At 37.6% G+C, this 144,179-nt stretch overlaps 3 protein-coding genes across 8 annotated transcripts; 1 reads left to right on the plus strand and 2 right to left on the minus strand.

Moving 5' to 3' along the window:
• Positions 1 to 7,685: 7,685 nt before the first annotated feature.
• On the minus strand, positions 7,686 to 16,302 carry LOC308671087 (UPF0462 protein C4orf33). 3 transcript variants are annotated; one of them, XM_081333074.1, is made up of 6 exons: positions 16,164 to 16,302; positions 14,348 to 14,528; positions 12,366 to 12,426; positions 11,577 to 11,628; positions 11,268 to 11,467; positions 7,686 to 8,676 (listed from the first exon to the last, which is right to left on the minus strand). In XM_081333074.1, exons 1-6 carry the CDS (start codon positions 16,278 to 16,280, stop codon positions 8,577 to 8,579), a joined length of 711 nt encoding a protein of 236 aa, XP_081189200.1. In that variant the 5' UTR covers positions 16,281 to 16,302; the 3' UTR covers positions 7,686 to 8,576. The 3 variants fall into 3 exon arrangements, with proteins under 3 accessions (XP_081189200.1, XP_081189202.1, XP_081189201.1); XM_081333076.1 differs by having other exon boundaries at positions 16,211 to 16,244; XM_081333075.1 differs by having other exon boundaries at positions 16,183 to 16,243.
• Positions 16,303 to 16,675: 373 nt separating this feature from the next.
• SCLT1 (sodium channel and clathrin linker 1) lies at positions 16,676 to 52,847 on the plus strand. Its single transcript, XM_081333073.1, has 22 exons — positions 16,676 to 16,912; positions 17,770 to 17,861; positions 19,286 to 19,338; positions 20,973 to 21,045; positions 21,361 to 21,416; positions 21,702 to 21,837; positions 22,303 to 22,425; positions 23,870 to 23,935; positions 25,245 to 25,315; positions 26,054 to 26,144; positions 26,256 to 26,347; positions 27,067 to 27,244; positions 27,400 to 27,498; positions 28,155 to 28,226; positions 29,051 to 29,125; positions 30,964 to 31,109; positions 37,201 to 37,393; positions 39,912 to 40,108; positions 44,154 to 44,232; positions 45,274 to 45,369; positions 46,268 to 46,326; positions 52,652 to 52,847. The coding sequence occupies exons 2-22, from the start codon at positions 17,844 to 17,846 to the stop codon at positions 52,656 to 52,658; spliced, it is 1,980 nt and encodes a 659-aa protein (XP_081189199.1). The 5' UTR covers positions 16,676 to 16,912; positions 17,770 to 17,843; the 3' UTR covers positions 52,659 to 52,847.
• On the minus strand, positions 27,366 to 117,229 carry JADE1 (jade family PHD finger 1). 4 transcript variants are annotated; one of them, XR_014027143.1, is made up of 13 exons: positions 117,005 to 117,229; positions 107,563 to 107,640; positions 86,433 to 86,515; positions 86,262 to 86,336; positions 79,861 to 80,018; positions 73,298 to 73,485; positions 68,421 to 68,632; positions 64,891 to 65,058; positions 63,387 to 63,503; positions 57,368 to 57,895; positions 55,098 to 55,215; positions 51,693 to 52,794; positions 27,366 to 27,405 (listed from the first exon to the last, which is right to left on the minus strand). XR_014027143.1 is itself a non-coding variant. In XM_081333071.1 (13 exons), exons 3-13 carry the CDS (start codon positions 107,612 to 107,614, stop codon positions 51,905 to 51,907), a joined length of 2,589 nt encoding a protein of 862 aa, XP_081189197.1. In that variant the 5' UTR covers positions 107,615 to 107,640; positions 108,887 to 108,979; positions 116,402 to 116,486; the 3' UTR covers positions 48,405 to 51,904. The 4 variants fall into 4 exon arrangements, 3 of the variants coding, with proteins under 3 accessions (XP_081189197.1, XP_081189196.1, XP_081189198.1); XM_081333071.1 differs by lacking the exons at positions 27,366 to 27,405; positions 117,005 to 117,229 and adding exons at positions 108,887 to 108,979; positions 116,402 to 116,486 and having other exon boundaries at positions 48,405 to 52,794; XM_081333070.1 differs by lacking the exon at positions 27,366 to 27,405 and having other exon boundaries at positions 48,405 to 52,794.
• Between the last annotated feature and the right edge of the window lie 26,950 nt (positions 117,230 to 144,179).

The following is a 144,179-nucleotide window of genomic DNA, read 5'->3' on the forward strand; positions in this document are numbered from 1 at the left end:
CCCTACTCTTGGCCCTATTATCTATCCTTTATAACATCTATACAATGCTGTCAGGCAAGCTTTTAGGGTGCCATGAGGTATGTATATATCACCTGGTGATTTAAGTGATGTCTGAATGTCTTATCCTTATTTCTGAAGTCTAAGAGAGGCTTTGGGTTATGGGGCCCTCTGGTTCAAGGACTTGGCTATTTGGGTGCTGGATAGGATTGCACTACCTTAGATAAACAGCGTTAATCTGGGGTCCTCCTAGACTTATGAATCCTGCTCAAAGAGCAGGTGGTAGTCGTAGCTAGGAGGTTCCCGTTTTGATTTATTTCATGTAGGACAAATACTTATCAAGTGCTCTCTACTAGCCTATCAAAGGTGGATAGAATCTACAAGAAGCAAGTGATCTCCTATCACATCTATCAGATAATCACAAATGTATCAATAGTCAAACCCTAGGCTATTTAGGACTATTTGTACACAGTTTCAGCCTGAAACAATGCAGTCCTCACAATAATGTGTTACATGGACTTATTTTTTTTATTAAAAAGTTTTACAATACATTTTTTCTTTAACCAACCAAAAAAAAAAGAGGAAAAAAAACCCCTCCCAACCCCATCCCCCCCACCCTCTTCCCCCTCCCCAACCCTCCCCAACCCCTCCCTCCCTTTCCCCTCCCCCCCTCCCCGCTTCCCAGAGCAAAATACAGGGTATAAAAATACTAACAATCATAATCTAACTTACGCAAACAATCCTAAACTATTTAAACTACCGAACTTTAACTCATATAAGAAAACTCCAAACATATATATATATATATATATATATCATATCAATAATTATACAAATACAAAATAATACTTTCCAATCTAATACCAAAACACAGGGTATAAAAATACAAACAATCATGATCTAACTTACGCAAACAATCCTAAACTATTCAAACTATCAAACTTTAACTCATATAGGTAAATTCCAAACATACATATATATATCATATCAATGATTATTCAAATACAAAATAATACCTTCCAATCTGATATCCAATAAAAACAATCTCAAATAAACCAATTTATATCAATTGTCTAAAACTATTCCTCATTCCAACTAAGCTTTAAATTCACATTATCCTAATGTGTTATACAACTTAAAATACCATAGATTACTTTCCAAACTTAAGAAATTTTTATATAATCACATCATTCTTATATTCTTATATTCTATTACCTATTCCAATATTACCCATAAAAATATTACAAATTAACTTCAATCACAAAAAAACCAATTTATATCAATTTTATAAAACTATTCTTCTATCCAACTAAAAGCTTAAAATTTTTCATCCAAATAACAAATCATAACCTACAGAATATCAATAAACACTACTACAAATCTTCCCAATTAACTTTCCATAATCATCTTAGAACTAAAGCAACACGAAATATTACATAATTATTTTATAAGGGTAAAAAATATATCCCCAAATATTTAGTCCTTCTAGCAATTCCAATTCCCATAATCCTTATTACATTATTGTCTCTTACAGTTATGTGACTAAATCTTCAGGCTTGATTCATTCGTCCAGAAGTAACACGCCTCTTCCAATTTCTGGCCTTCTCCAGTGATAATAAAATTTGACCCACTCCTGTATCTTTCACATCTGCCTGCGTTAACCCTTCAGCAACATGCAGATTCTCTCTGGAACGTTGAGACTCTCTCTCACCTTTTTTCTTTGTAGATTCCAAAGATGGTATGGGGACTGCTTTTAAAACATTACTGTAGAAATCACGTGCCTGAATCTCCGTGGTAAAACAGTACCTCGTACCTTCATAGGTCACCACCATCCCCACTGGTATTTGCCATCTAAACTTAATATCACGTCGTCTCAATTCTTGTGTCAAAAAAGCAAATTCCTTCCTTTTCCTTAAAATCTTTGCAGGGATCTCTTTTAAAATCAGAACTTTTTGCTCAGCAATTACAAAATCAATGTAGGAGGCCTGGATAACTTCATTTCTAATCATTCTCTTTGTAAAATAAACCACCACATCTCTAGGTAGTTTCCTTTGTCTTGCGATCCACGAATTAACACGGAAGATTTTATCTATATCTTGCATTATTTCATCTGCTGGTCGCTTCAACACCCCTTCCAAAGCCTCAGAAACCATTTTCTCCAAATTTTCCTTAGGATTTTCTATTAGGCCTCTGATTCTTAAAGCAAACTCCATCTGAGAATATTGTGTCGAAATCAAATCATAATTCATTTTCTCTATTACATTTTCAGTTTCTGTCATTTTGGCTTCCAATCTAATATCATTTTGAGCAAGATCTTCCACTCTGTCATCCAAAATCTCAATACTTTTAACCATGCCCTCTATTGCAGATGTGATGTCTGCTCTCATTTCTTTTAATTTCTCTGTAAATTTCTCCTCCAACTTTTTCTCCATTATCTCAACAAATTGCTGCATTTGCTTTTCCATAGTCTCTTGCAACAGATTCTGCAAATCTTTTGCTGTAAAAGCTGATACAGATTCAGATGCAGAGGACAATGAAGTTTTCACCGAAGACTGCTGCCTCAGGGCAGGAACTTTAGAAGATATAACCGCCATTTTCACCCTCTATTGTTAACTACGCACTTTCACATGCAGATTCAGCAAAGTCCATTGAGTTAAAGATCAAAGCATCATCTTCACCAAAATCTCCTGATTCGCTCTGCCTGCGTCCTCGTTCTCAAAAGCTCTTTCTTGCTAGCAGGGATGGTTGCGAACGCCCTGTTCTGCTCCAAAAAACCCGGAGCAGAGGCGCCTCGCAGTCCGGAGCATGCCCAGGCTTCGGGGGGGCTCAATCCTTCCGCCGCCAAAACTATAAGTTCTGGCAGCCCCGGAGAGCTCTACCCCTACCTGGACGCTCACCCCCTCCTCTTCTCCCGAGGTGGGGGCTTCCGAGCCGCCGAACAGCTGATCAGCGCTGTTTTTGGCGGCTCTACGGAGCTGCGAGGCTGACAGCCAAGAAATGGCTGCCTCCAGCGTCGCCTTGCCATCCGGAAGCCGTTACATGGACTTATTGAGACACTCAATTACAATAAGTATAAGGGGGATTGCACTCTTCACCAGCTGATCTTTTTTGAGTAATCTTCAAGGGCAGTTTCATATGGACTGAGTTTAAAAAGTATAATAGAATAATACAGTATTAGGGTGATGAGATCAGAAGCAACTGTCTGCTCCAGAAATGTTCCGAACTGAAACAACCCTGTAATATAAGAAGTCTTGTAATACATGAAATATCAGGTTATCATGTTTCATGTTTGAATGTTTCTTATAAACTATTATGCAAGTCTCAGAATATTGTTACATTTATGAATTTCTTTACAAAATGAAATAAACACTTTTCTGTTTCATCTGTCAGTAGTTTTGTCAGTGAACTACTGAAGGCTTAACAAAACAGATATAACATAAATATATAATAAGAATTTCCTTATTTGAGTCCTGCTTATCTCATATTATTTTTTATTTGATATGCAGTCAATTTGGGACTCTACTGAATAATCTGAATAATAATCTGAATAATTTAGTTTTCCCAAGTCAATCCCAAGGCACAGTTTAGAGAAAACAGTATGGATTTCTTGACCACACTGATGACATCATTCTCCCATCTAGTGGCAAAAAGAAGCAAACATCTTAAGATTCCATACAATGATAAAGAATCAATGTGCCTACTTTCTATATATGATGTGACAGAACATAGTTATAAAGAAAGAATGCAATTCCATTTTGCATTTTCTCAAAATACCAAATTCACATACCTTTATTTTCACTTTTAAATATCCAATCTTATTCATAGGTATAATATTTAAAACACATACTGTATTCTATTACTAAACATTGTTTAGAATATCCTCATGTCACATAGCAATATAGTTGCTGAACAATCACCATCAGCTATTGAAGGAAGAAAGTAGAAGAAAAAGTAAAACTAAATTTAGTCACTTAAATCCTTTCTAAATTAATGCTATGATCCTATCCGCTCATTTAAAGATTTTATTTAGTTCAGTATGAATATATTGGGATAAATCTGAAAAATTAAACACAGAATTCATTACTAGCCCATCATACCTTCCCGTATTACGCTGTATTCTCCCTAAATTGATAGGCAATAAATGCAGGTTTATTTCTAAGATGTGAAATACTTGCCCACCACACTAACAAAATGTGCTAAGCAAATACAGTACTGGCTATGATAAAAAAAAACAATTTAAAGCTTAATTCAGAGTCCAGCAAGATGAATAATGCCAATCATATTTAAGAAAGTTAATTCAGTTTAGTATGATGCTTGCAAATAACTGCTAACCCAGAATCATCTAGCATGGCTTAAAACAGTTTGTAGGCCATACTTTGATTCAGTGGCTAAACTCATGTTAAAATAAAATTTGGTTTGCTTGTCTACTATATGAATGCATCCCGTTATTTATAAGATAGTATTTATATACGGTAGCATATAAATAGGCAGGATATGGACTGGTTGATGAAAGCGTCCAGGAAGATACCAGGAAGCTGATTTTGACCATCTACCTTGAAATGGTGGATGATACATTCTTTCCCCAAAAGCAATCATTTGACCTGGCAATTTTTAATAACTAGGTGATCTCAAACTGACTTTTTCAAAAAGAAGTGATGTGGTTGCAGTTGCAAAGAATTTTAAGGAAAATGGACCCAACTGAATCAACATTGGTCACTCTTGTCCTGTAGAGATAGGGTAAAATGAACCTTCCTGCTTCTGCTTGATCTTTTACTGGCCTTCAACACCATTTATCATGGCATCCTTATGGACTAACTGCAAATATGGGCTGGGGCTCTGCTACATGGTTCTCCTCCTTAAGTACAATTTCAGTTGCTGGCAATTCAGATGAGATGCTAAGTCCTCCTTCATGTAGCATCTTTTTTTAACATCCACTTAAAGCTGCTAGAACCATGGATGGAGTCATGTATAATTAGTATGTACTTGATACCCAGCTGTGCATTTTAACTGCTGGCTGAACAGGAGATATTGTGAAGGTGTTCTCCTGGTATATCTGGAAGCTATGAGGGTCTGGATGGAGATGAACTATTTTAGAATAAATCTCAGCAAGACAAAATGACTTTGTATGTAAAACCTTCCAATTCCAAATATTCCAGCTTTGGCTAATGATGGGGCTGCATTTCCTCAAGCAGAGCTGCTTAGTAATCTGGGTTTCACTTGAAGAACGGGTAGCAGCTGCAGCTGGGCCTTTTGCATAAATCTGCCTTGCCTGTCACTTTTCTGCTAAAGCTGTTATCGGTGCTGTGTAGATTGCAGAGTGACTGGATAACATTTGAACCATAGAAAAAATGCTCCCAAAACTTCATCCTGCTTATTTAATGGCAACTATATAAATAATTTAAAAGCCTGATATTTAATACCTGCCACCTTACTATCAAAATAAATGTATAAATAATGGCTATTCTGGAGACAGAAAGTCTAGCATTTTCACAAACCCAAAAGTAGCATTACAACAGCTCAAATTTGCTATCTGTAACACCCTGAGGAGCTTGATGGGTCACTGAGAATATTCATATTAAAGATGACAAAATGACTTGAATCAGTAAGTGCTTCAGCATGTGGCAGGAAAGAAACTAAATATATCATTCATAAGCCTATGAAAGAATACTGATTCCAAAAGTTCTTTGGTGAGTACAGATAAAATATTTTGCATTTAATTCACTTTGAAACTCGAATTACTTATTTAATTGGAAAATTACTCTATTGGAAACCTAATGTCTTTATGTACCCCATCTCTGATTCCTGCCTTGGTGTGGTGGCTTGGTATACCTGCTGCCACCATCTGTCTTCCAGGGAAATCCTTCACCCAGTATCTTCCTCTGAGCCACAGTGTATGAGACAGATAAAACTCCCACAAGCTTCATTGCTTTTCCAGGAAATTAAAGTGAAAAGAAAAAATAAACAGATTTTCTAGCACCATCTTCTGGCCTTTTAGCATTAGTTGTATAGCTAGCAAAATCCTGCTTTTTTTTCCTTTCATTTTAGGAGCTAAGCCAATCTCACAAGAGATAAATAGACTCAAACTTCATTTTTAAAAAATAAAAGAGAATGAAAACATTTTTAACTGTAAGTACTATCATGCAAAATGAGAGACGGAAGAGATACAAATGTAACATCTTAATCTACCATGAAAAAATATACAGTTCTGGACAGACAAGTGTTGCTAGGCTGTTCCTACACAGGGGCAATCCTACTATAAATAAATTTTAACTTACATTAAAAACTCTTAATGTTTCTGGAAAAGACCTTGGGATACTGGGCAAAGAGACAATATTCAGATAAGAGACAGCACAGCCCACAGCTAGATAGTGGGCAGCCCAAAAGGCTCAGAAAGATCCATCCATGTAGGTACACACTTGGGCTGTAAGCGATAAGGAGGGTGATGGAATTATACTTTCATACCTGCAAAATTATGTCAATGTAGCTTTCCAGTAAAGTAGAAATAGTTCAACTGGTTGTGATTCCTATCTAGTTTACTCCACAAAGCTGACCAAAGTACACAATTACTGAGCTGATTTAGAAAAAGGTAATCCCAAGCACAAAGTGAAAACAAAATTAAGACTTTAATGTAGTTTTCTGCCTAGACTTACTCATTCCTTAAAACAAAGATTCCTAAAGCAACAGCTCCTGTTTGCTTTCCTTACGTTTTTCCAAGCTTTTTCTACTGTGGTTCCTTTAACTTGAGCTAATTTTTCTTTCCTTTTCCTAACCTTAACAATTTGTGCATTTTAAAACAACAAAGCAAGGAGGAAGCAGCTGGGGTATATGCAGCTGCTGAGGAAGCAGCTGCTTTGTTTACAGCTGCCTGCTGTTTACAAACCAGAGCAAGCATGTATGTGTTTGAAATGAGTAGATATGGACTAAAATACAGGACTAGCTATCTGACAATGAATGAAGTTATCGGGAAATCCCACAATACTTGTAGGCCCACAGGTTCCATACTCTTACTTTATAGCTTTAAAAATATTAGTCAAGAAAACCAACAGCAATTTCAGTACTCCAACCTCCTCAAGTTGATCATTTATACTGCACTAAGTCATAATTTAATTAAGGCTTGAGGCTTGGAATTGTATAACAGACTAAGCAGAACCATGGTAACGTTTAAGTCAAAATTAAATAAATCCCATTCTGGTTAAAATGAATGCATTATTTGAGGGAAGACCTGTCCCTAGTTGAGATTGGATAGACTAGGTCCCATCAACCAAGAAGTATCTATTGGCTAAATCCAGGAAGTGTACCTTCTTTAGAAAGATAGTCATGAGATCCAGATGTTTCTCACCCTGATGACATTGAGAAAACAAAGACCTAGTTATTTTCCCTGGCTTTGAGACAGGCTGAAGGTTTAAACACCTACCGGGTTGGATTTTTTTTGGTTCATATGTTTGCGTTCAGGCTGTTCATGATCTCTTTATGTCTCTCTTTTTTAGTGTTATAATTGTAAGATCCCCAGAGTTATTGGGAGCTAAGTGGCCTATAAATTGTAGAAAGAAAAAAAAATAAACCTAGCCACTATCATATAAACTTTAAAGAAAAGCTAAAATTCTATGCATTGCGGCTAAGTCTACTAAATTCAATTGGCATCTATTTCCACACCATAAATAAAAATTCTATGATTAGATTATAAATTGATATGATTTTATTTAAATAATAATAAAATGCAGAGATGAAAGGAAGCAAAACTTTTACATGATTCCAGGTACTGATAAAATTATTTTATTACAAAGATATAGACATATTGCATAAACATTATCTATAAATTTTCCAGATGCCAACTCTTCCATTTAATCCAGTATAGACTTTCTAGTACTATAAGAAAATCAACTGTGTCCAATAATCTATCTTAATCTGCATTAGAAATGGAGCTTAATGCCCCTGCCTTATTTTTATTAGTAACTAATAACTAGTTCACCTCTGCCTGCTATAGTAGCTTAATTTGTCATCTTTATAAAAGCTTAAAAGAAGTAAATCAGCTGTGTTAAGTGTCCATGCATGCATATGCACACATATACACATAAATTTCAATGTAATAAAAGTAAAAATATACAAAACAAGATAGTAAGGAAAAGAGAAAATTTCAGGAAATGAAAACATACAATTGTACCTTCTGACTGTATTTCTATCAAGTAATATTTTTATCCACTTTCTCCCTTTTTATCCTGAAATCATTGATTTTTTTTCTTTCAGCAAAAAGTTTAAGGTTTCCAGTGTTTCATAAAAGATTCCCTTTTTCTCTCACCAAACTGATCAGCTTCATCATTTCTGCAAGTTCAGTTAATTTCATAAGTCAATCTTCTGCTGAATGTTTTTCATTATTTCCATTTTTTTCATAGAATAATCTTGCAACAATTATATTTTCCAAATTCTTTTCTAATTTCTTGTCCATAAAATTCAGTAGGAATAATTCTAATCTGATAAATGTCCCTATTTTTTTCAAATGAAAGCTCACCTGCAGTCCTAAAAAAAAAGATCCCTGCCCACAAAAATTGTTCAGTCAAATCCTTATGATATTCTTGTATTTTTCATCTAACGCATGATTTCCACAAGTCTGATTCCATCTGTTTCCAATCTTCTCCCATTAATTGTTTGAAACTAAAATTTTTAAAATATTCCAGACAATGGCTGCAAGAAAAAGAAAAAGCAAGCATATATTCAACCTTTCTCTCTTACTAAATTGCTACAAAGAATAATGACAATAACTAAAATTTTGTACTCTATTAAACACTAGGATAGCTCATTCACTCAAGAAACAAAGTGCACATCTTTGACAGCTGTTTATATATACATAAATATCACATTTTATACCAGGGTTTTTCAGCCTTAGCAATAGCAATAGCATTTAGACTTATATACCGCTTCACAGTGCTTTACAGCTCTCTAAGTGGATTACAGAATCAGCATGTTGCCTCCAACAATTTGGGTCCTCATTTTAGCAAGGATGGAAGGCTGAGTCAATCTTGAGCCAGTCAGGATTGAAGGAATTGAACTCCTGGAAGTGTGAGCAGAGTTAGCCTGCAATACAGTACTGCTGTCATGGGTCCGATAAATGAGACAGTTCAAACAAATTTCAAGCATTCTAACCACTGAGCCACATTCAGAACATTAAGTTGTGTGGACTTCAACTCCCAGAATTTCCCAGCCAGCAATGCTGGCTCGCAAATTCTCAGTTTTGAAGTCCACACATTGTAATATTACTAAGGTTGAAAAACAGTTTTATATCTTTTGACTTTTACTAGGAAAAATACAGTATTCTCTGTAAATATGTAAGACTTTCAGATACACCACTATACGAAATTAAGACAAACCAATCAGTTAAATATATGCGCACAGGATGGGATAAGCAAGCAGCACCAGCCATTCACTCCGAAGATAGACTCTATGCAAAATATTGTCCCATTCAGCACATACCTAAAGGCTTTCTCTTTTAAATTAAACCCTAGATGTTTCCAAGCTGTCAAAAAATTGCTAGGCTAATGTTTTCTAAACCTACAAATTAATTTATATGCATGAAAAACTGAAGCTGTCCATATGATGCTAATTAAGGGTTGGAAATGGGGTAAAAATTAGATAACCATCACCAGTAAGCATTCAGAAGATACCAGTGTGCATGGAATACAGCAAATTATGAATTCCAGGCCACAGAAAGGATACAAAATAATGAAGATGAAGGATATAAAAGACAAGAAATATGTGAATATTTATTGCATTACATAAAGCTTCAAAATATTTCAGAAATATATTTGAAATATGTTAAACAATATTTACACTGTAAATTATATGAAACAGGAGAATCAACTTTAAGTATAATTTTGCTATTGGTGGTTTAAGGAACAGATGTTTTATTATATTCAATAATACAGAGGTCCCCAACCTGTGAGCCACGGCCTGGTGTGGGTCTCGGGACAGGTTGGCCAGTGGGTGCACACCATTTGTGCTAGCGCTGCGGCCACTGGGTGCAAAAACAAGACACCACAAAACGGGCCACTGCCACACCTCAGGGTGCAAAAATGGGATGCCTCTGCACCTCGGGCCGTGAAAATGGGCTGCCGCTATACCGCAGGGTGCAAATATGGGCTGCCACTGCCACGCCGCTCGAAAAGGGGCTGCCAGCGCACCTTGGGGGCACAAAAATGGGACGCTGTGCACAAGAACACGGCATGGCTAGCAAGTATCATGCAAGCACTAGCCCCGCCCGATGTTGTGATTCAGCGTCAGCCTGTGGTTTTGGCAGCTGAGTCGGACAATTCTGAAGAGGAGGAGGAGGAGGAGGGGTTTGGAGAGCCTTTGGTTGCAGAGGAAAGTTCTGATGCACTGCAGAGCTCTCAGCCAGGCCCCTCCCGTCTTGTTCCTCCTCAGACCCAGCTGTGTGAGCCTGAAAGATTGGAAGAAGACAGCTGGCTTTGTTCAGGGACGCTTGAAGCACGAGGCAGACAAGCAGAAGTGAACAAAGAAAAGCAATGAGGCACCTTGGGAGAAGGCAAAGAGAAGCCATGCCTTGAGGCTGCTGTTTAAAAGGGGAATGTGTGGGAGGTGCTGGTTGCTGAAGGCAACCGTTTGAAGAGCTTCTGATATAGTCTCGGTCTGTATTTGTTTAACTCTGTTTTGAATTGTTTCGTTTAGTTTTTACAAATAAATTTGGTTGGCTTAATTCCAGCCTATTGAATATAAAAAAGGGGTTGTCCCTGACATTCCAACAGGGCCGGTCGTAGGCTGGAACAGAACACCCGATTTGCATCACACGCATGCTTGCAGCCCTGTGTGGGTGCGCGCATGAGCGCGTGTGTAAAATGCTTCCCCCTGCCTTTTCTTCTGGTCCTCCAACCAAGAAAACTGCAATAATAAATGGGCTATTGGTTGATTCCAAACAAAGAGAAACAATTCCAAAGTTAATCCAGATTTTCTTGGTAAATTTATTCTCAAACCTGTAGTGGTTTGAGAGTTAGTTTGATAGACAGCCTGAGGTTCAAACCCAGTCCCAGAGAGATGACTGTGGACCCTATCTGGTTTTTGAACCCAACCCGTCTCACAGTTTGTGGAGAAAATAGGTGTACTATGCATGCTACCTGAGATCTTGTATGAAAAGTAGACTATAAATATGTAAAACTTTACTCTTAGGATATAGGGCAATAAAATATTCTTTTCCCTATACCAGACTTTCAATCATCATAATGGCAACACAGATCATAAAAAAATGGCATCACAGATATACTTACAAATCAGGTTTCTGGTTATTGTGAACTTCATTATGAGGAATAGGATAGAGTGCTTCATATGTTCTATTCACATCTGTTCCATGAATTGCAAATGCATTAAATCTGTCAGTGTTGGGAGGAAAAAAATTCCAAGGCAAATGAGCACGGCCCCTCCATTTGGTAGTTGTTTTTGAAACTTCAAATATTAAAGGAAGCTCTTTCTGGGTTAAAAGTAAAAAAAAAAATAAAAAAAAATTAAAACACAGATTTACCTTCTTCTCAGAGTCACTCACATATTTAGGGGGAAATTAACTCAAATGGTTCACTTACTCTGCAGATATTCCGTTTGCCACAAAGAAATAATACAAGATGTTGGCCATGCCTATAAAAATATAATGTAAAGATAACAGAAAAATACTTGCATTGTATCTCCAGCCAGAGTGTACTTATTAGATGTTACCTGAAGACAGTACTGTCAACATGCAAAACAGCAGCCATCAGCTAATAATGAATGTGAAAACATTAAAGATACAGGACTATTTTTAGTAAATTTTCCTGCAATGTAGAGCCATATGGTGTATGTATGTATGTATACATAGGTATCTCAAGATAGATACACACATAATTAAAAAAATGTAAGCCAATTTGGTGTAGTGGTTAAAGTACCAGGCTCGAAACCAGGAGATGGGCTAGAAGCTGGCAGATGATGAGTTCTAGTCCCTGATTTGGGCATGAAGCCACTTGGGTGTCCTTGAGCCAGTCATTCTCTCAGCTCAAGTAGGAGGCAAGGACAAACCACTTCTAAAATCTTCCCAAGAAAACTGCAGGAGCTTGTCCAGGCAGTTGCCAGCAGTCAAGACGCTATATATATAAAAAAACAACATGACTCTAATGAAAAACTGCTTCAGCAATTATTATAGAACAGTGGTTCTCAACCTTTTGTTCACCACGGACCCTCTTTAAATACCTTTTGTGGTCACAAACCATGGCCACAGAACACCAAGACTTAACTCAAGATTTAAATCATAACATTTCTTCAACCCTTCGTGGACCCCCTGTGAGACATCATGGCACCATTGTTATAGAACATTCTAAAAATTATTTGAAATATCTACTTACGGGCAAAGCTCTACTTCTAGGTACTGCTGGGTTTGGTAATTCAAGAAGAAGGCTTCTACAACTAAAACCATATAACAGTTGTTCATTTTACCTTGTATATTTCATATAGACAGAAAGAACATTGAATATAACATCCATAACTGTGGTCTTATTTTACCTACCCTAATGATGCAAAAGTAAGAGCTAGTCTGGTGTAATAGTTAAGGCATTAGTTTAAAAACTGGGAGAGTCTGATTTCTATTCCTGCTTTAGGCATGAACCCAACTAGATAATCTTGTGCCAGTCTCAGTCCTAGGGAAGAAGGCGAAACACTTTCAAAATCTTGCAGGGATTACCCAAGAATTCTCCAAGAGTCAACACTGACTCAAAGGCGTACATACACACAAAAACAAAGATGCAAAAGATTTTTCAGAAGCCTACTTTAGCCTTACTCAGAAACTGACTGTACAAGCTTCTATCAGAGACATTGGATATGCTTTATCATAGCCATCACTGTTTTAAAACTATGACAAATTTTAACAAAACTATGACAGCAGTTCAGACTTAATGGACTAAATATATGTATGAAAAATAACTACTTGGAGATCATAATACTGCATTTTAATGCAATTAGGGTGAAAAATAAAGGACAAGACTATCCAAATGGCTTCCACAAGATATTTATTTCACAATGTGCAACTTCTTCATGCAGACTCCCACTTGGCATTCATACGCTGTTAACTTTTAAATCCCTATTTGAAGTTCTGGAAATACATGTCTCAACACAATCCAATTTAGAGCTCATAAAATGCACTACTAGATGAGATCTGTCTTCAACTGATAAAACATTTTTTTTAAAAAAATGTACACATAGAGCTGAAGTGGTTGCATATCCTTTTTTGTTGGGTTTTTTTTTGCAAAACAATGGTGTAAAGTGAAAAAGCTTATGTTCAGGATAAAACAATTCAATTTCAGTGGCATTATAGAAACATCAAATGGAAAAATCAAACAGCCAATTAAACAAATCAGTTTCACTTCACAGTAATATTTCTGTTCAGGCAAAACATTTCAAATACTAATTAATTTGAACAGTCATAATGAAGTAAGGGGAATTATAATGAAGACAGATAATAGGCTAATTTATGAAACTTACTTCAAGAGGGTAATGGTTATCTTGGTAAGATCAGAAAAGCATGTGTAAGTAGTAATATATGACTTACAAAAAGAGAAAATTAAGTTGCATTAAAATTCTAACATCATATTTGCAGATTTGCATATGAATGTAAAAATATTTAAGATACCAGATTTATCAAAATCATTTTTAAAAACTTTTGACACCAGCATGGTGTCAGTAAACTAAAGAAACCAGCAATATGCTGAGCAGTTGGAAGTCTCATTAATAACACAAAATATATTTTGACCAAGTATTTCTGTAAATTCATTTATTTAGTATGAAAGATGGGAGGGTTCAAATAGCAGAGTGGTTTGCTAAAAACACAAACAGAAGTGCTATGCAAACAACATAGTTTCATCATATGAAAAGGCTACATATAAAACTGACAAGTGTTTTCATTAAAAGCCTGAAAATTGATTCACCAAAGTTATTAAATCTTATTGATAAAACTATATCTTTATATTTGATTATGGTACGTGAATATTTATGTTCAGAAAGAAGTGGAAGACTTTAATTACTGCCATAGTTTATGGTTAGACATTATAGGTTTACAATGTTCAGAGGCAAAAGCAATAGGACCATCAGTAGAATTTATATATTATGACTTTCAAGTTAAATTCAGGGTTTGGGCTCTGAAAAATGTAAATCCTTATATAGCTAAGCCAGTAGCAAAGAAATGGCCTGTAGGCACCCCAAATAGGAACACTTGGCACATCAGCATTTTGCTACAGTGTGTACTTATAAAAACAGGAGGAAAAAATGAAGCTCTAGCAAGAATTGCTATCAGAATATTCAAAATTTTAAGTCTCAATACAATAAATTTACTTACCCTCATAGTCCCATAATCCATTGAATGGTTTTCCTGGTTCACCAGGAGGGGCTGGAGGATCATTGAAAAATGGAGCATTCAATTCCATCAGTATTCCTGTATTTTCTGGACTCAGGCTGATTATTATTGGATCATGGGACACTGGAAGGCTGTTCCATGTATGTTCAATTTTAAACTCCATCTAAATATTTTATATCAAGAAAAATAATTTTATATTTAACATAAATACTAATAGTATGTATGTCAAATTGAACTGTCTTTTAATTGAAGATATATTAGCTATTATAGAATTATTATATTATTATCTTATAAAAATCTACAATTTTTAGTTTCAGGACCTATTTCATTGATAAGCATTTGCTTAAAATAAATCCAATTCACTTACTTTTTATTCAACATATATATGACTTCCAAATATATTCAATATATTAGCAGCAGAGAAAATAAGTTAAGAAAGTATACCAGGTCTTATAGCTTTTTAAATATATCATGATTTCCTCAATTGTTTGAAGAGCAAAATTGTTGTCCACAGTGACCATTTTTTTATTTTTTTTTATTTTTTTTAAAATCCCATTTATATCCCGCCCTTCTCAGAAGACTCAGGGCGGCTTACAATTTAAGCACAAACCAATGTGCTTAGCATTTAAATATGCAAATCAGCTTTGCAAATTTCCCCTTACGTATTTGATCTGCTTACCTGCCACTAATTAGGAATGCACAAATAGAATATTTAATCTGTATTTAAAAATAGTGATAATAAAGCCTATCATGTGAACACAAAATATACTGTTGTTGTTAAGGGCATTAGTCATATGTCAGAACAGGTACACAATTGCAGCACATCATATTCTCAAGACTGTGCTTTTAAAATTTTCAAGGTAGCATGAACCTCAATAATTGTCACATCACTTTGTTTATCCTTATTGAAAATTGATGTTCTGCATGACTCTTAGATTGTCAGAGAAACAACTTTAGCTGAATAGTCACATCCCTGCAATAACATCATTGTAATTTTCACTGTTTTAATAATTTCCACACAATTAATATCAACTCTAGCTTTGCTACTACCCCCTGCATCTGCACAGTCTTAAGATTTGACGGTTTAAACATCACAAAAGGGTGAATCACATCACACAGCTAAGCAAAAATGAAATAGAATCTATTTTTAGGCTATGCTTATCAAGAGCTGCTCCGGTCATTGTTAACGCTGCCGCTAAGTTTGTGTGTGCACATATTCATACATACATACATTCATACATACATACACAAATCTCCTTTAGTTTGCCAATTATTTTGCATGAAACAGACATTCTGCCTTTAATAGTTACTTGGTTTCAACGGCTTAACTTCTGCTCGCCGAACCAACTATTCAAAACCAGTAATTCCGCAAGGAACGAGAATAATAATAATAATAATAATAATAATAATAATAATAATAATAATAATAATAATATAATAATAATAATAATAATAATAATAATAATAATAATAAAATAATAATAATAATAATAATAATAATAATAATAATAATAATAATAATAATAATAATAATAATAATAATAATAATAATAATAATAATAATAATAATAATAATTTTATTTGTATACCGCCCTTCTCCCGAAGGACTCAGGGCGGTGAATGGGGGTACGGGGCTATTTCAAAAGCTAAGGGAGAACCCTAAAAGAAAATCCACCCACGGCCAGCATTCAGTGCAACTTTACTCAAAGAAAGCTCCCGTGAGTTTTAGCAACACCCATACTCCCAAGGTTAGGAATAGAAAATTGCAATCTGAGCTCTCCCGCTCGTAATTCCAAACCTCCGCGCCAAATCCGCACCCAAGGGAGCGACGGCACTTCCGCTCACCACCCCAGTTTACTTTCACCCGGCAACGTCTCCATTCAAAGGAAAAGGAAAGAACGAAGCATGTGACCATTTTAAACCAATGGAAAAGAGTTCTTGTCAGCTCAACTAGAATCCGATTGGCGGGTGTGTGTTTTTTTTTCCTGACAACAGCATGCAGGATCTCCCCACCCCATCCAAGGTTTTTTTTGTTTTTGTTTGTTTTATTTTTTTTAAAAAAGCCCTTTTTTACAGCCAAGTCGGTCGTTAAGACGCCCGCGGTGTTGTTAACGGCGCGTGCCGCTCTCCTGGGGGAAAGACGGCGATTGGAGGGGAGGGAGGTGACGTTGGTAAAGTGAAGCCCGCAGCTGTTTCCAGATTTGTTGGATGGTTCGTCCTTGTGCCCGCGCTGATGGGCTTTAACAGTCTTACCTTCCGCTCGGGAAGTTTCTTCTTTTCCTTTCCGTCTTACCTCTGAGAATTAGGTAAGGGCAAGCTACCAACATAGGGTGACGCCCTCTGCAGCAAACACAATACACCATCTTTTTTTTTCCCTAAATGCATGCTTATGTAGTTAAAGCCTCTTGCCACGTTACCCCATTTACACCATGGGTAGGTTTACTTAAGAGCAAACGGTTCCAATGAAAAAATAGCTCTTCTGGATAAAAGTTACAGCACAGTTCTCTTGCATCTACTCTGCCCGCTGGAGTTCAACTGGATTTCCAGGTAAGGACCTGACTTTTTACAGATCTTTAGATGTTATATATAAGACTGAAATTACATTACTTTAATTCCATATTTAGTCGGGGGGGGAGAGGGTCGAATGGAAAATTCAAGGAGAACCAGGAAGATGCAAACAATAAATCTTTCCTGGAGCCCAAAGTCCAAGCGTTGCTAGAGGAGCTTCGGGTCAATATTACCTGTTGGGCTTTTCAGGAAGGATAATTTAAGACCTCTGATGAGCTTGCAGCATCCCAAGTACTTTCTCTCCAGAGAGGTGAGCTAAGTTATTATAAGGATGGAGAAGAAATACTGGATTGCAGAGATCAAGCTAACTTGCCAAGAAGCAAAACATTAAATGTTTGGAGGGGAGACAATATGTTGAGGACATTTCAGTATGATGCATGGAGATTAAACTTTGCATTAAGATTGTACAGTCATATATGAAAGTAGAAGTATTTTAAGCATTTTGAAAATTAAGGGATAGATATCATCTTTGTAAGCTTGTCTATTTTTAAAATAAAAGAAGATATAAATGATGGAAATAGTCAACTATAAAAACTTTACATTCCAGATTTTCCATTAGTATTTGATCTTAATTTTTCTATCTGAAGATAAAAAACATTGACATTAAGATGTATAAGAAATAAGAGGCTTTCCTTTTCAAATATCTCAGATTGATTATTTTAAGATTGGCATCCATAACATTAGGATTACAACTCTGAAGTGTAACAGCATGTTGCAGGCTTTGTGGAAGCTGGTCAGGTTGTTTTGTATTTCTTCCTAAGAATTTAATTTTGGAAGATAAAGTTCAAAGCAATTATAAGTTGTGTTTGCCAGTTGTATTTATTTTATTTTCACAGATTTTATGTTTATGCTCCTAAAAAGCAAATCAGCTTCCTAGAAACTTTATATGAAATTCCAATAAGATTCTAAAATGGCAACAGATATCAAGGTAAGTTTCACTAAAATTCATACTGTATTGTATAGTTTAGGTACTAGATATCAGAGTTCCTCAACCTTTTTTTGGCTGGAGGCTACCCCTTTTTATGTGTTATTTGATGAAAGCTGCAAAGGGAGGTGTAGTACGATTAGAGCATAATGTAAGTTGATGTATATAATTGTTTCATATCTTTATTTCATTATTTTTAGATTCTATTTTGATGTACCTTTCAACCTATTCTAAGCATCACATTAACAAGGGACCTTGCAGATCATCTAGTTAAATTTGCTTACCTGCTATTATAAGGTTCTTATATTTTCACTTTTGAAAATAGCTTGTTTATGTAATGTGCCTGAATACATTTGTTTATGCTTTTTTACCAAATAAATCTATGCCAGTTAAATTTGGCCACTCCCACTACAGCTAACTGAGCCTTGAGCATTATTAAAAAGCAAGTCTTTGTCATATAGAACCATTGTTTGTTGTGATGGTGGCTGTACTAATGACATTAACAGCATTTTTCCACAGAATATTGTAAATCAGTATCACTTCCTCAAGATTTGAGCAATCCTGCCAAAATCTCAGGATAATTGTTTTAAACATGCACATTTAAGAACATTATGGTATTCCAACCTAACTAGAAATCAATACTACTTTTGTTTGTTAGAAACATTTTTTATGTCTATCTTAACACATTGTGAGTCTTTCACTTCTTGTCATTTCTGTTGCTCCTGATAAGCCCATATATTTTTTTGTAAGTGGCATACTTTTAGGGCTAGAGCTTTCTGTATCTTGTTTTCTCTTAGTCATCTGGATTTTTGAAGCCCAGTCCTAGTAGTCCTATAATTTTGCCAGCTATCAGTTCTTCTTTTCTTTTATCCATTTCCAAACAAAGTAGAAATGAAATTTAGTTGCTAGTTTTTGACTTATCAAAAGGAGTAGCTGATATGAAATAAAATACAAACACAAGATACTGGTTGCCACTGATAGAAATATTATAGAAATGCCCTTAATGGAATTGATGGCCCTTCATTTGGCTTTAACATTTAATGAAATGCTAGGGTAAATAATTAGTTGCATTCTTATCATTATAAGGTATTACAGTTGGCAAATATTACTCTCTATTAAAGTTATAGATTTTTTAAGTTCCTAAAGATAATCAAAGAACTGAAATAATATATAAATGTGAAAACAGAATAAGATATGAAAAGCTAAGGTTATGCTTTTTGAATTCAATTTAAATCCATATGGAATTGTATTTAATTTTTATTTTTATTTATTGATTAAAATTTTAGGCCACCAATGTACCCTGCAAGAGAATACATTGTGAATAGTTTGATTTAAATAGGATCTGTAGAGTTAAATTTTAAAGGGTTTTTAAATAATCTTTTTATGACAAGCAATAAACTTCAATAAAATAAAATGTTTGTTTCCAGAATAATGCCTTTGAAGATGCCAGTATAATGGAGCACATGCTGATAGGCCAAAGGTAAAACGATTTATTTGGCATTCTAAATAATGTATAAAATGCAGTTTCAAAACACCTTATAAAAAGATATGTTGATGCCTGGAAATGCTCTTCAAAAATGAACAAATGAAGTCCCCATTGCATTTTTATCTTGTTTGTGTGTGTGTGTAAATATATAGTATGTACACATAATTTAAACAAATATATTCAGGATAGAGGAAATTTGTAATTAAGCAAAAAGTAAGATTCTATGGATTGAATCCAGATGTAATCATATAGAGAGTTGATCTGCTGAAATTAATGAAATTTAAAGTTGATTTATTCATTTCAGTGGCTCTTAAGTCAATCATAAACAAATTTATCAAAACTCTCCATGTGTCTCTAAATATTTTGCCAATAATTATGCTTTGCAGAACCTGAGTATCTGGAAAATAATTCCACAAGCAGTCCATGCCTTAGCAATGAGAAACTGCAACTAATGTTTTATGACATCAGGGCTTGGCAGTTTGATCTTTTCCTTCCTTTCATGTCTTAAAATATTAGCATAACTGGTAATGAGTTTGGTTTTTTTAAAAAAAATATAAAAGTTATCATTTTGTAAGGGGTAAAGGTTCTACTGGAAAACTTCATAAAACCATTCTTAGTCCACGCAAAGCAGTTTGTGTTCCCTCCTTTATTTGGGCAAATTGAAAGGAAAGGAATTATCTTGCATAAAATCTCTTTTCAACTGATGCAAGAGGAAAAGGAATTTAAATATTTTCACCTATGTTCACAATTATATCTAATTTTTACAATAATTAGTTGTTAAGCATCCTGAGTTGCTTACATTAGAACATTGTTGATCCATAACGTACTTCAAATGAAATTATTCTTGTTTGCTTGTTTGTAATCCTTTGATATTTTATAAGTCAAGATATACAAAATAAAATATTGATAATATGTAGTAGGGTGACTTTTACAACACAGCTATGTCAAATTTATTTTGTGGATTCTAGCTTTCTACCTCAATGTAGCTGAGTTCTGGGGTGTCTGATATAGATGTGTCCCAGGGTGAAAGGGGTACTGAGGTATGTAAGCTAAGTTGCCACCACCTGAGTAGAAAGAAAACCATCTGCTCATATTCTTGGGAATCCAGATAGGGTAATAGATCCCACTTCTTCAGAATTAAGCTGTTAAGGAAATGGACTTCAGTTTCACTGAATGATCAAGGAAGTTTGGGAGTATCTGATACTTAAATAAATCTATAACTAAGTGGGGAAATCCCATTCTTACTTCTTACAGGAATCATGTAATGGCTTTAAACTGTATGCTATATTAGGATTAGGAAGTGTCAAGTTCAAATTTATCTTCAGCCTTGGAAAAACATTGAATGGCACTTAGGATTGTTACTGTTAATAAAAATTATGGTATGGAATACTGTGTATGCCCTTTGAGCCTCTAGAAGAAAAGCAGGATATAAATGTAACATACAATAAAGACCAATTGCTTGAAAAATGCTTCCATATATGCATGTGTCTCTGAAATTATTGCTCTTTAAGTATTTTTTCCTAATGCTTCATTTTTGTGTCATTGGTGAGATTTTTTTTATTTTTAACTTCATTGTGTTACTTGAATGTTCACTCAATATAGGAACTTTTATTTTACATCCCTTTTAGCTCATTACCTCCTATAGTTGCTGAATATGATGAAAATCTTGGGGAAATGAATGAACAACTAAAATACTGCCAGGTACAAAGTTAAAACTATTTTTTACCACTAATATAGCTCATTAAGTAATTTAAAAATAATATTTAAAATTTAAATGATATTGGTAAGATGCTTTTTTAAAATCACTGAATCATACCTCATATTGTCACTGTTTTTAATTCAAAAAATATGTTTATTTCTAGTTTGAGAAATCTTGCTTCATAAAATAGAAAAGGCAACATTCTTAATTGACATTCAAGCATCTTATTAGTGATTGTATCATACTGAATATGTATTACATGTGATCTATTGTATCTTCAAAAATAAATATTTAATCTCCTGCTTTTCTTCCTTTAGATGCAGATGAAAGAAATGAGGCTAAAACTTGAGCAAGTCATCAAAGAAAATGAAAGGTAAAGTCATAAAAATCAAATTAATAGTGTATTGTCTGGGTCATATAGCAAGAAACTAGTGATTGAAATGATCATGTATTTCGTCTTACCTTTGCAGTGCAATGAATACAGATACTCTGGGAATGGGGATTGCTAGAAATAATGTGGAAAATTTTCATGAATAACCTAAAATGTTTTTTCTGGACTTCCAAGTGTTAACTGTCTGACAGAAGAACCATTATTAATAAAAAATACAATTTTGTTGCTGTTTTACAATGAAGTGATCCACCTCTTATTGTAACACAGATTGCATGAAGAGTTAAAAGAAGCAATTGAAAAGCAATTGGAAGCTCTGCCATCTGGTTCTGTTTCAAGGGATGCTACATTTATGGATGAAAACCTAGTAAGAAACCTTCAAGAACAGTTGCAACTAGCAAATAAAGTGAGCATACTGAAACATTTGCTTTGGTTGTACTTTTATGTCTACGTTCTAGTAGTCCTAAGTTGCCTTTCAATTTAGGCACATTCATTTATGACACATTTTTGTTATAGCTGAAAATTGTGGTTTAAGTTTTTAATAGTAGCATTTGAATTGTTTTTAATGTCAAGACATAGATATAAAACAATATTATATCTAAATTTTGAATATCTAATGGCAATAAGAAAGACAACACACTAATATTTGTAAGATATTTTATTGTCATTAACAGGCACAGATATGTTTCTATTTATAATATAAATTCACTATATAGGGAACAAAAAGTACTATTTCTTTGAAGAGTAAGTCAAAGTAAATTTACTTTATATTATAATAGATCTAAAGTAAAATTCTTTTCAGATATTTGATACTTAAAAACAAATGGAAAGAAAAATTCTAACATTCTTTTTTCAATCTTTCAATTTTAAGGAAAAGGAACATGTCCTAGAACTTTGGCAGATGGTATCACAAGAATTGGAGCGACTTCAACAGATATACCAGGAGCACATGACAGAAGCACAGATTCATATTGTGGAAAGGCAGAAGCAAAAAGTAATGTACTGATACATGTGCATTAAAATAAATTAAGATGAAGACAATTGTTTTCACACTAGCTCAAGATTTTAGGGATAGCCAGTTGTTGTTTTTTTAAAGGAGAATTTTAATGGTCTTTGGGCAAGTCATAGAGTAGGCCATTTGGTTGAGATGGATGGTATAAGTTAATGGTAGGTAGACAGGCAGACATACCAGAGAACAAATTATTTGTGAGGTGGCAGAAGAAATGGAGGTAGTGACGGATTTTATTTTCCTGGGCTCCAAGATCACCGCAGACAGGGACTGCAGCCAAGAAATTAAAAGACGCTTGCTCCTGGGGAGGAAAGCCATGGCAAATCTAGACAGCACACTAAAAAGCAGAGACATCACCCTGCCAACAAAAGTGCATATACTCAAGGCTATGGTCTTCCCAGTTGCAATGTATGGCTGTGAAAGTTGGACCATAAGAAAGGCTGAGCGCCAAAGAATTGAGGCCTTTGAACTATGGTGCTGGAGAAGACTCCTGCAAGTATCTTGAACTGCAAGGCGATCAAACTGGTCAGTCCTAGAGGAGATCAACCCTGACTGCTCTTTAGAAGGCCAGATCCTGAAGTTGAAACTCAAATACTTTGGCCACCTAATGAGAAGGGCAAGAGAAGAAAGGGATGACAGAGAATGAGGTGGCTGAATGGAGTCACTGAAGCAGTAGGCATGAGCCTAAATGGACTCCAGAAGATGGTAGAAGACAGGAAGGCCTGGAGGAACGTTGTCCATGGGGTTGCGATGGGTCGGACACTACTTCGCAACTAACAACCACAACAACAGAAGGAGTGTCTCTTTTATTTTGTTTTTACTGTTTAGGAAAGGAATGTAAAGTTCAAAAGATGTATTTGGAAAGGCTAAGATGGTTAATGTTTGTGTGTAAAAATGGTCCCCTAACATAAGGTTTGAAACCTGAATGCATATTTAGAAAAGGGACATTGTTTGATTTTGAGGTCTTGTCGATTTTCAAACATTTGTTTCAGGATTATCTGTGAGTAATTTGTTAAATATAGAAATATACTTTGATTATAAGAATACTTTATTCACTTAAAAACTTTTAAACCTTGTTGCAGAAATATATTCTGTTTTTCACAGTCTTTCAAATGAAGGTATTTACTCTGTTACAGCCAAATCTCAGACATTTACCTATGCACACCTACCTACACACACAAACACAAAGTATTAGAAAAATGAATACGGTAGATCATTCCTGCTTTATGCTATTGTATAATTTATTTTTAAAAAAAATAAATTAGCTGACTCTCAAATCTGGACAACATCCACTAATAACGTTATACTTTATTACTTAAATTAAGTACTTAATACCTAAATATGTAATATATTATGTTTGAGCATTTATTTTAATGTTGATAAATCCTCTAGATTTTCATTCCAATGCACTGTATTATCTTCTTTCTAGGATCAGTTGTCAAGCTTTCAACAACTAACAAAACAACTGCATTTGGCTAATGAAAAAACTGAGTCAGTAAGTGAAATACTGAAATTCTAATAACATTATTTTGGACTAGCCATAGCAGAAAAATTTAAAAGAAAGTACATTTTCCCAACATAATTTTTCATAAAGATTTGTCTTAACCTTTTTTACTTACATATTTATAAGTTGTATTATATAGTGGCTTATATTGTATTTTTAATCTGTTCTAATTTAATTGCTACTTGGAGAGCAAGTAGTTGTTCCTGATTTGGGAAAATGCGCTTTTCATGAAAAATAAAGGTTTTGTCTGCACAGTCCATGATTACTAAGTTTTAATGCCTATTTCTTTGACTATTTAGTATTAGTTTAAAATATTTTCTTTTCTTCTCTGTTTCTGCTTTTAATGATATGATTCTTGGAAGCAAATGAAGTGAGAAGCTTTTTTTAAAACCAAAAAAACAAAGAATGTAGCTGAAATACAAACTAGTGAAACAAAATTTCAATTAGGTGCCAGCAAAGCAAGAAGGAGTTCATTTTTTTTTAATGTAGGTGACTGAAAGTAATGACTAATGCTGGTGCATCTAAAACAAAATAAGAGCCTTGAAATGCCACTGAGTTTAGAACAAAGACTATGTATCGACAATTTTAGAAGTCTCAATGAAGTATTGACAATTTTAAAAGTTTCAATGAAATAAAGTCAATAGCACATAACTATGAATGTTATTATAAATATGGTTAGTGGAAAGAGACAGATTTTGTGTTGCTCTTAAGCAAAGTACAGGTAGTCTTGTTTAACAAATTTTATTTGGGACTGGCAATTCCATTCTTAAGCAAAGCAGTTGTTAAGTGGGAAATTACATGACCACAACATGTTATCCACTATACTAGTCAGCTTCATATCTTAGGTTTTTGTTTCCCTCCTAACCACTCTCCCTTACTTTGGGACATTCAAGTACCTGCTTACTGTCCTGTACACATCAAAAGCAATGTGATCGCACCTCAGCCCTCTTTTGCTCTCCAATAATTTCGCTCTGCAAGGGGAGTGGGGGAAAATGCAAGTATTTCTGTAGGCAATGTCTCCTTTGCCTGTCCCTTTCCTGCTGCTGGTATGACTTCATTGCTCTCAATGTGTAAACAGCAAACTGCTTTTTTGAAATTTCTCTGCTTTGCAGGAGGAGTGGGGAAGCAAACAATTTTAGTAAGACAATCTCTCTTTGTGAGCTTCAGTTGCTTGAGGGTATACTAGACCCTGGGTGTCTGCATTCCTAGCTCAGTACCTTAACCATACTAGCCTACTGGCTCTAATGCTTTATTCATTTTAACAGCAGTGCAATATATTTAAAAATAATTTTGTTTACAGATTAATCAGGTATTTCTGAAAACTGTAATGGAACAAAATGTAGAGCTGGAACAGCTGCGCAAGCAACATAGGTATAAACTTCTAAATCTTAAATTATTTTTTAAAAACGGGCTAGCACACAGATAATGGTCCAACCTGTATGATGAGGTTTTTCAAAAATATTTTATGGCTTACTGCAGGAGTCACCAACTCCCAGTCCGTGGCCCAGTTCCAGGCCGCAGCATGCCAGGAACAGGTCCGCACAAACAAGCAAAGCCCCATCTGCAGGATGCAGGCAGCACACAAAACCACGCACTCTCTGGTCTGTGGAAAAACCTCTCTCCATGGAACCCGTCCCTGGTGCCCAAAAGGTTGGGGCCCTCTGGCTTACTGCACATCATTAGGTGGAAGTTTATAGCTATCTGTGGAGATGTAACATTGTGAGCAAATGCTGACCTCTGTTGGAACTTCAGCAGATAATGAAGAAAGCCTTTCCACTATAATAAATGTGTGCTGTTACTTCATATACTGTGTTTGGGGTAGAAAATTATCTATCCACACCAAAATTTCCTGTTTATCACATACTGATGAGCAGATCTTTTTAGAAATGAATTGCCATTTGGAAATGCTGTAAAATATGTCCACAAAGAAATAATAAATTAGACCAAGATGTGACTTTTTCTGTGCAATAATTTGTTGAGCAAGAGCATAATTTCATCTGTATGCTATTTTTTTTCTTGAGCTTGAACATGGAATGGTAATGTAAAAACATGATATTTGTTTAGCCAGTGTATTTCTTATTTAGAGAAGTTTATCTTTTCAATATGCAGACAATCCAAATTGGACTTGAGAACAGCAGTTGCAAAAGCTGATGAAATGATAAGACTCATTGAGGATCTTCGCAGCCAATTAAACAGAAAGGTTGAACACATCCTTTCTCAACTTTCAAAATAGAAGTTCACATTTCTGAACTCTGCTTCTGCTAGACACAAAATTGTTCTAAAAAAAATCTCTGACTTTTCTGGTGTTTAGGAAGAAGGGGTCCTAGCTGCTCGGGAAAAAGAGGAGGCATCAGATAAACGCTTGCAAGAATTGCAGTCAAGCATAAAACAATTGGAGACAAGGTAGATTATTAAATTATTGAATAATAACTTCCACTTTAACACTATAATCCTACATATGTTTAGTTTTTGTTGTGTGATCAGATATTTAATTTCAGAACATATTTGTGTAGAACATACACAATCAGTATAATTAATTTTATGCAATGAATTTTAATTATTATTTTTTGTGGCCCTCAAGAATAAACATTCAGTTCATTCAATATTGGCTTTCCTCAAAAATGTCTGCAAAATTGGTTGGAGTTTTACAGCTACCTTGGGTTTTCAGGTTTTCAATCACTTACAAATATGCCAACTTGGATTTATCCAGTCAAAAATATTTTTAATGTTTAGCCCAATTTCAAAATCATCTTGAAAAAAGTAACCTCAAAATTTAAGAAGCACTTTACTAAATTAGAAAGATTTACAGAGAAATAAATATTAAAAGGTTTATAAGGAGAATAAAATTCCATGATCAAAATTAAAGGTTATTACTAGTTTGTCAAAGGTTTTCCTATTTCTGAATATCTGAAATTTCACTACAGTATTACGATAACAATGAAAACTACTCGAAAGATGCTGTAAAAAGATGCTGCCCCAAGAGGATTTGATTTCACCATTTTAGAGAAGAGACTTAATCTAATCTTATCAGATCTTGAAAGATAGGACATCTATTTTAATTGCAGTCTTACCTAATCTTAACCTAAATTTAACAGTCAATTGGTCCCTGTTCCACTATGCAGACTTTGTATAGCTACAAAAGATTCCAAACAGCTAAGATCAGAAAGAACAAATCTTGAAAAAATAATTCAAGAGCTGCAAACAAAGTGTGTGAATATAGAAGAAGAGAAGTATGATGCTGTAGGAAAGGTCCGAGACAGCATGCAACTCATAGAAGAAGCTAATCTCCAGAAGAGTCAGGTGATTAATTTATTGTATATGTTTGTGGAATAACTGCTTTGAACTTAATTAAATTAATCTATTTTCTGTTAAACACAAATAGCTGTATCATTAGGCTTGACCTACCTTTGGTAGGAAGTTTTTACTAGAATATGACCCATTCTTTCCAATTCTAGGCAATGCTATCAGAGAAACAAAAAGAAGAGGAAATTGAAAATATGAAACAAGCAGTTTCTCAGCTACTTCAAAATGCTGTTTTAATAACTAGGAAAGAAGTAAGCAGTCATGCTTAAAACTTACTTTCTACACATTTTGTTCTTGTAAATTAATAATACTGATAGTTACTTTGAAAGCTAAATATGTGAAAGTTATCTCAGTTGAAATATGCACCTTTTGTCTGTAGATAATTCAGGTAATTTTGTTAATGGTCCTTTGTTATTGGGAGAAGAAATTATTTCTCCCAATAAACTATAGGTGTTACAGTCCATGTAATTCAGCAGGCAGAACAAGAATTGTTGGACACATTCTACTTCAACACCCCCCCCCCCAAGAGACTTGCAGACTGCTTTAGTGGGGCAGGTTAGAAATGTGGTTGCTAAAAATCCCAGCTCACTGCAAGTCACTATGTCTGATTTTCTGGAATACCCCTAACATCTTCAACAGGTTTTTCAAATGCCTTGAGTAGCAGGTTCAAAGGGTTGGAGGAGCTGTTTGAAAGAGGAGATGGAGAATGCTTGTGCCCTTCCAGTTATGGACACCTATATCTGGACATTGCTTAGCTCTGGAAGTTTTATATATAAAGCTATACTGATAATTAGCATATTTCTTCTTAGTATATTGCAGCCACTTGTACTCCTAAAAGTGTATTATATAATCAAGTAAGAAAATATCATTGGACATGGAATAATACACCTTTTTTAAAAAAAAATAGGTAGAAAATGAGAGGAAACGATACAATATTCAAATTTCACACTTAGCAGAAGAACTTACTGCACTTCAGATGGTAAGTTATACATTTTGCTTAAATTAACTACCTAAAGTAGCCCCCAGGTGAGATAGGCAGCAAATAAATTTAACAAAAAAATACAAGTTTACATTTTGATCTTTTTTTTCTATGTTGATTTTCATCAAGGAAAAATAAGCATTTAAAATTCAGTGCCACAAAGCAATACCCAGTTTCACTACTTCAGTTTGTTCAGGAAAAAAAATCTTCCGTATCTTAAGCATTCACAATTTCATTAAATGTAATGATAAAAATACTTTTTCATGTGGGATGCTACTATTTGGAAGAGCAGATACAAAAGAGATAATATACCTTACTTGTTAAACCTCTGGATAAAATAAACACATCATCAAGCTTTGTGGTTATTCGTAAAAAACACGGCTTACAAATGTTTTGTTCAAATAGCATATTTAACATATCTTATACCTTTTTAAAAAGAGAAGTAGAGATACGTGATGGTTCCAGACTTCACTTTTAGGAAATGCTATGGGAATCAGGGAAGAGATCTAAATCCCTCTTTTGCTGAACATGTGGTTTGAAGGAAATTACTCTGAAATATAACTTGAAAATTACAAAACCACCTAACTTAATCCTGTATTACTCCAGTGCAGATAATATAGAAAGAGGTTAAAGGTAAAATACAGAAAGATAAAGGAAGTTTACAGTAAATGAAATTTGTGGCAATTTCATAGGCCATAGATTAGGTACATATTAATACTTGAGTACAGGCTTCATTATTTATCCTGATTTTGTTTGCTACGTACACCTACAGTTATATGTCACTTACTGATTTCTAAAAGATATATTCTATTATTGCTTTATAGGAATGTGGAGAAAAGCAAAGCCAACTAGAACAAGCTATTAGAGAAAAGCGAGCAGTTGAAGAAGAACTAGAGAAGGCAAAAAAAAATTTCTTTTCCACCATTTTCATGCATTAATGTTATAATGTACACGCTAATAAGTATGTAATTTTTAGGGTGTAGAAATATTAACCTTGGTCACATGAGACAGACTGAAAAGAATCAAAGCACTCACATCATTTAGATATGAATACAAATGTGCTGCCATGAAAAAAGTGCTTGGGCATTGTACCAGCAGAAGTTGACTTAATGTCATGTAATGCTGTTCAGTATTTTTTTACCCAAATAACTTGAGCTGAAAGAAAAACAAATTGCCTATGACTCGTGAAACTCACAAAAGCCTCTCTACAAGGTAGAATGGCTAAAACTCAGATCAAACTTACTTAAATCAGTAAAAATGAACTAAGAAAGGAAGATCTGTGAAAAGATCAGATCATCAGTTCTCATATGAGGACCCAGATTGTTGGGGGCAATTAAGCTGACTTTGTAATAATGCCGCTTGGGTGTGTGTGTGTGTGTGTGTGTGAAAGCCCTAATAAGCAGGCATATATATAAAATGAAGGCTACTGCTAAGCTTGTAAGCCACCCTGAGTCTTCGGAGAAGGGCGGGATATAAATGGAATTAAAATAAAATTTAAAAAAATAAAAATATAACAATGTTAATTAAAAGCAATTATACTAATAATAAGATGATAACACAATACAGTCAGTGGAAAGCATGGTGAAACAAGTATAGGTTCTTTAACAACCAAAGTCCTTTTAGAAACCAGAGTTACGATAGTGCTAAACAAGCGATGGTTATAACCAGTCTTCAAAGTTTTGACCATCCCAGCCGCAGTCACATGATTGCAATCTGTTTGGCAACTGGATCACACTTATGAAGCTTGCAGTATCTTGTGGTCATGTGATCTCAATTTTTAATCTTCTCTGCCACCTTTCTACAAGCAAAGTCAATGGGGAAACCAGTAGGGAAGGTGGCAAGTTGCTTGGGTAAGTCTCTTCCAACAGTGCACCCTTTTCCAGCCTCTCTGCACTCATGCTCAGTCCACACCTTCACCAGCTGTTCATCTTCCCCAAGCTTTGCTGAACTTACACCACACCTTCCCACCACTTGTGCACCCTCCTCCACCTGGCACCAGCCATCCCAAGTCTTGCTGGGATGTAACATATCTCCCCATCAGCCACTTACTGTTCACTACCCCTGCATTTTGTGCCTCTGCCACTCATGCACCCTCCCTGGCCACTTGGACACCATTGCATGTCCTCCACCCCCAGCAGCAACCACCCCAAGCTCTGCCATATTTGCACTACATTGTGCCTCCCTGCTTACCTGCTCACCCTTCCTACTCTCATTTTCATGCCAGTCCTCACCTGCCACTTATACACTTGCCCACTAAACAGTTACCCCAAGTCCTGCCACACTTACTGTGCCGTCTCAAAACCCACACACCCCTTTGCTTCCTTTCCCATCCTATAGCAGCCATTTACCTCCCCACTGTCTTCCCCACTGATTTCGTTTGTTGGAAGCTTATAGGAGGTTATGAGAAGATGCTCACTTAACAACTCCCAGACCTCATTTAACAGTTGCCATTACTAATTAAAAGCAATTATACTAATAATTGCTTACATTACATTGCGCCTTATGACCTCATTGCTTAGTGACAGAAATTCTGGTCCCAATCACCACCATAACTCAAGGTGTACCTGTAGAATGTTTGGTGGATCAAAACTAATACAATAATGAAATCTTTCTTCAGATATGATAGTCATAATGAAATGATTAACCACTTTCTAAGTTTTGCGCATTAATTGATTTGTCAAAGCAGGGATTTTACTGGAACATTGGAATCATATCCTGGTTTAAATTCCTCTTTCAGGTGTACCGTGAAGGTAGAGGAAATGAAGCTGATTATAGAAAACTAGAAGAGCTTTACCAGAGATGTCTGAATGCTGAACGTACAAAAGATGACCTTTATCTTAGTTTGCAAACAACACAAAACAAAATTAAGCAAATGGAACTGAAGTAAGTAATGAACATAGGCTGCAAACTCATATCTGTTTTATTTCCATTTTTTCCTCTGGAGACTTTTGACCAGAGTTTTATATACTTGAATTTGTATTGGAATTTTACTTTTAAAATTTACACTGATGTAATTATTAAAAAGATTTGGACAATGGAAATATACATTTTTTGTTTACTTCAGTTTGTTAAAGTTGTTTATAATCCATCATTCAAAGTAAAACTCCTCCCAAACTGATTTAGAAAATAAGCTATAATTAAAATGCAAATAAATTGAATTTAGCAACAAACAGATTTCTTAAGTCCTTTCATACTGGGAGCTGGGGTCTATTTGGGAAGCTTTGGAGATAATTTTTACCTGTCTTCTGAAGCACTTTTTAATGTTTTCCATCTTCTTATGCAAGCAGTTCCTGAAGTATCTTATAAGACGTGGTTTATAAAAAGTGGACTAAGAGATGTGCTACTTTACTATGTCTGTATCACTTGAAGCTTAGGAGTAACTTGGAAGAAGTATTCCTGAAATGGAAAAGAGTTCAGAAACCTTGACAATCAGAAGCAGTTTGCTTTGTGACTTTGTAGAATCAGTCTAGCTCAGTAGTTAGATTAGAAGAAGTTGGAGGAAAGTTAAGTGAAAGCTACTTACTTAAGCCCTCAAAGATCAAGTTAAACTCTTGGCTTTTATTTTTAATGACTGTTGGTCTATCAGCAAGTTGGCTATGTCTCATCTACTTGCCAACTCTGGTAGCTCAATGACTACCAAATCTAGTCCCATTAAAACAGTTGGAAGCAAAAGTCAGAGTTTCGAAATATAGCCCTGCCAAAGAACTGCAGAGACATCACTGCACAATGAAAATTGTTCCTGCTTAGGTAGGCATGGAAGGTATGCAGAAAAACGTTTGGTTGTTTTCTTGGCATTGAAGTGGGAGATGAGGGAGAGTTAAAAATGAAAATAAAGGAAATGAAATAGCACAAGTATACAGGTGAAACTCGAAAAATTAGAATATCGTGCAAAAGTTCATTTATTACTAATATATGAGATAGACTCATTACATGCAAAGCAAGATAGTTCAAGCCGTGATTTGTCATAATTGTGATGATTATGGCTTACAGCTCATGAAAACCCCAAATCCACAATCTCAGAAAATTAGAATATTGTGAAAAGGTGCAATATTCTAGGCTCAAAGTGTCCCACTCTAATCAGCTAATTAAGCCATAACACCTGCAAAGGGTTCCTGAGCCTTTAAATGGTCTCTCAGTCTGGTTCAGTAGGAATCACAATCATGGGGAAGACTGCTGACCTGACAGTTGTGCAGAAAACCATCACTGACACCCTCCATAAGGAGGGAAAGCCTCAAAAGGTAATTGCAAAAGAAGTTGGATGTTCCCAAAGTGCTGTATCAAAGCACATTAATAGAAAGTTATGTGGAAGGGGAAAGTGTGGAAGAAAAAGGTTCACAAGCAGCAGGGATGAAAGCAGCCTGGAGAGGATTGTCAGGAAAAGGCCATTCAAAAGTGTTGGGGACTTTCACAAGGAGTGGACTGAGGCTGGAGTCAGTGCATCAAGAGCCACCACACACAGACGGATCCTGGACAGGGGCTTCAAATGTCGTATTCCTCTTGTCAAGCTGCTCCTGAACAACAAACAGCGTCTGAAGCATCTTACCTGGGCTAAAGAAAAACAGACCTGGTCTGTTGCTCAGTGGTCCAAAGTCCTCTTTTCTGATGAGAGCAACTTTTGCATCTCATTTGGAAACCGAGGACCCAGAGTCTGGAGGAAGAATGGAGAGGCACACACTGCAAGATGCTTGAAGTCCAGTGTGAAGTTTCCACATTCTGTGTTGATTTGGGGAGCCATGTCGTCTGCTGGTGTTGGTCCACTGTGCTTCATTAAGTCCAGGGTCAACGCAGCCGTCTACCAGGAGATTTTGGAGCACTTCATGCTTCCTTCCGCAGACGAGCTTTATGGGGATGCTGACTTCATTTTCCAGCAGGACTTGGCACCTGCCCACACTGCCAAAAGCACCAAAACCTGGTTCAATGATCGTGGGATTACTGTGCTTGATTGGCCAGCAAACTCGCCTGACCTGAACCCCATAGAGAATCTATGGGGCATTGCCAAGAGAAAGATGAGAGACATGAGACCGAACAATGCAGAAGAGCTGAAGGCCGCTATTGAAGCATCCTGGTCTTCCATAACACCTCAGCAGTGCCACAGGCTGATAGCTTCCATGCCACGCCGCATTGAGGCAGTAATTGCTGTAAAAGGGGCCCAAACCAAGTATTGAGTACATATGCATGCTTCTACTTTTCAGAGGTCTGATATTGTTCTATGTACACTCCTTGTTTTATTGATTGCATGTAATATTCTAATTTTCTGAGATTGTGGATTTGGGGTTTTCATGAGCTGTAAGCCATAATCATCACAATTATGACAAATCACAGCTTGAACTATCTTGCTTTGCATGTAATGAGTCTATCTCATATATTAGTTTCCCCTTTTAAGTTGCATTACTGAAATAAATGAACTTTTGCACGATATTCTAATTTTTCGAGTTTCACCTGTATGTTGTCTCTGCTTCCTCTTGGTTTTGTTCCTTCCTCATATATTGTTTACTTTGATATTCTGTCTACTCTCTTTTTACAGCTGCAACATGATTTTTTTCTATATTGTTTGTAGCCATAATTGTTTTTAAGCAGTATATTGGGGGGAGGGGGTGCTCACCAGAAGGTAATAGACAGGGCCAGAATAAAAACTGAGTATGATTTGATTATTTTTACAGTTTGTTTACATTTAAATATGGTTGACAATAATTACTCTCCAATCAAGTATTAATTTCTTCTCTTATAATAAGGTAAACTTGGTAGACTTGTGGATATCTCTCAGAGCCATACTGAAGGCTTGGCTCAAAAGTTGAAAAGTGAAAGATAGTGTCGGAATTTAATGTCAACAGAATGGCCACAAAAAAGTCACAATGTGTCAATATTTGTATGCTTTCAAGTCAGCTCTTGATTCCTAGTGATGCCAGGACTAATCCCTGCAGTTTTCTTGGCAAGATTCCTTAAGTGGTTTACAATTGTCTGAGGTAACTGTTCAAAGCTAGCTTTGTGCCTAAGGTGTGATTAGAACTCAGTCTCCAGTTTCTAGCCTTGTACTTTAATCACTACATCAAACTAGCTCTCAGAGTTTGAATACATCACCCTTACTATATCAGTGAAAAGTAGTTTAGCAGTGCTCATTAACTGGCCTGTTTCTGTTGGAAAAGAGTGGACAAAACAATTTACCTACAGGATGCTATGAGGTATTTGCACTTTTCACTGGTACAGTTACTTATGTTTGGTCAAGTATTGACTCTTCATTGGAAGGATCTGAAGCCCTTTCATTTCATTTTTGATGTGTGCCGTTGTGCCCACAGTAAAAATGACAATAAAGATTATCTTATCTGGGATTCATCATTGGCTTGAGACTGAAGAAATAGATAGGTAAACTGCTTGTGATGGGGTATGGGTGGAGATACTGTTTCTGCAGTAGCTTTGTTACTTCCTGTATGGGCAATTAGAGTTGGTGGTGGTAGGAGAAAAGACATCAACCTGTTGTTTGCTTTCTTGTGAGGTGCTGGAGCATTCTGATCTCTTTTACTTACTCCTTAACATTGTTATGAAACTACTAGAAATCATCAGTTTGGGATGAAATATTATCAATATGTTAGTGATACCCAATTATACAATCATCAGGCTAAATAAGAAATGTAGTAGAGATCTTCACCCAGGCTGTGGACCTTATGATTGTCAAAATAAGCTTATAAGATGAATATTTTTGACTCTTGACAGTACTGCATTTCCACTGAAAAAGCAGACCTGTAGCTTAGAGGTTGCCCTGGACTCACAGCTACTACAGATAAGGAGGAGAACCTTTGCGGTACAGAAGCCTTGAGAACAGTAACTCACATTCACATCATTTCAAGTTAGATTACTTTATATGAGGCTTCCTTTGAAAAGGCACTTCAAAACTGAAGTTAGTGCAAAATGTGGCAACCTACAGCCTGGCAAGAGAGAACCATATCATGCCAGTTTGGTTCTTTTTTCTGATAGGTTTATGGGTACAATTCAAATTGTTAATATAAACTATGAAGCCCTAAATGGCTTGACTCCCAAGTTATCTCCAGAGGTGCTTCTTTAAGTAGAACTAGCCTATCTAGTCCATTCCTCTCAAAAGCTTAATGCTTAATACTTCCCCTCTATTCAAAAGGTGGGAGGGAAACAGAAGTCATGCTTCTGATTGCTGCTTTTCCTTCAATCGTTAAACTGCCAGCATGATGGCATTCAGGTAGACAATAGTGCAGTCTTTCAAAGAACTTTTGAAAATTAATTATTACCACTAGGTTTAGATGTGACATTGGTAATTGTCAACATGTTTTTTTAGTTTATTAATTAATATATGTTTTACTCTTTTATATCTGTAAACTATGCAACTTACACTAGACTATGGTAGCATATGCACATACATTCTAAATAAATACATTTATGTTCAGTGCTTGCTGAGGGTTACTTAAAATACTTCTGATTCTCCTGAGTAAAAAAAGGAAACAAAATGCCAAATATTACTATATTTAATGTAGCCTAAAGTCTATGTGATTTCAAGACATGTTTTTTATTAAAGAGTTTTAAAACAAAATTTTACAATACATATCCCCAAAACCCACCCACCCCAAACCACCCCCTTCCCCCCCACTTCCCAGAGCTGAATACAGGGTTATAGATATAATAATCATATTCTAACTAAAATTATCCATTATAAAATTAACCAAATTCATAATGTGCTTTAACTCCCCTTTAACATAGATACAAATTATTAAAAACATAATAATAATAACTTAAACAAAAATATAATCAATACTAATACTAAAATTAATAACAATATCCCTCTAAAATCTACTCATAAGCTAAATGGAACTTTTTAGTCCCATATTTGTTCTGAATATAATCTATCCATCTTCTCCAAACTGAAATATATCTTTCTTGTGAATGATCCTTCAAATAAGCAGAAATCTTAGACATTTCTGCAAGATTCGATACTTTAAGTACCCATTCTTCTATAGTAGGCAAACTATCCTTCTTCCAGTATTGTCCCACCAGTAACCATGCTGCTGTTATCAAATTCAACATCAGATTGGTTTCTTTAGTATCACAATCTACAACAATACCCAATAAAAACAATTGTGGAGAAAACTTTATCTTTCTCTTAAAAATCTTTTGAATGTTCCACCAAAGTTTAATCCAAAAAGCTTTTATATTTCTACAAGTCCACCACATATGAAACTAGGTGGCATCTAAACTACCACATCTCCAGCATTTAGACTGTAGGTTAGGATACATGTTAGACAACTTTTTGGGATCCAAATGCCATCTATAAAACATTTTATAAAAATTTTCTCTTAAATTTTGAGCCTGAGTAAATTTAACATTTCTAACCCAGATTACCTCCCAAATATCCAACGGAATTGGTTCCTGGATATTTTGTGCCCACTTTATCATACAATCTTTAACTAATTCCGTTTCTGAATCCAATTCAATTAAAACATTATATATCCTCTTTATATGCGCACGATTTAAATCTCTAATTTGTTTCACTAAGTTTTCATCTGTAGTTGTGATGCCAACCTTCTGATCCAGCTTCCACCTAGCTTTCAATTGGGTATATTGAAACCAAAAGTAACTTAGGTTTTCTTGTTTTAACTCATCTAATGATTTAAGTTGCCAGTTATTCCCTTCCAATCTAAGTAATTCCTTATAGGAAAACATATCCAAACTCACTCCCATAGTACGCCTTCTATCGCGTGTCCGGGAATTCCCCAAATTGGTATTTTATAATTTAACTTATAATAATACGTTTTACAGACACGCAGCAAGGCACTTCTAAGAATATGAGATTTAAAAGCCCTGTCCACCTTTTTATCATAAAGCAAATATGCCTGCCATCCATAAACCAACTCCCAACCCTCAAGGTGAAGTATTCTTTTATTAGTTAAATTAAGCCAATCGTTAACTTTTCAAAACATGTTTTAAACTGACCATACAAAGTGTAATTCACTTTAAGATATGAAGAAGAGAGAGGCCGTTGTCAAGAAAATATGTGCAAGCTGCAAAGTATTCTGGATTCTGAAAGGGAGAAATGTGGAGCTATAAGTGAAGAGCGCTTAAAGCTGCAACAAGGGAATGAACAGCTTCAAAAAGAAATGGAAAACTTGAAAAAGCTCACAATGGAAGCACAACACACTGCAAAATTAAAGGTATTTTTTTAATATAATACTTCAGAATTGATGCAAGTTGTTTGGATTTGAATCTGCAAGGAACAAGACAGTATTACCTCACAACCTCTTTTAAAAATGAATCCAAATTGACTTTTACAATGATATCAGAAACTATTGTAATCAATCTAGAAATGTAAGCAAGACAGTCCTAGAATTGCCAGTGAAGAATAGAATAGAATAGGAGAGGAGAGGATGAAGTCTTCTAGTCCAACCCCCTGTCCATTCAGAACAAATCCAATCTCTTCTTTAAAAACCTCCAATAATGGAACACCCACAACTTCTGAAGGGAAGCTATTCATTGTTTTGTTTAATTGTTCTCACTGTTAGGAAATTTCTCTTTAGTTCTGTGTTGAAAACTCTTTGATAAGTTTCCATCTGTTACTTCTTATCTTGCCCTATCTTTGGAGAATAGATTGTTCCCCTCTTCTTAGTGACAGCCTCTCAAATATTGGAAGACTGCGTTCATGTCACCCCTAGAGATACCAGCTCTTGCAACCATTCATCATATGTTCCAGCCTCCATCCCCCTAATCATCTGTGTTGCTCTTCTCTACACTTTATTTATTTTTCATTTTTTGTATTAACTTTCCATCTCCCTCTTTTTTATATTGTGATAACCAGAACTGGACACAAAATTCCAAGTGTTGTCTTACCAAGGCAGTATATAGCGGTACTAATACTTCACATGATCTCGATACTATTTCTCTGTTGATGCAACCTAGGACTGCACTGCCTTTTTTTGCATCTGCTGGCTCATACTTATGTCATTGTCTACTGGAGTCCTAGATCCTTCTCACAGTTACTGCTGTTGAGCCAGAAACCGCCTATTCTATATCTGTGCAAAGAGGAGTGGGACAAAATTCCTCCTGAGATGTGTGCAAACCTGGTGTCCCAACTACAAGAAACGTCTGACCTCTGTGATTGTCAACAAGAGTTTTGCCCCCAAGGTCTAAGTCACGTTTTGCTAAGGAGTCAAATATTAATTTCACTCATTAAAATGCAGATCAACTTTTTTGAAATGTGGTTTTTTTATTTCTTTGTTGTTATTCTGTCTCTCATTGTTAAAATAAACCTACCATTAAAATTGTAGACTGATCGTATCTTTGTCAGTGAGCAAACGTACAAAATCAGCAGGGGATCAAATAGTTTTTTTCCCTCACTGTATCTTCTAAAGTGTTGGCTATTCCCACTAGCTAGGTGTAGTCTCCAGATTTGATGATTTCCCCTTCTATCTCATCAAAATTGTTTATGAAAATGTTAAAGAATACTGAACCTAAGACAGAACCTTGGGGTACCCCACTATATACTTTCCTTCATATAGATTAGTAGATGTATTTTCATTTAGGACTATATGTTGAATATGGTTTGTCAACCAGTTTTGAATCCATCTGATGGTTATGCTATCCCACATTTTTCTGTCTTACCAAGAAGTAGGTTGTGGTCTACTTTGTCAAATGCCATACTGAAGTCCAAGTGTACTATGTCCATAGCATTTTGCTGGTACACTAATTTAGTCACTTTGACAAAGAATGCAATAAGATTTGTTTGATATTATCTGTTTTTGACAAAGCTTCTTTTAATAGCTTTGCTTGCTTCTAGATCTTTGCAGATCCAGTGCTTGATTATATTTTCCAGGATCTTCCCAGGTATTGATGCCAGACCAATTGGTCCATGGTTTCCTGGATCCATTTTTTTCTCTTTTTCTGAAGATGGGAACAACATCAGCTCTTTTCCAGTCTTCTGGTAGTTCCCTGGTTTTCCAGGATTTTTGAAAGATATGGTTCAGTTGTTCCAAGATCACATCTGCCAGCTTTCTCAGAATTCTGGGATATAATCCATCTGGTCCTGGTGATTTGAACTCATCTAGGTGTTGTCTTACCATTTTCTTGAATATTTTGACTTGTATTCCTAGTCTGTCATTTACAGTTCTGCTTTCAACAGGTTGGGCTATTTTTTCTTTTGCATGAAGACAGATGCAAAGAATGATTTAAGCATTTCCTTCCTGCTGCCCGTCACTTCCTTGCCATCTTCTCTCACTATTGACATTGTTCCAAGAGAATAGAAGCATTAATAGATAGCTTTATGATTCAGACTTCTATATGATATATTGCTTTTCTCTTTTAAATCTTTTCCATTGGTTTTCTTCTTGGTTTTGTTACATATATAAAGGACGGGACTCTTTTGATATTAGTTTTAAATATTCTGTTATAATCTCTTTTGGTTCCCCAGTTGCTCCCCGGCTTGACTTTTGTTCTGTAAACTGTTGTCTCCCTTCTTTTTGTAGTTCAGGTTTGCACATATTCATACTTCAATAATAGACAATAGTTGGCTGAAATCATAAAGTCTTTTAGGATAAAGATGTGAGGGTGAGTGTTGCAAAGATAAACTGGAGTTTCAAATAAAAATGAGCAGAGTAAAAGATTAAAGATACACAAATCTAGAAATCCTTATTAACTTCTATGGATGACCATAGAATAACAGTTATTTTTTTCTAACAGATAAGTACAATGGAGAATGAACATTTATTAAAAGAACATGGCTTTGAAATTCGACTGAAAGAGATGGAAGATGTAAATCAAAACTCAGTAACTGAGCTTAGACGCCTGTTGATGGCTCAACAAAAAGCAACAAATCGCTGGAAGGAAGAAACAAAGAAAATAACAGAAATAACTGAATCCAGAATAAATACTCTAAAGTAAGGTGTTTTTTTTCTTTGACATTTTTAAATAATCTAGATATTGTATGTGGATTGATTACAAAAAAGAAAAAAATCAAGAAAGGATAATATATTATTATGCTTGCACCTGTTCAGATTTTAATATTACTTAATTTATTAAAATCCTGCAACAGTAGGAAAAAAAGTGAATCACAAATAAGTCTGAGCATGAGAGATAAAGATATAAACTATATATCAAATGTCTCATGAACAAACAATATTACAGTACAAAGAGGGGAAAACCCCTTATTCTAGTGATTATTTACTGGTTCCAAATCAAGACCATATATTCTGGTATTCTGAAGTAAAATAGTGCTACATTATAAAGTGAAGTATGCTACATTATAAAATATTAACTATGAGAATGGGTAAGAATTTGAAACTTGTAATCAGGATTTTGGAATATATCCATACGTGTTGATTTTAAAGGGCCTCAGTCACCGAGATAAATAGACAAATTATTACACAGAGGAAATGGGTACTGAATTAAGTCTGTGAATTGCAAAGGACTGTCTTTAATACTAACTTTTCATGAATCAGTGACAATAATGTAGGTAATCCTCAACTTGGAACCACAACTGACACAAAAATTTCCATTGCTAGGCATGACAGTTACATGAGTTCTGGCCCATTTTACAACCTTTCCTGTCACAGTTGTTAAGTGGATCACTGCAGTTAAGTTAGTAAAAAATTTGTTAAGTGAATATACCTTCCCCATTGACTACTTGTCAGAAGGTTGCAAAAGGTGATCATATGACCCAGAGACACTGCAACCATCATAAATATATGCCAGTTGCTAAACATATGTAGATTGATCACATGACCATGGGGATGCCACAGTGGTTGTATGTATGAAAAACAGTCATAAGGCACTTTTTTCAGTGCCATAACTTTGAAATGTCATTAAACAAATAGTTATTACAGGACTTCCTGTAATAACAAGATTCTGACTGTCTTTTCTCCTTTCCTATGAACACTGTTTTCCCAGCCTAGTTATTCCTTCTCATAATTATGCTCATTTCTTCCTCTAGCTTGTGATTTATACTCTCTCACATATTGCATCAGATCTATACTTTTTAAATCAACTCCTCTTCTTTCCTCACATGCTTAGTTATCTTTCTCTTGTTATCCCAGTTTGCATGAGAAGCATAATTTGTAAATATTATGATCAAGGTCTTTCACCGCCACCAGATCATGCCCCTGAAATTTGGTGCAAAACTGTTGGGGTTTTGACACATTTATTTGCACTTCAAAAGTACAACATAGATTCTATGAGATTTACTGCATCTTTGCAAACTGTTGAAAAAAGTCAGGTCCTACAGTTAGGCAAGAAAAACCAAATGCACAGATATAGTATAGGTCTGTGGTGGCGAACCTATGGCACACGTGCCCCAGGTGGCACTCAGAGCCCCCTCTGTGGGGACGCGTGCCATCGCCTCAGTCCTAGGCCTTTAGCTGGGTTTTATAAAACATTTTCGCTTTAGGCCTCCACCGCCTTGTGCAAAAAAAAAAGGTTCAATCAATCAATCTCAACTTTTCACGGGGAAAAAAAAGATCTCGCAAAGTTGGAATTGATTGAACTTTTTAGTCCCACCCAGTCTGCCGTTACCATTGCAGCCACGCCCACCCAATGGGCCATGCCCACCCAATGGGCCACGACGACCTGGCATCCAACGATATATAAGTGGGTTTTGGGTTGCAGTTTGTGCACTTGGTTTCTAAAAGGTTCGTCATCACTGGTATAGGTGGTTCCTTGCTCAACAGTAGTAATTGTGAGAGGGATCTCGGAGTCTTAATTGACAAACATTGAAATATGAACCAGCGGTGTGCTGCAGCTGCCAAAAAAGCCAACACAGTGCTAGGCTGCATTAACCAAGGAATAGAATCAAGATCATGTGTTAATACCACTTTACAATGCCTTGGTAAGGCTACACTTGGAATACTGCATCCAGTTTTGGTCACCACAATGTAAAAAAGATGTTGAGACTCTAGAAAGAGTACAGAAAAGACAACAAAGGTGATCGGGGACTGTAGGCTAACTAAAACATAAGGAACGGTTGCTGGAATTGGGTATGTCTAGTTTACTGAAGAGAAGGAGAGGTGACATGATAGCTGTATTCCAATATCTCAGTAGCTGCCACAAAGAAGAGGGAGTCAAGCTATTCTCCAAAGCTCCTGAAGGCAGGACAAGAAGCAACAGATGGAAACTAAACAAAGTGAGAAGCAACCTAGAACTAAGGAGAAATTTCCTGACAGAACAATTTATCAGTCCTGTGAATGCTCCAACACTGGAAGTTTTTAAGAAGAGACTGGACAGCCATTTGTCTGAAATGTTATAGGGTTTCCTGCCTGAGCAGGAGGTTGGACTAGATGACCTCCAAGGTCCCTTCCAACTTATTATTGATGTTATTATTTTGCATGAACAAAACTGAAAATGCTGGCTGTACAACATCACCATACTCATTATCTGCCCGTCTTCCAAACCTGGAAGAAAAATGGTACTACTTGGAAAAAACAAAAACTATATACCCAAATAATTGTATATGCACTCCTGGTCACTCATCTTATGGTTTAGAGCAGGGGTGTCAAACTCAATTTCATTGAGGGCCGCATCAGCATTGCGGTTGCCCTCAGGGGCCTGGGTGGGCGTGGCCTACTGGGTGGGCGTGGCTAAAGTGCGTATGGCCTACTGGGTGGGCGTGGCCAGCTCTACATCGTTTGCATCAAGGGTGCCTATGGGGGCCTGGGCAGGAGTGGGACAGATCTCAGGGTCTCTGGCAGGAGGAGGATCTCTGGGACAGGGCCAAGGCAGTGGGGGCCATTCCCTCACTGTTTCCAGGATGGCTTCGCGGGCCACATGAAACCACTTCACGGGCCGGATCTGGCCCCCGGGCCTTGTGTTTGACATGTCTGGTTTAGAGTATCTTGCTAGATTCTTTTTCATAACTGTTTTAAGTCAGGTTTTTAATTCCTCTAGCATAACAGCATGTTCTGTTATCTGAATAATTACATCTGAACTTAAACCAGAAAAAATAGCATGAAGGAATTAAAACATGCTGATGCTAATTTGGATGTTTCATACTATTTTGAAATAGTTTCAGTTTATTTACCTATCAATTTATGGAACCACATGTCACTGTTCATAGAGTTATTTATTAATTTTGAACATGTGAACAATAATATAGATTTTCAATCTAATTTTAGTATTCAAGTGAAATATAGCCCTTAGATATTGAGTGTCTTATTTAAATTGTGTTCATCCCAGAATTCTATTTAACACTTTTTAAATTTTTGGCTGAAAGTAATGATTTCCCAGGTAATGTGTTCTTTATGTAGTTCTTAATACTCTTCTAGACTGTTAGATCCTACCTCATGGGACAGAGAAGGCGGAATTGAAGTGTTACCCATAGATTTTGAGGATGACTAAGGAATGAGCTAAAAAAGAAATTCCACATAAATTACATAAGAGTTCAGATTGGTTGACTCTATTCATGTTAAGTTTGTGCCTTGTCTTGTTTTATAAATTTTACAGTCACCTTGGATCAAAATTTCCATTTTGAGCCAAGTTAATAGCTTGAGGAATTAGCATTGACAAGTACCTTTTGCATAGCAGAAAAATACATGCAGAGAGAAACAATAAAGTAATAATGTGAATTATCTTTGTAGAAAAAAATGTTTGAATGAAAGAAAAGAAAATATTCAGGAAGTTCCATTAGCCTGTTCTTAGTTTACTTATCTAGTATATCGTCCTATATGTCTGAAAGTTATGTGAACTTGAAAATAAACACAAACATTAAATATAAAACACACACATGCACACGCATACATATACATACATACATATATACATACATACATTCATTTGAAAAACCTCAGACTTTAAAATAACTTTACAGATTCCAGGCTATTTTACAGTATTAAATCTCCAAGGGAACTCGTTGAAGTGTCTTAGGTTGCTCAGATTTCAGTAATGCTGATTCAGTATATTCTAATTATGTGTTCTAATGCTGATTTTATGTGGCAGAACCGAGCTGGGTCGTCAAAAGCTTCACACCCAGGATTTATTTTACCAACTGGAAAGAGCAAATGAAAAGGTTATTGAGGTAAGTTCAATAATATCATCTGAATGTTATGCTTCAGCTATAAGGACAGTTCTATTTGAATACTACTGTCACTTTGATTGAAGCTGTTCTGACCCAGAGATACATATTCTTTTTCTGATCTCACACATTGGAAAAAATGTTAGAAATGGCTAGTATTTTACTGCTGTTTAAACATTAAAATGTGGTGAATTGTGTATCCTGGATGAAGACTTTTTTTTTTACTAACATCTGTAATTTATCCTTTCATCGTGTTGCATTACATTTTTTCTGAAATTGCAGACAGAAATGTAAGTTTCATTTTCATTTAAATTTCCATTTTTCTGCAGTTATAGACTGTAATTATTACATTAACCATCTGCTAAAAAAATAAAAAGTTAATTCTTTATCCTGATAAAAATAAAACTACCTTATGAACAACAAAAGCCTCCTAATTCCTTCTGTGCTGCCTCCTGGAAATGGAGGGGTGTTTCTGCCAAGTGATTATAATCCCATAAGAGTTCCCAAGGCATGAAGCTCATCTCACCAAAAGCTAGCAGGCATCTGCATTCAGCAGCAATAGAGGAAGATGCTTGGAGGCACAGGATCACTTTAGTGGCAATAGCAAAGCCATCATTTTCTACTATATTTATTAAGAAAACCATATTTTATTTATTTTATTTTAATCCCATTTATATCCCACCCTTCTCCGAAGACTCAGGGCGGCTTACAATTTAAAGCACAAATCAATGTGCTTAGCAATAGCCGTCATTCTATGTATATGCCTGCTTATTAGGGCTTCCCACCCTAATATGAATGTCTTAGACATCAGTGAACTGAAATAGATTGCAATTGAACATTTTTCAGTCAGAAGATAACAGTTTTTATGTCAATCTCCCAAGTAGACCAGTTAAAATAACAAGATGAGCAAAATCTTTATTGAAGTTTACAGTAACAGCTTTCCAAATTGAGTTGATGCTGCATAGAGCAACTTTATTTTTCAAAGTTCATTTGCAATTTCTGTGACAAATTTTACATTTGTAATAAGTGATTTCATTTATACAGAGCGAAAAAATAATGAGGGAATATCAAGAAAAAGTCAACAGACTTCAAAATCGACTAAATCAGGCAGAAGAGAGGGCAACTACAGCATCTCAACAGGTATCTAAACTGATCCACTTAAATGAATAAAGAGCTCGGTCTTTATTTTTTAAAAAAGAGAAATATACTTTATGGAACAATGGTTACTGCAGCTGTTAAAATCAGTGCATGTATTGTATGCATATATGCATGATAAGGCCTTACAGATACAATTTTTGTACTTCCATTGATTTCACCTTTTTTATTAGTTTTTCTGTTATATTGAAATAAAGAGAACATTTTAAAATGGATGTTTATATAGAACTAGAAGATATACTAAAAGGAAATATCTGTCTAGAAACTGAATAGGTTTGCAGAACTAACATAAAATCATAACTTAAGTCACCATGCAGAAATCTCAACATTAGTACCAAATTATTTGTGAAAATAGGGTTACTTAGTACAACCATTCTTTCAAATCCATCACTTTGAAAGGTAATTTGGTAGGTAAAATATAAGAATGCAATAGAGAAACATTAATACACTGGTCTCTTACAACTGGAGACTTCTGTAATCATTTTCACTTGCAGGATCCGATATGTATCCATAATTCATCATGGGATAAACAGGTAACGCTATTCAGAAGTTGGGTCTTTAACCACTCTAATCACTGTAGCTGATAAAAATTGGAATCCACTTATATCTGAAAGGTCTTACGTTCCTCAGAAAGTAATTCCCTCCTCTCACACAAGTAGCTTACTTAAGAAGCTCTCTTAAGTAAGCTACTGTATTAACAAATTTGCAGGTCAGAGAACATTTAGTGTGTTCATAATAATGGTGGCCGAGGAAAAAATTCTCAATTTTATATAGGAAGAAAATAATTTCTGTAACTTATGTCTATTTCAGGTTGTATTGTCATCTAATTTGTTTAAAAGGACCCAGTGAAGAAAGGAACTAATCATTGTATGTTTAATTACAGCTCAGCGCCATAACATTGCAGAAGAAAAAGGCTGCCTACTTGATAGACCAAAAAGAAATGTAAATATGTCCTTTCATAGTCTTTAAGTACAGGTTGCCGAAGAAAAGTACATTTGGAGCCTTAGAATGTATCATGTAAAATGCCATATCTTTTCCAGATACTTCATTGCTTTATAAAACAAATGTATTTTTTTCTATTCACAACAAACATTAAACAGACAGCTGAGAAAATATGTAAAAAAAAACCTCTACAAAGTTGTTTTGAAAATTAGACTTGTATACTGTTGAATTGGATTTTTCTAATCTATACAATTGATTTACTAGTTATTTAACTTTCAGTTTTTGAGTGTTCTATCTATCCATTCATCCAATATTGCTGAATTGCTGCTTAGCATCAATGTCCCTTACCTGTTTGAAAAGTAGACAGACTTGGTATATTAGATATACAATTAACAATGCTATTCTTACTCAGCATTTAAATTACTGTAAAAGTAGAAATTTCATTTATAGCAATTGTTCAGCTGTCCATAACAATATTTAGAATGTTATCACATTGTCATATGGACTAAATTATTTATATTATCTTGGAACGTCCATGATTTCTCAAGATAGAAAAGTCTAATGTATATCTGAAACTCCTTTGGTTACGTACAAGGAATACATGAAAAAAGTATTTTGTTTAGAGCTAGATAAAATGTCAGACCATGCAATGCTCAGAGAAATTGCAAAAAAAACCACGAGTTACATCTTGACTCTATAGGCATCAGTTAGCATACTAAATGTTCATGACAGTACAATTAGAAAAAGACTGAACAAGAATGGTTTGTTTGGAAAGGTTGTCAGGAGAAGGCCTCTTCACACTAAAAAGAACATGGCAGCACGACTTAGGTTTGCAAAGTTGCATCTGAACAAATGACAAGACTTCTGGAACGCTGTTCTTTGGACAGACCAGTCCAAAGTGGAGATGTTTGACCATAATGCAAGTGCCACATTTGGCAAAAACCAAATACTCCATATCAGCACAAACATCTCATAACAACCATCAAGCGTGGTGCAAGGGTGATGATTTCAGCTTGTTTTTCTAGCCATAAAACCTGGGCATCTTGTAGTCATTGAGTTGACCATGAACTCTGAATACCAAGTATTCTAAGTTAAATGTGAGGCCCACTTTCTGACAGTTAAAGCTTGTCTGACATTAGATCATGCAACAGGACAATAATTCCAAGCACACCAGCAAATCTACAACAGAATGGCTAAAAAAGAAAAAAAGCAGGGTATTGCAATGGCCCAGTCAAGTCCAGACCTCAACCAAGTGCAGTGCTGTAGTAGGACCTCAAGAGAGCTGTGCATAAACATGCCCACAAATCTCAATGAACTAAAGCAATGGTGTAAAGAAAAGTGGGACAAAATTCCTCCACAATGATGTAAGTCATGCAGAAAACAATTACCCCAAGTTATTGCTACTACAGGTGGTTTTACAAGCTATTGAATCATGAGGTGTATTTAGTTTTTCACACATGCCTTCCATTTTGGCTTTCTTTTTGAGAAATAAATTATACCATGGTGTAATAAGTCCTGTTTTGTTGTTCATTTGAGGTTGTATTTAACTACATGCTAAGGATCAGATGATTTTTATTATGTCCTGATACATAAAAGTATAGAATTCAAAGAGGGTGTTCTTTCTTTCTCATATGACTGTATGTACCTGTAACAGGTGAGCTACATTGTTTTCTAATCCTTGAAAACATTAGTAATGGCAATTAGTCATAGGCCAACCAAGCAGTGATCTCATTCCAGCAACACTGAAAAAACCATCTTTGTATTTGACTTGAAGTTTAAAAACTCAGTATAAGGGCTTCAAAATATAGTATAGTTCAGGAACAAACATGCAATATATCTTTTGCCTTTGCAACCTAACCTGAAACCCCTCCAGTTTATCACTGCAATCCAGTGTATGCACAGGAGCAAAATCCAACTCATTTCTCTTGGCCTGAATGGGCATGAATGGAAGTTAACCCTATCAATTCTGTATACTTTAGAATATAATGTAACTTTTCATTTTATTGTTTGCCATCTGATTAAAAAAGAATATATTGTTGTCAAACTCAAGATATCACACTAGAACACTTAAGTGTATTGCAAAATGTACAGCATTTATTCACATACAGACAAAGGCACAATTCTACTAAATATTTTAACAAAAAATACAGCCATCTTCAACTAGGTCTTTATAAATACTTCAAAAGGGGAGGAAAATAAATACAGGATTGGGCCATGTAATATAAAATAGTCATCTCTACATATACTTTATTTCTATTTGTTTTATCATCATGCACCTGTTTTCAAATTGGAGCAAAATGGACACCAAAGCTAGGCACATGGTGAAAAAATCCTCTGTACAAGGTTTTACAAATGTAGTAAGATCTTTTTACCCAATTTACGTAAAATAATCAAGATTTTGTACATATGAGACATACATTATCTTTCATTAGTTTAGACTGGCACATGTTTGTGTGGGTGTCTGGAAACGACAGCATTCCAGTCAATATTACTAAAATGTTTATTACCCTATATTTCAATGTAGTACACCAAGATTTCTTGGGCAATCTGCATAAAATGTGGAGCTAACAAGAAATCTCCATTGTTATCAACAAAATGAATGTAGTGGTAGTAAAGAATATGGTTTTATTTATACATTTTCATGTACTGAGTGTTAAATATGGTATGAAACAGCTGGTCATACTGATTTTACCTACTTCTGTAGTTGGAAGTTGGGGGTAAGGGAAAAAATTATTTTTTCTTCTTTTGCTATTAATTTTTGGTTCAGCATTAATCAAAACATCAGAAAGCTTATTAACCTAAATACGGTGGGGAAAACAGATAAGGCATTCTTTCTGCACAAATGCTAACATTCCTAATAGTGCAAATGTAATCTGATACCTCTTTCAAAATTGATCATAACATTGAATAATGTTTATTTAACATCAAATTTACTTCTTCTATGGCTTGATGAAAAACTCCCTGTTGGGCAGGTTAACCAATATTATTTCACTTAAACCTCACCTCAAACACTTATTGTATTAAATAATCAATTAATCACATCCCTCTTATATTTGACAAGAATATGCCTGCTTTTAAAGCAGCAAACCTTGCTATATACCTGTAATATATGGGTAGTTTAATCCAAAGCAAGAAAGCCGTGTATATATATCTTTCTTTCCAGTTGCTTTCTAAAATGGCATTTTAAAATGTTTAGAATTTAAAATCTTAACCTGCTTGTTAATTCTATCCATCCTGACTCAAAGGCTATGCATGGACTACTCTAATACAGCGCTCTCTGTAGGAAGGAGATGGGGAATGTTTTTTTCTTTTAAATTTGAATAATTTTCTTGACAATGAAGCAAGCTGCCAAAAATAATACCTGCCTATATAAACTTATGTTAAAGCATTGGAACTCCAGTGTACCAATAGCCACCACTGGAATTACAGCTATTATATACACACTGAGACTAAGATCAGAAAATGATGATCTGATGAAATGTGACCATTTCACAACCTCCTCATTGTTCATGCATGAGTCCCATTTCAGTTTCCCATTCAGTTCTAACCACAGCATCCCAGGATATCTGAATTTGATAGGCCAAGTTAAATAATGGCCTTTCAAAGACTGTATTTTTGTTTATTGAAGCCAATTACTCATATATTAAACTATGATTAGCACTAAGCTAAATACTGAAGGTGGAAGCAAAAGATAAGTGAGGGGACAACTGAATTTGTAGCTTATCATAGCTACAATAATCGGGATTGTTACCACTGCTTTAGAAGTAAATGGGGATATGTTCTGAGGCATGTTCCCAAGTTATAGAATCAATGGATCAGTAATTTGGAATTCATGGGATCACGTACAATATTTCTCTAGCCAAAAATTAGGACTGTAAGAAAACTGTACTTTATAAACCTCCTCAAATACAATGTTATTATTGATGAACAGTGACTTGCATAGCAAGATGAAACAGTAGCACTCTAGTTTTCTGCTGAAACCTCTGGAAGACTTGAGTCAAATTGCAAGGTTCCAACATTTGTTTTACAACGTTGTTTTACTTGTAGTAAGTAAAAACTAATGATGAGTTGCCAAAACAAAATACCTACTGCTCCTTACATTTCTTGTAACTTCATTATCTCTGATATTGTTTATATCCAAGTTGAGTCCCAAAAGTTGTAATAGTCTAAAACTACCTTTGTGTCTTACAAATGCACTCTGCTGAGTACACAAAATAGACTTAATAATCTGTTCACTTATTATTGCTGATGGCTTTTTCTCTCTAGTTATTGCAGTTTTAATGATGTAATCAAAACACTTGTCAAATCTAATCCATATCATGAAGTCTTGTTGTTAAATTGGTTTGAATGTAAAGCACTACTCGCATCTTATTGCCTTACCATTTTTTTCAAAAAATATACATATATATTTATTACATCCTTCTTTTTGTATTTAAAGTAACCCTTATGTGTTAGAAACTTGCATATCCCAACACATAATATTAGTGCATATAAAGAAAGGCTGATGACTACTGCCTTTGGAAATACAGTCATATCTTCATGGCAAACTTCAAACATTTGTCTGCCATTGCTTCTCCCAAGTCTGATGATATGCTAAGAATTTTTCTATTGCAAAAATTCTCCCCCGTTATAGATTTACAATTTGCAGTATATATCAGGGGTGTGGGTGTGTAGGAGAAACAAGACAGCCAACCCTGTTTTGCCACAGAGACACATTTAAATCTATCTCATTTGAATTGTCTTTGTATTTCACATGGCAGGTGTGAGCAGAATACAGCAAGCTTACAAACCTTTCTTTCAAAACGAGATCAAGTACTTTAAGACATAGGTACCCCTTCCCTTAATTTGAGAGAAGTAAATATTTTTCCTTAATTCTTTGTCTGGGTCCCTTCAGAATAGCACTGTATATATGCTGCAGTTACTGTTTCTATTCGGGGCAGCTTGGATGTACCCCTTAGGGTATCTAGCTGTCGTGCAAATTCTTCTTACCTGCTTAAAAAATTTTGTCTAAAAACATTTGGAGTTAACAAAGGTTACAGCTGCCAAAATTCCCCTGAATTCTAATACAGCAAAAAAAAAAACAGACTAGGATTTACTCTTAAGCACAGCCTGAGGAGAGTGGACCAGATTAGGATAAGCAGTGCACCAAAATTTAATTCATTACTCTTCTTACATATTAACAGCTTGTGCTTTTCAGGGACGGGAAAAGAAAAACTTCAGTGCTATCTGCATAAATTAGGGTCTACCCACACAATCCAATTAATTTATCCTTTTTAAAATGAGCATTCAGCATATTAATCAACTGGAAAACAATATTATTTTCTCAGATTTCTTTGAGACAATTGCAAATAATGTTCACAACTCACAGTCATGAGAATGGTGGAGGAAATACTCGTACTCAAGTGCACGTAAACAACTTTCTACAGCCTAGGGAAAATGTGTTCATTCTTGATAGATCTTGTAGTTGTAATTAAAACTCTTTTGTCCCACCAATAAATAGAAAAGAGTAGCTGCTACTTTTTTTATCCAGGCTGGAGCTTCACTGGTTCCAGTGCGGCTATTCTGTATGACTCTCCAGTCAAGAGGCAAGAATACTTCTCCTAATAAAATCTGTCCTTCTAGGGAGAGAGCTATTTGATCCCAGCCTGCATTTCTTTTCAGACATCTCAGTTTCTGAATCACTCATCTCTGCATCCGGGGCATATCCGTCATTCTCACTGTCCACTTTTAAGTTGCTTTTTGCTCTATCTTTAGGGGAAACTTGTCCGAGGGCCGAGTAAGAGAAATTAGAGTTTGGGCGGCATGCCTCCTCCTGCCCCTCTCCCTGCTGTTGCCTTTCTCCTTTCTTTGGAATTCGGAATCCTCCCCAATTTTTCACAGGGCTTCTGGGTGTTGTAGGCACTTTAACTGGACTCGGGTTATAATTTATTCTGAAAAAGGATCCATTGCATTTAGGCACCATATCTCTCCGGATTCCGGGTGCCGATCTGCCACTTGGGTGGTTCACGGCCCTTTTATTTTCTAACTGCCTCTGAAAGGATTCATTTGACTTCAGGGGCTTGTAGTTATGTTTGGGAGGTTTCTCCTTCAGTCCTACCTTTGTCATGTCACAATGAGAATGATTGTCTCTTTTCTTGTGGTCTTCTGTTACAATCCCATTCTTCTGTTGTGCTGCTCCAAGTTGTGCTTCTGCAAAGGTTTTTTCAAAACTTAAAAAGCTACCAGAAGAAGTAAGCCCCTCCCTTTGGCTGGGCTGCTTCAGCAATGGTTTGTTATTGTGCCTAGAATTTCTCCTCATTTGCTCTCTCTTCTCTGTTTTTTTCAGTGAATGACTTAACGACATGCCCATTTGTTTTCGGAAGAAAGCTGAATGCCATTTCAAATCCTCTATCTTAGGTGCATCTGGGCCCAATGGTGAACTGTTGAAGAGCACCAAATTTTCCATCGAAGAGAAAGAGGAAGGCATACCTGGAGAGACACCAATAAAATGTGTTAAAGTTGTTCTAAAATTTGGGGGAAAACATCAATATCTTTAATATTTGCCTTCTAACATCAAGAGAAACCTAAATTTCCAATTAACTGGTATGGTTAGTAATGGTGGAGATTCCATGATGTCTGAAGTGGGAGGAAAAAAAATTAATCTCACTAGTTACTACATTTGGCATCAGAGTCCAGTTACAATACCAAGTGCTACTAAAGTTGACAGTAACATCTTTAAGCTCAACACAATGGGGTAATTCAGTCAAATTTCCTTAAACTTCATTCATATTAAAAGTATACAGAATATGATCTTAAGTATGGTTATATGAAAGTAAGGAACTATCAAACACATAGTTTACTAGGAGGAGTATATTCTCCAAGCAGAAACAGCAAATATTACACAACTTTTAAAACATATTTATCCCTACAGGAACTTCCTTCAGTCAAATAATGATTTTCATTTTAATAATTTACTTAGTTTTTAAAATGTTAATGTGCCCTAAATAAAGTACAAGTGTTAATTTGCCAAAATTAAAGCAAGGAAAATTGTAGAAGCTATTTATATCATTCTCAGAGTAAGCAATGTGTGTGGAATTTTTTAATTGAAAGGGGGAGAAAGATCCTATTGGTCACCTTCAAAACAAGGTGGCTGCTCTTTTCCCCCAACCAGCTTATTTTTACAGAAATTGTTTCAGTTTCGGTTTTTTCAAAAATGCTCCTCCTACATAGTGAAAAAAAAATGTCCCATTTGACCAAACTTTATAAATCATATATTTGGCTGATATAAGGATGCTATTTTAACACATCTTGTAATAATAAATTGTGATTAACCTACTACAGAGATGAGGAACCTTTTAGAGACCGAGTGCCCAAAACCCGCCCTGCCTGCCTGTCCACTCCGTCACCTACCCCTGCTCCGCCCCCACCTGCTTGCAGGGCCACCCACTGCCTCCACAGCCTGCTGATCACCCAGGCGGCCCTGCAGCACCATGGCGGCCCACCCGCGCCCAGCAGCAGCAGCTAAGTGGATTGGGGCGCGAAGAAGTAGCCTTGTCCCTGCTACCTGGCTGCCATGTCCTTGGCTGCACTGCTGTGCATGGGGGTGATCTCCAGGGGGGCTACTGGGGAGGCGGAGCTGGGGCAACAGCACGCGTGCCCACAAAGAGGGCTCTGAGTGCCGCCTCTGGCACGTATGCCATGGGTTCAACACCACTGACCTACTACATTCCTAAAAATCATAAAACTAAGTTAAGTTTTGAAGTGCATCAATTAAAATTCAACATTGCCTTAGCTTGGACTACGGAGCACAAATATATTTTTCATAGCTTTATTATATTGTCATTTATCTTATAATGAGAAATGTTAAACTGAATTAATACAAGCTTTATTAAGATGCAAATATGAAATAACTAAACAAAATTTAGAACCTTATCCTGTGCTAAAGTAATATAATATAAGAGGATGAAGTATGACACTATCCTCTAGGTTTCTGACCAACATGTGTTAAGAAAATTTCTACTCTTCATTAGCAAACTTTTTGCAATCAAAAATTCTGAAAAAATGAAGTGTAGAGTTGTATGAAATCTTCTACTAATATTCAAATGCATACTATATGTACACAAACACTTGCAGGCTATCAAGTTGTCCGCAAATTTCTGGGTCTGAATATATTCACTGCCAGTCTTCCCAGAATACATGCTCTTTGAAGAAATAAGGTTCCCAAATCCTGCTTCACATAATGGAATTATACTAAATTAGAATTTGCTAAGTGAAGTAATATTGTTGCATGGATGTGAGAAGTGGCAACTTGGAGGTATTAAAACTTTCAAAAGGAAGCAAAAATAAGAAATGAGACTATAAAACAGCAGCAAACTATCTCAACAACCATAATAACAATACTGTATTTTTGTAAATATTTGCAATGGCTATACTTTTAGAGAGTTCTTTTCCAAGGATATAAAAATATAAATCAATAAATTCCTTAAAGTGGCAGCAAAGATAATCTATGCAATCTTTTTACAACTGAGGGCAGAAAACTGGGTAGGGAGAAAATAGTTTTGAATTAATTAAAATTTAATGTATGTACTTAAAGACAATCAAATCAAAATTTTATTATGGTCACAGGCTAGCATAAAGAAAATTAATGTTATTATTTCCCTTTTATTTGTTCTTTGATATCAAGAAGGGCCACAAAACACGAGCATTACAGCATTAATTTTAATTTCAGATCATTTGACAGTGTTGTTCCAATGCCATTCTCTGAAAAATAAAGAGAAAATTACAAAACTTACCTGAAGTTCTTTCATGTTCTACAAGATTTGTATAAAGATTAAATATCTGTTCCTGGACTTTGCAAACAGATCTTTTGATTTTTTCCCGTCGGGTCACCATGTAAGTGAGGTTCCGTACCTAGAAACATTGAAAATACTGCTAATATGAAGAATGCATAAAGGAAGTTTAAGATTATTTTGAAGTTGTTTTTAAAAAATAGTGGCTCATCTGGAAACCTCTTTATAGTGAGACAAAGAAAAAAAATTGAAGTAAAGAAGCATCTTGGATGAAAAGTGAAACATTTTCAAGGAAAAAAAAACAAGGAATTCCAGTTGTCTTTTGAAAAGTACCTCTAGGATAACCATGACCAGATAACTGAGAATCTCCATACATCTCGGGGGGGGGGGGAATTCTTTATTAAAAGTATTAAAAAGAAAAATAATTTGGATAGAAAACCTTAAAGACAGCATTAATGGCCTTCTTCTAAAAATGGTATCTTATGAATTCAGCCCTTTCAGTCTGGAGCCTCCCTAATTGCACATATCTTTAAAGTTACTCAATAGTAAAGAGAAAGCATAAACACAGAAAAAAGAGATTTTACTTTCTGTATTTCAGTCTGAAGACCTAACATCAAAAAAAGCTCTTCCTGAAAGCAGGTGTGTAGTATTCAGATTCATAGCTGGAAACTTGTTTTGGACCTGGCATAGATATCCTCATTCTACCTACCAGCTGAAACCTTAAAGAAACTGCAAATTTTTCTGGTGTCAACACTGTAATCAGGAGTTAAGGAGATCTACAGGAACAATAAGCATGCCTGTACCACATCCAAAGCACCTTCTTGTTTGAATAATGCACACCTCTACGATCAGCAATCAGCTTTCATACCAATTTCATCTTCTGACCAATGATGAAAGGAAGTTCTCCAGCAAGGCTGAGCAATGATTATCAAAATTTCAGTCACATTCATTCTAATAGCTTCTACTAGCCACAGGAACCCTCAGTGAAGGGAAAGAGTCATGTTTGTAAAAGACTGGAAAGGTACCGTATATACTTGAGTATAAGCCGAATTTTTCAGCCCACTTTTTGGGCTGAAAAATTCCACTTCGGCTTATACTCCAGTCAACAAAAATACTTACCGAGGACTTGTGCGCGGCCGAGGCTTTGGTGCTTCCGGGATCGCGCGCACCTCTCCCAAGCCACCGCCGGCCGAGACCTGCGCGCGCACCTCCCCAAACCTCCCCAAACGTTGGCAGGTCTCCGTTCCTCCGCGCCCTGCCTGCCTGCTTCTTTCCGCAGCGGAAAGAAGCAGGCAGGCAGGGCGCGGAGGAACGGAGACCTGCCGACGTTTGGGGAGGTTTGGGGAGGCGCCCAAACCTCCCCAAACGTCGGCAGGTCTGCGCGGAGGAACGGAGACCTGGGGAGGTTTGGGGAGGTGCCCAAACCTCCCCAAACGTCGGCAGGTCTGCGCGGAGGAACGGAGACCTGGGGAGGTTTGGGGAGGTGCCCAAACCTCCCCAAACGTCGGCAGGAGGAACGGAGACCTGCCATAATGCACCTAAATTGCACTATCCTTACCATTAGCAGAGAATATCGTATGTTGCATGGGCATAACTAAACCAGGTAACCTAGTCTATGCTCTGTCACTTAATAAAAATGTTACGTTAAAGCCTTGGTTGATGGGTAGTGGAGAAAAGTGTATACAAAGCCCATCTGGTGACAACCGGGTAGACAGAAAACTGCAACTTGAAATCTAAGAGGAGTAAATACGGGAAAGAAGTCAAAGAAGTGGGGAAAACTTAATTGAAGAATGTCATGTATAAATGTGCTTCTTGTCTGTTTTGTTATACAGAAGTGAAAACTATGTATGTTAGGAGAAACATGCAAGATGAATGTAGTGAAAATGGGCTATTGGCAAAATGTGTTCTTAAAATAAGAGATAGGGTAAAGAAAGAAGGATGAAGTGAATTTGTTGATATGAGTAAGAAGACTGAGGAGGTTGTGTTGGGTAGTTGCTGAGATTCTCAAAACAAAAAGTTTAGAAGTTAAATGTACAAATGCCATAACTGCAAACAGCAATGGTACACGTTTAAAAAAACCAATCTCTTATTCCCTATCTATCTGAATGGGACCCATGCTTCTTACATTCCCAGATTGAAGTCCAAACAGAAGCACATGCATGGATCAGATTATCAAATGCACAGAACATATAAAGTTACTTTAATCAACACGAGCATAAGGAATGTTACATTTAGTTCAGTGTTCTACCCCTTTCAAGAACACAGTAACTTACCCTCTCCAAATCTTGCCGGAGGTGAGTGAAAAGCTGTAGTCGCCTGAACAGAACGTCCTGTTCCCGTTTGGCTAGATTGTCCTCTTCATCTTTCTTTGGGGTAATCAAAGGTTTGTTGAAATTTGATTTTCTCTTCAGTTTCCAATACTGATAAAGGAATTCTACAGAGTCCTCGGGAAGTTGCAGAGCCTTTGCCACTTCTGAAGCATTAACAAAGGCATAAAACCCATCCTCCAGTTGCTGGAGTTTCTGCTTTCTAATACTGACTCGATGAGCTTCCTCCTGATTTTGAGCCATGCTATCAAATGATTCTAAGTGACCCAGAGAATTATCATGTGCTCCATTCTCATTTTCCTGGCTGGTTAATTCACTGAGGTTTTCCTCATCTGACTTCTTAGTAGAACTGTGTTTTGGACAATAGGATTTGAACTTGACTTCATCGTTGTCAGCCAGAATAGTCTTCATCTCCAAACCACGGTCAAATGCACAAGTGACATGAAAAGCTGTGCGGCAGTTTTTTACTGAACACTGCAGAAAAAATATAAATGTTAAGGATTTAAATATGTAGTAAAGATTGTGAACCCTATGTTAGGGGTCCCCTAGATCCAAACATTGGACATAATAGAATATTAGAACAGCAATTCAGAATTGAGCCTAGAGCCCACATTGGCCAGTGTTATCTGCTCTATAGTCAGGAAACTAAAGCAAGAACAGGAAGTGACAATAGCTGATTCATGAGTTACTATATAATCGTTAAGAGAGTGATAGTTTAACTTATACAGGTAGTAATTGACTTAGGACCAGTTGCTTAGTGACCATTCAGTTATGATGAACTTCCCACTTATGATCCAGCTCCGAAGACCTGACGGCCTCTCCCCGTGACTGTGTTTCAGGCACACAGCCATCTGCAGCATCCCATAATTACATGACCTTCTTTTACAATGGTTTTGCCAAAAACTGGCATTTATTTCTGGTTTTTGGCAAAAAATGATCCATAGAAAACAATTTAACAATCACAGTGTTTGCAGTGTTTACAGTTGTAAGTTGAGGACTACCTGTAATGAATTTGTCCATTACTTTTATTGGTCCTAGCCAATGTCTACCTTTGTCAAACAACCAATATATTATATATAAAAATGATCAAATTACTAATGTAAATACTGTGGTCTAAAGAAATTTTTGCCATAGCATATCATGGTAATATAAGCAAGTATCTCTTGGTTATAACAAACAATATAACCAAGTATTTTTATTTCCCATTCACAAGATACACTGGAGTTGTGTTGGCATAACATAAGGTGATTTATAAATTTAGGATGAAGATCAATATGTTTACTCCCCAACAGTTATGAAAAATATGCAGCACTGTGAATCCATAGCCAGAAAGGAACTGGAATCCGCATCATTTTCTAGGCTTGCTTAGTAGCCATGGAACACAAGAAAATATGTAATTGTTTTAAGGAAGTAGCAAGAGTTGAGACCATATGTACACTGAAACACTTCTCTTGGTTCTTGATTCAAAATGCTGCATATTTCTGTTAATGCCATACTTTACCTACATTAGGATACACTTGTTTTATTAAAATGTGGATAATACCATCATTGGTCTTGTTAGAATATTAGAAATGCCATAGTGACTTTATCAAGACCAGCACACGATTAACAGAAATAAGCTTGATGGTTTAAAAGATCCAGTAACAGATTATTTTAAGCAGCCTGTCTTGATAATTTGAAAATATGGAATGGTTTGAATTTAAAACATTTTGCACACACCTATTTATTGAAACCTCAATTTTTAAAGCAATTATCAAAAGTTACAAAAGGATAAATCACATTCATGATTTACAGGTCTCTCCCTGCTATGTAACTGAAAACTCAGAGAACAAGTACAGGTCTCCTAAAACTTAATATTTATTAATTAATGTACTGGGCATCTATTATATGTCTGTGAATCATATTATGCACATTTAATTTAAACTTCCCTTGAAAGGACATTACTAAACAAAGCCTATGGCAAAGCACTTAAAAATCTGTGCTGACTTCAATGTCAATTCTCTGGCATATCAATGATTTAGACTAGAGCTAGACAGAAAAGCAATGTAGGAGGCAACATGATATAAACACATACAGCAATTCTAACACATATCCTTATCCAGAGCCAAATTATATGTGCTTGGTAGCTATGGGCAATTCACTTAAAAATATTCAGTTTTCTCTGTATGAAAAGACAGGGAATACTTATCAGTTTAATTTGTACATTTTTCTCTGAATAAAAGTTGTGGTCAACCAATGTTTAACTCATAGGTTGCTTAGTGTATACTCTGTAAGCAGGTTAGCTCACTGTTCTGATTAGCAGTACTTTTGTGTTTAGACATAAAATATTAATGTTATAATATCCAAGTGCTGCAAAGCAATTCCTGTGTACTAATACATATTTTATGCAAAAACATAGAATAATTGCTAACTGAACAGTGAATTAAAATGTACAATATTTTTAAAACTATAAATCTATCACAGTAAATAAGACTACCATTCCCTATGTAGGAAGCAGAAGAGCTAAATGGGAGGAGGTAGAATTTATAATAGACCTTCCCATGGTTGTTCATGTCCTACAGTGTTTCCCCAAAAGTAAGGCCTACACCAAAAATAAGACCTCGCTTGATTTGGGGGGGGGCTAATATAAGCCCTACCCCAAAAATAAGCCCTAGCTTGGGGCGAGGCACACCGCCTAAAAATCAAGCTAGGGCAGGTTTGGAGCTTACCATTGCAGTTAGGCCTCTCATGGATCGACACTTGCATCACTGCCCACTTCTTCTGTGGCCGAAGGATTAGCTTCATTCTGCAGCTAAGAATGGAGCTCGGGCCTGCATTTGGCAGTCAAAGGCCTTTCCGGAAGGCCTGTGCAGCCGAGAACTGAGCTATGCATTCAATCTGTAGCTTGGTTCTTGGCTCCACAGGCCTTCTGGAAAGGCCTCTGACGGTGAAATGCAGGCCCAAGCTCCATTCTCAGCTGCAGAAAGAAGCTGCTTCTTCGGCCACAGAAGAAGTGGGCTGGCTGGGCAGGGCTGTTGGTGCTGCCACCATGAGGTGAGTGGAAAAGACATACACACCCCAAAAATAAGACCTGGTGCCTCTTTTGGAAATAATAATAATAATAATAATAATAATAATAATAATAATAATAATAATAATAATAATAATAATAATAATAATAATAATAACAACAACAACAACAACAACAACAACAACAACAACAACAACAACCAACAACAGATCTTATTTTCAGGGACACGGCAATTACTTCCTTAAGAAGACAATTATATAAATTACTAAATGTATGAGAGAGAATGGCAGAGCCAAGGGAAGCAGTCAAGTGAGGAATCAGTTTAGAATCTCCACACAGTCATGAGAGAAGGAAGTCAACCCCCCCTTCAATGCCACTGAACTTTATCTAGTTTTATCCACATGCAAACCATTAGATTTGAGAAGATTCCTGTACATAGGCTTAATAAATCAGTAATTTTGAATCTTTCACTAACTATGCAGACCTGATTGTTTGCACCTGACATTAATTTTCTCAGACTCCCAATCTTTTCCCCCAAAAGCAATGGCAACTATCGTTATGGCAACTAAGCCCCAAGAAAGAGAACTGGCTGACCAAGGAGTAATGGATGCTGTGCTTTGAAGTCAGGATGGACTAGAGAATGAAGTGTGCAATATGACAACGTGAGTGCTTCAACTGGTGCAACAGATGCAGAATCTGGCACAGCCAGCACTACCGATTGCTCTGGCACCAGCAGCAGCTCCAGTAGTCCAAGCAGTGTTGCAAGAAGCCATGAAAAACTTGGAGGTGAATCAAAAAGGATGAAAACTTTCATAGTGCAGTGAGAGCTGTGTATGGGAATTCAAGGTGCACAATTCCCAACTAACTGCTCATGTGTCTTGTGCTGATCTTGCTGTGTCAGCAGCTCACTAGGCATTTTTGATCACTGAAGGCAATGACCTGATTATGGACAATTACCAGACTTCATGGACAACTTCAGTAGGCACTTCAGAGAGCTGATAAAAGGAGTAACAGAAATCAACGATATCCAGAACGTAAACGGGGTAATAGAAGGATTAGACTGTATATATTGTAGCAAAATTCAAATAAATCACTGAAGACTTAACATAAGAACAAAATAGCACTAATTTCTCAATTTAGACAAGGACTGAATGCTCAAATCGGCACTAAGCTCAAATGGCAAGAAGTGACACAAATCTGGACCAAATATGCAACCTTTTCTGTGATCACTGACTCTCATCTGGAAGAGATTCAAAGCCAGTTTGGGCAGCAGATAGAGCTCACTATTCAACCTTCCCCAAATGGATGCCAATGGGACCGAGTTGGGGGGGAGGGAGAAGAACCCATGCAAAAAGGAACAGCAGGGAGAATGGCAACTGCTGAAGAAAGGGGCACAGAGATTTAGCATTCTTTTTAGTGTGGAGAATCTGGGCATATAGTGCCTGACCAGAGCCCCCAGAAGAATGAAAAGCCCTCCTGGCCAGGATGCAGAGTCCAAGCCCAGGGAAACAACAACAGGGCCTCTCTCAAGAGCTTACAGGAGGGTTCAACATATCTAAATCAAGGTATGTCACTCTGTTACTCTGATTTTATCACACAGGCAAGAATATTTGAAAGAGCCACTTGGCTATCCTTGTGCATTAGACAGGGCAATTGGGGGACCTCCCATAGTCACTCATGACTTTCCTAAGTAGACAGCTGTAGAAATCATTAAACTTTCCAGAACAACATTTTGTGAGTTCCCGGATCTTGTCCAAATCCCAAACATAAAATGCACTTGTCTCATTCTTAGAACAAATTCCTCTTAATTTCTACCTCGGTCTAAAGCTGCTACAATAGCAACTAATCTACTTCCTTGATGACCATGCATATTTATTCAGAATTTTGAATCCTACTAGAAATCACATTCAACTAAGAAGCATAACCTTGGGCAACAGAGTTTGATGGAATAATATATTGATTGATGATCTGAAGTCTGAAAATCAAATATGCTAAATATGAGATATTTATGTTATCACTAATAATTAATCTGCTACACAGAAATTTTGTGCTCTAAATGAACACGAAAACCAGACAGGCTTCTGAAGATCATTTTCAGAAATCAAATTAACGCAACTCTGGCAAAACAAGCAAAAACACTTGGCAATCTGAAATGAATCAGTGAACAGCTAGTTTTCACTGAATCTCTTCAATTAGAAATGTAGTAAAGTGCTTGGTATTTTCCATTTAACCTTGCATCCACTCATACTAGATTTTTTAAAAAAGAAATCCATTTATCTGTGCCTACTAAATTAGACATAGATTAACGTATATATAGCTAAGTAAGCTGCAAATTCAGTGGGTAATGCAAGGAACTCTGAACAAAGAGGGACAAAATGATTTCAAAAACAAATAATTATGAGACGAATGGTAATAAAAAAAAATCTAACAATCAGATGGCAAGCATAACTGGCATATAGACAAGAAAACTCTGAACAAGCTCCAAGAAGCCAAGAGAAAGAAGATATGACACAGTACACAAAGGAGTATTAACAAAGGGAAAGCAAGGAGGCGATTGGAAATTATTAAAATATTATTTTTTTCCTAAGCAAAACAGATGTCAAAGACAATGGAAATTTCAAAAGCCATCTTAGAAAAAGGTTAAATCACAACATGGTTTATTCATAACCATCAGAGTTCATACTGAACATAGATTTAATACCGTAGTATGGCAATGAGGTTCTCGAACACAATGCAGACAAGTCCAAATGTGTGTATCTAAATAAAAATCCAAAATTAATGTAGTAAAATCAATGCATGTAATGTCCCAATTGTTGTATCTGCGCTGCCAATGTCAGTGCACATTCTATAATTTATTTCATGAAAGTAGTAAGGATATAGCATGTGAAGATCACTATAAAAGTTACATAAAGAACTTTGCCAAGTTTTTGTAATGTTTACAATTTCTCTATTTACCTGTATGGATGCCCCAATCTTCTCATTACAAAGACTGCATACCAGCGCCCATCTGCTGCTGGGAATATGAGAGACCTTTGTAATGGGCTCCATCTTTTCTGGACTACCAATGCTCACCTAAGAATAATTGAAAAAAATAATACCTATTTAAAAAACCAAATAGCAGCTGAAGTATAACTATCCTCGACATACTGACCTTCAGATTATCCCATCAGATCAATATTTCTAGATATGTATTACTTTATCAAACTATACACACATTTAAACAATTCTTAAGGATTGGAAATAAATTGATTTCATTTTCATCCTGCCCTTCCTCCCAAGTTACAGCAATAAACAATATTCTTCACACATACAATTTTGGCCTCATAACAAACAATGAGATAGTAACTGGCAGGGGATGAAGAATGGAATGTGAACTGAGTAGGAATTTGAACTTGTTATCCTCTGGCCAAATCTAATACAAATTCCCTACTGAAGCCCAAGTTAATGCTTGATTAACCAGTTAAGCAAGCATCAGTGCATCTTTTCCCATATTTTTGTACTCTAATCATAAAGAAAAAGCATGCTACGTGGGTTTATTTTTCTCCTGGCCTAAGGGAATCTTTCAAGTTATGTGCAAGACTCTTTTTTAATGATAGAATATTCTGATGTTTGCTGAAAATGTCATGTTTTTCTTCTAAAACTCAGAATGGAAGGAAAAATAAACAATCCAGAACATCCCTGAAATAGTTTCTTTTGCATGCAATTATGTATTTCTATATTCCATTAGCTTTCCCTTTGCAATTGTTATAGAGTTACATTATGCCCCTTTCTTCTCCCTTATAAAAGCAGGAAGATGGCACATAAATCTCTTTCAATCATGGCTACAAAATCAGTCATTAACTAGAATCAGTTCCACTTCCTAACAATGTTCATACATTCTACTAAAATGTTAGAAAACTCTTTAATGGCCAGATATGCGTCTGCATCTCATAAGCAACCTCCTATTACCTAACTCCTATTATTACATGGCAATGTTCAAATTCAAACTATTTCAAATTCTGAACTTTTTTGTTTTGAGTGAAAGCTGTTTCATGTTTGAAAAAGGCTGTTTCAATCATTCTGGAAATGTATCTAACTTAAAACAGCTCTACTGATTTCAAATACAGTTACACGGTGATCAAATTTGTCTACTTTGGATCTAAAAAGAACCGATCCAAAATCAAAACATTTTTTTTAAGTTCAAAATCAAACATTCTGAATTTTCAGGATCCCTCATCATTGACCATGATGTAGATCATCTTGAAGTCAACAGGTTCCCCTGAACCTCTAATTTCAAGTACAAATGGGTTAACAATCTCCTCAATTATTAGGGATGGGCTCTACATTATCAATTGTTAACGCTGTCTGCCATGATAACCAGCGGCACCAATATAATTCCCATTACTAGCCGAAAAAGCTGTATGTATTAACCAATCTGCCACTCTGAACAAAGACAGAAAAAAACCCTCAAAACACCAACCTCTGGGATCCAGAGGGCACAACTAACATGGACCCACTTGGTCCCACTGCGAGTTGGTTTCATGGCTCCACCTTTTTTGGGACACAACAAACATTTCGGCTGGACACCAAGAGCACAGGTTCGGCATAGCCAGCTGCCTTCAGGAACTTTTAGGATGCCATAACATGCCTGAAATGAGGAAAAAAAAGTTAGCAGACAGGTATAAACAGAACATTTCATTTGTATCAGCTTATTGTTAATAGTTTTTAGTATTTATCACCTTCTTCATTATCCAGTAACTGGTTTGAGAAGCTTAAATAGCAAATGAATAGGTGAAGCTGATGAATATTAGTTTATGTTTACAAGAATATGGCTCATGACAACAAATTTGAATTCTGCTGATAACACATTTAGGCTAATACTAAGATTGCCTTCATATCTTTAGTTTTATTAGGTTTCCATTTCTGCAAACCTAATGAAGTTTGTTTCTTTTTAAAAATCAAACAAAAAGAAATAATCTAACAAAAAAAGCAAAGCCCATTCTCTGGATCATGGTTGAATACTTTTATGAATTCATATGATTACCTTGCTGCTAAAATGGCTTCTGAGTGGCTTAAACTCAATGTAACTGTGGGGTATCAGCTGAATTAAAGCTTCTCAAATTTATCTACTGGACCACAGCCAAGATGACTGTGATGTTAATTGCAGACATACATTCTCAACCACAAAGAAGCAATTTTTAGTAATCATGGGACTCTGGCCATGTTTATAACTGCTTCTAAGTTCACAAAGCTATGAAATAGACCAAACAATGTGTAATAGAAGAAGCTAAAAGAGAAACTGAAGATCTATCCTAGCCAGCTGTGCTACCAAAGGGAAGGCAGATTGTGTATGAATAATGATTATTTCAATTGCGAGTTAAGCCAACATTTTATTAACTAAAATAAAATCCTAAAACATATCTGTGTCCCACTTGAAAGATGAGAACAATTTTAGAACAACGGTTTAAAAAAAACCCTCCCTCTCCCCACAAAAAAAGAGGAGGAAGGTTTTCCAAAAAAAAGCTTCTGCCTCAAGAAAAAGGTGCAGCTACGACATTAATTATTCTTCTGGCAACAGATATGGTGTTCCTAGAAAGGCCATTGCTTCTGATGGCTTAATGTTTTGTGGTTCAATATAATTTAAAAAGCAGTAAGAATGACTGCCAGTTGAGCAATAATTTTAAATGTATAAAATGCTCACAATCAGCTCAAACATAAAAATGCCCTCTTCTCTGGCTTACCATAAATTTACTGACAAACCCACTCAGTTTTTTTAAAAAACAAATCTGGAGAATAAATACACACATAGTGTATTTCTTCCTCAACAGGAAAAAAACTCACAGAAATGTTGATTAATATTAATATATTAATATTGGGCCAGTCACTTTTTCTCAGCCCAACCCATCTCACAGGATTGTTGTAGGGAAAACAGGAGGGTATGTCACCTTGAGTTGTTTGTGAAAATAAAAGGTGAGATATCAACAAACAAACAAATAAAAATCTAACTATCCACAATTCGTTGAATTTCTAAGAACAGAATTTTGCATGGTGTGCTGGAGATTACATTTAAAAGGATGTAGAGTAAAAAAAGAGCAAGGACAATATTTAAATGTAATCTACATTACTCCTATTAGTGTATTATTTTTTGTTGCATTAAAAATAATAATTGGTGGGGACTTTCATAGAATTTGGGGCCTGTATCCAAAGTCCTCAACTGTCAAAACAAACCTGGGATCTAAGATTATAGTCATCTGTTTTAACAGAAACATAAATACACACTCTATCTTTTACATAAAGTATAACTACGCTCTGATTATTTCTTACAGATGGGCTGAGCTAAGTTCATCTATGTAATCCATTCTCCACATAGAGATGCATAACCTTTTCCAAATGGTGAAGCATATTTCTACCTTGGGAAGAGAAGTCTGAAAGTGTTCTCAATGCATAAAAGGAGACAGATCAAAACTCTTATCTCACTTTGGAATGCTTACAAAAAAAATGCAACAAAGTGGCAGATTTACAGGCAAGAATATGTTGAAGCCAAATGGACAGCAACTGAACAAACCTAAGACAGGGGTGTCAAACTCAATTTCATTGAGGGCCGAATCAGCATTGCAGTTTCCCTCAGGGGGCTGGGTGGGTATGGCCTGGGTGGGCGTGGCCTGCTGGGTGGGCGTGGCTAGAGTGTGTATGGCCTACCGGGTGGGCGTGGCCAGCTCTACATCGTTCACATCAAGGGTGCCTATGGGGGCCTGGGCAGGAGTGGGACAGATCTGAGGGTCTCTGGCAGAAGGAGGGTCTCTGGGCCAAGGCAGTGGGGGCCGTTCCCTCACTCTTTCCAGGATGGCTTCGCGGGCCGCATGAAACCACTTCGCGGGCCGGATCTGGCCCCCGGGCCTTGTGTTTGACATGTCTGACCTAAGAGGTCAAACATTCAAAATAAAACAAAAACAAAAAAAATATACATGAAACCAAATATAGCATTTAAAACTCAGAATGCAAATGAAAAAATACAGCAATAACACCAACATTCCAAGTAGGAATTTGTGTTAACGGTATTTTCCAACAAAATGCTACTAATCTTCATAGTAACACAAAATTCTAAAGACACACTGATCACTAAGCCTCACACAGCACTATGGAACTTCTAATAGCCACGAATAAAAAGTAAAATGCATTCCTGATGATTTCATGGACAGTTTCTTGTACTTTTCCTGTCAACAATACAGAAGCAGCTTTCCAGTGCCTTCTTCTGGAATGTTTATAGGTAGTTCTCAGTTTTAAACATTTGTTTAACAACGGTTTGAAATTACAGTGGCACTGAATAATGTGGCTTATGATCCATTCTCACACTTACGACTGTGGCAGGATCAAAATTTGAGCACTTGTCAAAAAAGAAAAAAAGTAAAATCGGGCACAACTCACTTCACGACACCTTGCTTAGCAACTGAGATTCCGGTCCCAATTGTGATGGTTAAATCGAGGACTATCTATCCTCTATATCTCCAACTTTTTGGGCACCAGGGACCGGTTCTGTGGAGAGAGGTTTTTCCACGGACCAAAGGGTGCGTAGTTTTGTGTGCTGCCTGCATCTCGCAGATGGGGCTTTGCTTGTGCGGCCTGGTTGCTGTTATGCCGCGCCCAGTAGTCCAAGTACTGGGGGTTGGAGACCCCAGTTCTATAATATACCTATATTTACCGTTCTAGTTTACAAACTTGGTATTTTCTAGAAATCTACCATTCAACTACTAATCAAGCAAGATTCTGCTTAGCGACTAAGCACAGAGAGCATCAGCCAAGTGCTACCAGGCAAGTGAGACAATTATCCATACTTAGCTCAGTTTACCTCATTTCCTTTCATTCCTGTCCCTTTGCCTCTATCAATACATTTCATATATATTTAAGAACTCTCAAACACCTTCAACATGCTTAGAATGTGCAAAATCCTTATTGCCTTATCACAGTGAAATTATACTAGTCCCAATGTTATTGTTGTACATGTTGCTGTACCTGATGAACACATATATTGCATTTGTCACAGAACACCATTTCATTGCCATCTTCACCATCTGGAGACTGACAAACATCACAGACAACATCCTCATCATACTCGATGCCAAGACCTTCCTCAGTCTCGATAGCATGATTCATATTGTCGTAACACCGTTGCTCAAATTCTTCCATGATCCTCTCCATGGTGTATTCATCTAGTTCAGGCATCCCTGGTTAATTTATATAATGACATTTAGTTTTCATATTCATATTCTCTTTTACTTACCATCTAAGTTTAGCAATATAAACAATCAAATGAAATCAAAGTGAAAAGAAAAGAAAAAAAGACTTAAGTTATGTTTGATATTAACTACTGCCTTATCTTAATTGGTACATTCAATCTATCATGCAGACCGTTTCATGATGTGAGGATGAAAGTAAAAAGTGGGTGTAAAAATTAACCATCTTCCCAAATGCACATAAAATTATGATGTTAGATTTATTAATTTGCCTTGAATCAAAAGGGCAAATGCATTAGGTGGATGTTAGCATATCTGCCAAATAACAGTGTGGATGAGACAATGTTGTACCGGCCCTGTAAAATTCTTTCTTCAAGCTAGAAGAATTAAGGATGTTACTTTGCAGGTACTTTGGGAATCTACATCTAGGACACTTCTAGAACTCTGTGTTGTGAATTTATTTTAAAAGTTATCCACACAAAGAAATGCCTAAAAAAATAGCTTTTATTCAAGACCACTTTGTCCCCAAAGGTGAGTAGATGTATCATTTAACATGCTAGTATGTACTTGGTTCTTAGTGAAAATCAGATGTGATGGACTTTAAACTAATTCTCTATAGCCTATATGATCATTACCATCATGATGGAAGCTGAAGTCAAGCAATCAGTTGGAGAAGATAGGTCTAAACTATGACTCTAAGTATCATTACATTAAGCTGCTACTTCTGTCTTCAGAACCCTTTAATTCAGTGATGAACATGCAATACTTCTAATCACAGAAAAATACTTATCATACTTTAATTTTAATGTTAGTGGTATAGACCAGAGGTCCCCAACCTGTGGGTCGCGGCCCTGTAGTGGGCCGTGGGCTACTGACCACCAGGCCGCGGGACAGGCTGGCCAGTGCAGCATGTGTGCGCGCACATACCCCATGCTGAGCAATGCAAAAACCAGCCAACACTGCGCCTTGGGGTGCGAAAGCAAGATGCCACCGCGCCTTGGGGCATGAAAACGAGCCAATGCTACGCCTCGGGACATGAAAATGGGCCGATGCCATCCCTCGGGGTGCGAAAACAGGATACTACCGTGCCTTAGAGCACAAAAATGGGCTGATGCCACACCTCGGGGCATGAAAACGGGATGCCGCCACACAAAAATGGGACGCCACACCGCTGCGCTGCACAAAAACGGGCCAACACTGAGCCTCGGGGCATTAAAACAAGGCACTGTGCACAAGAACAGGGCAGGGGTAGCAAGTATCACGCAAGTACTAGCCCCGCCCCATTTGCATCATGCGCATGCTCGCAGCCCCATATGCGCATGCATAAAATGCTTACACCTCCCTTTCCCTCCGGTCTGCCAACTAAGAAAGGTTGGTGACCTCTGGCATAGATACATAGGATTTGGATTTGTATGCATCCTTTCTTTAGAAATTGATAATATTTTTCATGTAGAAGCTTTATTTGCAAATATCCAATTCCTGAAAAAATCCAAATGTTTGGGAGGCTATATCCAATTATATTACTTTAGGCATAGCAACTTCTTATAAGAAGAAATCTGAGCAAAGCCTAAATTCTTTCTTAATAACTGGCACTACTGTGTGCTTCAAATAACGCAATCTGATTTTCAATTTCACAGTAGCTTTTTCAGGTTTCTGAATTCCTTAATAGTAGCTGCTAAAATAATATCCCGTATTTTAAGAATGATTGCTTGATTTTTAACAATGATTTGGTACTTCATAACAAACTGCAACAAAGGATACTTTCAAACTACCGTCATAAATTCAATATTGTTCTCAATCCAATAGGTGCAGGGTTGGTTTACTGTAATTCGTTATATGTATATATGGGACTGCTCTTCAAATCAATCCAGAAAGGTCCGCTGGTGCAGAACACCGTAGTTAAGGATTCTTAGTCCACTTTATGCCAATTATAAATAACCTCAAAATCAGTTTAAATTCATTCTTACTAATCCATATAGAAATCTGTTCTATGGCTATGATGCCCTTCTTTGAAACCACTTTCACAGAATAAAAGCTTCTCCTATTAAGTTTATAGAAAGTCTTAAAGATTTGGCTCTTCTAGACGGCTTTTGGAAAATAAGAGGTAAACTACCTCTAACACATAGCTATCTGTTTAAACGTAGTTGGATGTACAAGTAGTCCTCGACTTACGACAATTGAGCCTCAAATTTCCACTGATAAGAAAGACAGTTGTTAAGTGCATTTGCCCCATTTAATGACCTTCCTTGCCACAGTTGTTAAATGAATCACCGGATATTAGCAACATGGATATTAAATTAAATTAAACCTAAACCTAAATGACTCTGGCTTCCCCATTGACTTTGCTTGTCAGAAGGTCGTAAAAGGTGATATCTTGATCCCGAGACAACGCAACTATCATAAACATATGCCAGTTGCTAAGCATGCAAATTGTGATCATAGGGTGCTGCAAAAGATCATAAGGGTGAAAAGCAGTCCTAAGTCCCTTTTTTCAGTGCTGCTATATCTTCGAGTAGTCATTATAAACAGTTGTAGGTCGAGGATTACCTGTACATGTATATGCATTTAAAACAGTAAGGCCTTGGTTGGTTTACAAAGGAAAACAACAAAAATAAAACCATAGAAATATATAAATAAATATATAACTTATAGATTTTCTCCCAAACAAGCCAGCAATAATTAAAATATTTTCTACCCACCTTAGAAAAGATCAAAGCTATGCAACTCCAATTTGTTGAAAGATATACTGTACGATTGCATCTAGTACCATCCCCATGTTTTCAGAATGCAAATCCTAAACAGCATAACTGTTTTATTAATTCATGTAATATTAAGAAGGAACTGGTGTTCCTGATACAGTAAGGGGAAAAAATTATTTGATCCCCTCTGATTTTGCCCACTGACAAAGAAATAGTCTGTAATTTTAATGGTAGGCTTATTTTAACATTGAGAGACGGAATAACAAAAAAAAAATCCAGAAAAACACATTTCAAAAAAGTTATAAATTGATTTGCATTTTAATGAGTGAAATAAGTATTTGACCCTTTTGCAAGACATGACTTAGTATTTGGTGGCAAAACCCTTGTTGGCAATCGCATAGGTCAGACGTTTCTTGTAGTTGCTCAGTAGGTTTGCACACATCTCAGGAGGGATTTTGTCCCACTCCTCTATGCAGATCCTCTCCAAGTCATTAAGGTTTCGAGGCTGACAGTTGGCATCTCGAACCTTCAGCTCCCTCCAGAGATTTTCTATGGGATTAAGGTCTAGAGACTAGCTAGGCCACTACAGGACCTTAATGTGCTTCTTCTTGAGCCACTCCTTTGTTGCCTTGGCCCTGTATTTTGGGTCATTGCCATGCTGGAATATCCATCCACAATCCATTTTCAATGCCCTGGCTGAGGGAAGGAGGTTCTCACCCAAGATTTGACATACATGGCCCCATCCATCGTCCCTTTGATGCGGTGAAGTTGTCCTGTCCCCTTAGCAGAAAAATACCCCCAATGCATAATGTTTCCACCTCCATGTTTTGATGGTGGGGATGGTGTTCTTGGGGTCATAGGCAGCATTCCTCCTCCTCCAAACATGGCAAGTTGAGTTGATACCAAAGAGCTCGATTCTGGTCTCATCTGAATACAACACTTTCACCCAGTTCTCCCCTGAATCATTCAGATGTTCATTGGCAAACTTCACACAGGCCTGTACATGTGTTTTCTTGAGCAGGCACTGCAGGATTTCAATCCTTCATGGTGTAGTGTGTTACCAATTGTTTTCTTGGTGACTGGTCCCAGCTGCCTTGAGATCATTGACAAGATCCTCTGGTGTAGTTCTGGATTGATTCCTCACCATTCTCATGATCATTGAAACTCCATGAGTTGAGATCTTGCATGGAGCCCCAGAACCAGGGAGATTGACAGTTATTTTTTGTTTCTTCCATTTGCGAATAATCGCACCAATTGTTGTCACCTTCTCACCAAGCTGCTTGGCGATAAGTCTTGTAGCCCATTCCAGCCTCTACAATCTTGTCCATGACATTCTTGGACAGCTCTTTGGTCTTGGCCATAATGGAGAGTTTGGAATCTGATTTATTGATTGCTCCTGTGGACAGGTGTCTTTTATACAGGTAACAAGAGTGTGTGCTGCCTGTATAAAAAACACCTGGGAGCCAGAAATCTTGATGATTGATAGAGGATCAAATACTTATTTCACTCATTAAAATGCAAATCAATTTATAACTTTTTTGAAATGCGGTTTTCTGGATTTTTTGTTGTTATTCTGTCTGTCACTGTTAAAATAAATCTATCATTAAAATTATAGACTGATCATTTCTTTGTTAGTGGGCAAACGTACAAAATCAGCAGGGGATCAATTTTTTTTTTAACTTACTGTATGCTTTCCCTTTTCCTGCAGACTTCCAAAGAATCTCAAAAATCCTAACTTTGAGTATATATCTGAGATGTTAACATCTAATAATTCACTCAAATCCATCTCCCCATCCCACCCACATACAATTTATTTATAAGCAGTTTTTCTCCCCACCTCTTCCACCCAGAAACTATAAATGAACCCCATATAGTACACTGGTTAGTTCAGAAACCCTACTTCAATTCTTCCCTGTTACTTCTCTAACTTGGGGCTGTAACTGGAACTAGCACTTACCCATCTCTTTGAATTCTTCATTGGCCAATTCCAGCCATGCTACATCCATGTAGTTAAGGTCATAGCGGCACACACTCTCTGCCAAAGTTCGAATGTCAACATATCCAAGCTCAGGGGGCTCAGAGCCTGAAGACAGGATATATTTCCGAGGTCTTGAAAATACGACAGCTTTTGTTTCAGACACAATCCTGAAAGTGTAGCAAACTGGGGTTCAATGCAGTAATTCTTCTATAAGAACCAAAACCTCATTCTTTCCATACTGCTACTGCTAAATATATAATAATATATTCCACCCCACCCCAAAAAAGAAAATACATTATGTCTGATTTTGCCATTCTACAAAGCTTATTTTTTTTCTCGACTTAGACTCTGCTTTTTCCATTTTCAGAAAATATTGAAGTTATAATTTAAAAAGGCATAATATCTGAGTAACAAAAGATAAGCCAAGGAACGATGTATTTTCCTGTTATTTTGTATCACCATAAGCAGAAGTGATAAATTAATTATGTTATAGCACCATTCAGTTGGTGGGACTATTACAGAAGAGTTAATAATTTTACCCTATCTGAATATCTCATTTTAATTACCGTATTTTTCGGACCATAAGACGCACCTGACCATAAGACGCACCCAGTTTTTAGAGCAGGAAAACAAGAAAAAAATATTCTGAACCAAATAGTACCGTTATACTAGGAAGGAAGGAGGGGAGGGAGAGAGAGAGAGAGAAGGAGGGAGGGAGGGAGGAAGAAAGAGATAGAAAGAAAGAAAGAAAGAAAGAAAGAAAGAAAGAAAGAAAGAAAGAAAGAAAGAAAGAAAGAAAGAAAGAAAGAAAGAAAGAAAGAAAGAAAGAAAGAAAGAAAGAAAGAAAGAAAGAAAGAAAGAAAGAAAGAAAGAAAGAAGGAAAAAGAAAGGAGGGAGGATGGAGGGAGCAAGGAAGAGAGAGAGAGAGAAGGAAGGAAGGAAGGAAGGAAGGAAGGGAGGGAGGGAGGGAGGGAGGGAGAAGGAAGGAAGAAAGAGAGAAGGAAGTAAGAGAAAGAAGAAAGAAAGAAAGGAGGGAGGGAGAGAGAAAGAGAGAAAGAGAAAGAAAGAAAGAAAGAAAGAAAGAAAGAAAGAAAGAAAGAAAGAAAGAAAGAAAGAAAGAAAAAGAAAGAAAGAAAGAAAGAAAGAAAGAAAGAAAGAAAGAAAGAAAGAAAGAAAGAAAGAAAGAAAGAAAGAAAGAAAGAAAGAAAGAAAGGTAGGTACCGGTAGTTTCTTTTCCCTGAATAGGTTTTCTAAGATGCTGAAGCAATTTCAAACAATTAGCAGTATTATCTTGCAAATGGGAAATCACTTCCAATAAACTTGGCAGAGAAACCTGCAGGGACAACTCCTCACGGCTTTGCTGGGGCAAGTCGCCTATGAGGTTTAGTTTAGCAAAAACTATTTCTTTAGCAGCGAGGTAAAAGAAAGAAAATGTGCGCGCGCAGGGAGGGGGAGGCAGTCAGAAGGCATGGCAGGCACATCCGTATTTCCTCCCCTGCCGACCAATCACAGGGGCGGGGCAGAGAATTCCATGTCTTCATTCAATCACGTCTCTCCAATGGAGCTGATGGACTGCGTTGACTGAACGGGAGACAAGTGTTTTCGTTTACCTTCGGACCATAAGACGCACCTCGTTTTTCCACCCACTTTTGGGAGGGGAAAAGTGCGTCTTATGGTCCGAAAAATACGGTATGTCAGAAATTCATCTAAACTTTCTCACTATTTTTCTACTGTAATTTTGGCATTATGAATCCAGGGGAGTTAGTAGTAGGTAACAATTGAAAGGTTTGAAACACCATCATAGCATGTAAAATAAATACCATATATGGATTTTAAAAAATTAGCCTTTTTCTTTTTAGTTTATTTTATATATACTCTTAAAAGCATATATAAGGGGTTTTATATTTTATAATCACAACTGTATTTTCTGGTTTGTATTATAGTTCCTTGTTGCAATTTATGCTTAATATAACCACATAATAATCTGTTCTATATAATAGAGTTAACGTAAGAACCCTGGAGAAGGGAAGAGGCTCAGGTTTCTACATTCACTGGACTGACAGTATCATATATTGAGCCATGATCAGAGCAATTTCACTATTATAAAATCTACTAATACGGTACTCCAGTGAAATCTATACAGTGGTAAGTGTGCATGGGTAGCATGTGATAAAAATTTCTGGATCTCCAAAGAAAAAATAATATTTATTACTGTCAATAATTTTATATCATCATTTGATAGATGGTGTTAAGAATTTTACCAAATTTTACCAAAATTAGGCCTATAAGAACAGGTGCGTGCATCAAATATTATCACGAACTTAATGGAGAATTCTTTTTCCTCCACTTTCCCACACTGAACAAATCACATAGCTGCATCACCGAACAATGAAAATTCCCATTATATGGATGTATCAGGCACAGAATGGTATATGGAAGGAGTGCTTAATACCCAGGCCCTTTTGAATTACCATAAATTCTAACAGAATTTACTAAGAGGTAAATTAGTAGCTCTACAAATATGGAAAGCAGGAAAGGCTACAGTCTTCCATTTCTATAATCAATTTAAGACCTACAAAAGAATAAGGGCATGCATCCATGTGTATGTGTGTAAAAAATGGAAGAATACTAAACAAGACCAGGGTAGTTGCAATTAAACATTATAGATTAACATATTTGATTCAATTCAGTATTTATACATCGTATTTCTATGATAGAATCTGAACAAAATTAGTTATATTCACATTAGAAGATCAGAATATAGGCTATTCTATAAAATGGCTATTCTTTAAAAAAAATGGGGGGGTTTGAAATCCAAAGATCTATCACACAAATTTGAATTTGCATGCTGAAGTAAATTAAGTTAGACTAAAAACCACAGGAATAAATCATAGGATATCCCTCACAATGAGATGAAAGGGTAACCATTAGATATAAAAAATGCAATTGTTTTTTACCTAAAGCAATTTCACATACCCTTCTATGAAAACCTCTCTGAACTGCTCACATTGCCTTTTATGTTTAAATTCCACATTATATTCATCAACATTCTAAATTTCAAAGTCACCAATATGAATCTATTTTAAACTTAAGAACACAAAACTGCATGCAGAAAGTGTGTGGTTTATTTCTTACCATCTCTACTTAAAAGAAACAAGTGGCAGGTGACATAAAAAAAACTTTGCCTTGAGTGCTCTGCATGTGCTACTGATTCAAGCAGACAATATAGTCTAGAAACAATAATCTACTATTCAGCAGCTTCTCATATTTTATACATACACAGAAACAGACTTTCCGAGAAAATTCGTCAGTTAACCTCTGTATGGAGATTATCAGCAGTATCTATCAAAATGTCTGTTTTGTTAAGATTTAGAGTTCATGTCTCTAGAGCTGCTGCTCCTGTGCATCATGCCACTTTTCAACTTTGAATTGTCAATACTTCAGATTCAGGGCTTCCGGTTTGTCACGCAGCCGCTGTGGACAGCTGGGAGACTTGCTCTCTCTCCCCCATCCAGTTTCGCATCGCTGCGGGGCCCTGAAAGGGGCCGAAAGTCACCCCAAAGAGGCGACCAGCAAGGAGGGGCGCTCGCTGAATCGCAGGAGAGCTGCAACTCTCCCGTTCGACCTGGCAATCCCTCCAAACCGGCGGACAAAAGGACCGGCCATTATGGCTCGTCCCTAGGCTGTGAACAGCCGAAGTCATATTTTCCACCAGGCAACTCTTAAAGCAGCACGGAAGAGACTGGGTGAGATCTACCTCTTTTACACCCAAATTACTTTCTATACCTCCTTAAGCTGCTAAGCATTCTCCCCCCTGCGGTGAGGGAAGGGGGACTTTTGCCCTCCCTCCAGAAAGAGCGACGACTAAATACCCAGGGGCGTTTTAAACATTGAAAAAGTAACTGAATCCCAATTGGAACTTTCTCAAAGCATGTGGATTGAAAAAAAAATATTTCCTATTTTTCATTGTCTACTTCTGTTGCAAATCTGGATTCTTTCTTATGAAAAGAAAAAAAGAAAAACTGAAAAGATTAAGACAACTTTGGGACTCAAACTTTAAAAGGGGCCTGGCTGACTGCCCAGGGAAATAGCTAAGATACATAACCTTGAGAACTTTGAAACAACAGCTGTGAAAGGCTTTGTGTTCCCAACCTAGGAAAAAAAAAATCTCTCTTTTGGATTTTCTAAGTGTAGAGCCTTTAGCTTAAAATACCAATATGGAAGAAGACCAGGAATAAAATTTATTTATGGAGGAAGATCAACAAACTCTCACTATGTTGAAAACACTAATCCAAATTCTTACAACGACGAATGAAATATTAAGAGGCTATGTAAAGGAACAAGACGACAGCCCAGATATGAAAGCCCAAACTTTGACCACAACTAAAGAATCATCTATACAAAATACAATAGAAAAAATGAAACATTCAAGTACAATGACAGAAGAATCTACTATTAAACAAATATTGATATTTGAAAAGACATTGACAACTTGGAAAAAGGAAAAGGTTTCTTATACAACTCAGAAGGAACTAGAGGACCTAGAAAAAGAACATTTGGCTGAGAAGACAAACAATTCAGAACAACTACGTCAATATGGAAGAATAAAGAGACGACCCACTAGACCTACAAGTCCTCTCAAGAAAATGGCGATCGGATGGTTGTGCCAATATCAATTAATATACATGATATTACAAGGATATTGGTTCGATGACCCAAAAACAAGGACATGGAATATGATTTGGCAAAGGAAAAAAGCCAGAAGACTCACGAAGAATGGAGTTTCGACGATCTTACTGAAATCTGAAACAGAATGTACTAAAATAGATAAGATGTATATGTTGAACACAAGACATTGTTATGAACTGAGATAAAGAAAAAAATTTGGTCATTAAAATTTAGCAGTATAAATATTAATAGCTAATTTGAATATTGATTTGTGCATAAAGGTCATGTAAAGGTGAATAATGTAGACAAGCTAAAAACCTATTGTTGAAAATAGTAATAAGTAATAAAAATAATAAATAGGTCTATATGAAATGTTAAAAAGGAAAATTATCAGTTTAAGAGATAGCAGATACAAAGAGGAAGATAAAAGGTAAAGGTAAAGGTTCCCCCGCACATGCGTGCTAGTCGTTTCCGACTCTAGGGGCCGGTGCTCATCTCCGCTTCAAAGCCGAAGAGCCAGCGCTTGTCTGAGGACGTCTCCATGGTCATGTGGCCGGCATGACTAGACGCCAAAGGTGCACAGAACGCTGTTACCTTCCCACCGTAGTGGTCCCTATTTTTCTACTTGCATTTTTACGTGCTTTCGAACTGCTAGGTTGGCAGAAGCTGGGACAAGTAACAGGCGCTCACTCTATTAAATATTGAAATAAAAAGAAATGTTGATTACTACTTAAAAAAAACAACTGAAAATTAGCAAAAAGGAAGGATATAATATTGTATCCTTAATTTGTTGACATAGAGGGTGAAAAGTTAAGTAAACGGATGTGTATTTTGAATATTAGATTTTGTGAGGAATGGTGATAGATGAATTGGAGAATACTAAAAATCTGGGGAATGATAAATATCGAACGTTAAATCTAAACGTTAGTGGAAATTAAAATTGAAAAATCTATTAGGTCATTGATTGTCTAAAAGATTGTATGTTAAAACAATTAGAATATGTGTAAACTAAAAACTATGGATATATGTAAGAAAGTTATTTTCTATGTGATTGATAGGATAAAACTTGTCTTTAAATCTACAAATAGTATATATGAAGAGAAAAAGAGAGATGTTTATGGTAGCAATTTGAAATCTGTACTAATGATATCTGTATGTAATTGAATTACTACTACCCAGCCACCACGTTGCTTTTCAAATATGTGAATGTAATATTAGAAAATCAATAAAATTTGTAAAAAAAAATACTTCAGATTCAGATATGAGGAAGTTGCATTTACTTGCTTGTGAAGTCTGGACTGATATAAGAACAACTTATGCTGTTTCCAACGAAAGGTTTAAAGTGAATCTCAGGTTACGAGGAACTATTTTTCTGGCAATACAAGAGACTTCCTTCTGCCACTACATCAAGTTAAAAATAAGTCCTCAACCTGCCATGTAAAGGGCTTAAATTGTGAGTAGTAAATCTGCTGATGAGTAAGGTTTTGCTCACATCTGCCACCTGAAATGAAGCGCTACAGAACTTTAAGAGTGAAAAATCAGTTGTTGGGAAGAATTCTATTTCACACAGCAATCGTATTATGGAACTATTAAAATGCCACCAACTAAACAATGAATTTACATGACATGCTGAGTTCTTGTTCATTAACTCTTATATCTCTTTTCAATAACGGGAAGTAATCCAGTTATTAATATTAATCCTAAAGAGGATTAAGACTCTGCCTTCTTTTTCATAGACAGCACATAATCTGAGATAAATCCAAATTATGGAACACTCCACTTTCAGAGTAACAAAGTATACATTTTAAAAACTGTTTAAAAGGTGAGGGGAATGTGTTTGTTTTCTTTTTCTAACTGGCTGCACCAAAATATACCTGGCTACTGGTTCTGGTATAGTCCCTGGGCTGACTGGCACCTGAACACCTTTCTCCCATTCTTGTCTCCAGGGATCTGCCAGCACATAATACTCGTCAGGATTCAGCTGGGAAGAATCAGGCAGCTTCATAGCAGTTATCAGGTCTGTTCTGAACACCTGTAGAGACACAAAGAAATAGAAATGACTAGACAACCCATGTCATATTGAAGCATCTTTTCAGAGATATTTCCTTACCAGATCCCTCAACCCCTTCAATAATAGTAGAGCTTTTAAAGTACTTTAAATCTTTTAAAAAAACTCGGGGAGATAGTCAAAGACATATCTGCCTTGAAAATTCTCCAGGTTGAACTATATAGCACAGTCAGATCAGGAGTTGACCACATGTTTTCTGATATTTTGTATTGTGTCATAAAATGTTTATGATAATTCTGTCATAAATGTTTTACAAAATTTGCCAAATTTCAATTTCATGAGTCATGGGTTCCAGATTTTGGATGCAACCCCCAGTCCGTTGATCGTCACTAGTCTGCAGCATTTTAGAAACCGGTCCGTGCAAACAAGCGAAGCCCCCTCCGTGGGATGCAGGCAGCGCACGAAACCACGCCCCTTCCAGTCCATGGAAAAACTTCTCTTCACGGAACCGGTCCCTGGTGCCCAAAAGGTTGGGGACCCCTGAGCTAGCCCACTTAAAATCCTTTCTTTGTTGCCCTACAATGCACTGTTTTGCCAAATTAAAGATTATGAGAACGAGTGTTTTTAGTAGTATATGGATAAAGTTATATGTAATACTTCTACTGTGTAATTCACGGTTTTCAGGAGAACATAACAAAAGGCCTCTCACCATTAACTAACATGCCCTTTCAAGTATCCAGATGTTCATTCGTATTACCATGCTGAACCAGAAGTAAAAAACATGTCCTTCAGATCTGTCCCACTTTATATTAATGACCACCCCTTCGTATGATCCAATCAAAAAAGCTTTATCAGTTGTTCAAAGATTTCCTAAATGAGTCCCCAAATAAGATACCAAACCCAAATACTGTAAATCTCTCTTTACTTAGTATAAAGTACAGTACCTAAGTCAGATTATTTTATTGATATCTTTTTAAGCCAAGACCTGTATTTCCTAGTTTCAGCTAATCATGCACCTATGGCCAACATCTATCTACTTTATCTTGAACAGTTTAAATTCTATCGAAAAACGCATCTCAAAGGGAACGTCAGTAACAAGAAACTATCCACCATAACAGGCAAATTCTGGGTAAAAGAAATAATGAAATGGAACAGTAAATACATATCCTTACATTTCCACACACCATCAATATATTCTTTGGCAATTACAACCTAGTGACTCTGTGAAATCTTTTTCAAAAGATATGGGAGCATCAACCTTTTAGTACAATTATCATAATTTAAGAATAAGATAGGGTTGCAGAAGCCAATATTTTCTCAACCAATATGTCAGTATTCTTTCAACATGAAGTAAACACTAGCTGTAAATAAAGCTCAAGGGATGATTGCTTTTATATTGTAGAGATCATTTTAGCATTTAAAAAAGTACAATGAAAATTGAGCCTAAAGCCATACCATCAGTTACACATTCATTTACAGTATTCCTATGTGGCGTTCAGCTGATGAAAGCAATATTTGTGCCTATTTCAACTGAAATATTAATCTGTACTAGCACTATGCCATTGGGAAGAAGTTCTCCACTGAACGTGTTGAAGATATAGACCTCCTGCAGAAGATGGTACATTTCTCAGAAGCGTGCAGAGCAGAAGCAAGTCACAATGCATATCCACAAACACATATATATTTATATTATGTTGGCTGACAATTCTGGAAATCCCACGGATCTCAGGGAAGACTGGCATGGACCAAACCAAAGCCCAAACCAAAGCAAAGCCCAAACCAAACATACAAGTAGTCCTCAACTTATAACAGTTAGTTTAGTGGTGATTCAGAGTTACAACAGCACTTAAAAAAATTGAACTATGACCGTTTTTCACACTTAAAATTGTTGCAGCATCCCCATGGTCACATAATCAAAATTCAGAGGCATGGCAATTGAGATATATTTGTGACAGTTGCATGTGATCACCTTTTGCAATCTTCCAACAAGCAAAGTCCATGGGGAAACCAGGTTCATTTAACAACTATGTTACTAACTTAACAACTGTACTGATTCGCTTAACAACTATATCAATAAAGGTCATAAAATGGGGCAAAACTCAACAAATGTCTCACTTAGCAACAGAAATTTTGGGCTCAATTGTGGTCGTATGTTGAGAACTACTTGTATTATGTATAATGACTTTTCAATGCAAATATTCCTATCAACAGTATGTTTTAAAACAGAAGTCCCCAATCCCTGGTCCATGGACCGGCACCAGGCCGCAACATACCAGCAACCGGGCCCCGCAAACAAGTGAAGCCCCATCCGCTGGCTGCAGGCAGTACATGAAACTGCGCCCCCTCTGGTCCGCGGAAAAATGTTTCTCCACAGAACCAGTCCCTGATGCCTAAAAGGATGGGGGCCTGTTTTAAAAGCTACAATATTATCTACCATTCAGATGCACTATTCTGCAGCCTTGGCTCAAAATTTTGCTTTGGACCCGAAGGAATTTAAAAGTACTGTGTGCATTGGATAATATATGATTCAATCAGCTTACTAGGTATAATACTAGAAAAATCTGATAAGCAAAGTGTATATTTAACATTGCATGTACTAATAGCAGCAAGGATTGTATTTGCTCAGCACTGGAAGAATGAAGAAACACCACCAGACGAAGAGATAATCAAGAAGATATTGGACTGTGCTGAAATGGACAGACTTACATTGAGGATCAATGAGAAAGAAGATATAGAATATTTTCGAACATGGAATTTACTTTATCAATGGTTGGAAAAAAGGGGTAGAGACTAAGAATGTAACTTGTATTATTAAGCAAACAAATTAACCCAGACAACACAATGTTTATTAAGCACTAATCAAATGTAATAGAAAATTAATAAAAAAATTGGGGGAAAAAATCCACTACAAAGAAGCAGAGACGGAATCCTTACAATGCCACATGTTCTAACAAGACTACATGTCGGTATCAAATGGTCCTCAATTTATGATCATTTGTTCAGTGATCATTTGAAGTTATAGAGGCACTGAATGAAGGGACTTATGACTTGTCCCTGAGTCTCAGCTGCCTCAGCGTCGCTATAGTCACATCATCAAAATTTGGGTACAAGGCAGCCTGCTCACACTTATGAACACAGTAGTACTTTAACTTTCCTCACCACCTATCTTCTCCCCATCTATATTAACTTCCTGGATTTTGCAGCCCCTGCTGCCCTTCACATCTTCTTCAGCTACTGACATCTGTTACTGACCAAGCATACCCGGGGCAGGCCCTTTGCAAGACAGCTGTTGGCTACACAAGGGTTTCTTCCCAATGTTGCACACAGCAATTTCTTATGGGGAAGATGGGCTCATATGGCCAGTTGTCTTGTGTGAAGGGCCAGGAGGGACACACCTCATCAGCAACAAGAGCCAAGAATACAGCAAAAGTCAACACAGGGCAGCAGAGACCTCAGATTGCAAGGTGGTGGGTGAGGTTGACTGCAGCTGATTGTATCGGAATTTTCCCAGGGCAGGTGTGGCTTTGTGTCACACTGCTGTGGTGGCTGCCAATTTGCACCAAGGTGCTGGACTAAGTCTTCCTGGAGTGGCTACGGCTTTGCATAGTTGTTCAGAGGCTTATTGCAGCCCCAGAGCCATGGCGCACCAAGCTTCTGAGTCACAATGTGGCAAGCAGCCCCAGAGCAATGTGGTTTTGGGGCTGTCTACTGCCCCAAAGCAGGGTGCAGAGCAAACAAAATAGTAGAAATGGGCAGAATAGACAGTTTGGGGGAGTGGAAGGCGAGGCAGTTCCTTACCTTACCGAGGCTTGGAATAATATGGATCCTCAGTTAAAGACTGGTGAAATTAAGTTAACAATGGCAAAGTCAAGTGCCATTGCTAAGTGATGTGGTCATGTGACATCACAACTACATCACTTAGCAATGTCCCACTGTGGTCATAAGTCAAGAAAAGTGCACTTGCATGCACTATTTCTGTGAATCTATGTTTATGTCTTATATATTAAAGCAGAAACGGTAAGCATTAAAAGGACTATAAATGCTTCTTCCTACATAATCCTGACCACAAAATATTACAATGTAACAAGAATAATTCATGACCAGCATTCCATCCACAACCTGTGAATTAACTATCTGCTGAATGCCCTGGGTCACATGCAGATATTCCCCAAGAGTTTTAAAATATGCTGGGACAGGGTGGAATAGATATTAAATAAATTTGCTACAGAGAAACTAGATCAGTTCATGCAATGACAGCAAGGATCACTTATATATCAACCACTTTAGAAGAACTGAGCTCTACTTAAAAGCAATCCATTCAAGAATGGGGAAGGTGATACAAGAGCAGCAAAACACTCCTTATCTGGCTGAAATAACTGAAACCACATATCATGGAATTAATCTCAATGCTTCAACTGACACTGATTCAAAAGAAATGCTTTGAAAATGATTCTACACATTTTACAAACACTGCTGGTGGTAATGTAAATATGTTTCACACATCCTGCCTCATAAATCAATCCATCTTGCAACTCTGAATGATCTAAATCATTCCTTTCATTTACAAGCATTATGCATATTTTTTTTACAGACTGCTTAATTCATCTGGATTAACACCAAAATGATAAATAAAGATTTTACTGGTTAGGTTTCATCCAGAGTAAGTGTATTACATCTGAACAGGAATATCTAAGTAATTTAAGATTGATTTGTCCAACTTGGTGCCTCCCAGTTGTCACTGCAATAGAATCTGCAGAGCTACCCAAGGTTGACTGGAGTCAGGCGACATCAGAATTGCATGAATAATAATCACAATAATTCCATTCTGGAACTTGAGTTTCTAGGACTGCAACTTCAAGAACTGGCTATAAATTCTGAAGTTCTCAGGCTGGGAAAGACTGATTTGATTCCACTTTTCCCATCACCCACAATCAAATTCAAGAATGGGCAGAGGCAGTAAAAATCTTTCAGACAGCAATGATTAGATAGAGTAGCTCCTTCTTCTCTAAGTTGGAGTAGGGAACACTACCTAAAAACCATTTTTGAAATCAGAAAATGTGTGTGTGCATGTATATATGTGTACAGTATGAATATGTATAAATGTGCATGCATAGTAGAGAAAAAGATATCCAGACAGAAGTAAATGCCAGACATTCAGGACTTTGATATCTGGATTGATTTTGGCTAGCTCAGGGAAAAACCAGTGTGAGTATTTCTGCACCTGAACATTGTGAAGAGTTGGCTACAAGACAAAAGAGAATTTAATGGAACATCAAGGATACAATTTCCAAGAATCACCAATTTGACTACTATTCCTGCTGTTCTGCAGATGCAATCAGCATGCCTAGAGACAATCATGTAAAATTACTATCACTAAACAATGAATGGTACACAACTCTTCACCTATCACTTTTAAGAAGCCTTGTTTTTCTTTTCTATTTTCATCACTTTTTTTTCCTCTTTCACACTGCATCTTTTATAGATGACAGCCTAGTTTGCTGTTAATTTTATGCTGCTCTTTGGGACTCTTTTCAGCTGAAGAACAAGATAAAACACACCAATTAATATAGAGAACTTTGCAAGTAAGATTTTGCAGTTAATCCACTGAAACAAGGCTCAATATAAATCATAGAGAATACATACATATACATAATAAAAAGGGGAAACTCTAATTGGAATAAGAAGAGTGCAGTACAGCAACTGTATCTTATGATAGCTCTTTTTCCAGGATAAACATTCCATCAATAAATAGTTTCTAATTCATTTTGATAAATAACCACATGCCAAAACCTATCATGGCAACAGTGACCTTTATATAAGTAATCCAGAATAAAAGTTAAGAGGGGTGGATGTCAAGACCCAAAACATAATTTATTTCAGAAACATCCTACTAAGTAAATATTGATGTTTTCTACTCTTGATACTCGAGGAACGTGACCATTTGAAATTCTTGTACCAGTTTGCATCTTACCAAATCCACTGTGAAAGGAAAAACAATATTTTGTTTTTCTGCAGGAAAAAAATGTACAAGAAACATTTAACAAGACAAATGCGTCTAGTTTCACTTTGTTAAACAAAAGTTCTTATTTATCAATCTGCTGTAATGATTAGTAACATACAGAAAACACTCCTAAATAACATTTTCACTCTTTACCAACAAATTGGGGAAGGGGGGAGAAAAATGAAAAGAAAAGAAAGAAGAAGAGAAAAGGAAAGAAAACTGGGTTGGTGCTAAACCAATCCAATATTCATGGCTAAATAACTAACTTGATGCTGGCAGGGACTGTGGCAGCAGCTGAGCTCCCTGATCTCCTGGCCAGAAGAAAGGTTGCTGGGTGCCAGCTGAGATGGAGCGGAAAAGGAAAGAAAAAGAAGTATTAGGAAAAAAAGATACATCTGTATTTCAGCAAGATGCCCTGATAGATATCAAAGTAATACCTCTGATGGTTTTCGATCTTTACTCTTAGAGCATGAACTCCTCTGAGGCTGAGACCTAGAATGTTGGGACCAGGTTGATAAGCCTAGAAAACAGAAAGAAATATAGCTGAGAATGTACATGCTCCAAATCCAGATAAGATATTTAAACCAACTTTCAGTAAGAATTTGTTTTTTCATCTCATCTACATTTTAATAATGGACATGCATACTGTTGGGTAATCCTATCCCAAACCTATTACAGTTTGGATTTTGAAAGCATGAAAATTCTACAATCACTCATTTCCCTTAAATTACAATGCTGATTTTGGCATTAACTTAATAAGTAACAATTATTTATACAATATCAACTCAAACAAAACTGAATAAAAAATTGAAAATAAATAAATACATACATACACATACATACATAAATTACAAACTAAATCGGTTTCTTGCCTGTTTCCAGGTTACATTAATTCTTCCAACTATTCTGGGATTATACTCTAAAACAGTTCCGGATTTTAATTCTTCAAATGGTAATTTTAATTTAGTTAACTATAATCCCAGAATAGAGTAGTAAATAGCAAGTTTTTAAATTTCACATAAATCCTTTTCACCTTATTGTTTTGTATTTCCCAATGAAAAAATGCAACCAAACTAGCTGTAACATATATCAGTGAACTATTTGAAAGGATCATATTATATTAGGTAAGAAATATGTTATGCATCTTCAGTTGCTTTTTTCCTTTATCACAATATCACATTACCTAGATGCCTAAATCTAGAAAGTAGGAGAATATGAGTTCTAGTCCTGCCTTAGCCATGAAAGCCAGCTGGGTGACTTTGGGCCAGTCACATTCTTTCAGCCCAACCCACCTCACAGGGTTGCTGTGGTAGAGAAAATAGCAGGAGGAAAGAGTATTGGGGGTGTCTGTGTGTGTCAGTATGTGTGTAAAATCTGCATTTGTTTTGCATCATTCAAATAGTTTTTACCTTATCACTATCCATAACTTAACTATCTATCTGAAAACTTCATGAATGCGCCCCCCCCCAAAAAAAAACATTCCAGGCAAAATTAAAAAATTAATGACAGCTGAAATACTGAACAATCCTTATCATTGAGAACTCAAAAATACCAAAATAAAACAATAAAAGGACAGTAAAAATAGAAACAAGAATACTAATGCTTTGGAACTACTTTTATAAAGAAAATTAATTTACCACCTTCTTTATAAAGACATCATTTTCTTTTCATACACTACCTATTTCCCAGTTAATTAAAAGTTCTAAATCTAGAGGTTTACTGAAAAAGGCAAAATCATAGACACTCATACTGGGGCTTTGTAACACTTGGACATGTCAATACACTGTCCTCTACTACAAATAGTTGGAGTAGCTACAGAAACCAGAAAACACTGATGATATTGACACTAAAAATAAAATATTTTTTTTCACAATCCAGTGCCATAGAATGTATATTTGAAGAACCTATCAACCATGAATACAGGTAGTCCTTGATTTACAACCACAATTAGGACCGGAATCTGTCATTGAGCAAAGCAGATGCAAAGCAGATGCCATATAACTTCTTCATCCACCAAACATAATCCCAGCAATTTTGATTGTAATCTTTAAGAAATCTCTCAGTTATTAAGCAAAAGAGCTGTCTGCCAGAAGATTTCAGCTCTGTGTGGAGCTGAAATGGTCCTGGCAGGCAACTCCTTGGAAGTGAAAGGAATGCCTACCAGAGGCTTTCAGCTGTGCAAGGACCTGAAATTTTCTCTATAGGCAACCCCTTTGCTCTCAAATGTTCCTACAACCTATTGAAGGATATCCCCTTCCCTCTATGCGCAAAGAGGAGAAATCTTTCGTGGGACTGCAGGACTGAAGCTGAAATCTTCATGAACTCCTGCAACTTAACAAAAGATTTCAGCTCCTCTTCATCCTCTCTGCTCCCAACTTTCCCTGCTGGTTTCTCCGTGACTTTCTGAGGAAGCTGACAGAGAAGACTGCAAATGGTCATCACATGATTGCATCAGCCATGACAACTGGTCAAAAATATGAACAGTTGTCCAATGCCCAAAATGTGGTCAAGTGACCAGAGGAAAGGGGAACAGCACAATGTTTTACAATGGCCAGAAGTGCTTTACATCAGGGCTTTTCAACCTTTTCACCCATTGTACCACTTTTAGGATATGGCAACCACCAGTCACCTAGCAAGGTGTCAAAAACTTTATGACCAAAAAAAAAAGGAAAAAAGTGATTAAGTACAGGTAGTCCTTGACTTACAACAGTTCACTTGGTGACTGTTCGAAGTTACAATGGCACCGGAAAAAGTGCCCCCCAAGCCACAGCCGAGCAAGACACCTGCCTGCCTGCCCAGCGGCACTCTTCCTCCTGTCTCCCCTTCTGCTGGGTGGTTGCAGCAGGTTTTTGTCACTTCACATGACCCTGGGACACTGTGACCATCATAAATATGAATCAGTTGCCAAGCATCTGAATGTAAATCACAAGACCCTGGGATGCTGCAACATTCCAGCTGATCAGAACTTCTTCTGGGCTCAGCAGACGTGCCGGGATCAGCGCCGAGCTCCAGCTGGAGCCTGGCATTGATCGTGGTGCTTCCGCTGAGCCCTGACAGCCCTGCAACTCCAGCCATCTCTCGCTCAGGCTTGTGCAGTGCTGCCACTGGTTCAGCTCGTTCCCCTCCCCCGCTACCACTTTTCTAGGATGGTCACATACCACCTGCCAGGTGCCAATGTACCACAGGTCGTACCTATACCACTGGTTGAAAAGCCCTACTTTACATCTATAAAACACCCTTTCTGAAGCTGTTAACTTTGAATAGTTAAAAAAACGGTTATATGTCAAGAAGTATCTATAGTTTTCAGTGAACTCTTTAACAACTGCTTGCTGAAGGACAAGCTTTGATTTCTGACATAAGAAGCACCTACTTGAACAATTTGATTTTGCTGAGATTACTACTATAGGTAGTCCTTGACTTACAATCATTTGTTTAGTGACCATTCAAAGTTACAACAGCACAGAAAAAAGTGACTTACGACTATTTTTCACATTGACGACCAATACAGCATCCCCAGTCACATGATCAAAACCCAGACGCTTGGCAACTAGCATGACGGAATCTGCTTTAAGAGTAGTAGAGTAGTAGTAGTAGTGTCTCGGAGGTCATGTGGTCACCTTTTTGTGACCTTCTGACAAGCAGTCAATGGGGAAGCCAGATTCACTTAACAAGTTTGTTACTAACTTAACAACTGTAGTGATTCTTTTAACAACTGTGGCAAGATTGTAAAATGGGGCAAAATTCACTTAACTTGTTCAGCAACTGAAATTTTGAGCTCAATTATGGTCATAAGTCAAGGACTAGCTGTGAAACAGTTATCTCCCCCCAAAAATGCATTTGTTCACTGGTTAATGAAACTGAAAGTATTTATTTCAAGAAACAACATCAAGCTCACTGAAAATGTTAGAAGTGAATACACGTTGAGACTCAAGATCTTAAAACTCCAAAGTCAGTGGAGGAAACAACATCATGGTAATTAACACCTATGCAATTCCAGTCATTAAGATACCCAGCTGGAATAGTGAACTAGACTCAAGCAAAACTAAATGTCCTGGATAGGAAGACCAAAAAAAAAATACTGACAATGAATCATGCTCTTCATCTACGCCACAAAATTGACAAGACTTACCAAGGAAAATACATTGGCGTGGAATGTTACAAGTACATCAAGTGGTTGAAAAAAGAGAAAAAGCATAGTAAGAATATCTGAAGGACTATGAAGGAAATGCACTGTAACTAATATATCATGATGCCTTACTGAATACTAGAGACCAAACTGACCTACAAAGAAAGGCCAAATGAAGAACAGAAAAGTGATATAGCAAGGCAAAGTATAGCAGCCAAAGCAGGTAACAAAAAGATTTGGCAATGGCTAAGAGCAAGAAAATTGAAGAAGGACTGAGGGGCTAATTCTGGCTGCATCAGACCAAGTTTTAAGAAATGCATACAAAGACAGAATTGGCAAGAAAGTAACACACAGCAAATGCAGCCTCTGAAAAGAAGCTGAAGTGGGCCACTTAGCTGCCTACTGAAATTCGCACAGACTGACTACAAACAATAGAATAACAAAGCAACAACAACGGTGCATTGAAATATCTGCAGGAAACACCATTAGCAAAGAACTGGCGGGACCACAAAATAGACAAAGATAATAGAAAGTGAAGAAGCTAAATTGTTCTGATATTTTAGAATTCAAACAGATAGGCACCTGCAAACATAAGACCCCAGACTTAACAACTGTCAATAAGAAAGACAAAAATATCTGGATAATAGACATGGCAGCACCTGGAGAAAGCAGAAGAGAAGAGAAAGAACTCGAGAAGATAACGAAGTTTAAAGACCTGAAAAACAGAAAGAGAATGACAGTGACAAAATAAAGCAAAGGTATTACCAATAGAAGGTGTGATGGCTCAGTGGTTAAAGACACTGAGCTTGTGAGCTGGAAAGCCGACAGCCTGGATTTAAGACCCAGGAGCCAAGCGACAGGGTGAGCACCTGTTCCTCCCCCAGCTCCTGCCCACCTAGCAGTTTGAAAGCATGCAAATGTGAGTAGATTAATAGGTACCACTTAGGTAGGGAGGTAACAGCATGCCAAGCCCTTGGAAAATGTCTTTGGACATTGCTGGCTCCCTTAGCCAAGAAACAGAGGTGAGCACCACACTCTTACAGTCAGATACGACTGGACAGGGAAAGCTTTACATTATTTCTTTTAGTACCAATAGTAATAGGCACCTTGGATGAAATTCCAAAACAACTGGAATACCACTTGAACACCATCGGCATTAACAAATTCACTAAATTGCAAAAGGCAGCTTTATTCGGGAAAAGCGTACATCCTGCAACAATATCTATAACACCATCAAACATCCATATCTGCCTATCCCAGGTCCTTGGGAAGGAGACAAGCAGACAAAAATGCCAAATCCAGTCTGAACAACTAGCTGTGTGAAAGATCATACAATACAGATAATCCTCCAGATACATGCATTTATTTAGCAAGATTTCACAAAAACGAGGTTATTCAGAAAGGGTAATTACATTAGAAATTCAAAATTGTGATCAAAAGCAGGCCTCTGTAGCCATGTGACTTGGATTCAGTCTCAGCTGCTGCAGTGGCCATTTTAACTTTGTGACTTGCCTGGGCCTGTTCGGGCCTATGAGAAGCCAGAAGTGGGGCTTTTTTTATTGTTGTTCCTGGTCACATGGCCAAACAATATCCAGTGATTTTTGCAGCCGGTATCGACCATTTTTTGTTTTCATTTTCCTGGAGCTGCGTGGAAGATCTGCTGCTTGCTGGGCTTGAGGACTATAGTACTGCAGACAGCTAGAATTACTTCTGTAAGTATTTTAAAATATTATTTTTTGGTACTCTACAGCAGGGATTTTCAACCGGTGGTACGCATACCACAACTGGTATATTGGCACCTGGCAGGTTGTACGCGTATGACGGGTTGAACAGCACTGCAAAAAAAAAGTGTAAAAGTGGATGAGGTGAAGCCGCAGCAGCGCCCCACAGGCTTGTGGGAAAGTCAGCTGGAACTGCACGAGGCATTGCCTGGGTCCTACTGAGAGCCCAGGATCAATGTGCGCAACTCCAGCTGATTGCCGGCAGCCTTGGGGGTGGCAGGCAGCCTCACCCAGTCTTTGGGTGGAGATTTAGCTGGAGCTGTCTGACGCATTGCCTGGGTCCTGCTGAGAGCCCAGGAATGGCGTGCGCAGCTCCAGCTAATTGGGGGTGGCAGGCAGCCTCATGTGGTCTTCAGGCAAAGATTCAGCTGGAGCTGTGCGAGGCACTGCCTGCCTAGGTCCTGCGGAGAGCCCAGGATCAGTGCGCGCAGCTCCAGCTGATTGGGGGTAGCAAGCGGCCTCACGCAGTCTTCAGAGATTCAGCTGGAACTGCACAAGGCGTTGCCTGGGTCCTGCTGAGGGGGAGAGACAGAGGATATAAAGGTGGTAAGAGAAGAGAGGATATAAAAGGGGGGTGAGAGAAGAGAGGATATAAAAGGGGGGGTGAGAGAAGAGAGGACATAAAAGGGGGGTGAGAGAAGAGAGGATATTAAAGGGGATGAGAGAAGAGTATATAAAAGGGGGGAGAGAAGAGAGGATATAAAGAGGGGAGAGGATATCAAAGGGGGTGAGGACTACCTGTACTTTATCACTTGTTTCTATTTTTTTATATATTTTTTGGTCATCAGCTTTTTGACACCTTGCTAGGTGACTGGTGGTATTTGAATACTGCCATATTCTAAAAGTGGTACAATCAGTGAAAAGGTTGAAAAGCCCTGTTCTATAGTACTGTACTGTATTGTTTGTAATCACTTTGGGAACTGCTGTTTTTTATTGTGGTTTTAAGTACACTACTTCGCAAGATTGTTTGTTTGCCTTTGCCTGAAACCTATAACATGTGGCTGCTGCTGCCTCCTCTCCCTAGCATAGACCCACCAGAGATTCTGCTAACCCCTTACTGGAAGGAAATCCCCACCCCATTTTGAATTTTGCCTGGAGAAGCTTGTGCTGATCAGGGGGCAGTTGTTTTTTTCTTTAAGGTTTTAAATTTAAATTGCCTCCAGAAGTTGTGAGTGTTCCTTCACTGGAGGCTTTTAAGAAGAGACTGGATAGGCATTTATCAGAAATACAGTACAGTACAGTACTTTCTCGTGAGAGCAGTGGGTTAGACTAGATGACCTCAAGGTCCCTTCCATCCCAATTACTGTTGCAAGCCGACAGTTCTGTAAACTCCACCCCATCTCCCTCTGCATGCATGCCTGGAGATGCTTAAAGCTAAAGTTACTTACTTTAGTGGCAACTGCAATTTGGAGAATTCTCCCCCAACCCCCTCTGAAGAAGCTTGAGGTGCCTAGCAACAAATGTTTTTTTTGTTGTTGTTGTTTTAAAAAAAGCCTGCTGCCTGCTTGGGAGGCACTTTACAATACTGTAGTTCCTAAAACCTGAAACAGCTGATTTGCGCAGGAAACAGCCTGCAGCAGCAGCGAGAAAAGTCTCTCAGTTCAGGCAGCCATCAGAGGAAATAGTAAGTCAAATCTTCGTTCATTTAACAACCCATTTGATTCAATTAAAGAGTTTGATTTTAAAATGTTGTCTAATATCGAGTCCGATTCATTTGATGATTACAAGCCTAATGGGAAGGCTCTATTAGGCTAGTACCTTGGGAACTACCTATAAAGTCATCTTCTCTTTTTCCTTGATTAATTTGTGGTTGGATGCCCCAGCAGGAACAATAAGGCAAAGTAGTCAAATTACCTATTTGAAATATCAGGTAATGAGCTTACAGCAAATTATATTTGCAGATAGCAAATCAGAACTGATCAATAAACCTGAATCTTCTGATTTTTAAAAAACTGGACATTAATTGAAGATTTCAGTTTTCTCTAGGTAATAAAAATTCTGTCTTGGGGGGACTAACAAACCCTGAAAATAAACTTTCTTGGGATTGTTTCAATAGTGTCTGGAGGCCATAATCTGCACTGAGACTACCCTATATTACCTATGATTTGGCTGACAATTAAGTATACTGTCATTAGATATAAGTGAGATTTACTTTTTGAATAAAATTAATTAAAAATTAATACTTGCAAAAAAAGTAATGTTTTGCTACTAGTAATTTATATATGTGGCATTCCTCTAATAAAACTGTGAAATTAATATATTTTTATGTAATTTTATTTTTCATGCAGGAGCTTAAACCGTTAGGTATAGAAAAAAGATTAGAATTGCATTCCCAAGATATAAATGCGTACCATAATGCTGATTTTTTTCTCAAGTTAATCAATAAAATATAGCTGGAAACAGAACTTTGCTTTGAGTAACTGTTGTACCTCCAATTAGGCAATTTCCTGGAGGAAACTGATTATCTGGACCCATACCAATCGGCGGGCTCGGGACAGGGGTTGTTCCTCTGTCCTAGTCCTATTAGATCTCTCAGCGGCTTTTGATACCATCGACCATGGTATCCTACTGCGGCGTCTCAGGGGGTTGGGAGTGGGAGGCACCATTTTACGGTGGTTCTCCTCCTATCTCCTGGGCCGCTCGCAGTCGGTGTTGACGGGAGGGCAGAGATCCGCCCCGAGGCCTCTCGTTTGTGGAGTTCCTCAGGGGTCGGTTCTCTCTCCCCTCCTGTTCAACATCTATATGAAGCTGCTGGGTGAGATCATTCGTGGTTTCAGGGTGGGGTATCATCAGTATGCTGATGATACCCAACTTTTTTTCTCCACCCCGAACCAACCCAGTAATGCCCTCGCCGTGATGTCCTGTTGCCTGGAGGCAGTCCAGGTCTGGATGGGGAGAAACAGGCTTCGTCTCAATCCTGCCAAGACTGAGTGGCTGTGCATACCGGCATCTCGGGTTAACCAGACTACTCCATCTTTAACGATGGGGGATGAGGTGTTACCCACCGTTGATAGGGCTCGCAACTTGGGCGTCCTCCTGGATTCATGGCTCAATTTTGAAGATCACATAGGAGCTGTGACCAGAGGGGCTTTTGCCCAGGTTCGCCTGGTGCGCCAGTTACAGCCCTATCTGGACCGAGATGCCCTATGCACAGTCACTCATGCGCTCGTGACCTCCCGGTTAGACTACTGCAACGCTCTCTACATGGGGCTGCCCTTGAGGACCACTCGGAGGCTTCAGCTAGTGCAGAATGCGGCCGCGCGAGTTGTGATGGGGGTTTCCCGATACTCCCATGTAACACCTCTAGTCCGCGAGCTGCATTGGCTTCCGGTTGCCCTCCGGGTGAGATTCAAGGTCCTGGTGATGACCTATAAAGCCCTAAATGGCTTGGGTCCAGGATATTTGAGGGAACACCTGCTGCCGGCATCAAGTTCCCTTCGTCCTGTGCACTCCCACAGGGAGGGCCTTCTCAGGGTGCCGCCGGTAAAAGATTGCCGGCGGATAACACCCAGGGGGAGGGCCTTCTCAGTGGGTGCGCCTGCCCTTTGGAACCAGCTGCCCGTGGAGCTTAGGACTGCCCCTGACCTTCGTTCATTCCGCCGGGACCTGAAGACCTGGCTCTTTGAGCTTTCCGGCCCAGGCTGAGAGTTTTTAATTGGGGGTTTTATACTTTTCAGGGATCAAATTTAATTATTTTTAATTGTTTTTAACTTTTGTATTGTATTGATGTTTTTAAATACCTTGTAAACCGCCCTGAGTCCTACGGGAAAAGGGCGGTATATAAATTCAATAAACTTAAATGTTTCCAATAACTGTTGACCAGTCCTGCACATCATCTTGCAGGAATTTAACCCATTTCTCCTTACAGAATAGCTTCATCTCAGGGGTGCTAGAGGGCTTCCTCATACGAATGCCTGCTTCAGGCAACAGTTCTGTAAGATTTAAGGTCCAGATTTCGACTTGGTCGTTCCAAAACCATTAACTCTCTCCTGTTTTAACCATTACATGGTCATACAACTTATCTGTTTTGGATATTGTCTTGCTGCATGATACACTTTTTCATGTTGAGCTTCAGTTCACAGATACTGACATTTTCCTGTAAGATTTTCTGGTACAATTCAAAATTCATGGTCAACTGCCCAAACCATTATACTGCCATCACCTTATTTCACTGATAGGATATAAGGTTCTTATACACAAATGCAGCATTTGCCTTTTGCCAAACTTAACATTTTCTCATTCAAGGCATAAAATTCTATTTTGGTTTAATCTGTTCACAAAACCTTCTTCCAATAGATGTATGGCTTACTCACATGGCCTTTTGCAAAATGGAGTTATGCAGAAATTTTCTTTCTGGAGAATAGTGGCTTTCTCCTGTCAATCTTGCCAAGCACATCACTGTTCAGCATGGTCATTGACATTTGCCAATAAAAGGGAGTTCTTTAGTTCATTAAAAATTATCCCAGGGTTCTTTGGGAACTTCTGGAGTATTGCACAACTTGCACTTGCTGTAATATTGGTCGATATCCTCAACCATTCCTGAGGACAGCAACAATTGTGTTGAATTGTCTCCACTAACATTGTATGCATGCTGAAAGTTTACATTCCCTACACTTTTGCAAGTCTTTGATATATCCTGCTATACACATATTCTTCCAAAGAAAAAGGAGTAAGGGAAAAAGAAATGATAGATTTAAGCATTTTTGAAAGGATTAGTCCCCCATAAGCTGCCACAACACATCCGGTGTCCCGGAGAGCACAACCCAGCAACCAATATGTTATGCTGCGTGGCAGAAGATTAGCTTCAGCATGCCTAATGCAGAACACTGTTGTAAAACCAGCTGCTGAGCATCCAACTATCTCCTAGGCGCACTCCAGGCTGCTACCATTTCATTAACACTTCAAAGCCAGAACACTTTTACAAACTGTACGCATTTTCCCTGATAGTAAATACATTGCTTCTTATATGGCTAAATCTGGTCATTCCACAAGAGTTTATAACATACATGAAAGCCTAGCTGCTGCTGCTCCTTCCTGTTAGTATTTCCATCTGCCTAGCTCCTTTCAAGCATTCTATTTTGAGTGAGAATTGGCACAATTGCTAGGAGCACAATTTGTTGGAAAAACCACGCATCTGGAGCAAAAGTGGAAATGATCTGAGAAACCAGCCCATCGTCATAAAACCTTATTTCAACTTCCTGCTAATCCCATGCAGTGTAGGTTACAATGAGCCACATGCCAGGCATTCTGCAGAAAATTGGCTGCAACACAAACCATTCTAAACTTAGACCTTTTGTTTCAATAGACTACATGACAAAAGTATCCTACAAATAATAACTGTTATTCTTAAAGTAGAAATATCTGCAAATTTTTCTTACGTGCTGTAGCAATCTTAATAGCCAACGCAAACTGGGAAATCTCATATCTGTTGTGAAAGGCGTTACTCCAACTGTACCCATTAAGTTTTATTTAGGTTGTCTTACCAAAGGGCTCTATTACTGAAAGGAGAAGGGGGGAAAAACAAGACACTCATTCTCCCTTTCCTACATAGCTCTTAACGTATTCTATTTCTGAAAAAGGTTTCTGAAAAGAATTAAAATAGAAAAAAGAAGACACATGAAATACTGTTTCTCATAGCATAATCTACTCATAGAGATCCTTTCATAGCACTGGATATATAAAAAGGTGTTCTAACTAACATTATGACTGGTGGGATTTCTTTTGGTCAAATTTTTCTTCCAATGAAACATATATCGTCTGTTGGCATCCAGTTATATGCCATAGAAGACAAAAATCTGCATGTTTAAAATCATATAGAACTGTTTAGAGAGTCAGTTGCATTGTTTGGCACTTCAACATTACTCAATATGATAGCAATATTAACAGTGAATACATAATAACCTTAAGTCAAAGTTTACTTAAGTCAAATTTTTAACTCAAGGTGGTTTGTCAAATTAAATTTCAACTCTCAATTATTTCTAAATTCAAAGTAATTATAGAAAGCAGTTCTTAAAATAATGAATATTTACATCACTGTGCCCAGTTTCATTCATTTATTTATTTATTTATTTTAATTCCATTTATATCCCGCCCTTCTCCGAAGACTCAGGGCGGCTTACAAGCTTAGCAGTAGCCTTCATTCTATGTATATGCCTGCTTATTAGGGCTTTCACACCCCCCACAAGCGGCTTTATTACAAAGTCAGCTTATTGCCCCCAACAATCTGGGTCCTCAGTTACAAATACAAGAAACATCAAACAATGGTTTGAAAGTGAGCTGCATATAAAGAAATTGTGAGTTTTTTAAGGAAAATTGATTCATGTTTATGTTTTGGTGTGAAAAAAACTTAAAAAGACTATAATTCAGATTATAAAAATCAGTTTAGAACCAACAGAAGACAATATACATAGCTCAGGACAGAAATGTAGAGTCCTTCATGTTCTCTGAGCTTATTTGTTTGCTTGCAGACATTTCATTCATGTAACGAAAAATCTGCAAGAAACCAACCACGCTCGGAGAGCATCAAGAAGAGATTTTGGAGAAGTATTGAGAAATAGGAAGTCTGTGGCAAAAAACTGGATGCAAATTCTATATTCTCACCTTTGTGAAGATTTCTAAAGCCATTTAACTACAGAAATGTTATGCATTCCCATTGTAACTCGAAACTGTAATGGAATCAATTCAAGGAGGAAATGCCAAAGATTGGAGGCATGCTAAACTATTAGGATAAAAGAGATCTTAATTTTCCTTCCTATAATCTGGAAAATATAGTTAATGAAGAACAAGACCTGATGATGCTGGTATCTTCAAAAGGTTAATAATGACCCTATTATTCTTTTCTGTTTCCACTGCAGGTTGATACAAAAGACAGTTGCATAATTAGATGGTACGTTGCTATCATTAGTGACATTATCCAAGTCCCAATACTACTTAAGATAAGCCCCATTCCCACATTTTTTGTCATCCTGGAAGTAGAATGCTTGAGGAAAGCGCAGGGAAAAGTGGGAGTTGCAACAGAACTTAAGCTTTTCTTCCTTTCTGAAAAACGCCACCAGGGTTTAATAATTTCAGTTATTAAAAGTGAATAGCTGCACCCTTGATGAAGGAATAGTTTAACTACAAGAAAATATATGTATAATTTCCAAGCTTGAGGCCTTCTGCCAAATTCCTTTAAATGCAGCTCACTCTCAAACCACCACACTAGGAGGCTCTTGGCTAATTAAGTTAAAAAGAGTACTAACCCCTTTTCTCAAAAGCTGGGGTTTCTAATATAAGATTCATCCCATCTTTTAAGAAGAAATTAAGCTATCGCTGACATTAATAACTAAAAGAATTCTCCCTTTTCCAGGAATTACCACATAAATATACTAAGGATACCCACTGCCTACGTCTTTGATGCTTCTGAAGCACTGTAATCAATAATAATATTAATATTATTAATATTAATATTATCAATAATAATATTGATAATAATAAGTTCCCATGAGGGATTTCTAACAGTTATTCATATGAGAATTCTAAACTATGCGCTCAAGAATATTGGGACTACAGTTCTCAAAATTTCACAGAACTGCATATCGAGGGAAACTTCCCTTTTTAAAAGGAAAGCTTTTAAAACTTTTTTAAAAAATTTCTTGCAGAGGTTTCATTAATTTCTGTAAATTTGATATAGTAGGTTAAGGCAGGGGTCCCCAACTCCCGGTCCATGGACCAGTACCAGTCTGTGGCATGCCAGCAACCAGACTACACAAACAAGCAAAGCCCCATCTGCAGGATGCAGGCAGCACACAAAACCACGCCCGCTACGGTTCACAAAAAACCTCTCTCCACATAACCGGTCCCTGGTGCCCAAAGGTTTGGGGACCTCTGGGTTAAGGAATCAGGCTAGAAACAAGGAAATTTTTAGTTCTAGTTCTATTTTAGGCACAAAACTAGATCAGTCATTGTGTCTGGAAAAAGGCAATGGCAAACCACTTTTGAGAAACCTTGCCAAGAAAACTGCAGAGAAGAGAGCTGGACACAATTGAAAGGAAGGTAAAAAAGCAAGAATATAGTATTGTGTAGGACAGAAGTCCCCAACCTTTTGGGCACCAGGGACCAGTTCTGTGGAGAAAGGTTTTTCCGCGGACCGGAGGGTGTGTGGTTTTGTGTGCTGCCTGCATCCCACAGATGGGGCTTCACTTGTTTGTGCAGCCCAGTTGCTGGCATGCCGCAGCCCGGTACCAGTCCATGGACCAGGGATTGGGGACCCATGGTGTAAGGTTTAATAACATCCTATATGGCTTTGCATGAAGTTACTTCAGAACTATCTCCTCCAACCAGAACTGACTAGAACTGACTTACAGAAGAAATTCCTAATAATCCCTTATTTCTGTAAGAAAGGGGATTCAGAAAACATTTTTTCCATTGCAGGTTTATGAAATTAGGATTTAGTTAGTTTTAAAATTTATATTTAATGTGGATATTTTAGTAATTTTACATTTTTATATCAACTGTGAACATTTTAACTGTTGTAAGTTGCCACGAGTAAAAAAAGGAAGGAAGGAAGATTATGGCAGACACAACACTTCCAATATGTCTCAGGACAAAGTTGAAATTAACTAATTATCTAAATGACTGGAAATAACCCACATAAGTCCAAATACTGTAAATGGCTGCAAACTCTATTAAAATGTGTTCCCCTGCTGTTATTCTTCCTTGTAGAATGAATAATAAAACAGAATCTCCAATTCAGAAAGTACACTAAACAAACCTATCTTGAATTGTTTACCAATCACACAAGCAAAAAAATAACAAAAGAACTGAATTGGCTTCATGTTTCAGCTGTACACATAATATGACCATAAACTAAGATTCTACACACTTATGGTTTGTTATGATTTATAACATTGTGAGAACATAATTTTATATATTTATTATGTAGACTGAAATACACAAGCTATCCTTTAATCTGAAATTCTTTTAATTCTGTCCACTTCAAACAGTGGGCAAAATGGAAAGAAATGGTTGGTCCTTGAAGCCTAAGGGAAATGGAAGAATATGCATTCTATATTATCTGTGGAACAGACTCAAAATAGATGATAAGAGCAAGCAAGTTGGGAACTAAATTTAAAATATAACTATGCTATTTTCTTACTCAACATATAATTCTTCCCTATATTATATGTTGGTTGACCTTCCAACTACTACTAACTTAATAAACTGGAAAGCTAATTAATACATTATTATAGTTTGTATGATATCTGATATATAGCATTTTTTGAGCCTACTGCATGTTTACCGATATAAAATAATATTTTAGTTGCATATATCTGATTCATGTTATTTATCTGAATTCAATATTCATTGGACCAACCTCAATAATTCTAATACTATATTCACATATACATAATCAGGGCTTTTTTCTCATAGAACGCTCAGAACAGCGTTCTGGCACCATTTATTTTGCAACAAAAAAAAGTTTTTGCACAAGCTGTGCTGCTATTGGCTTAAGCCTATTTGCAGGCTTTGCTCTTTTATGACTAATGGACTTCAACTCCTAGAATTCCTGAGTCAGCTATGCTATTGGCTTTTGCAAGCCAATAGGAATTGCTGCTGAGCTTGCCAAAAGACCCGGCAGGCAAATGTTGCACAGGCAAGTTGCAGCGAAGGCAGACAGAAAATAGATAGCTGCTCCCCAACTACACCATCTCAACTAGTAAGTAAGATATTATTTGCAAATAGGATATCCAAGTATGACTCAAGGAAATTTTCCCTGCATGGACGGAGTAGTGGTTTGTTTCACTTTGTTTTACTATTCAAATTGCTGTAGGGAAGAATGATGATTAGAAAAAGGCAGGAAGTTATTTTTATTAGGAAGAATTCATTTATCCCATGCTAGATCTTTGGGAGCTTAGTACCACCAGCACAGAACATTTGCTTTTCTGAAACTTCATTAAAATTCAATTCCTGATAGGGGCATTTGAAAAAAAATGTTATTTATTAAATTTATATGCTAACTATCTCACCAGGATGACTCTGAAGTCAAGGAGAGGGCTTGCAATTTCTGTTTGTAGTTATCCACGTTTCTGCACACTGAGATAATCGGCTATTATACAAATACAGAGCCTATCATGCTTTTATATTTATATGGAACAGATACATTACCTGAAATTTTTGGAATGTGTAAAAAATTTGAACTAGCCCATTTCCCATTGTTTGTGTATATAGAAAGTAAACCCTGAAATAGATTTGGAAAGAGCAAGGACTTTGATTAAATGGAAATGTTGCTAAGCGTAGAACTGTTGAGTTAATTTGCAGCTGTTTCTGCTGTTTTCTTTTTATGTGCTTATTATTTTACATCACATTTTAAAAGCAGCCAAATTGAATAGGAATAAGATTGTGACTGAAAGAATACTAATTCTGAAATATAGTAAATATCTTTAACAAGTAACATTAAATTTAGCTTTAGTGTAATTTGCTTGTTTACTGTAGCTAAAACTGGAAATTATATTTCTAAAGCAATAGTTTGGATCATTGGAAAGAAAAAAGATTTAATATTTATGATTCAAAAATATAAATATGTGAGAAACATGTTTTAAAGACCTTTGCAGCTTGTTCTCATATATACCCTGCCACAAAGGAATAACTAAAATTATGAAATTTAGAATCTACCAAGCTTCCCTCCCTATGGACAGAAGACAATCCATGGGAAATGTGAATCCGTAATCCATAGCTTTAGCAGCAATAATAAATCTAATTATGCTATTCATATTTAAGTTAGCCAAACCCTGGAGCAGTGGTAGCAATCTTCTATCACAATGGCAAGCCCTTTAAGATTATATAGTGTTAATCATATAAGTGAAAAAATGAGGAAAACTGTGTTTAAAGAAATTGTTTGATCCAATAATAAAATTTCATTGATAATTGATGAATCAACCACAATAAGCAAAAAAAAACTACCCTCATAGTATTTGTTCCATGCTGTATCGAAGGTATGGGAATGAATTCACCAGTAAATTTGTTTTTGGACTTGGTAGAACTTGAAAAAGTAACAGCAGAAGGAATATTTGATTCCTTACTCCAATGTCTTTACTCTTACGGGATGACAGAAGATTATTTGAAAAAATATTTGATTTCTCTGGCATGCGATGGCACCACTGTGATGATGGGATGTAAAAGTGGAGTGAAAAAATTGCTGTCAGAACGTTTTCCTTCTATTATACAGTCATGGCCGAAATTGTTGGCACCCCAGAAATTTTTCCAGAAAATCAAGTATTTCTCACAGAAAAGTATTGCAGGAACACATGTTTTGCTATACACAGGTTTATTCCCTTTGTGTGTATTGGAACACAACAAAAAAGGGAGGGAAAAAAGCAAATTGGACATAATGTCAAACAAAACTCCAAAAATGGGCTGGACAAAATTATTGGCACCCTTAACTTAATATTTGGTTGCACACCCTTTGGAAAAAATAACTGAAATCAGTCGCTTCCTATAACCATCAATAAGCTTCTTACACCTCTCACCCCGAATTTTGGACCACTCTTCCTTTGCAAACTGTTCCAGGTCTCTCTTATTGGAAGGGCGCCTTTTCCCAACAGCAATTTTAAGATCTCTCCACAGGTGTTCAATGGGATTCAGATCTGGACTCATTGCTGGCCACTTCAGAACTCTCCAGCGCTTTCTTGCCATCCATTTCTGGGTGCTTTTTGACGTATGTTTGGGGTCATTGTCCTGCTGGAAGACCCAAGATCTCGGACGCAAACCCAGCTTTCTGACACTGGGCTCTACAGTGCGACCCAAAATCCTTTGGTAATCCTCAGATTTCATGATGCCTTACACACATTCAAGGCACCCAGTGCCAGTGGCAGCAAAACAACCCCAAAACATCATTGAACCTCCACCATATTTCACTGTAGGTACTGTGTTCTTTTCTTTGTAGGCCTCATTTCATTTTCGGTAAACAGTAGAATGATGTGCTTTACCAAAAAGCTCTATCTTGGTCTCATCTGTCCACAAGACATTTTCCCAGAAGGATTTTGGCTTACTCAAGTACATTTTGGCAAACTGTAATCTTGCTTTTTTATGTCTCTGTGTCAGCAGTAGGGCCCTCCTGGGTCTCCTGCCATAGCGTTTCATTTCATTTAAATGTCGACGGATAGTTCGCACTGACACTGATGCTCCCTGAGCCTGCAGGACAGCTTGCATTCCTTTGGAACTTGTTTGGGGCTGCTTATCCACCATCCGGACTATCCTGCGTTGCAACCTTTCATCAATTTTTCTCTTCTGTCCACGACCAGGGAGATTCGCTACAGTGCCATGGGTTGCAAACTTCTTGATAATGTTGCGCACTGTAGACAAAGGCAAATCTAGATCTCTGGAGATGGACTTGTAACCTTGAGATTGTTGATATTTGTCCACAATTTTGGTTCTCAAGTCCTCAGACAGTTCTCTTCTCCTCTTTCTGTTGTCCATGCTTAGCGTGGCACACAGAGACACACAATGCAAAGACTAAGTGAACTTCTCTCCTTTTTATCTGCTTTCAGGTGTGATTTTTATATTGCCCACACCTGTTACTTGCCCCAGGTGAGTTTAAAGGAGCATCACATGCTTGAAACAATCTTGTTTACCCACAATTTTGAAAGGGTGCCAATAATTTTGTCTGGCCCATTTTTGGGTTTTGTTTGACATTATGTCCAATTTGCTTTTTTTCCTTCCTTTTTTTGTTGTGTTCCAATACACACAAAGGGAATAAACCTGTGTATAGCAAAACATGTGTTCCTGCAATACTTTTCTGTGAGAAATACTTGATTTTCTGGAAAAATTTCTGGGGTGCCAACAATTTCGGCCATGACTGTAGTTTGGCATTGTGCTAATCAGACTAGAATTATCAGTAGGTGATGCTGCCAAGGAAACTAAACTGTATGTCATATACCATGCTTCACCAAAGAATAGCAGAGAGTTGCATTCATGTGCAGAATTACTGGGGACTGAGCTGCTGAAAATCAGAAGAATTTTAAGCACCTGATGGGTGTCATCTAGTTTGCGTACAGTTTTGGCTGTATGGAATAATTTTGAATCCCTTGTGTATCATTTTGAACAAGCAATGCATGATCCTACAAGAGATAAAAATGATAAATGCACTTATGATGGCTTGAAAAGAAAAATAACATCTACAGAATTTTTATTGGACCTAGGATTGATGTGTGACGCTCTCCAAGAATTGTCAGATTTAAGTTTGGATCTACAGGACCACAACATCGACTTGTATAAGACAAATAAGAAAATAAAAATACTGGTACAAGTTTTTGAAGAAAGAAGACAGAACTTTGGGCCCTATTATAAATGTGCTGTTGCTGCTGTAAGTGATCTTCGCTTTCGTGTTTTACTTCACAAAAGAGATTCAAAAAAGGATCCTCCCATTGACCCAAGTATATTTTATACAAAATTGAAAGAATCAATTGAAAAAAGATTACTCAATAGCAAAGACAATGAGTTGGTGTATTGGTCTCGCGTACTTGATCAAAAACATTGGCCTGAAGATGTTAATACTCAACTGACATTTGGAGAAGTGGAAATTAGAAACTTATCGATCAGACTGCAACTAAATGAAAGAGAAATGATTCGTGGATTCCGTGAATACATTCTCGAAAAGACATATCCAGAAAAACTGTTGCATTTGATACTGACTCTGAATACCATTCCTATTCTTCAAGTGATTGTGAATGTGGGTTTTCACAGATGAATCTAATTGCCACCCCAACAAGAGCTTCGTTAGAGACTAAGACAATTTCAGCACTTTTGTTCATCAAACTTGTCAGTCCTCCTCTGAGACTTTTCGATCCTTTAAAGTATGTTTATCTGTGGTTACTCAGAGGATGACATTCGGCCATAGATACTAAGAGCAAGGAAAGGAGTCGAGGATTTGCCAGACGAGAATTGGACAAAAGTTTGGAATTTTCTATGAACGTTTGCCTTAAATACAATAAATTAAATGTATGTTAAGAATTGAATATATAATTGTTTAATTATATAAATACATATATAAATAAAATTATATAAATGAAAGATTAACGTGAGAGTTCCGGCACCTTTTATTTTTTTAGGAAAAAAGCCCTGTATGTAATGCATGCTGTCAAAAACATAAACACATAAAGACACAGACATACCTAACAATGTACAAGGTAAAAAGCAATTTATAAAGAAAATATTAATTCATCTCACACACCGTTATAAGTTAACTATTTTTTTCTCCATTACAAATATAATTTCCTATTCTGAATTCTAAGGAGGCACTCCACTTTCTTCCAAGGCCAATTCCATTTGGTGTTCTGCTATTTAACCCTTACATGAAAATTCTGGGTGATATCATCCATCAGTACAGGATTAAGTATTATCAAAAGTCTAATGCTGCTCAATTTTACATCTCTCCCCTGGCTTTTCCAGTGGCTGAAAGACTGAATGGTTGTGGAGTTTTGCCCCCTCCCTTCCCCAGATCTAGTAATTTTTCACTGTTCATCATAAATCAGGTTACAGTCCCTATTAAGTCAGTGAGTAACCTGGAAGTTTTCTTGGGACTCGTGACTCCTTCTCATGGGCAGATAGCAGCTGTGGACAGACCAGCTTTTGCACAAATGCACTTGTCCATCTGTTTCACCTATGCTGGACTGGAAGGCACTACTCACTGTGACCCTCATTTATCACCTCCTGGTGATAAATACTTTATGTAAAGTATTGCACATACTTTACATAAAGCTTGAGCATTCAAAATCACAAGATGATATTCCAGGGGGTGCAAAAACTTGGGATTTTCAGAATTATAGTGTATATCCATAATTCGTTGCCATTATTTCAAACTTTTGTAAGGGGTGCAAGAATATATCAGAAGCGTTCTAGGGGTGCAGGGTATGGAAAAGGTTGGGAACCACTGTTCTATATTTTCTCATTCAAACATTTGGGGTATGTAAACTAAAAAATGCAAATTCTATTATTTTTTTCTGAACCTAGTTCTCAAAGCAGTTCCAGAACACTATGTATCTTGAAGGAATCTCCTAGGCATGACTTCTCTGTAAGTGCCCCTTCTCGGTAAAGTAACATCCCCTTGGAAATTCATCTTTTCCAATATCTTTGGCAAAAAAAATTGTAGTTATTTTCCCTGTCAGTGTCCATTCTGGACAAAACCACTTATTGTTCATAAATTCTTGCACTGAATGCTCTTAGGGAATCACTTGTAAATTGATACTTCACATACATTACTGATAATTGATAATGAAGCTTTAAATAAACACTTGTAGAATCAAAATCAAGAGTCATGAAAATCTATCTCTCAAATATTAGTGAACTATTGATGAAAAGAAAAAAATGACAAACAAAAATTATGAATTTACAGCTTTAAAATGAGAAGAAAAACTATTCCAACAGATAAGATTTTCCTAAACATTTGGAACCATAACAGTGTTTTTGTTTCAAACATTTATTACTGTAGTGTGTAATACACTCTTAAAATGGCTTACTGGGACATACCTTTTTAAAATTTCTTGATTTTAGCAACCTTTTAGCAAGCACTCCTCAGCTGACACAATGCAAAACACCTTTGTTATTTAAAGTATCACTTTAGAAATTGCGTAAATAAGCGCCTATGCTTGGCGTGTTCCCAGTACAAAAAAAGGAAGCACTTACTGCCATTGTCATCAGAATCTTCACTGCTGCTGGGAAGTCGACCACGTTTCATGATCTTCCTGAGTAACAGCAGGCAGCCTGGGAAGCAATGCAACAAAAGTTAACCCACAGCAACAGTCATCAGGGTTTTGATAAAGAGCATTCCAAGAATAACTAATCAGAAATGAAAACAAAACTAAGCAGCACAACTCTAAGCAATAAATATAAATAAAAAACTCTATTTGCATGAATTATCTAGGATGCCCATCCCCAAACACAGAAATCTCAGGATAAATCACAAAAATCTCAAGCCTTCAGGCCAATGTATATATTTGTAATGTTTTTAAAAGTAGCCACTTCAAAGAAATTACAAGAGCCTCCACAACCTTGCCTATATATGGGATCTAGACATAATGGGTAACATGATTCTTAAAACCTTTTATAGGTCTGAGACTTTAAGAACACAAGATTGGTAATAAAAAGAAAACTCCATACAAGTAATCCTTGACTTATAACCTGAATTAATTCCAGAATTAGTTGTAAATTGTTCCAATACTAAATTGAGGCATCATGTGACTGGACCCATTTTTTGTGGCAGTTATTAAGCCAACAAGAAGTTATTAAGCAAGTCCATTATACCCAGTAGGCTTTTTTTTTTGCTAAAAAACTGAAAATAAACCCTGGAAATCAGCAAAAAAATGTGGCACATCAGTCACATGACTGCAGGCTTTAAACAGTCATAAAGATGGTCTGGTTGCTTAGAACCCCAAAAGTGATAATGTTGTAACTTCAAATGTTTATTCTATAGTGCAGGGGTGTTAAATTGCTGGGCCGTGGGCCAGATGCATCATAGCAAAACCGCGCCCACCCCATTACCAGCAATGGCAAAAAAGTCACAATATGTCACAACACGTCATGTCATATTGCAAGTTTGACACCCCTGCTCTAGTGTATCTCCTTAACCTGGTAGCCACTGTCATGACCCTTTGTTTTAAAGTCTCAATGGCTACAGATGGAGTCAGGCTTATGTTTTTTCAGTAGCTGAGACTTATCCCTAATCTTCACACCTTTCGGTAATTGCACCAGCTAACCTTTCTCCGAGTTGCCTTGTTTGTGTTTGTGTGTGAATGTACTGCTGTTCCTCTTGATTCTGTAGCCAAGCATCTCCAGGATTACAGCAGCTGTAGTGTATATCAGTTCACTGGTCTGAGTTATCATGGTAATAGGGATTGTTTTGAAGGATGTGTTGACATCTTCTAGCATATTATCTGATGGTATTTCTCTGCTGAGCCTTGGTAATCTGTCTCAAGGGTTGATTGTAGCTAGTTTACCCATGACCTTATACCTCATCTCAGCAGCTGTGCTTTGGAATGGAGAGGGTGGTGGTGACATTCCAGTTCAGATATTGGCTGCACATCCAGTTGTTCTTCCGGGTATTCTTGATTATGAGATATGTTTAGTTGATATACCTCATCCAACAGAGTGAATGCTATATATAGGTTTCATGACTTAATTAGATACATTATGCTATTTTAATAGTTTTCCTGGAGACGTCCACTAGCCCATAGACTGCTAAGTTTAAAAATTACTTTGCTACATAACTTGACCTGCAGATCTTTATATCTTAAAAAGGAATTACTTATGAAGAGTCACCTAAGCTGTATGACTATGTTAGTCTCTCTACAGTGCTATGCAGTTAGGAGTTTCTGAAATAATTTCTTCAACTGAGTTGTGCAGCCATGATGACCGATATTAAGTTTTCAGTTAATTATATAACTTTCTTTCAAAATCTGGGAATTCTAGCTACAATCACAAAGTGATACTTTGAACAGTATGCTGAGCACCATTAACTGCTTCTGTGGAATAAACAAAAGGATGCTTTTATTTTTCTTAATTCAAAGATCAAAATAATCATGATCTAAGAATACGTTAATAAGATATTTTAGCCCAAGGTAGAATCAAGGAGGATTCTGCAAAGTTGATGTAATATTTTGGTGCACCAATAAATAATGTACATAAGAATATGCCAATAAAGGAGACTATTTGGAGCTCACGGTTAAAACACTGATGCATATGTGAGTTTCAGTTTATTACTAAAATCTACGTATGGGTCAAGACAGAAAAATAATTCAAAATAATTCAAATTCCTAAACTCTTTAATAAGATTTCAGTTATCTTACTCTTCAACATGACTCTCACAATTGCTAAATAAAATGAGGAGATATAAAGTTCTAAATTATAAGAAACAGAGTATTCATTTCATTCAATAATCACAATAAAAGTAGCCTTTAAATGGGGGGCACTGTCATTTTGAAACAATAAACTTGAAAATGCCATCATATTGAGTTGTTAACCTTTACAGATTTATGATTATTTTGTCTTTATTACACAAGCACAAAGCAAAACCAAAAAATAGTGCAAAAAGTATGTCTGCATTCTCATATTGAATCTTGATATCTTTATGATAGAATCTAAGGCAGCATGCATGGGAAAGCACTCATTTTGAGATCACTTACTGTCATCCAGAATACAGCAATAGAATAGATGGCTTAATGCAGAATGGCATTCTATGCAATTACAGAATTTTTGCTGAAGTCCAGAACTGACTTGGCTTAATTTAAGGGGACTCAACTGTATCTTGAAACATATGAATTCCCCCAGAAGAACAAGTGTTGTTTCTACAACATGAAAATCTGCCTCATCTCATATCTGCAGGACCACCTTTCCCTAAGGACATCTACCTGTCCTATTAGGTTAGTTAAGGTGGGCATACTCCTACTCCCTCCCTTTCTACACTACCATCTAATAGGAACTAGGATATGTGCCTTTTCCATGGCATCTCCTGCCCTATGAAACACTCTTTCCCCTGAGGTTATACACGTTTAAGATAAATAAATAAATGTCTCATGTTATATTTCCCAAAGTTCTCAATTTATTTCTTTATATAAGTCTTTCTCCTTGGCTATTTTGATGGATTCATTCCCTAGTTATCTTGAATTGGTTTCCATCATATAGCAATCTTATAATCTGATAAAAGAGGGAAATTGATATCAGTAGCATGCTATGGGCCTTGATTTCTATTGTCATACCTGCTCTTCCTTCTCCAAAAAAGGTCAATTTAAGCATTCAAATTTAAGATCACATACACTATTCTTTAATGTAAGAATATGCCAACTGAGAAACCAGGGCCATGTATGCTCACACAATCCTTAAGATGTTGCCTGAAAATTGCTAAAATATACTGCTCAAAAAAATAAAGGGAACACAAGATAAGACATCCTACTATTAAATACAGTACATTGTGTTGTTTAAGTGTTCCCTTTATTTTTTTAAGCAGTATACTTTGTAATGGAAAATGGAAGGGATTAACACATGGGAAATAACAATTTTTATACTGCAATGAATTATAAATATAAAATCATATTAAACCCATTCTGTATTTTGTAATGAGGCTCTTAGAATGACATTCAGAGATCAAGTATGGCACTTGCCCCTAAAGTTATGTACCTCTGCCTCAGATTGTAATAACATCACTAAATTAAAAAACTACAAACGGTTGACTATCAACTTCCCAATACAAAAGAATACTGCAGAAAATATTTACCTTAGCCATTTAGAAATAAATCCATTAAAACAAAGAAGTCTAAATGTATTTGCTACTGGAAAAGACAACACCATTTTTCCCTCCCATTTTCCACCCTGTCAATAAGTTTCAGTGAGAGTTCAGAAAGCATTGGAATTGTCCAAACCAAATTAATAGGATTATTCTTTGGTACTGAATTAACAGTGTATTCACTGACAGTAAGGCTTAGTTCTAACTGTTCATTAGGTAATATAAAACACACAAAGTAAATCAAATATATTTTATTTCTCAAAGATATTAATACACGAGAGTGCCAGTATACATCATCAAGAGTGTGATAGATTGATCAACAGCATATGGGGAAAATGTAGCTTGAAAATGACTACAATTATTTTTAATGGATGAAGAGAAACATTATATATGGACATTAAATGTGTATCCCCAGGTCAAAGCTTTTATAACTTGTATTTCCTCCTACAGTAATTTTAATGACTTCCATAAACCTCTGGGTAAAAAGGATTTATCATTCTAGTTCTGACAAATCATTAACTAGAAGCAGTGTTAAAACAAACTCTAAAATAAACTGCATAAAATCACTACAGAAACAGCACAAGAATGCAAGAAGAGTCTTCTCCTGCAAAACATACTAATATTGAAATAATATGAGCTGAGCCAAGTACTCAATTTCAAAAAATTTAAGTCAGAAATGCACTTTCTGGTTGGGACTTAACATAAAACAAAATAACTTAAGAACACAAAATAATAAATCTCCATATAAGTTCTCAATGGATTTCAGGAAATATCTTACATAACCCTTTGGCACTACAAAATATTAATATGTCAAACAAATGTTTTTTCTGTCTATTGATTACAGTGATCACCAAAGAATGTACTGGTTTCTTTGATTTAACCAACTATCAATGATTTTGGCAGAAGGAAACTGGATTATATGTATCTGTCTAGATCAGGGGTCTTCAGGCATGCTGGCTGAGAAATTCTGGGAGTTGAAGTCCACAAGTCATAAAAGGGCCAAGTTTGGAGACCTCTGGTCTAGATTAATCTAGTTCTTCCACATCAGTTGATGATTAATGGTATGAATACATTTCAACAATAAAATCCCATGCCACAATCACATGTACCAACAGCATTGATTTTGCTATACAATACCAAATGAAAGAAGCAGGAAGAAAACTCTTTTGTGATTTTAGTTTAAGCATCTATGTTAATATCAGTAGAACCAGACTGGAAATTGCAGATTATAGAAGTCTTGTTTTGAAAATCTACATCGCTTGTTGCGTAGCGTATCTTAGAGCAGCCATGTCAAACTGCCGGCCCAGAGGCCGGATGCGTCACGCCAAAACCACACCCACCCCATTGCCGGCAATGGAGAAAAAGTCGCAATACATCATGTGACATCACGTGATGTTGCAAATCTGACATGCCTGTCTTAGAGTGAAAGTTTCTCACAAGTGCATATTTTAGAACAAGAGTCCCAAATCCCTGGGCTGCAGCCTGGTGCTGTTTCACCGCTCACTGGGAACTGAGCCGCATAAGCAATGGGCAAGCACACAAAACTTTATTTGCGCAAACAGCGCATGCACGAAATCATCCCCTCACCTCCTCGACCACTGCCAGTCTGCAAAGCCAAAAAGGTTGGGGACCACTCTTTTAGAATACAGAACTAATAGACAACAGACGTACAAGTCTGGATAAGATGGTGCAAATACAGACTTTTTCCAGATCAGCTGAGCCAAACTGTAGCAATGATAATTTAACTTTAGCACGGCTAAGTCCAGGTTGTGCTTTTGGCATCCATTAAGAGCAAAGGGAATCTATTTCATTCCAAGCTGTATTTATGATTATGTATCACAATGATGTAGTTAGTCCTTGACTTACGACATTCGAGGCCAAAATTTGTGTTGCTAAGTGAGACATTTATTAAGTGAGTTTTACCCCATTTTATGATCTTCTTTGCCAGTTAAGTGAATCACTGCAGTTAAGTTAGCAACACGGTTAAGAGAATCTAGCTTCCTCATTGACTTTTCTTGTCAGAAGGTCACAAACGTTTTTTACATGGGCCCAGGTCACTGCAACTGTCATAAATAAATCAGTTGCCAAGCCGCTTAATTTTGATCACATGACTATGAGGATGTTGCAACAGTCATAAGAATGAAATATAGTCATAAGTCACTCTTTTCAGTGTCATTGTAACTTCAAATGGCCACTAAACGAACTGCTGTAACTCAAGGCCTACCTGTACTTAGTATCCTATGAATAAATCCAAAAGTTTAACAGCCAAGCTGCTATTGTTATTTTGTTAATAACGTGAATATTTCAAGACATACATTCTGAAGATACAAAATCAATATCACAATCTAATTTGTAATATCTATGAAATAATTAGAAGTTGCACATTCACTATTTTAAAAGCAAAAAGAATTTAACTTTACCTATATGTTATCAGCGTCATCCACGTTAAGTAAAAATGAATATCCACCCAAAGTGACTTTTTTGTACACTGTTGTAATTATAACCTACATCACATCTTTCTGCAAAATTAAGTACCCACAAGAATTAGTTTGTGAACACACTCCACTGCTTTGAGCCTCTTGGGAGTGGGACAAAGATTCCAAGAAATCCCACAAATATATTTGTCTTCAAAGTATGGATTCTGTTTGGCATTGATTTAAACAGGAGGGTTGTTAATTGAGATAAAAGGAATGACTTTTCAAACTGGATCTTAGTGTGCCGATGACATTTTTAGATGCAGAATCTTAGAAGACCAGTCACAGAATTCATTCTAACTCTCTCATCTTCAGCATCCGAATCGGGAGATTTATTACAGCAAATTAAAAGCTACACCAGTCCTGTAACCAGCTCACCAATTTTTCCAATTCCACAGGCTCTTGAACGACCTTTTCAATCTCATCACTCGGTGAACGCGGTAACACCCTACCCACCAACGCCAAGAGTAAGATGAGTAGCGCAGAAAAAATAAGCCTTCTTTCCAGAGAGAAAGGTCTGCGAACCGAGTTGGGGGGGGGGGGCGGAAGGAGGCCGACTAGCCAAAACGCCAGCAATATCACCGTTAGAAGTCTCTGCATTTGAAACTGCTCAAGCCCCCGCGGCGCATCCTCCAGTCTCTCGTCTTCCGCTCCGCCCTCTTCCCCAGCTGCACCAATCCGCACAGCCCCGGTTGCAAATCAAACTTGGTGCTCCCGGCGGAGCTTGGCTTCCCAAATCCACCGCTGCTCGCGCAAAGCCTGTAGCGCAGCCCTCCCTTCCCCCTCGATCTCCATGTTGTAACGTCTGGGGAAGGAGGGGAAGGGAGGGTTCGTGGACTGAGCAGCAGGAGCGGCGAATATCTCGGAGACCCCGCTTCAGCTCCCACCCGCCGTTCGCCCGTCTCTCTCCTCCCACTCGACAGTTCTGGAAACTGTATCAACCCGTCAGAGGAAATCATCCAGCAAGCAGTTGCAAACGAATCAACGCCCTCTAGTCTCCGCTCGTTAAGAGAGATTTGGGGGGTGGGGGTGGGGGAGAAGCACGTTATAATACAAACCCCATAATAAAAAGGATGGTTAAAAGGGACTAAGGACGTAACTGCTTCTACAGCATCTTGCAAAGATCGAAGATAGAAAGTGGTAAGACCAAAGGTGATGGGCACGCCGAAAGGCCCTGGGGGCTTTTGTCTTAATTTCTACAAAAAACGCTTGATGCATGTTCTTCCTCCCACCCACATCGCTCCTCCTGGAGGCGGGAGGAGCCGACCACGGCCCGCTCGGTGGCAAAGAAGTAGCTATTTGAACACACCATCGCCAAGATCCATTTTCTTCGCCTTGATGCGGAGAGGGGAAACCTGCTTCCACATCCCTCCAACTGAGCTTGAGTTCCGCCCGTCCTATCCACCGTTCTTTCATTGACCTATTTTTATCTCCGTTAATAAGTTAAACGTCGCAAATCGGGGATTTCTTAGCTCGGACCGGTCCGCTTGGGGTACACCTTCTGACGTTTCTAATACGAAGTACTTGCATTACCATCGTGCTACCCCTGTACGATTTCCCAAGTGGGGCGGGGAAAAAAAAGGTGGTCCACCAGTATCCGACGTTACCTGTGAAAAGCCCCACGGTAGTGTTTCACGACTCTTTAACTTGAGAAGGCAACTGGCAGCTCCGCGCCTAATTTATTCAGAGGGATCTGAGAACAAATTCTAACCCTGGGGGTGAAGAGCGGTTTGAAAAGTTTGCAACCCCCCCCACTTGCGAGCGTTTGTGGCTGCACAGCAACGGCGCAGGTATTTCGGTGCTTTCCCCCCCCCCTTCGGTAAAATGGGAGGAGTACAATTGCTCAGAAAGAATGGAGAAGTTCAGGTTTTTGCTGACGCCGCGCACCTGCCTGTTGACCCGCCGGCCGGCTAATCTGCCAACCACCCAAGATTCCTTGCCTTCGAGCGCAGCCCAGCGAAGAAACCCCGCCTTCTTACGGGGGCGGAGGGGCTAATGACTGTAGCAAATGAGACTCTTACGAAGAGGTTAGAATCCCAGGCAACATTCCACGTTTTGTCTTCTCCCTGCGTTAATCATCTATGCCAGCAGCAGCAGCACCAGCAGCGTCCAGCCTCGACAATCTGCTGCCACCCAGCAGAATAGCGGTTGAATAACACGCTCCGTTGCTAAAATACACTACACACCCCTTGTTTTTATGCTATCCATATGCTCACACTTCCTTAACACGTGCACTTTCGGGGTCTTCCCACTTGCAGCCCAACAGACGCGGGAAAAGCATTTCGGGTTTCTGGTGCGAGTATCAGGCTGTTTTGCTTTTTTTTTTTTTAAAGAATCCAGGTGCCCATTTAACTAAAAATCCCCTAAGATGTTCCTCTCCAGAAATACAGTGCTTGAACTGCATTAAGTTCATTACCGCATACATATTATTTGACCGATATCCGTACACCGCTTCTAAATACGTTTGAAGCCAAATTTGATCTTATTAAAGAGCATTTGTCAGTAAAAGGTGTTTTATCATCTTTTCCCCTCCGTATTATCCTTCTTGCCCTTGGGATTAATGCAACGGATATTCCGAACATGTGGGTGACACGGCGACAGATTCTGGTTCTGGCCACCCCTCCCCCTGCTTTTTAAAGCTGTCTTAAAAGGACCTGTGCTCTGCCATTGCCATCTGTCTTCCAAGTTGTTAAAACGCGCTTCACTTTTCCGTTACGGCTGATCTATCTCTCATTCGGCGTGGATGCGTTTTAGGATGGCCCGTCCTTCTTACCCACAAAGAAAACTGTAGCAAAAGTCCCTGGATCAATTACAAATTAACCCATAAGTCTGGAAGGAAGAGCCCAACAATATTGTCATTGTTATTACTATTGATCGCTCTACAACCCGATTCATTCATCTGGCTCATCCTACTAAGCTTCTGGTTTGCCAAAATCCAAGTCTGCAGCGACACAAAATACAGCCAGCCCTTACCTCCCCTTCCCCTCCCCCTCCCCCCCCAATTCGGATGTTCTCCAACGTTCCAAAATAATCGGATTTTTCCTTTCCTCCTCCCTCGCCCCCACCCCTTTCCTCCCCAGCAATGTACAAGTTGCTTATGGGATAGCGAAGCTGCAACTCAACTGCCTCCTCTTTTTGCTCCCTATCAAGAAGCAAATCTTTTGGCGCCATATTAATGACGTACTATATTATTTCCACTAGGCAGCGACCTTCGGCATTAAATTGCTCTCTAGCTGCTTCTAGAGAACTCCAAAGCTAAGCGACCAAAAAAAAAAACCACCACCACCACCACACATCAAATATGGCTGTGCAAGGCAGCTCCTTCTGCGGCGACGGGCGGAAAGGCGAACGTAAGGAACTGCCTGGCCACAGTTACCTGCTGCTGTTGCCGCCGAGATGGTTGCCAGTCAGGTTGGAGTTTCTCTGCGCGAAGGGCTCCGTGCTGCCTCATGAGTTCAGACAAGCATTGGAGAATGGGAGCAGATTGTGTCTCTCTTCACACTCGCGCACGCACATACACACACACGCACACTGACAACGAAGGGAAACGAGAGAGAGAGAGAGAGAGACACTCTCACTCTGACTGACGTTTTTACTTGTTATGGAGGAAGGACTCTGTGAATCAAACTCATTTCTGGGTCACTGCTGCCACAGGGGGGAGCTACTTTAATCCCCTGCCAAAACTAGAGGGAGGGGGTGGAGAAGAGAGACAGAAATAGGGTGGGGAGGAGGAGTGGAGGCAAGAAAAAGAGAGGGAGCGAGAGGGAGGGACTGGGAAACCATTGCACTTGGAAACTGTCTGCTTTTAACCCTTTGCAGCCCAACAAGCTGCAGATGTCATGCTCCATTAACACAGAGGTACTATCTCTTCTGGAGTTTTGCATCGAGGGACCTGCCTTTTGGGGAAAGGAAAATTTATAGCGGAACGGGTTAAGGGAGAATTAAAATTTGCACATCCCAATATTGCCAGCTGTTTTTAAAAGGAAGAAAAAGGTTCTCTTGGCTGACACATGAGAAGACTACTTTCTTTAAAAGGTCACACCATTTGCGTGGCATAAAAAAAATAGGATATTATTTCAGACAATAAAAACACAAAAGTAGCCAGGGAGACATATGCAGACATACAATGTTCTATTTGGGATCTTCTTTGGATGTTTTAAATTGTTTGGGTGAGTGACAGTCCATGTGCCAGAAAAAGCTGTTTTGAACTCGGTGACAGGCATCCTTGAATCAGCTTCCTTCCCCCAAAGTTAATGATGATGATGATGATGATGATGATGGAAGGGACCTTGGAGGTCATCTAGTCCAACCCCCTGCTCAGGCAAGAAACCCTATACCAGGGGTAGGCAACCTTGGCTCTTTTATGACTCATGGACTTCAACTCCCAGAATTCCTGAGCCAGCATGGCTCAGCATGGAAACCTCTCCATTTCTCCTCAGCATAGCTGGCTCAGGAATTCTGGGAGTTGAAGTCCACGAGTCATAAAAGAGCCAAGGTTGCCTACCCCTGCCCTATACCATTTCAGACAAATGGCTGTCCAGTTATTTTATTATAGTTGATACGTGTGCTTTGATTTTTTTCATTTTTTAAAGTATATAGTAAGTCTCTTATTTTATTTTGGCCCTGCCAACTTCAGAGCAACAATAGATTACCCATTACAACAGTCTTGTCTAATGGGATATGTTCCTATTTACCTGACTCATACCATTAGACTGATCTCCTCCATTAATGTGAAGAAAAAACTAGAATGGACCGATAGTAGGTAATGAAACTCCTTGCGTGTTAAAATCTGGGTCTTCACGAGCATCATAAGAAGACCTCTCCTAGAATAGCGGTCCCCAACCTTTTTGGCACCAGGGACTGGTTTGGTGGAAGACAATTTTTCTATGGAGCAGAGTGAGGGAGAAGAGAAACGCATAACCTAGTTTCCCACTCATGCATACTTTACAGTAGGGTTTGCTTGCTCCCTGCTCACATTTAGCTGTATGGCCTGGTTCTTAGCAGGCCACAAATCGGTGGTAGTCCACAGCCCAGGGGTTGAGGACCAATGGTGGGATTCATCTGGTTTGTACCACTTCGGCAGAACCGGAAGCTAATTTTTGTTGCCCAGGCCCAGAATTGACTTCCGGAAGCAGCATCCACACAGAGAACCGGTTGTTCACATATTTGAATCCCACCACTGTTGAGGACCTCTGTCCTAGAAGTCACACCTACAAAGATACATAAAAGCCCTTTTCATGCACATATACTAAGCAAGCTTTAGAATCACACTTACGCTGCAGACATAGAACCTTTGTTTTATTCATTTCTTCTAGGACATGGATGTCAAACTCGCCACAACCCGTGACGTGTTGACACGTATCGTGACTTTTTGTGCATTGCACAGCCTCTGTATGATGCAACTGGCCAGCGGGCCAGCAGTTTGACACTCCCACTGTAGGAGATCCATATAGAAAGATTTCTCCAAAGACTGTAGTAAGATTCAGAAAATTCATCAAATAGTTTGAATTTATGCTATAACAAAAGGAACATTGCACATGTCAGGAGTTGTCTTAATTTCCCACTATCTCAAAATTTTAAAAAGTTGTAAAGACTCCGTTCTATCACCAGGTTTTAAACTATCAGTTTGATAGTATTAATAGTATTTTTATATTAATTGTACAGTAATTTATGTTTTCTAAAAAGCAGAGACATCACCCTGTCAACAAAAGTGTGTATAGTCAAGGCTATGGTCTTCCCAGTTGCAATGTATGGCAGTGAAAGCTGGACCATAAAAAAGGCTGAGCACCAAAGAATTGAGGCCTTTGAACTTTGGTGCTGGAGAAGATTCCTGCGAGTCCCTTGGACTGCAAGGCGATCAATCCGGTCAGTCCTAGAGAAGATCAACCCTGACTGCACTTTAGAAGGCCAGATCCTGAAGCTAAAACTCAAATACTTTGGCCACCTAATGAGAAGGAAGGACTCACTGGAGAAGAGCCTAATGCTGGGAAAGATTGAGGGCAATAGAAGAAGGGGACGACAGAGAATGAGGTGGCTGGATGGAGTCACAGAAGTAGTAGGCGTGAGCTTAAATAAAGATGGTAGAGGACAGGAAGGCCTGGAGGAACGTTGTCCATAGGGTCGCGATGGGTCGGACATGACTTCGCAGCTAATAACAACAACAAATTTATGTTTTAACTTACTGGATTCTGGATTCCATTCAATCTGACTTGATAGGAAAAAGTAAAAAAAAGCCAAAATAAAATATGAGCTAATGACTAAAAATGATATAATTGTCAGGATGCCCATAAAGTTACTGTGATGTACCAAGCATATGCATAATATATATTCATCCGGGTACCATAATGAACTGGGAATAGTGCACATTAAAAGGACCATTTGAAATAGTTTTGGCCTTCGTATATCTCAATTAACAGCTGAATCTTTCATACCATGGAAGTAAGAGTTATTAGATATCTATTAATCAAGCACCTGTATAAAAGCACAGAAATAGTTTGGTCAAAATGTTGGCACCTTATTCATGAGACATTTGCATTGCACTGCTACCATCTGTCAACACCCAATACCAGACACTTGCAGCCAACCAGAATTTCTTTACACCAATATTTCCAGCACTCCAAAATATGAATTGTAAATGAAGAACTGGCAGAACTAAGATATGTTTCCTTCATCAATGAATTTACATTTTTCCCCTGGGGAAAGCAGGCATGTGTCTTTTGCAAATCATCTCTTGCCACATTAAGGAAGAATGTTCCTCTAGATTTGACGTAATCTAAACATGAAAAAAATAAGCTTGCCTATAGGGGAAAGTGTGTGTGCTTGTGTGCATGTATTCATATTCCAGCACAGATAATATTCCCTAATTACAGGGTAATGTATCCCTTCTAGCAACACTTATACCCTTTCTGCCAAATATGTCACACTTTATTCAACAAAGTGATGACAGAACAACTCCATTAATGAAGAAAGTTAGAAATAGCTTAAAACTTATAGGCACATACTTACGGGTTTCTACCAGAATAAATAAATAAAAAGGAAATCTGTGGTGGTATTTGTCTTATATTTGGATTGTACTATACAACAGGTTTCTTAAAAAAAATATTAAGAAAAAAAACACGCTTTCTTTCTGATTTGAAGACATTAATATGGCACAAATGTAATAGTGGACATTGGCTGCATATTAGTATTGTCCAAATATGAAAAGTATAGATGGCTAAATATAGAAGTTTGTTCAATTTAAAAAAAAATTAGGGAAAGATTATTGTTGAACATATTCAATGGGCACGGAATGCTAACCACCTATTATGGAGGGGAAAACAAGGGGGAAAGACAATCTCTTCAGGGCAATAAATTAGGATTCTAGGTTATGACAGACAACCCCCCCCCCTCTCAAAAAAAGCTACTTATGACCTGGTTTTGAAGTTATGGCATCCACCCTCCCCTGCAGTCAGATGATCACTTTTTAGGTGCTCAGCAACCAGCCCACATTTACAGCCGTTTGCAGTTCTCTGTAGTCACATGATCATGATTTACAATTTTCTTTTCAGAAACCAGTATTTCCTTTTGGTTTTCAGAAAAAATAAACCCCATAGCAAACAATGGGTTAGCTTAATGACCACAAAATTCACTTTATGATCACCAAATTCCATTAACGGCCAGTGCATAAAAAGTCTAAACTTGGATCCAATTACATGATAAGCCACTTTACTACTGTCATGACTTACAGTATAATTGGCCAGTTCAGTTATGGTCATAAATCGAGAACCAGCTCAAAGGGAACTCATGTTATTGTCACTGAAAGTATCTTCATTTCTGAGAAAAATTCAGGGTGCTAAATTCAAGTTGGTGATAGGTCCATAAAGCCTTAAACTTAAATTTGGAGGAGGGGGGGCGAAATCTAACTTCTTATGAACTTACATGAAACTAACTGGCAGCAATCCAAATGGGAACAATCTCCCCATTAGAATGGCACGTGCCATTTCTATTGAAATCTAAATTATGGCTAAAATACATCTGTTTTATCAATTGCTAATGATAAATGCCCCTTCATGGATTACTGCCTTGTCGTGGCGAAGGGGCTTGCGTAATTCAATGAAGCTATGAGCTATGCCGTGCAGGGCCACCCAAGACGGACAGGTCATAGCAGAGAGTTCTGACAAAACGTGATCCACTGGAGAAGGAAATGGCAACCCACTCCAGTATCTTTGCCATGAAAACCCTATGGACAGTACCAAAAGGCAAAACGATATGACGCTGGAAGATGAGCCCCTCAGGTCGGAAGGCGTCCAATATGCTACTGGGGAAGAGCAGAGGGCTAGTACTAGTAGCGCCAGAAAGAATGAAGCGACTGGGCCAAAGCCGAAAGGACGCTCAGCTGTGGATGTGTCTGGTGGTGAAAGGAAAGTCCGATGCTGTAAATATTTTTTCTCCATAGGAACCTGGAATGTAAGATCCATGAATCAAGGAAAACTGGACGTGGTCAAACAAGAGATGACAAGACTGAACATTGACATCTTAGGTATCAGCGAACTAAAATGGACAGGAATGGGTGAATTTAATTCAGATGACCATCAGGTATACTACTGTGGGCAAGAATCCTTCAGAAGAAATGGAGTAGCCTTCATAGTCAATAAAAGAGTAGGAAAAGCAATACTGGGATACAATCCTCAAAATGACAGAATGATCTCAGTTTGAATCCAAGGCAAACCATTCAATATCACAGTAGTCCAGGTCTATGCCCCAACCACCAGTGCTGAAGAGGATGAAATTGACCAGTTCTATGAAGCACTACAGCACCTTATAGAACTAACACCAAAAAATGATGTTCTTATCATCATGGGGGATTGGAATGCTAAAGTAGGAAGCCAAAAGATAACTGGAATAACAGGCAAGTTTGGCCTTGGAGTGCAAAATGAAGCAGGGCACAGGCTGATAGAATTCTGTCAAGAGAATACGATGGTCATAGCAAACACTCTTTTCCAACAACCCAAGAGACGGCTCTACACATGGACATCACCAGATGGCCAACACAGAAATCAGATTGACTATATGCTCTGCAGCCAAAGATGGAGAAGCTCTATACAGTCAGTAAAAACAAGACCAGGAGCTGACTGTGGCTCAGACCATGAGCTTCTCCTTGCAAAGTTTAGGCTTAAACTGAAGAAAGTAGGGAAAAGCACTAGGCCACTCAGGTATGAATTAAATCATATCCCTGTTGAATATACAGTAGAGGTGACAAATAGATTTAAGGAATTAGATCTGATAGACAGAGTGCCTGAAGAACTATGGACAGAGGTTCGCGACATTGTACAACAGGTAGCAACCAAAACCATCCCAAAGAAAAAGAAATGCAAGAAAGCAAAATGGCTGTCTGAGGAAGCTTTGCAAATAGCTGAGGAAAGGAGGGAAGCGAAAGGCAAGGGAGAAAAAGAAAGATACACCCAATTGAATGCAGAATTCCAGAGAATAGCTAGAAGAGATAAGAATGCCTTCTTAAATGAACAGTGCAAAGAAATAGAAGAAAACAATAGAATAGGGAGGACCAGAGATCTTTTCAAGAAAATTGGAGAAATGAAGGGAACGTTTAATGCAAAAATGGGCATGATAAAGGACCAAAATGGCAGGGACCTAACCGAGGCAGAAGAGATTAAGAAGAGGTGGCAAAATTACACAGAAGAACTATACAAGAATGAGCTTAACGTCCCTTATAATCACAATGAGGTGGTCACTGACCTCGAGCCAGACATCCTAGAATGTGAAGTGAAGTGGGCCTTAGAAAAGCTGAGCAACAACAAAGCTAGTGGAAGTGACAGTATTCCAGCTGAGCTATTCAAAATCTTAAAAGACAATGCAGTAAAAGTGCTACACTCAATTTGCCAGCAAATTTGGAAAACTCAACAATGGCCACAGGATTGGAAAAGATCAGTTTACATTCCAATTCCAAAGAAAGGCAGTGCCAAAGAATGTTCAAACTATCGCACCATTGCACTCATTTCTCATGCTAGTAAAGTCATGCTTAAAATCCTACAAGCTAGACTTCAGCAGTATGTGGATCGAGAACTACCAGAAGTGCAGGCAGGATTTCGAAGAGGCAGAGGAACTAGAGATCAAATTGCCAACATACGCTGGATCATGGAGAAAGCTAGGGAGTTCCAGAAAAACATCTACTTCTGCTTCATTGACTATGCTAAAGCATTTGACTGTGTGGATCATAACAAACTGTGGCAAGTTCTTAAAGAGATGGGAGTACCAGACCATCTTATTTGTCTCTTGAGAAACCTATATGCGGGTCAAGAAGCAACAGTGAGAACTGGACACGGAACCACTGATTGGTTCAAAATTGGGAAAGGAGTCCGGCAAGGCTGTATACTGTCGCCCTGCCTATTTAACTTATATGCAGAGCACATCATGAGAAAGGCAGGGCTAGATGAATCAAAAGTTGGAATTAAGATTGCCGGAAGAAATATCAACAACCTAAGATACGCAGATGATACCACTCTAATGGCAGAAAGTGAAGAAGAACTAAAGAGCCTCTTGTTGCAGGTGAAGAAGAAGAGTGCAAAACTTGGGTTGAAACTTAACATTAAGAAAACCAAGATCATGGCATCTGGCCCTCTCAATTCCTGGCAAATAGATGGGGAAGAAATGGAGGTAGTGACAGATTTTATTTTCCTGGGCTCCAAGATCACTGCAGATGGGGACTGTAGCCAAGAAATTAAAAGACGCTTGCTCCTGGGGAGGAAAGCCATGGCAAATCTAGACAGCACACTAAAAAGCAGAGACATCACCCTGTCAACAAAAGTGCGTATAGTCAAGGCTATGGTCTTCCCAGTTGCAATGTATGGCAGTGAAAGTTGGACCATAAGAAAGGCTGAGCGCCAAAGAATTGAGGCCTTTGAACTGTGGTGCTGGAGAAGACTCCTGCGAGTCCCTTGGACCGCAAGGCGATCAAACCGGTCAGTCCTAGAGGAGATCAATCCTGACTGCTCTTTAGAAGACCAGATCCTGAAGTTGAAACTCAAATACTTTGGCCTCCTAGTGAGAAGGAGGGACTCGCTGGAGAAGAGCCTAATGCTGGGAAAGATCGAGGGCAATAGAAGAAGGGGACGACAGAGAATGAGGTGGCTGGATGGAGTCACTGAAGCAGTAGGCGTGAGCTTAAATGGACTCCAGAAGATGGTAGAGGACAGGAAGGCCTGGAGGAATGTTGTCCATAGGGTCGCGATGGGTCGGACACGACTTCGCAGCTAACAACAACAACAAATGATAAATGTCCAGCCTACATCCTGCTGTACTGCCTCATTGTGGCAGGAATGAATGAAGAACATCAGCCAATATTCCAATCAGGATCACCCAAGGTGTAAAAGTCATTTAGTTGCCATCTAAAGCAAGCAATATTAGTTGCTGCAGCAGCAATATAGGAAAATTATGGAGAAGGAGGATCATGTGGAAGAAGGCAATGGTAAACTTCTCTTGTATTTTTACCAAGAAAACTAATGGTAAGAAAAGAAAAAGTTACTGACAATATAGCAACAGGTTCTTATATTTACAGCATTCAACATGCTACCAAAGAAGAGCTGAGGATATTTTGAATACTAATGGTTTTATTATATGGATAAATTAAAAGGAACCAATTGCCACAATATGATCTTATTCATATGCCTACCATATTCAAAGACAACATTAAGAATTGTTTTGAAGCTGTGGATCTCATTGATCAGGAACCACAGGAACAGGGGAATGAAATTAACATTGCAAAGGATGAATATGAAAACAAACTGTCAAAGTTGATGAAAGAGAAAAAAAGAAAGTGGATGTCAGATTAAATAATGGAAATTGTCAAGTAGAAAAGAGAAGCTAAAGTCAAGGAAGACAAAAATCAAAAAGACTTTGAGAGAGCTGTTAGAAGAGACAAGAAATAGTATTACAGTGAAATCTGTAAAGATAACTGGAGATGGAAATAGATGCAGAAAAACAAGAAAAGTCTTCCCAAGTATCTGTGAACTCAGAAGGAGATTCCAACCTTGAATTGGCATATAAGCATCCAAAATTCCTTATAAGATACTCTTGTCGTACAAAGAAAGCTATAGTACTAGAATATCAAGTTAAATCAGCACTTTGCTCATTACCAAGTTGGAAAGCTTGATGAATATCTATAGAAACATGACAGGCAACAGAAGAAGAATCAGGAAAAGGTCTAGCCAAGCTATGTAAGCATATTTGGAGAATGACACAATGGCCAATAAACTGAAAGAGATTGAAACATTCAATACTAAAAAAGGCTTAATAAAGTATGCAAACTATCATACCATCTCTTTAATTTTTCACGCTAGCAAAATAATGCTTAAGATTCACCAATGCTGATTAGAACCACCAGGGCTTTTTTTCTCATAGAACGCTCAGAACGGAGTTCCGGCACCTTTTTTGGATGGAACCCTGTAGGGTAGGCAAGGTGGGTTGTATGATATGTGTGAGTTCCGGCACCTTTTTCTTTTACAAAAGAAGCACAGAACGACACATGGAAAAAGAGATGCATTATGTTTATTCTGGCTTTTAAAAAGGTGGAGAAACATGAAAGATTATTTCTAAGGCACTGTGTGTAATTAAGAAAAGCTAAAGAATCCTTAAAAGAAGTCAATATGTGTTTCATTGATTACAGAAAAAACTTCAATTGTGTCATCATGTCAAGGTGTAGAATGTGCTTAGAAAAATGGGAATTCCAAAACATCTCATTCTCATGAGAATCCTACATACAGGTTAGAAGCCACAGTACAGATAGAACATTATGAAACAGGATGGATCTAGGTCAGTGCTGGCGAACCTTTTAGAGACCGAGTGCCCAAACTGCAACCCAAGACCCACTTAAGTATCGTTGGGTGCCAGGTGGGTGTGGCCCAATGGGTGGGCGTGGCTGCAGTGGTAACGGCAGACTGGGTGGGACTAAAAAGTTCAATCAATCAATTCCAACTTTTCATGATCTTTTTTTTTCCCGCAAGAAGTTGAAATTGATTGATTGATTGAACCTTTTTTTTTTGCACACAGCAGCAGAGGCCTAAAGCGAAAAGGTTTTATAAAACCCAGCTGAAGTCCTAGGACTGGGGCAACAGTGCACGTGCCCACAGAGAGGGCTCTGCATGCCACCTGTGGCATGCATGCCATATGTTCGCTACCACGGCTCTAGGTTGGCAAAGGAGTAAATCAAAGCTGTATAATGCCTGCTTTATCTAGTCAATGTATATGTTGAATATACTTATAACAAGTCACCTATATGCATGAAAAGATCTCTCTATTCCATTTGATATTTCTTTATTTTGTTGAACCTCAGCTTACTCATACACTGAAGAAAGCATGGGAGGTTTCCTTTTATCTTCCATTCAGTGGTCATGAAAAGAATTGTAAAGATATATTTTCATATCTTCATGAGATAGTAAATCAGATTGACTATAAGGATGCCAAAACATTTATGATATCTACCTCAATCTAATATTTTAGACTGCTTTATCTATAGATTGCATTAATAAACAATGAAAAACCAACATTTTGAATATTGTTCAATAAACCATAGTCATGCTCTGCTAAGGCAAAACCAAAGAAATCAAATTATGATTTAACTCTACCTTAAATGTTCAACAGCAGTTATGTTTTCTTTATTTGTGATAGAAGAGTTATGCAACATAAGCATATAATTTTTCATTTTTTAATTTCAAAATATGAGGAACTTTAAGTGAACTTCCTATATTTTTCTATGTAAATAGTAATCTTTGAGTAAATAATTCAAAGGATTAAAATTCATTTTTTTCAGCTGAAAACATACTCAAACTTAATCAAATGGAAATAAAAACATGATAATAACCCAAGCTATTTAAATGTAACACTTTCAAGATTTGATCAGATTTTTTTTAAATTTAGGTTACCTTCTTTTTTGCTGATAGCCCCAGAAATAGAAGAAATGTAACTGGAATCATCGATTAAAAGATAGATTCTTTTCTTTCATAACCAATTTGTCTCTTACAGACCATCCCATTATAAAGGGTTTAAATTATTGTGCTCAATGATGAAGTGAAATGATAAGGTAAAATTTTACAAGAGATAGATGACTAACAACACTGACTCTCATGTTACTTTCCTTGCTGTAACAAATCTTAAAATAATCTCCACATGTTTATACTTTCAGAAAATGTAAAGATAAAGTGGGAAAGATGGATCAAGTTCAACATAACTTTCTAGCAATATTTTCTATTCTCATGATATCTTTAATGGTGAGAAAATCTTGGCATGTATCTCTGAAAAGCCTAATAGTTGTTGAACACCACTTCTTCAGTTCTGCTGACAATTTAACCTAAACCCCTCCAAATTGATTAATTTTTCTCTTTGTCTCTGTCATCAGCTTCTAGAAATGCAATTCAGGCCAAAAATTCTCCACTTATCTATATGCCCTAAGTCAGAGGTTCCAGTTAGCATGACAGATAGGAATTCTGCCATTCTTTGGACATGAAATGCATGGATACAGAGAATTGGCCATTAACCAATATAGAGACTTAACTTTAGAAGAAAACCACAAAATGCTATATTATGTCTTCCTGTTACATAAAAGGATGGAGTATTTTCGCTTGATGTAAGAACATGTGTTGGGAAGTAGAACAATGAAGAAGGAGAAATGAAAAGATGGCAGCCTTGGAAACAAAGACTGTTTACCATTGACTTGGCTGACAGAATCACTTTGCTTTGCCAATTCAAGCCACATTCATATTTGAAGCCAATGTTGCTCTTTTAAGACTATTGCTGCCTGAAGTCATTGTATAAAATAATCTGAACACAAGCAGGCAGTTAGAAGTTAGATAAACAGAGCTAGCACATCATTATGCTATAGAGGAAACAATGACCTTGGCAACATTCACATGGGTTAAAAATGTCAGGGGACTGTATCAAAGGGATATTTGTGCAGTTATTACAATGTACACATTGAAATCTTCACAAAAACTGAACTAATTAATAATGAAATGATACATACAGTATATGATTTAATGTAAATTGCTGGTCGTAAAACACTAAGTCAACTATTCACAATAATATTTTTATTACCAATGTAAATATATTCAAAATCATCCAGTTATTTCACTAGATATTATTCTATCTTTTCTTCTCCAGATCGCATTAATTCCTGCAGTATCTTATGCCATAAATGTGAATGCTAATAAATTGGACTTTTTTTTTCACCCTGATCATTCCTTCAAATCTTTGTTCGCATACTGCTAACTCAGATTCTTATAATCTTTTATTCTTCAACATCATCTAATTTTTCAGTTCAGATTTTAAACAAGTATTAGAAAATGTCAGATTTATGCCTAGAATCCAATTTTTAGCAGATTTTTATGTTGGATTCATTATGTGTCCTAATTCTTTTTTCAGAATCTTTCCAGGGTCCCGTTACTTAATTTTTAAAAACCTGATACAAGTACTCCTTCACTTATGATCACAATTGAGCCCAAAATTTCTGTTGCTAAGCTAGATAGTTTTAAGTGAGTTTTGCCCCATTTTATTACCTTTCTTACCATAATTGTTAAGTGAATCACTGCAAAGGTTAGTGACATGTTTGCTAAATGAATCTGGCTTCCACTTTGCTTATCGGACGGTCACACAGGTTGATCACGTTGACCCCAGAACACAGCAACCAGCAGAAATATGAGTCAGTTGCCAAACATCTTAATTTTGATCATAAGACTATGGGCTGCTGCAATGGTTGTGTGAAAAACATTCATAAATCACTTTTTCAATACAGTAGTAACTTTGAACAATCACTAAGCAAACTGCTGTAAGTCGAGGACTACCTGTAGTTACTTTTGGATTGCTTTCATTTAACTATCTATATTATCCTTTAGCAACTTTGTCCCACGAAGTATCAGACTTTAACTCCCAGTTTAAGGCTAGTAAGGACTGATTATGATATTTAATGTTTACCCAATGTAGTATAATGGTTAAAGTATTCAAGTAGGACTAGAGAGACATCAGTTCAAATTATCTCTCAGACTTGCAAGTTTTCTGGCTTTCTGTCAGCCCAACCTATCTCAGCACAGGATACAATGGTGAAGGGAATATGTGTGCATCCTGGAGAAAAGACAGGATATTAGTTTAACAAACAGGGTAATAAAATACTTTCATACATTTCCTTCATATCAATGTCTATCCTAAGTTAATGACTGAGAAAAGCACACTTCTAGCAATTGTTATTCAGAGCTGGGAACAATACAGAGGCTATTCTTCTTTACCCATCTTTCCAGGTCAGGGAGTTGTGTGAAATATCTTGCCAGGCAATAAGTTTTCATAATTTCTTTTTTTTTTTTATTGAAAAGTTTTAAAAATACAGTTTTCCTTTAAAAAACCCCCTTCCCCCTCCCTCCTCCCCTCCCTACCTCCCCCCTTCCCCCCCCTCCCCCCCTCCCTCCTCCCCCCCCACCTCCCCCTAACCCCCCTCCCCCCCCCGGACTTCCCAGAGCTAAATACAAGGTATATATATATAAAAAAGCAATCATAAACAACCATATACTAACAACTATAAATTCTAAAATCCCTCACTCTCTAACTTATATAGGATCAAACAAAACTTAGCATTATTAAATATATATAGAAGACAAAATAAAAAAAAAAGAAAGAAAACGAAAGAAGACTTATTCAAATGCTAGATAAAACTTCTTGACCCTATACTTATTCTGGATAAACTCAATCCATTTTCTCCATTCCATAATATAATGTTCTTGCGAGTAATCTTTCAAATAGGCCGAAATCTTCGCCATCTCTGCCAAGTCGGAAACCTTTAAAATCCACTCTTGTATAGTCGGCAGTTCCTCTTTCTTCCAATATTGACCTATCAAAAGTCTTGCTGCCGTAACTAAATTCAACATCAACTTAGAGTCCACAACTGTAGCGTCAACAATTATTCCCAACAAAAAAAATTGCGGACAAAACTTTATCCTCCGTTTAAAAATCTTCTGCATATTCCACCAGACTTTTATCCAAAAAGCCTTGACCTTTTTACATGTCCACCATATGTGAAAATATGTTGCCTCTTCATCACCACACCTCCAACATTTAGGCTGATAATTCGGATACATACTTGCAAGCTTTTTAGGATCTAGATGCCATCTATAAAACATTTTGTAAAAGTTCTCTCTTAAACTTTGAGCTTGAGTGAATTTTACATTCCTCACCCAGATCTTTTCCCACGTGTCCATTGTAATAACTTCCTGAATGTTTTGGGCCCATTTTATCATACAATCCTTAACAAGCTCTGTTTCTGAATCGATCTCTATCAATGCAAGATATATCCGTTTAATATGTGCTGGTCCTTGATTTCTAATTTGCTTTATCAAATTTTCATCAGTCGTTGCAAATCCATTTTTTTGGTCTTCTTTCCACCTGGCCTGTAACTGAATATATTGAAACCAAGTCTGAACAACCTTCTCTTCTCGCAAGAAACTATATGATTTCAAGCACCAAATATTCCTTTCCAAACTTAAAATTTCCTTGTAAGTAGTCTCATCATGTTTGAAACCAGCATGTATATTTTCTATTGCGTGTTTTGGGATTGCCCACAATGGTATCTTGCTGCTTAACTTATGTCTATACTTCTTCCAAACTCTCAGCAATGCCTGTCTTAAAATATGCATCCTAAACACAGTATCTACCTTCTTATCATACACCAAATATGCATGCCAGCCAAACAACAGATCATGGCCCTCAAGATTTAATAACCTCGATTGTGTCAAATTAATCCAATCACTTATTCCTACTAGTGCAGCAGCTTCATAATATAATTTAAAATTAGGCATTTTAAGGCCACCTCTCTCACGAGTATCCTGCATAATCTTAAGTTTAACTCGTGGCTTTTTCCCTGCCCACACAAATTTATTGATACCACGCTGCCATTCCTCCAAGTTAGAGTCTTTCTTAAGAATCGGTATCATTTGAAATAAGAATAAAAATTTGGGCAGGACATTCATTTTCACTGCTGCAATCCGTCCCAACAAAGACAATTGCAATTTTTCCCAACTCTCCAGTTCTTTTTGAATTTTCCCCCATAACTTTTCATAATTATTTTTATATAGCTTTGTATTAGAGGGCGACAAAATCACCCCCAAATATTTAACCCTTTTAACAATCTCAAATCCAGTTAATCCTTCTAGGAGAGCCTTCTGCGAAACTGTCATATTTCTAGCCAAAATTTTAGTTTTCTGTATATTTACTTTAAATCCAGAAACCTTCCCATATTGTGTTATTATCTCCATCAGGTCCACAACAGAGTTCTCTGGCTGGGTCACTGTAACAACCAGATCATCTGCAAATGCTCTCAATCTGTAATCCTGATCTCCAACTTGTATCCCCTTAATTTTTTCCGAATTCCGAATCTTAACCAATAATATCTCTAATGTTAATATAAATAACAAGGGCGATAGCGGACAGCCTTGCCTTGTGCCCTTCTCAATATTACATACTGTTGTCAAACTATTGTTAACTATAATTCGGGCAGTTTGTTTTTGGTATAATGCCCTAATCGGTTGTAAAAAATTTTCCCCAAAATCCATTTTGTCTAAAACTTTCAACAAAAATTGCCAGTTCAATTGATCAAAAGCCTTTTCAGCATCTAAAAAGATTAGCGCAGCAGAGATCTGGTTGTGCCTTTCCAAAAACTCTAACACATCAACTATATGTCTCACATTAGTTTTCATTTGTCTTCCACTAATAAACCCCGTTTGGTCCCCATGAATCACCTGTTGCAGAACCCTCATCAGTCTATTAGCCAAAACCTTAGCAAATATCTTATAATCTGTATTTAAAAGCGATATCGGTCTGTAATTTTTAACTAAAGTAGCATCCTGGTCTTCCTTCGGAATCAAAGAGATAAAAGCTGTTCTCCATAATTTCATGCCTGACTATTACCATCCAGGACAGACTATACTAAATAGGGAGGTCTTCACCTATAGCACAGGTGTCAAACTCAATCACGTCACGTGACGTATCATGACATATCACAATGTGTTTTGCCTTCGTGGAGCCAGGGTGGGCGTGGCCTTTGTGTGATGCATCTGGCCCATGGGCTGCCAGTTTGACATCCCCAACCTACAGCAATAGCTTTGATTAGTATTGACATTATCTTGACAAGTCCTTTGGAACTTGACAACTCCTTTTGGAGAATCCTGCCTCTGAAATGTATATATCAACCTATATGCATAATAGAACACTACAATAATAATGAAAAGAATGAAAATAGAAGCATGGACATATGCAAAGACATTAATGTTTGTTTCCTCCACCACTAAAAATGTGCCACTGCCCAATAAAAAAATATCAATTGAAAAAGGTAATAATAAAAATACAACAGTCTGGAGCAATATCAGTAGTCGAAGAAAACTTGGAAATAGAAATAACACTTGAAATATTTACTCTAGCAATAGTATAAGAATAAAGAACTCTTCCCAAGATTATCAGATAGCATATTCAAGCCAGCTAGGAATTCTGGGAATTCAGGTCACAATATTTCTGGAAAGTACCAGTTCAGAAATAGATGGATCTGCATTCAGTTATGAAGCCTCACCACACTTCTTACAGATTACAAGTTATCTAATTCACTATCTGTAGCAATCTGATGTGAATGTAAGATGAAATTCAATACTATTTTGGCAGATAAGACTTTTAGCAAAAGTCTGGAAAGTTTGAATAAAAAAACCTCACTATTCTAGATCTAACCACAAAGCAACATTTTTTTAAAAAAAAGTTACTAGGAAACAGGAAAAATCTCCACTGCTGATTCACAGAAGATTATACATGATACAATTCATACAATGGATGATTCAGTATGTACCACTGACATTCAAGAGGGAAAATATTTTTTCCAGGACAAAATTATTCAGTTTAACTTTGCTATGTTTCCTGAGCAAAAATATTGGAAAGCGAGCTGGGGAATAGAGAGGTGTAATGCAACTTAAAATAGATCTGATAAGAGGAGATCCTTGTTCAAAGGTGCTTCTAGATTTTATAGTTTTATTAGCTTTCCAGATTTTATAGTTAAATTAACTTTTTTCAAATATAAACTTTTATGAAAAATGTCCTTCCCATATCCCAAGTAGCTGGACTTCATGCCTTGCACTAAACTTCTTTCGGAGATGATGGTAGCATTCACCATAAAGTAGATTATATAAATTCACAATCTATCAATGGATAGGGAACACATTGGCTATATGTTTCCTCTAGGAACTGGGATAATATGTTTTTCAATATATGCCAGTTGCTGGTGTGCAACAAAACTTGCGGTTATGTTCTTTTGCTACCAGACGTTTATGTGAGAAAAAGAATAGGCTTTTGTTATTATCTAATAAAGTCTATGGAGAAGTATGCTAACAAGACAAATTTAAGTGTGATTACTCTCTGACTAAGAGAGAAGTTTAAATGACATATTAAATCACTCTACTTGGTTAAAGTAAACATGCACACTCATTCTGGTTCCTTTTCCAAAGAATTATAAACATAGCACATGAATGTAAGTGAACCCTAACCACACAAAAAGATAATTGGAACAGTGCATTAATCCACTCTGGCTTTTTAATGTGAATGCAAGGACACTTTCTTCTTAGCTCCATTTTTTTGTGGCTCCTTAACTATGGTTGATAGATTTTCAGAGGATAAGAATATCATTCAGACAAAGCAGACACCTGTTCCAATTAATACTAATCTGTAACCAGAGATAAAAAGCAACTAATAACTATGATTTCAAATTCTGATTACTACTAAGACTTATTCCCCAATGAGTTTATGTTATATAAACAGCTTCAGTCCATATTCAGGCTTCACTGTTGTCAGCAATTGGATGTGCTGCTTGAATCTATCTCCCTAACTTAAAAGTACATTTGACAAAAATCTGTGAGATCAGCATTACGTAGCTTATGCAATGACATGTTATCTATGTCTTGTCTGATTAGATGAACAGATGAACAGTTAACAAACTGTGAGTTCATGGCACAATTTTGTTGTAAAGGGGGCATATTCCCTCAGCTAATGTAATATGGCTAAAAGAAAGGCAATGTAGCAAAAACCTACCATGCTACATGAAATCAAATTCTGCTTCATGCGCATAGCCACTTCTAAAGCAGGAACTAACTCTTCCTTCTGAGAAATTCTTCAACAGTTCCAACAGCTAAAGGAGAATTCTTTGCATGCTCTACATATACAACTTTCTGGTCCTTCCAGTCAGCTAAAAGAAGCTCTGGAAGAGGCTTTTGTGGGACATCAGAGTCTCTTGCTGGTACAGTATTAGAAGTGAAAGAAAGCCAGAGAGTAAGGCCATTTTTTTATATAAAACCCTTAGAGACCGCTTTATAATACAGTTTCTAAAGTTCTGAAAATTCTAAAAGATGCTGAGAAAGAAAGAGCTATAACAGGGATACCATATCTGGCCTGGATAGTCTCTATATAGCAGCAAAGAAGCAGTGGACTTCTCTCTTAATCTCTTTTCTCTGCCATTTTGTGATTGTCTGGATTTTTTGAGCCCTGCTATGGCACTCTTGGCTATATGAATCAAAATATAATTTTAAAGGAACTGCCCTGAACTATAAAATCAGATGAAATCAGAGTCTGCAAAGGTAATTATATCATCAGATTTAGAGTAAAACCAACCAATATAACTTACTTTCAGGGAATTAGTTCTAATATAAACTAATCAAGCCATATGGTTTCAAAAAATCAAATCAAATATAAGAAATCATAAACATCAAGATCTTGATTTTTTCACCAATATTGTGTTATTACTGAAGGAGGGTCAAGATCTTACAAAGACAAAGAATTATAGAAGAATTTCACTACTGAACAATGGCTATAAACTCTTTACTGCAATTCTGGCAGAAAGACTAAAGAAGATTTTACAGGTATTTATTCATGAAGATAAATCTGGCTTTCTGCCAAAAAGACAGTTAAGGGATAATATGTGAACTGTTCTGAATATCATTGAATACTTACAATACCACAATGAGAAACAGGCAGCTTTAACATTCCTAGATGCAGAGAAGGCCTTTGACAATTTAAATTGGACTTTTATGTTTAAAGTCCTGGAAAGAAATGGACTTTGGAGAGAGTTTTATTCAAGGAGTTAAAGGTATTTACACATCACAGCAAGCAAAAATTGTTATTCATGGTGATTTAACTGATCCATGTAACATTCAAAAGGATATGAGACAAGGATGCCCCTTGTCTCCCTTGTTGTTTATTTTGGTGTTGGAAGTTTTAAATAGAGACATTAGGCAAGTTGAGAGAATAATGGATATAAATATCAAGAAAGAAGTTTACAAATTGAGGGCATTTGCTGATAACTTGGTTATTATTCTTACAGGACCCCAAGAATAAGATAGAATATACATTAAGAAAATCAAATGAGGTTGGGGTTCTAGCAGGTTTTAAAATAAATAAACAGAAAACAACAGTGTTGATCAAGAATATGTCCTCCCAGGATGGTGATATATTGAGTAAAAGGTCTGGTTTCAAGGTTGAGAAAAAGGTAAGATATTTGGGGGTTATGTGGACAAACACAAACACAAAACTGTTTCAAAATAATTATGTACCTCTTTGGAAGAATGTAAAAAAGGATCTACAAAGATGGGACAAACTACGTTTATCATTACTGGGCAGCATTTCAATAATAAAATGAATGTTTTACCAAAGATGCTCTTTCTGTTCCAGACAATACCAATACTTGCAATGGATATTCAATTTAAACAGTGGCAGAGGGATACTGTATCTCTAAATTTATATGGCAAAGAAAGAAACCAAGAATCAAATACAAGTTATTGCAAGATGCTAAGGAAAGAGGGGGTCTGGGTTTACCAGACTTGAAATTGTATTTTGATGCATGATGTTTGGTTTGGTTAAAAGAGTGGGTGACTCTCCAGAATAAGAGGCTGCTCAATTTGGAAGGCCATGAATTAAGGTTTGGATGGCATGGGTATTTATGGTGTGATAAAGTTAAAGTAAATGTTGTTTTTAATAATCATTTTATAGACACACCATATTAAGAGTTTGGAATAAATATAAAACAAAACAAAATTGTCCTTATTGGTGTCCCCCAAGAAGCTTTTTTTAGAAAAGAAGTGGTGGTGAAACCAGACTGGTGGACGTATGGTAAAATGGTATCTTTCAATTCTGGAGACCCCATCCTCAAGTCTAGGGAAGAATTAGAATTAGAAGGTCATGCTTGTCACTGGTTTACATATCAACAAATGAAGGAAAGATTTAAACTAGACAAAAAAGGGCCATGGTTTTGAGTTTGTTAAAAATGAATTGGAAATCCTACTATGTGGTAGTGATGATCATATAATTGCCAAGGTCTATAAAACATTATTAAAATTGAATTTAGAAAATGAACCTGTAAAACACTGTATGATCCAGTGGGCAAGGAATTTTGCGTATAATGTGATGTTTGAACAATGGAAGAATATGTGGATAAAAAGGCTAAGAATTCACTTTAAATTATAACCTAAAAGAAATTTTTTACAAAATGATGTATTACTGGTATTTAACACTAGATAAGTTATCTAGAATGTTTAAAGGTATTTCAAATGAATGCTGGAAATGTAAATATAAAGAAGGGACTTTTTATCATTTAAAGTGGACATGTGATAAGGCAAAGAAATATTGGAGTAGGATTCATATATTAATGCAGAAAATTCTTAAAGTGAACATAAAGATTAAACCAGAAACTTTCCTTCTGGGTCTAATGGAAAGAGAACTTCAAAAAAAATGGAACTCTGATTTTATATATGGTGACGGCAGCAAGACTGCTCTATGCACAAAAGTGGAAGGATGCCTCGATTCCTACCATGGACGAATGGTTACAAAAGCTGATGGCATTAGCAGAGATGGTCAAATTGACTGTGCTGATAAAAGAAAAGAACATAAGTACCTTTGTTTCTACTTGGAAACCACTTCTGGACTTTGTGCTTGAGGTAGAAAAACATGATATTATGATTTTGGGTTTTACTGATTAGACTGATTTGCCGATACAGAAATGGCTAGTGCATACTACTATAGAAATGTAAAAAGTTGAGATTTGATTTTAATGTCTGATTTTACTGCGACAGAAACAGCCGAAAGTCAATGCCTTTTATTTCTTCCCCTCCCCTTCTTCACACCTTTTTTGTTTTCCCTTTTTCTACTGTTGTCCCCTACTGTTTACTTTTGTATTTTCACATTTTATGTTATAAATGAATAAAACTAATAAAAAAAGATCTTGATCTTTTCATCAAACTTTATTCACATCACAATTACATGGAATTGATCCAGTATAATTATGTAGTTTATAGACATTTTCACTGGTTCTAATAAAATTCTTCTTGGATTATTGCGCTAAAATAAATTGTGAAATGAAAAATGTCGCTAATGCAATGAATGAAAATGCTAAACTGCATTTGGCTCAAACCTGGCTTAATTATATTCTTCTTTATTTCCTTTAGAGAGGAGATAAGTAGAAATGTACTTCTGTAGTATTTTACTTAATTATAGCATTGGGAAAAATCGTTAGAATATATTCCAACAAAAGACGTACCAATAATGATCATCACAATTGAGCCCAAAATTTCTGTTGCTAAACAAGACAGTTGTTAAGTGAGTTTTGCCCCATTTTCTTGCCCCAATTGCTAAGTAAATCACTACAGTTGTTAACTTAGTAATATGATTGTAAAGTGAATCTGACTTCCCTACTGATTTTGCATAGAAATAGAAAACAGGACTGTTATGTATTGGGCTCAGTTGTAACACCACGTGGTAAGCTGGAGCAGCTAACGGCTCTCCAGCAACTCAGACTCCCCAGCTCCAGTGCTGCTATAGGCTGCCCCTAGGTGGCAATGGGTTGCTTTAAACCTATTGGCTGCCACTTAGGGGCCAGGCTATAAATTGCTGCAGGCTACAGCCTAATTCTCAGTTCAGATATACATGACCATTGCTGAACTCACTTGCCTCGTCTCCTTTCCTGCACAAAGAACTCACTACACAACACTGGTGACGAAGGTGGGATCCTGCTTCTCCAAAAGAGCTGAAGTTCACTAGGGGAGAGGCAGTGCACTCCTGGCGGGAAAAGGCATTCCCCCCCCTACGGTCGGCTAGCCAGACATGCTAGCAACCACGTGCTCAGTGGATCAATTCTTGGGCCTTGGAGAAGCAGGATCAGAAGACGCAGGAACCAGCCGAGAAGACCAGAAGATGCCCAAGGTCGGAAGGCTGCGCAAATTTGATATAAAGCATCCAGAGGGATGGCCATCCTACTTGTCACAGGTAGAAAACTACCTCAGGGTGAACCAGGTAGCAGAAGATGGGCTGAAGGCTGCCACGCTGCTCTGTGTGTGCAGCCCAGTCACATTCGACCTGGCCGAAAATCTGTTCACCCCGATGCCGCTGGAGTCAGTCTCCTATGCTGAGCTCAAGAAGAAGCTAGGAGAACATTTCCAGCCGAAGATGTCAGTGATTGCTTGGCATTACACATTCGAGCAGCGAATGCAGCAGCCCGGTGAGATGGCATCAGAATACATCATGGCCTTGAGGCAGTCTGCACGCTTGTGTAAATTTTCGGACATTGAAGAGCGACTGCAAGACCGGCTTGTCTGCGGCCTACGAAACCGAACACTGCAGCAAAGACTTTTTGCGAGACTGAATTTAACCTTCTCGGAAACCCAGGACGAAGTCATGGCAGACAAAGCCGCCAGGGGTGCAGTCCAAACAGTACAACCTGTCAAAATGACGAAACATGAAGACACAGTCCACCACGAGGACACCAAATGCTCAGAGGGATCATCCGAGGAAGAAGAAGATGAAGTCAGCAAGCTACACAAGCAGCCCGATGCACAGCACCACAACAGCAAGCAACAAGATACTCCATACAAGGCAGTTCTCTTACCTAGATGTAAAGGTTGTGGCAGCAGCCACCAACACGTTGATTGCAGATTCCGGTCAGCCACGTGCAGGGCCTGCGGCAAAACCAGCCACATTGCAGCAGTTTGCAGAGCTCACCAGAGTGACCGACCACTGAAACACCAGTCAGAAGATCCGACCAGGAGAGGTACCAAGGCCCAGGGACTATTTAGTGTGGGGTTTTATGAAATCCGCAGAAGAGTATGCCGCACCGGGGCCCAATGCCCCCTCAGACCCAAATTTAAACTCCAGGTGGCGCTACAAGTCGTCCCCTGTAAAATGGAATTGGACACAGGCTCAGCTGTCTCCATTATTTCCCTGGACACTTTTAATTTCGTGTGCAGTCGCAGTAGAAAATGGGCCAAACTAAGGCCCTCCGATATAATCTTAACTAATTTTCAAAATGCCAAAGTCAAAGTTAAGGGGGAAGCCACCTTGGCAGTAAAATTTAAGGGGTTTTATGGGCACCTGGATGTCATAAAAGTAGGGGGCCAGAGAACGAGTCTAATAGAACTCGATTGGTTTGATGCTTTAGGCATTCAAGTAAACGGTATCAACCGGACACAAGCTGCGAATCTAACGTCAGTTTGCAAGGACTTTGCAGATGTATTTGATTCAGCCCTAGGAACATACACAGGCCCGCCTATTTCCTTCAAGCTAGATCCCAGCGTGGTTCCCATTAGAGTTAAGCCTCGAAGGGTTCCCTTTGCCCTCAAACATAAAATTGACACAGAAATAGACAAGCTTGTAGAACAGGGCGTTTTACAACCAGTTGATGGTGGGGAGTGGGAAACTCCTATAGTCACACCACTTAAGGCCAACGGAGAAATTAGGATATGTGCAGACTATAAATGTACTATAAACAAAGCCCTTAAGCAACACACTTACCCTGTCCCAGTGGTGAACCACATTTTAACTTCTTTGCAAGGAGGCACTATTTTCATGAAGTTACATTTGGCACAGGCCTATCAGCAATTGCCGGTTGATGAGGCCACAGCTGCAGCTCAGACGATCGTGACTCACAGGGGGGCTTTCAAAGTTAAGTGTTTACAGTTTGGGGTTAGTGTTGCTCCAGGCATTTTCCAGGGAATCATGGAACACACACTTAAAGGCATTCAGGGTGTTTGCCCTTATTTTGATGATGTACTTATTGCTGGAGAATCTACAGAGGTGTTAGCCAGCAGGCTCAGGGCTGTCCTACAGAGGCTGCATGAAGCAGGCCTCAAATTAAAAAAGAGTAAATGTAGTATTGGGGTTTCTTCAACTGAATTTCTGCGATTTCAAATTGATGCTAACGGCATCCACCCTGCTGAATCCAAAGTGAAGGCCATTCAATTGGCTCCTAGTCCTAAATTCAAAGGAGAGCTTCAAGCATTTTTGGGCCTCCTCAACTTCTACCATGTGTTTCTGCCTAACAAGGCTGCATTGGCTGAGCCTCTTCACAGGCTCTTAGATAAAAAAAGCTCCATGGAAATGGACCAGCATTCACAAGAAAGGTTTCCAGTACCAAAAGGCACTATTGTCAGTTAAATCTACTATAACTCATTTTAGGGAGTCTAAACCAGTCTGTTTAGCATGTGATGCATCTCCTTATGGGGTGGGGGCAGTCTTGAGTCATTTAGAAAAGAATGGAACACAAGTCCCTATTCCATTTTATTCAAGGACACTGTTCTTTGCTGAGCGTAACAGTGCTCATATTGACAAAGAGGCCTTAGCCATTGTAGCTGGAATTAAAAAATTCCATGACTATTTATATGGCAGGGACTTCACCGTCTTCACAGACCACAAACCACTGCTGGGACTCTTCACAGACAAACAAACTCCCCACATACTTTCCCCAAGAATGTTGAGATGGTCTATTTTCCTTTCTGCGTATACATTCAAGCTGGTTCACAAACCCAGCAAATGGGCCATGCTGATGGCCTGAGCAGACTCCCACTGCCACTAACAGAACCAGACCCAGCCCCTGCAGCCAGAATTCTGTCCATTCAGGACCTGCCAGAATTTCCCCTCCACACTGGGGACATAGCTGCAGAAACAGCTACTGATAAAACACTTAGTAGAGTCCTTTCATGGGTGCACACAGGGTGGTTAGATAAAAGCCCAGGGTCTGATTTCCAGAGTTACTTTGTTAGAAGACATGAGCTATCAGCTCACAAGGGTTGCATCCTTTGGGGGAACAGGGTCATAATCTCCACTTCACTGAGAGATAGAGTATTACAGTCACTACATGAAGGCCATCCAGGCATTGTCAGAATGAAAGCTTTAGCAAGAAGCTACCTTTGGTGGCCAGGCCTAGACAAGGCCATTGAGGCACAGGTACATGGATGTTATACATGCCAGCAATCAAGGCCTGAAATGCCACACGCCCCAGTTCACAGGTAGGAGGAAACGCACACTCCCTGGTCTAGAATTCACATAGACTACACTGGGCCCTTTCAGGGACAGCTCTTCCTCGTAGTGATAGACAGCCACTCCAAATGGCTTGAAGTAATCCCTGTTACTAAGATGACTACTGCTAGGACCATCCAGGTGCTGAGAAAACTCTTTGCCACACATGGGTTGCCAGATGTCTTAGTTTCAGACAATGGGGCCCAATTCACTGCTGCTAAATTTCAGGTCTTCCTAAGAGCAAATCTCATCAGACATGCAATGTCTGCCCCTTTTCATCCGTCCTCTAATGGTCAAGCTGAACGTATGGTGAGGACCACAAAGGAATCACTTAAACGCATAGTAACAGGGGACTGGCATCACAGACTGGCAGATTTTTTACTTTGCCAGCATTCTACGCCCTGCACTGCTACAGGCAAAAGTCCTACAGAACTTTGTTGGGGAAGGCGTGTGATCACTAAACTGGACAGGTTGCATCCAGATAGAGTGGCAGCAGAAGCCTCTCGACCAAAACCCCCAAGGGGGCTGCAAGTGGGCAATTGGGTATGGGCCAGAAACTATGGACATGGGAATCTGTGGGTTCCTGGTAAAATTACCAAATCATCTTGTCCCCTTTCTTACGAAGTGGGGCTGGAGGAAGGGCGAGTTGTCAGACACCACATTGATCAACTCAGAAAACGGTTTCCAGAACAGCCACTAAGCGAGGACTGCATCATAAGTCCCTCCCAAAGTCCCCAAACTTGCAGCCAGGCCAGCCCATTCATGGACTATCAAGACTCTTCCTTAATAAGCAATGAGGAAATGGGTGTAGAGGAGGGGAGTCCAGAAGTGCAACATGGATCCCCTGACGGAGCAAGCCAACCAGATTTCAACAACCGCTGTGCTGACTCTGCAGTTCAATCTGACTCTGGGGTGGGCCAACCTGGAGAGACCAGCCAGAGAGCATCTAATTCCTTTGACTCAAGTGCATCAAGGGACACTGGTCTACCTGGCCCAATGGGTAAGTTGGTACACCAGAAAGTGACTGGAACACTGAGACATTCCACAAGGGCACGCAAGCCTCCTACTTATCTAGCAGATTATGTTGTAAAATAAAGGAACTATAATGTTGTCTATACTGTTGACTTGTTGCTGTACTGAAACAATAATGGAACTATGATGTTAACTGTATAGTAGCTGTTAATGGAAGCCAATTCATCCTGGTGTTAAAACTGTATAACTTGGCTAACTGATGCTATGTTAAATCTTGTAACTTGTATTGTTTGCTAATTGTTGCTATGATGTTGTCTGTTCTAAGAGGGGAGGGGTGTTATGTATTGGGCTCAGTTGTAACACCACGTGGTAAGCTGGAGCAGCTAACGGCTCTCCAGCAACTCAGACTCCCCAGCTCCAGTGCTGCTATAGGCTGCCCCTAGGCGGCAATGGGTTGCTTTAAACCTATTGGCTGCCGCCTAGGGGCCAGGCTATAAATTGCTGCAGGCTGCAGCCTAGTTCTCAGTTCAGATCCTGCAAGCAAATAAACATGACCATTGCTGAACTCACTTGCCTCGTCTCCTTTCCTGCGCAAAGAACTCACTATACAACAAGGACCTTATAAGCCATTTGGCAGAGTTAATTAGTGAATTCTGCAGCACATTGAATTCGTTTCTGAAAAAACGATTCTTTGGAGCATGGGGGCCTAATGTAGTTCCTGTTCACAATATTTTAAAACATCTCTATATTGGCCCAGGGTCATGTGGCAGTTAAACAGGGCCCCCAGGTAGTCAGGTGCAAGCAATCAGAGTAACTCCATGAATATGCCAAAGCAATTCTATTATTGTTGAACATTTGTTTACAAGAATATTGCTAGGCTGAATGCCTTCCCTTGGGAAACATCAGATAGAGTATAAGGGTTTGATCTCAGATGTTTCCTTTCACAAAACAATTCCACACTGGAATATCTCTTTATTCCCCCTAAAGGGCTTCCTTCTCTTTTACCCAGTAATTCCACCATACACATGCAGCAAAACATGTTTTAATTAATCCAAAACTCAGCCTAACCCCACCTTAATGTGAACCTAATAATCATGATTTTAATCTATAAGATGAATCAGTATGTATGGTTTGAGATCACTATCCTGTTGCTGCCAAATGGTTAGGAATCAACAAACTAAAGCAGACTCACTGAGAAAAGAAAACAATTTTGAGTTTTCCATTTTCTCCCAGCATCCCCAGAAAAGGTG

This window comes from Vipera berus, assembly GCF_964194415.1.
Source record: "Vipera berus genome assembly, chromosome: 7".
Classification (NCBI taxonomy): Eukaryota; Metazoa; Chordata; class Lepidosauria; order Squamata; family Viperidae; genus Vipera; species Vipera berus.

Coding starts and splice junctions, on each gene's coding strand:
- JADE1 (XM_081333070.1), bottom strand. CDS start 107,614: ATGAAACGTGGTCGACTTCCCAGCAGCAGTGAAGATTCTGATGACAAT. Junction 68,633..73,297: donor TGAAGAATTCAAAGAGATGG/GTAAGTGCTAGT, acceptor TAAATTAACCAG/GGATGCCTGAACTAGATGAA. Junction 52,795..55,097: donor AGAACATGAAAGAACTTCAG/GTAAGTTTTGTA, acceptor GTGTCTCTCCAG/GTATGCCTTCCTCTTTCTCT.
- SCLT1 (XM_081333073.1), top strand. Junction 22,426..23,869: donor TGGAAAGGCAGAAGCAAAAA/GTAATGTACTGA, acceptor TCTTCTTTCTAG/GATCAGTTGTCAAGCTTTCA. Junction 27,245..27,399: donor CTAATCTCCAGAAGAGTCAG/GTGATTAATTTA, acceptor TTCCAATTCTAG/GCAATGCTATCAGAGAAACA.
- LOC308671087 (XM_081333074.1), bottom strand. CDS start 16,280: ATGGTCACATGCTTCGTTCTTTCCTTTTCCTTTGAATGGAGACGTTGC. Junction 12,427..14,347: donor TGGATTATGGGACTATGAGG/GTAAGTAAATTT, acceptor ATATGGTTTTAG/TTGTAGAAGCCTTCTTCTTG. Junction 11,468..11,576: donor GCAAACGGAATATCTGCAGA/GTAAGTGAACCA, acceptor CTTTTAACCCAG/AAAGAGCTTCCTTTAATATT.